Source organism: Chroicocephalus ridibundus, chromosome 6 (genome assembly GCF_963924245.1).
Source record: "Chroicocephalus ridibundus chromosome 6, bChrRid1.1, whole genome shotgun sequence".
In the NCBI taxonomy this organism is placed as follows: domain Eukaryota; kingdom Metazoa; phylum Chordata; class Aves; order Charadriiformes; family Laridae; genus Chroicocephalus; species Chroicocephalus ridibundus.
This window is the reverse complement of record NC_086289.1, coordinates 55,217,044-55,334,594: the sequence shown is the minus strand read 5'-3', so window position 1 is coordinate 55,334,594 and position 117,551 is coordinate 55,217,044. Positions and strand designations below refer to the sequence as shown.

At 43.1% G+C, this 117,551-nt stretch overlaps 2 protein-coding genes and 1 long non-coding RNA gene across 12 annotated transcripts; 1 reads left to right on the top strand and 2 right to left on the bottom strand.

Annotated features, from left to right (window-relative positions):
* Nucleotides 1–31,702: 31,702 nt before the first annotated feature.
* Nucleotides 31,703–34,325, top strand: LOC134517822 (transcription cofactor HES-6-like). The gene is given in 4 exon segments (XM_063339755.1): nucleotides 31,703–31,926; nucleotides 32,011–32,097; nucleotides 32,178–32,294; nucleotides 32,296–34,325. Coding segments are annotated over 4 exon segments (747 nt in total). The 5' UTR covers nucleotides 31,703–31,845; the 3' UTR covers nucleotides 32,758–34,325.
* Nucleotides 34,326–39,493: 5,168 nt separating this feature from the next.
* Nucleotides 39,494–42,516, bottom strand: LOC134516943 (uncharacterized). The gene is made up of 3 exons (XR_010071502.1): nucleotides 42,414–42,516; nucleotides 41,327–41,438; nucleotides 39,494–39,537 (listed from the first exon to the last, which is right to left on the bottom strand). It is a non-coding gene; the product is annotated as an uncharacterized LOC134516943 (long non-coding RNA).
* A 5,991-nt stretch (nucleotides 42,517–48,507) lies between these two features.
* On the bottom strand, nucleotides 48,508–100,390 carry PER2 (period circadian regulator 2). 10 transcript variants are annotated; one of them, XM_063337655.1, is made up of 28 exons: nucleotides 99,999–100,083; nucleotides 92,227–92,283; nucleotides 91,140–91,193; nucleotides 88,835–88,995; nucleotides 83,723–83,884; nucleotides 83,115–83,216; nucleotides 81,232–81,706; nucleotides 80,593–80,661; nucleotides 77,462–77,616; nucleotides 76,854–76,975; nucleotides 75,039–75,240; nucleotides 73,454–73,505; nucleotides 71,979–72,121; nucleotides 71,573–71,651; nucleotides 67,232–67,338; nucleotides 66,426–66,579; nucleotides 65,898–66,006; nucleotides 65,400–65,531; nucleotides 63,778–63,874; nucleotides 62,869–63,025; nucleotides 62,677–62,786; nucleotides 60,852–61,025; nucleotides 60,333–60,593; nucleotides 58,082–58,926; nucleotides 55,403–55,589; nucleotides 53,924–54,116; nucleotides 52,081–52,231; nucleotides 48,508–50,993 (listed from the first exon to the last, which is right to left on the bottom strand). In XM_063337655.1, exons 7-28 carry the CDS (start codon nucleotides 81,603–81,605, stop codon nucleotides 50,844–50,846), a joined length of 4,023 nt encoding a protein of 1,340 aa, XP_063193725.1. In that variant the 5' UTR covers nucleotides 81,606–81,706; nucleotides 83,115–83,216; nucleotides 83,723–83,884; nucleotides 88,835–88,995; nucleotides 91,140–91,193; nucleotides 92,227–92,283; nucleotides 99,999–100,083; the 3' UTR covers nucleotides 48,508–50,843. The 10 variants fall into 10 exon arrangements, with proteins under 10 accessions (XP_063193725.1, XP_063193732.1, XP_063193728.1 ...); XM_063337662.1 differs by lacking the exons at nucleotides 83,723–83,884; nucleotides 99,999–100,083 and adding an exon at nucleotides 100,305–100,390 and having other exon boundaries at nucleotides 88,835–89,001; XM_063337658.1 differs by lacking the exons at nucleotides 83,723–83,884; nucleotides 99,999–100,083 and adding an exon at nucleotides 100,305–100,390.
* Nucleotides 100,391–117,551: the final 17,161 nt, after the last annotated feature.

Genomic DNA, 117,551 nt, shown 5'->3' with positions numbered 1-117,551 from the left:
TTGTAGAAAAAGCAGTGTGCACCACGCACACAGACAGGATCCCCCGGATCGCAGTAACACTTAAAAAGTTATGAAAGAAATCAGGAGTTGGGTTTATCAGCCTGGATCAATGCTTTGGCTTTTACTTATAAAGGAATCGCAGAGAGAATCTAAAGGGCAGAAGGTGAAATTCCCTGCAAATTGGACCAGGGAGACTGGGACAAATCTGCTCGGCTTGTTGACAACATTTGGTCCCAGTTTTTCATCTCAAAGGCAGTTAAAAGTTCTTCACAGTTCAAATAAAAGAGCAAGGAGCTCTTAAACAAACACCGCGCATACTAATTAATGGACCCCCAGTTCAGAGGGGCTCATTATGCAGCGAGATCTATTTGATGATGTGCCGAAGGAGTGAAAACCATCACCCTCTGAGTTTAGCATCTTTTTCTGTGAAGCTCTCCCTTTCATCCAGCCCTCTTGAAAAGTCATTAGGAGCGGGGGCATACAGGTGGCAGGAGAAACAACTGGCCTACACATGGCTGCCCGGAGGCAAGGCAGGTTTCTTCGGCCGTGGGGTCAGAAGGCAGGTAACGACACGGAATTGTACAGATCTTACCACAACCTCCGCTTCCATCCTCTGCCTGAAAATTAGGACGTCCCCCTTTACTGATGGGAACCTCTGGAGTGACCACCAGTCCAGAAGATACATCCAAATCATCCTACCACAAAAATCCAGATGAGGATGGGAGCTGGGGCCACCTGAGCACCTGGGGCCACGGAAAACCTGGGAGTCCTGGTGGAAAACAGGATTACCATGAGCCAGCAATGTGCCCTTGTGGCCAAAAAGGCCAATGGCATCCTGGGGTGCATCAAGAAGAGTGTGGCCAGCAGGTTGACTCGTTCTCTTCTGCCTCTTCTGCCCTCTATTCTGCCTTGGTGAGGCTGCATCTGGAGTGCTGAGTCCAGTTCTGGGCTCCCCGGCTCAAGAAGGACAGGGAACTGCTGGAGAGGGTACAGCAAAGGGCTACCAAGATGATTAGGGGACTGGAACACCTCTCTTATGAAGAAAGGCTGAGGGATTTGGGTCTTTTTAGTCTGGAAAAAAAATGACTGAGGGGGGACCTTATCAACACTTCTAAATACTTAAAGGGTGGGTGTCAGGAGGATGGGGCCAGACTCTTTTCAGTGGTGCCCAGGGACAGGACAAGAGGTAATGGACACAAACTGGAACATAGGAAGTTCCATCTCAACATGAGGAGGAACTTCTTTCCTTTGAGAGTGGCAGAGCCCTGGCACAGGCTGCCCAGAGAGGTGGTGGAGTCTCCGTCTCCGGAGACATTCCAAACCCGCCTGGACGCGTTCCTGTGCAACCTGCTCTGGGTGACCCTGCTCTGGCAGGGGGTTGGACTAGATGATCTCCAGAGGTCCCTTCCAACACCCACCATTCTGTGATTCTGTGAAAAGCAGCAAAGCACACAGAATACTCCCATGGAAAACATTCAGGCAAAGCAAACCGCAAAATCCTGAAAGAGGAAAGACACTAAAGACCTCCCCAGTTTATGATCAGGCATATTGCTGAGTTTAGATAAAGCCCCCGTGCCACACAAGCCCCCATGGCTGGACCCACCAGAGGAACCTCCACTGCCCAGTGCTGGGGTCTGCACACCAGCGGGGCAGGAAGGAGGAGCAGATGGAGCCTGAAGTTTTCATTAACTTCTAGATGGTGTCAGTAATGCATCTCATGGCACTTGTGGCCACCTTATTGTTACACTGGGAGAGGCTGCGATGAAAATATTTCGCTATAGTTCAACAGCATCAACTTAAAAACATACTTTCCCCCAGGAGCTGTAACTCCCCAGTGACTATAATTACCAGCTATGGTTACCGTGCTGAAAAGAGATCAGTGGGAAATATGTATTTCTCACCATTTCTGCTTGTTTACTTTGTGTGTTTGAGAATACTTTGTGGTTAGGGAGTTTTATTATTTCCTGTTTCTGATCAGTAAGGGTTTTTTTCCTGTTGTGGGTGTGGAGGGAAGGGTCACATCGCAGCTGGTGAGAGAGTTTTAAAAATAGAAAAGTGAGACTGCAATAGTTGGCCAACAATCTCCAGGAACAGTTTTAGTACGAGACACTCGTTTTTCATTGCCTTGACTTCAAACCGATGGTGACCTTTTATATGATCTCCCTGTCACGTATCCAACTAATGCTGCAGGAATCCACTGCGAGTCACTGGTTTTCAGTGAAGAAAACATTTCTTCAGAAAGGCAGAAGGTTACTCATAGCGCTTCATATACACAAATTGCAGTTATTACGTGTGTTTGACAAAGGAACTCTGTATTTACTTCAAACCCACCCGGTTTTATCAAAACCAGGGCTGTACAAGAGCAGTGATACTTTGCTCTTCAATATAGGCACCTCTCCATTGACAACTGAAAAACGCATTGCCACCCACAGCCATCTCCTCCCCAGGAAAAAGGAGGCATAGAGAAGCTCCCCCAGCCAGCTGGCCAATGCAGAGGAGATAGCACTGTCCTCATAAATCAGTGTTTGGAGCTGCACCGTCACGCACATTATGGACACAGCAGCAGGATCCGTACAGATGCTATTTTCACATCTGCAGCAGGTGCCAGCAGCTGCGTCTCACGGCTGCTGGGGGTGCCACAGCGCAGCCCAGGGCTCGGTCCCCCAGCGCCTTCAAGAGTGCTCCACCACTGCCAGCCGGGACTGCACACCCGGGGCACCGGGGGTTTGGAGGCACAGACGGCGGGGATGCTGCACACCCAGGTCTTCACCTGATGTGCAGGCTGGAAATGGCCAAGGCAGGCACCCAGACCAGATTCCTCGGCATGGGCACGGCCAGACAGACCTGTTTGCCAGCGGCGGTCACAAGATGCATCCCATCTCGCCCAGCACACACAGGGCTGGGACAGCCTGGTGCAGATCTGGGCTTTGTCCCCTGCCAAACGGCTGCTCCAGGCACATAGCTGTGAACAGAGCATTAAAAAGCAGAGGCCAGCTGCTATGTATACAGGCATGTAGGGAAGGCTGGACCCGAGGCTCAGGACCCTCGCACGCCTTTAACACAAAGCAGTTACAGATTTGTATAATAATGTAAACCCAGGTGGACAAAGTACTCACGTGCATAGCAGCTCCTGCAGTCCCAGACCAGCTCTCACGGAAACCAACAGAACTCTCACTTATTTCTCAGAAAACGGGAGCAAATCCTTTCCCATTAGGAAAGTACAGAGGCTCATGGGTATGTAAGAGAACTGAAGGCCCTGCCACGATGTCTTCTCCCAGACACACGCAACCCTCGGGGCCTCCGAGCATCCCTGCCTTTTCTCTCACTCCTCCTCCCACCCCAAGGGCACTGGAGCAATGTTTTTCTGACCCACAGTCCCAGTCACCCACAGCTACCGGGCCAAAATGCTTTAGGGATTTAGGACTGGTGCTGAGCTCCTGCAAATCACTACCCAAGAGGGCTGAGCATGCTGCTTAAAAAGGGAACACGAGCCAAATTTCCAGCTGACCTCTTTGTTGAGTGCTCACTTTGGCAAAGATGAAACTCCGGGCTGCCGGCACACAACCTCTCCAGGAACCATGGAGGGGCTCCTGGTCCTCCACATTCACAAGCGAGCAGTCTTGCAAAACCCCACACAAACTCAATTCTGGGGCTATGCATTTTCAAGCTGATTTGAACCACACTGCGGTGGCTGCTAGTGCTTGTAGCTCGCTAGCAAAGTGCTCCTTTTGAGGGCGGGGGGGGGAAGCGAAAACAAACCCACCGACAGCACAACACCAAAGGCTTCACTTTCCCTTTGTACATGCCATCAGCCCACAGCTTCCAGTAGATACATTCCTGTCTTGACAGGGACACGCTCATTTTTCATCTCATGAGAAGTAATGTTGTGTTGAGAACCTAACCCAAAGTCTGTCACATTTTTCAGAGCTTTCACATAGCCATGAATAACGCAGCAGAAGCTGCAGCCAGCCCTGGGTCTGATGTGCGCTGACGAGATGTTTCATTTATAAACGGCAGCCCTGGTGAGAACATGGTTTCCTGCTCGAGGCGTCACCGCAGACCTACCAGAGCCTGGGAACTCGCTCTGCTCCTGAGATTCTCCTAACAGTCCCCGCATTAGGTGTCACAAATCCTACCACACATTTGGAGTTAAAAAGCACGTTAGAGCATTTTCATCAAGTTTTCTAGGGCTGACACCACCAAGGAAATGGACTTCTGCAATCGATGCCACATCTGCTGCCAGAGAGAGATCTGGTCCTCTAGCAAGAGCTCAAAGGGGCTCCTCTTTGGGGCTGGAGGACTGTCCCTTCTGCTCTGCAAACAGCAAACGCCCTCCAGGAGGGCAGGGAATGATGCCTCCTCTCCAGGGTCTCCTTCCCGAGGGGGCCAGGGGAAACAGCAGGGCAGAGGCTCTGTGGCTGTGGGAAAGCCACTCAGCAGGGAATGGTTTCGCTGGGGTAAGAGGAAGGATGGAGAAACCACTGCCGAGCTACCCCTTCCTTCACTAGGAGCTTCCTAAAATCCTGCCCTCTCTCCATCTGCCCCTGCCCAGCTCCCCTTGTCCTGAAGCCTACCCAAGCAGAAGTCTCCTGTGGAACGACTTCTCGCTCAAATCAGCGTTAACAACACAATCTCGTTTTAAACCCGAAGCCCTGAAACTTTCTCTGTGTAACAGGCCTAAATAGTTCAGCTGTAAATTTGTTTGCAGAGAGGAAAAGCTTGGTGCTGCCCCATCAGAAATGCTGTCCTGTGCTGTAAGGGGCCACTTTTTCATAGCCGTCTAATGAAGCACTCGCCTCTTCGCTTTTATCCTCCATGGATACAGACATTCACGGCAGCTCTGGCAGGCTCCTGGCACTCCGTGTGTATTTAAAAGCACAGGACTTAGTCAGCTGCATGAAACAGGGCTTTACACAAACCACGCAGACATTTCCACAGTCCTGCGCAGGCTCCGTCGGGACCCCGCTCGCACTGACAGCCCGGCCACCGGCAGCTGGGCTTTGCACAGCATCCCGACGGGATTATCCAGGGACCCAACCAGCCCCTGAGGAGCCATCTGCCACAGCCCCGGCACCCCCGGCCCCCGAGACAACACACTGCCACTCCCCCCACTTTAGCTGAGATGTTGGTGTTTTCCGAAGCCCCGGTGCTCACCAGGAGATGCATTCCCATAGGGAGGTGGAGTTCATACCATTCTGGGCCATGGGCATCATTTTTGGTGGCTGCTGAAGGGAATGGAGCAAACCCTGCTGGAATCACCTTCCTGTCCCTGTATGTCCCTCACCCTTCACTACAGGCTCCTACAGTAAAAATGTTTTTCAGTTGAAAAACTGTAAAGCCAGAAGCAAGCCCTACACAACCACAAAACTACAAGACGAGACGTACCTCAGAGTGGCTCTGGAAGCCACTCCTTTTAGCCCCAGACAGCCAGTGGATGGAGCATGGATCATGCCAGGGAGCAGGTAATGTTCTGGAGCACAACCTGCAAGCAAAACTGAGCTCAGCAAAAAGCTTAGCTTTCCCCCAGCAACATCTCCATATGGTCACAGCACCTCCCACTGCTCAAGCTGTTTCTGTCTACCTCCTATGGACTGAGAAGGGAGAAAGAGAGAAATAAGCGTTTACACACAGTTCAGAAGAGCAGCTCTTGGGCAGGATGGTGCAGTGAGCCAGGAGAGCCATGGCTGAGCTCCTCAGGACAGAGCAGCTCCCACAGCAAGGGCAGAGCATCCCTGTGCAGGAGCCAGGACTTTCCCAGGTCCCACTGGGGCTGTGGGAAGAACTGCTCAGGAGCAACCACAAAACCTCAAACCTCTCTGCCCCCTGCCCTTCCCCTGCCCTACCCTAGCTAGCCTACGTGAGTATCAAAGTACAAAGCCAAGCACTTTAAGATATGCACTCTTCCCACTGGAGAGGCTGTGAGAACGAGCAATCCACACGGGATAGCGATCACATCACCTCATGCACTCCTGAAAAGTGCTGAGATATTATTTTGATAGGTGTGATGGAAGAACCATCCAGACCATCGAACACAACAGAAGCAATACCCGGACAGACAGGTTCTCGAAACCAGACACATTGCTGTCAAAATCCTCTGGGGAAAAGGAGACCAATGCCTCCCGGGGTTTCCCATAGTTTGACACTGCACACACATATGAGCACACACCTATTAGAAGACCTCTGCTGCTGTCCAAGGCTTTGTCTTCCCTTGTCCATAAGAATCCATGAGCAAACAGTGCTTTCCAGTACAGACCTGAGATGCTAGAGGAAATCCCCAAGCCTACCAGTACAGCTTATCTCACCCACAGCTTTGGACTCGGTGTCGATTTCTCCGTGGTTTTTCAGAGCAGACACAGTTACAGCAGCCTAGTGCAGGGCAGCAGCTAAGCATGGCCCCACGAGACAGCTGATCGTGTTCTAAACCCAACTCCCACCTCCACTTGCTCCGCACCTGAATTTTTCCACTCTCCTACCTGGGGGTGATGATTGTATCCATCTCGGAGATCTCTAGATGAAAAGCACTAGCAAGATGCCAGGGATTGCACACATTAAAGAGATGAGGCAGGACTTGAAAAGCACCTCTCCAACCAACTGTCATATGAATCACTTCTCCACTGTCTTCCCAACTCCAGCACTTGCTTCTTCAAAGTCCCTCCATACAAACATACCCTTGCTACCACTGGAGCCTTCCCCACCCTGTCCCAGCCCTTCTGCTGCTCTTGGCCTTGTCTGATCCATGCTCCCCACCAGACTGGCATCACCTACCTGCCTTCCTACCCTTCTTCCCTTGTCTTGGAAATGGCACGGTCAACCCAGGTCTTGCTATCTCATCAAAACTGCCCAGCTCACAGGATGCCCAGCATCAGTCCCGTCTGAAGTCACCCTGCCGGCCGAAGTGCGTGTTCCCCGCCAGATCAGGCAATGTTTGTCCTCCTGCAGCTGATATAAAGGCAACATGAAAGCATGACGCTGTACCTGGGAAGATTAATTTGTGGATGGAAGATGCCTTGTTTTTGCAGAGTGACCCTTTGTTTCTTTCACAAGGAATTTTTTTCCAGCCCTGGCCCCTTATCAACAGGCTGGGAGGCGATGTCCGTATCAGAGCAGCAGGCTCTGCTCAGCATCTCTGCCCCTTCCTGCTGGAGGTGGTGAATCATCCGGAAAGCGTGTGAGTTGAGGTGATACCTCCAGATGGGCAAGAAGAAGCACGGAAACCTTGGCATTAATCCTGAAAAGAGCCGTTGTCTGTTCCAGCTGCTCCTCTGACAGCAGCAGGGAAACTGGCACTGCTGTGAGCACTGCGCCAGCCTGTTACATCGCAATACCCAGGTCAGTGGTAGCTGAAGGACAGAGCCCAAAGGCTCTGAACTTGGAGATGCTCCTGGGGGTATTCCTTGGCCCCGTGCAGCTCCTGGCCGGGTTGCTCAGGCCGGCTTCGGCGCGGCCGGAGCACAGTGCCTGGCAGCTGAGCACGTCAGCCAGTGGTGCTGCCGGCAGCGAGGCAGGCTGGCACACCTCACCGCCCAACAAAACGCTTCCAACAAACAAGCCCATCGCCTCCCACAACCTGATCTTCTCCGGTGGATGTGCTTTTACAACAGGAGAGGGTGGCAGGGACTTCCCGAGGGATCCCAGGATGGCTGCAATTACATTCCAGACCACAGCAACCCCAGGGAAACGCCAGCATCTGTCCTGATAGAGGTCTCAGCAGACAGAGATGGAGGAAGAAAACCATTTTGGCCATTCCCTGAAACACCTAATGTATAGAACAGCAGCCTGTGTTCTTCCTGATGGCCCATACTGACCCTACTGGAAAGGGTCACAAAAGGAACACTTAGACCTTACCCCGGCAGAGTGGAGCCTGCAAACACTTCAGCACAGGCCCTGTTGCAGTTGTAGGTGTGGGACACAAGTGTGATGACCTGTGGTCCCTGGAGAGCTACACTTCAACACCCACTTGAGGCTGCTACTCACCCGGGGGCTCAAGGTCACATAAGCTCAAGGGCAGTGTCTACATCAGCAAATGACTGCGTGTGATAGAGGAGACCGGTTGGCTGAAGCAGTTGGTTTTGAGGCTCCTACATCTCTCATTTATGCAGCTAAAGGATGTTACTTCCAGCTAGACTTAGTCACCTGGATCACACCCCTGGACATGCACGAGGTTCACAGCTGTCCAGAGGGCCAGCTGCTGCTTCCGACCACCACATCCTCCCCCACAGCTGGAGAACATCTGGTGCAAGCTTAGAGCAGAACTTCTGATCTAGTTTCCATCAAAATGAGCCCAGTTTGTGTGCACAAAAACTGCACCGCCAGCTGACAGTGTGCAGAGAGTGAGGACAATTAGGAAATTTGCTTCAAAACCACACAAGTGCTCCAAAATGAAACGCCAGCAGAGTTGGAGCCTATGATCTCTCAACTCCCACTGGTTGTGGAGAGAAATATGGCTACCCCAGATGGAGCCTAAAATGTTTCCATAAACTTTTGGTTCCACAGCTTTAATCCTACCCCCTCAGGGGGGATTTTACACACCTTTCACCTTTCATCCAGCTGTCTGTGTCTATATCCAGCTCCTGGCAGGCAGATCAGAGAGGCCTCGCCCAGCGTGCAGGCAGCTCTCCTTCCCTAAATGCGGGGCAGGCGTGCTCCAGCTGCCTGCAGAAAGCCGGCCCGCAGCACTCCTGGGGATCAGGAAGCAAGTCTGAGCGGGAAAGGATCTGCCTGCCACGGGCACACCCCTCTACCTGAAGGGCCACTGGGCCAACAGTCCCGAGATGCTTTTGGGTAGCGCCTACCTGTCCTCAGCCGGACGGGGTCCCATCGCGAGCAGGTGGTTTCTGCTCCACACCGGGTACCTCCGCAACCACTCGTGTGGTCGGGGTGGATCCTGACAGAGGACAGGGAGCTTGAGGTGGGTGTCAGGAAAGCACTCACGTCAGAGGAGCAAATGCAGGCTGTGAGGTCTCCCTCGGATGGACCAACTGCTGCCAGCTTGAGAGGACAGAATTCTGCATTTATGCGGGATTCTGCCTGAAATGGGAAATACTACTTTCATCAGTCAAAGAGGAAATGCAGAGAGAAAAATGAACAACCAGGAGGGCAGGTACACAAGCCGTATGTTTTAGGACAAAAGCAGGCTCGCTCCAGTGCCCACATGTCTCTGCCACCCCCAGCCAGAGGTCCCAAGTCCTTCCACAGCTGGGACGTGAACCACAACAAGGTGGACAACATCTACCTGCTTAGAGATATGGTTTAGTGATGGTTTTTGTCAGAGCTAGGTTGATGGTTGGACTCAATGATCTGAAAGGCCCCTTCCAACCTAGGCAATTCCATGATTCTATGATACCTCCTGAAAGGTGAGATGTCCTTGTCCCAGCCGTGCTTTCATAGCTTCGTCAATACCCTTTTCAGCCTTGTCGCCTCTTCACAGAGGCGGAGCGGATTCTGTCTGCCTTAGAGCCATGAAACATCTGTGGCCGAACCGAGTCCCCGGGGGTCTGCAGTGCTGCGTGGTGCAGGGCTGACCTGGTGGTGGTCTCTCGCCACTGGAACGCTGCTGCCGCCTATTAAAATTCCTTCGAATAGATGTGAAAAGCACCTCTCAAAAAGACATGAAGGCAAAACACGCTGATAATAAGGGACATAGCTCAACAACCAACATATTTTATTTGGCCCACCATATGTGTGTGTCTCTGTGTGTGTGCGTGTGTATATACGTATAGGTGTAAGTGCAGGCATGTCTGTGCACACCTATATACCATAAAGAAATAGCTGTCGGAATACTTGGGAAACAGAAAGATCAAGAGGCAGCAAAGCATGAGGAGACTAAAGCCACTACACAGAATAATTGCTTCTCCAAGAGCCTCCCTATGTTTTTCCACAATAAAGTCACCAAGACCGAGGGCAGAAGAACCAGCCCAAAGCAGCGGTGAAACCTGTGGCAGTAGAGCAGAGAGAGACAACCACAGGCGGAGGAATAAGTGGAGCATAAGGCGAGCAGCAAATCGCCCCGTACACGTTGCCATCAGAGTCCTGCCGTGGCATTTTTTGCTGTCTCCTGGCTTCCCAGGTATTCAGAGGGGTCAGAGATCAGCTCCTGGTGCGCCCCTCAGCCCAGCACGGAGACAGTGAACCTGAGGCAGGTGGGAAGACAGGGCAGATCTCATTTTGGGCTTCCAAAGACTTACTGCACTCACAGGCAGGATGAAATGGCTTCGAGATTATGCAGCTTGTTTGCTGTGGAGAGGGGGCCTTGCCTCTTTTGAAGGAACATTTCACCGGTGCGAGAGCAGGAGAACCGCCATTTTCAGGAACAAGAAAAATAAAAATGCTAATTATTTCCATGCTCCCCTCCTTCTCCAGCACCCTCCAAACCATCAGCTCCTCCTTAGCGCCCCCCTCTCCCCAACTCAAAAAAAAAAAAAAAAAAAAGTAATTTCAAGAGGTTGCTTTGCCCTGGCCATTCCTAGCGATAGGGCACGGAGTGTATACATTAAACGGAGGAGACGCTGCATTCCTGCGGGGGAGATAAGGAGGCGGAGGGGAGGAATGCTCTCCCCTGCGTGTCTGTGCACGACCCAGACCCAAACAGAAGCAACATGGGACTGGCGGCTCCCCAGCAGATGACTCTCAAAGCGCTTGAATGTAAGTCAAGGTGGCAAAAACGATCAGCCAAAAGGCTTGCAGACCTCCAGGAGACGGTGTGAGACCACAGCACAACGCTGTCTGAGGGCTCCTTGCACGCTTAAGGACCTGGGTTTCACAGAGAGCTCAGCTTGGGTGTCGGGTGCTGAAATATCTGGCTCTGGGGCACTCTCAAGAGAAACCCCCAACCTCAAGGTATGGGCACGTGAGCATGGGTCAACACACATGCACACGGTGTGTTCCCTGACGAATACTCTGCACCCAATGATGGGAAGCCCACCACGCATTCCTGCTTCCAGACATGAGCAGGGATTGGCCATGCCTTACCCACAACGCAATGAATACTGGCTTAGGAAGCAAAGACCGTCGCCCTTCATCTCGAGATGCGGTGTATTGGCTGCCAATCTATTGATATGCATCCAGCTCCTCTCACCTGCACTTAACCAGTCCTGCTGGTGCAGCTATACTGGCAAAACTCCCCACCACAGCAAAATCCACCAGGGGAATCAACACATCAGACAAGCAAAATCAAGCTTCGTTTAGCCTGCGCTTTTATGCTGGTATAACTGGTAGGGATTTTGCAGCGAAGCAGACTAATTAAAATCAATGAAACAAACAAACAAACCAACCTTTGCCACCAACGTCCTGCACTGACAGCGTGGGGCTGTTCGGTCTGGGGCTCCTCTGCAAACAGGTACAAAGGACCGTTTCAATGGCCAGTGAAAAACTCCCATCTCTGGGGAGAAAAACAGATGCAGAAGGTGCTTTGGCTGAGGTAAGCGATCAAAATTACTGCAGGCAGCTGGAAATGGAGGAAGACAGAGAAGCAGAGGAGAGCTCTTAGCATGAGTCTCTGCCCACCATTGCTCTGGGACTGATGTATTTGATCTCCGGCCTGGACACCCGTCTCTAACAGCCAGGTTAGAGACAGGAATTTCCCCTGTTGGCACCATTGCTTGAAATACTTGTTACAACACAAGAGCGTCAGAATCACTTTAGATGAGTGCGGGAGCCCCCCTGACACTGCATCCCGCCCCATGGCCCAGGGGAAGAGCAGAGGGGTGAGCACAGAGCTGTTATTCCACAGCACACCACCACCCCCCTTACTTTTTCTTTTTTTTTTAATGGTTTCCATTTGCAGATTGCCTAATTATAATCCCTGTATAGTGAAATCAGAATTAAGCAGGGACAAAAAACAAAAAATGAAGATTATGGAGACTTGAATTTCAGAGACCTAATGCGGAGGTTCCTATTTTAAGTCCGGTCAGATTTAGGGCTGCCAATCAAAGGGTCACATTTGCCTTCAAAGGCTGCTGTGCTATGAGGCATTTCCTGATGCTAAGCACCCTGATTTAGCTGCCCATTGCGGCGGCAGGCAGAGACCAATCACTCCGACATATCAAATACCCAGCAGCTCACTCCCCTTGTCTGGGGGATATATAAAAAAACATATTTGCCCTAACCTCATTTTCCAAGTGATTCTGCAGCCTCAAAGCGAAGGAGATGTTCTCCAGAAGAGCTTGCCCCTGGGGTGCATCCCCATCCCAGGGCGACGCAGCCATGGCACTGGTCTCTGCCCATCGGTGAGGACACTTATGTGGTGAGGGCCTGTATTTCATTTCCATGGTCTCCACTCTCTTCAGTGGAGGTTTTCTGATGAGCCAGCACAGCTAAGAGGGAGGAGATGGGTGAGCACAGATATGAGGTCCCTGCAGGGATGTCCCCAGGAAGGAGGAGCTCTGCCTGGGGCAGCCGCAGCATCGACAGAGCAGCCGGGGTGGAGATCTCCCCCATGCTTCCCCTCCACTCCCGTCACCTTGCCAAAGCTTTTACAATTACTTTTATGAGTTCCCTCAAGGGAATAAAAAGATTAAGGCATGAGTAAGGAAACCAGAGGCATGCGGAGTCTGGTCGCAGTGCAGGGGCTGGCTCAGGCTCCCACCTGCACTCGGGGGCTGCTTTGATGCCTGCAGCACGCAGGAACACCTATTTTGACTCCTGGGGACCATTTTCTCCAGCAATTTTGCCACCCCTTGTGCTCCCACCATGTTATCCTCCTTCACAGATCTGTCCCCGGACAGGAGCATATCTCACCTCATCTGCCCAGGGACTGCAAGCTCTTCTCAGCTCACTTCACCAGTAGCTACTCATAGGGGGAAAAGCCATTTTCAAGAGTTGAGTTTTGGCACCCCAACCCTTCCCCAGGTCAGGGGAATTTGGGATTCTGACCTGGTCCAAAGTCTGCGCAACAAACACGTTTACCAGACCCATGATTCCTCAGCTGCCCACAACAACTCAGCCCATGGGGAGCCTTTACTTGCTTTCTGGGTGGTTTCTTCAGTTGTGTTACAGGAAAACAGATTTGCAAAAAAAAAAAGGAGGTGAAGTGTCTTCTGGAGGAGACGTAGCGCAGGCAGGACAGGGGAGGAGAAATTCTGCGCTGACCTCTCTGAAAGACCTCCTTTCGCATGTAATTTTGGCATGGATGACAACCAAACCTGCTGCGGGAGGCCAAAAATCATACATGTCCATCACTCCTGTGGGAAAAACAAGGATGGGAATGACCACCATCAATGAAGACTTCCCCATAAGGGTTGTGCTCCACTTAGAAACAACCTGCTCTGGGCGACCCCACATCCCAACCCCAGAAGACGGGAGTCAGAAATCTCAGACGCCGAGATATTGACCATGAGCAGCCCTTTCCAAACTGGAATGGGAGGGCTCAACCAGTCTGTGAAGCCCTACAGTTCAGCTCCTTGTGCCTGCACGGACAGCCCGCTGGAAAGCCTCGGCATGGGCAGGGTTTGCAACACCTCCCTGCTGGTAGGAGAGCACAGCGAGGGGCTCATCCACAGCGGGAACCCGTGGGGAACGTCCTGAGGGGGAGAGTGTTTCGGTGCAGTATGACAATCTATATTTACAGGAATACAATATCCATAAAAATACACCGGGGACTCGCCCAGTTGGCGGAAACGTGGCAGCTCCTGCAATTGCGCTCGACATACAAGAGATGGGATGCCAGCTAACACCTGCCTTGTGTTTGTACAACACAACAGTACAACAGCTGCTGCATGGCCCCTGCATCCCAGACCGCTCGGAAGGTAAATATACCGCGTATAGGATAAACCAAAATTGCTTGGCAGCTAGGGCAAACGCTTGATGCTATTGCTGGGCTCTGAAAAGGACGAGGGGTTTTTACCAGTGCAGACCAGGTTCTCTGGGAGGCAGGCACCGAAACACTGATGCCCATGGGTATTTTCTGCTCTGAAAGCTGCATCTCTTCCTTCTTCCCTTCAGGTCAGTGTGTTATTTGCAAAAGCCTAGTGAGACCCTGAAATCACATTTGAACGAGCTCTAGGAAACAAACCTCCAGCTGACAGCTTGGCTGCAAGCACCAATTGCAAGAGCAATCGCTGCCTCTAAAAGCTGAGCAAAGCCAAATTTCAGCCCAGGTGAGCTGCTGTGAGGCAGCGCGGGCATAGAATGTGTTGGGTTGGAAGGGACCTCTAAAGGCCAGCTAGTCCAACCCCCCTGCAGTCAGCAGGGACACCTTCAACTACATCAGGTTGCTCAGAGCCTCATCAAGCCTGGCCTTGAACATCTCCAGGGATGGGGCCTCCACCACCTCTCTGGGCAACCTGGGCCAGTGCCTCACCACCCTCAGTGTAAAGAACTTCTTCCAAATGTCTAATCTAAACCCGCCCTGCTCTAGTTTAAACCATTGCCCCTCGTCCTATTGCTACATGCCCTTGCAAACAGCCCCTCCCCATCTCTCCTGTAGGCCCCCTCCAGGTACTGGAAGGGGCTCTAAGGTCTCCCTGGAGCCTTCTCTTCTCCAGGCTGAACAACCCCAGCTCTCTCAGCCTGTCCTCGTAGCAGAGGTGCTCCAGCACTTTGATCGTCTTCATGGCCTCCTCTGGACCCACTCCAACAGGTCCATGTCCTTCTTGTGCTGAGGGCTCCAGAGCTGGACGCAGTACTCCAGGTGGGGTCTCACCAGAGCGGAGCAGAGGGGGCCACAGGCTTAGCAGGGGCCAGAGCATACGTGGCCCTGGCTGGTACCTCTGTACAGAGCAGGACCTGGCGGCTGCAGGCTGGGGAGAGGGATTGCGTGCAGATGCCATTCTGGTTTATGATCTGGAGAAAGGAGAAACAGAGTCATTCAAGAGCAGAGCAGCCCTTCGGTGTCCTGAGGGAGAACACAGTCCCGCACCACCACGCAGGACAGCAGGGCCCTGCCCTCAGCTCTGCTGCTGGTTTCTTCTGGAGTAACTCATCTTCCCTTTGCTCGTCTCCTGCATCTGCAGCCCTTTCGCCACCTCCCTGGTGCAGCCGGGCTGGCACTGCCCCCCCGTCGTCCCCGCTCCTGCGTGAGGCGGGGAGTACTTTGCCCCGTTCTCCTTGAGAGTGCAAGCGAGAGGTTATCTCACATAACCCCAAACAAAAGCTCGCAAACTTTCCCCTGGGTATTTTTAACTGCTGTTTGAATGATCGGTTTCTCCCCTGTCCTCCTTTGCAGCCTGCATCAGGTGTGAAAGGCAGTCATGCCAAGCAGGCTTCGGACCATCATGGGGCTGGCTTTTACGAAGTACTTAAGCAAATGAAGAGCAATAGAGAGAAATGTCCCAGGTTTGCTCCGAGCAAGCCAGATTCCGACAAATTACAGCGCAGAGCACTTAGTCCACACAAAGTCCTGCTAAATTTAGTGCAGGTAGACTCACTGAAACACCAGGTAGAAGAAGATTCACAAGTGAATACATAGCCCTGGGAGGCGTGACGGATACTGCCCGCATTTCCATGGGACAAGAGCTAATTTAAAGTCAGAGCTGATGCATGAATATTTCAAGAGGATCTGCTGATTCCGGTGTGCACCTTTAGTGTGGTTTCAGGAGACAGATTTCACCAAGAAAAAACAGGATGAACTGAAAGCAAAAACCTCAACGAAGTGGTTCCACGAAGGATGAAACCATCAAGCATCCACAGACGGGTGCCATGAGGGTGTGGGGTTCCTGCTGCCGAGAGGGGCTGAGGTCCCACTGCAGCGTGTCCTGCAACGCGGACATGAACAGAGTCTCTTTATTTCCCCCCGCCGCCTACTGCTCCATCCCTGAGGAGCAGGGGCACCCAAGGTGAGGTGGGCCTTGCCCACCCCATGGCCCACGCGGACGTGCAGCTGAGCCCCGACGGGAGTGGGGCAAGACGCCAGACGCTCCCACTTCAAAGCCCAGCCAAGCAACTGGCGTCTGTTGGCTTTTATTATGCCGCTATTGCTCGCGGGGTGAATTCCAGGTGGGGAACGTAACGATAGACAGGCTAGGATTGCCTTGCTCATGATAAAGTTCATGTGCAATGTGTAGCCCATAAAGAAGAAACCTCTGGAGTCTCATCCTGAAATTGCTGCTCTGAGTCACGAGGGTTTGCGCAGTGTGGACCCAAGGTGTGACAACTGGCAGCGTTTGTCACCTTTGGGGAGAAGGTGGATTTTTAGCCCAGTACTGGAGATGGTAAGAATATACCAACCAAGTTTCCTCCTGTTAATGGCTGGCTCATCTGCTGGAATCCTTGAGCGGTGTGTTGATTGCAAGTAGGGTGAGTTGTGGAGCTGCTTCTTCCAGATGGAGCTGAGCAACCCAGCCTTTCCAAACCCGTCCCCCCTCCACCTCACCCCACAGGCCGGAAGGAAGAAAGAACAAGGGAAAGGGATATACATAAAGGAATATCATGGGCCGTCTCTCAAGAAGTAAAAGTACAGCGGCAATGTGCTCCGCTGGGACGGGACGGGTCATGACTACATCTGCCAGGTGCCTACTCTGTGACTTCGGGGGAAGTTATGTCATTTCTCCACCCCACTTTTCCAGTCTATGGAAGTATTTAGATGAAAATATTTGCAAACTAAAGAACAAAAGTCCTCTATAAAAGATAGGCGTGCTCAAGCCCAAGAAACTTCTGTTTGCTGCATTCAGAAAAGGGCTGTTTCCTTTGGCCACAGCTCTTACACGCCTCTAAAGCCCAAAGGTGTATACTGGTCTGTCAATCCTCGCAATGTGACACCACTAAAGCGTACAGCGAAGCAGAAAACAGCATCCAAATACTATGGAGAGCCAAAAGTTCCCCTACACTATACCAACAAGCAGGTGATAAGTGAGCAACCACACAGCCCGAGTATTCGGGACTGCTGGCACGTCTCTATCAGACAGTGACCCTGGGGACTAACATCCCGTGAGGATTTTCAACAGCAGAGGCAGGGCCTGACGTAACAAATCACTCACCGGCTGGCAGCACCACTCAGGTTTGGCACTGTGGCGGAGATAGTAGCAGAGATATTAGTAGCCAGGTGTGTACATCTGGAGCAACGTACAGAGGGAAGACACTCAGACCCTTCCCTTCCTAAGCCAGGCTGGGCGTTGCTTGGGTCTCCTGGGGCACCGAGCTAACACTACTTGCACTGACATACCCTCAAAAAAGCTGCAAGTATGCTGCTGCTTTGCTGGAGTGAGAGGCTGGCAAAAGGAGCAGGGAGCGTGAGGAGTGCCTGAAGGCAGCCAGAAGCGAGCGTATGCTTAATCAGCTTAGCCAAAATAGATCAATAGGCACCAAAATGGGAGGGTGCCCTCAGCGAGCCACGCAGGCAGCAGACAGAAACCCTCTGGAAGGAATGGAATGTGCAAACGAGCAGCTCTTCCCAAGATATGATCTGAATCAACCTGAAGCAGCCCCAGCCAGATGCACCATCTGCTCAGAGCATTCCACAAGGACATCCCGGTCAACGGTGTCAAAACCAGCAGAAAGATCAAGGAGCACTAATACAGAACATGCCCCGAAGCCAGCCGGCAGGGAGAGATCACGGCAGACCTCCAAAAGGGCTGTCTCAGGACCATCCCTCCCGCCTGAGCCAGACTGGAATTTATCAATGGCATCGTACACACAGAGGTGTGACTGCCGCTGTAATGCAACGGCTCTCTTGGAAGAGAGGGAGGAATGGCAGAATGGACGTCAGACAGCAGCTGACAAATCATCCAACAAAAGAGACGGCTGCCGCGAGACAGAAGACGAGACATCCAATTTTAGTGCTCCAACAAAACAATCCAGCAGTAAGGAAGCCCTGGCAGAGGATACAGTTTCACAAGTATCATTGGTACGCTTGCAAGCAAAGGGTCACTCAACCAGATCATAAGGGTAGCAATAAATTCACATCACACTTCGAAAGTTCACCTACTTGGTGTGGCATCCAGAGAGTTCCCATAAGGTGCAGGATGTGATAGAAACATGTGGTTCATGAGTGGGGATGAAGTCTGATCTTATGATCTGCTGCGTATCTCTGGAAGCGGCAGGTTACCCCTGCTTTGCTTTTCCTCTTGTCATCTCCTGCAACAACAGATGTAATTTTCGAGTGCTCGTGGGCAGACAACGCAAATCCTCCTGGTCCTGTGTCACACAAAGCGAGCCAGAGCTTGGGAAGAGATCACTCTTGCCCTCACCCCAAGGACCCACCAGTGTGCACCACTCCCTTGCAGACACCCTCACTTCCCTCGTCTCTCTGGCCTTTGTCATTCCTCAGGTGTCCGAGGTCCAGCAGACTTAAGAGCAGTCCATCCCTGCTCTCCACAATCCTGGCATGTGGGGAAGGAACACAGACCAGGCGATTTTCTCTCTGCGCCTCAGCTCCTCCGTGTGTTTCACGCACCGAGGTGGCTGTCCGAAATAAAGGGGGGAGTAGAGGGAGCCATATTACAAACCCAGCTTTCTTCCTTAAGGATTTCGGAAGGGGAAAGGCATTAATGGGGAAGATGAGAATTTTCCCTCTTTTCCTTACAGGATGATTGGAACTAGATGATCTTTAAGGTCCCTTCTAACCCGAACCATTCTACGGTTCTATGATCAGCAACAGCACGGATAACGTCTGAAACAGGCAGCTCGGGGCGTTGGCTGGACACGCTGTTGGTATTTTAGGAGTAAGATGATTCAGTGCAAGAAAAACAAACAAACAAACAAACAAACACACACATGCTGGAGGCCAGCCAAAGGCCAATTAGAGCTGCACAGCATTTGCCAGAAAAGCCCCCTGCTGAGCTACAGCTTACCCTGGCAGAGGGAGCTGTCTGTCTGTCCAGACGAATCACATCCCCGAACGGCTCACCAGCAGCCCAGCGGCAAGAGGGCTCTCCTGGGGGACAGCCCTCGCCACCCCCCCGGGACACCCCCAGCAGCACCCTGCAGAGCCACGTGCACTTTCTTTTTAACCCCCCGAAAACAAGGCTACGCTGAGAAAACATATTCAGGCTGAAGGAGAAGCCACTTCTGGCAACTTGGATTTTAAGGAAGGGATGTGAGAATTTTACAGGTCTTCCTGGAAAAGCTGGAGCGTCACCAGCTGTTTGCAGTATGGCCGGGGGACACCGAGCCGGCTCAGTGCCACCGAGTACACAGCCGCTCGGTAGGGCTCAGCCTCACGACATCGTCACGCTTGGCTTGTTCGGTTGATCTCATTCATATACAAAAACAAGGCAGGCCCTGGGAACCCAGTGTTTTTCCTGTGTTTGAGGTGCGTTTTGAAAACCTGGTTCCAACTGCATTAAAACTGAATAACTTGGCAGAGAGTCTATAAAACAGACTGTATTTCAAGACATAGCAAGAAAGGAAGGTGGTTCATGCAATTATGCTGACAGTAAAATGCTGCACTTAATTATGACTTCAGCAACGATGACATATTTGTGATGATTTAAGTTCAAGATCTGCAGATAAGAGGACATGGGTAAACTGGGTTCCCTGGACTCTCTTTTTATCTTTCCTCTCCTCTCCTCCCCTAAGAAAACGATCGCGCTGCAAGCCTCAGTCTCTTCCTCCACCTCTCAGTCCTCCCCAGTAACATTTGGCTTCTTTACCTAAATTTAACAAAGGATCAAGCAAGAAAAAACCTGGGCCAAGGCGAGAGGTCCTACCACAGGAGTTCACCTTTTGCTGGGATGCAGAGGAACAAAGTATGGACATGAAGGAGAGAGGGTCCAACAGATGCCACAAAGCCATGGGGAATCAAGCTTCATCACTCCCAGAAAAGCTTGCTAGATGGCAAGTGTGGAAGGAGACTTTCTCCTGGAGGCTCACAGTACATCACAAATGATATTAAAGATAGCTCCACGTCACCCCTCCTCTCTTTCACTGGCTACTTGTATGGCACAAGTGCTAAAGAGCTGAACCCATAACAAAGAGGCAGCTTGTTACCGCTCCAGCGTCTCCTACACACAGCACTGCACACACAACAAGAGGCCTTCTGCTGCCACAGCAAACTTTGCCTTGCTTCTATTCCAAAATTCAGAGTGGCTTCAAACAAATTTCCAGCCACCTTGGGCTGCTAGAACAGCCCCCTCCCCTCGCACCCACCACCCGGCCAGGGGACAAAAGTGACTCCTTTCCACAACTACCCCACTTCCCGAACCGACATTCTTTATATTGAGATCATGCTACCCTAGTAGGCTGGAGCAGACAGCTTCCATCTAGATCTGTGTTACCGTGTCAAACAAAACCCACCAGCTATCTACATCCAGAAATTCTCCCTGAAAACTCTGACAGCATGCTGCAGTCTTACCAGCACGAACGGAGCGACTGAAATGCCTGTTGGAAGGGACCTGTGGAGGTCTCTAGTCCAAACCTCCTTGAAGCATGGCCATCGCCAAGAGTAGACCAGGTTGACCGTAGCTTTGTCTCACTGAGCCTCAAAAGCCACCCAGGCGGGAGATTCCCTGACCTCTCTGGGCAGCCTGTCCCACTGCTGCACCACCCCCGGGGCACAGAGGGTTTCCCAGCATCTGATCTGAACCTTGCAAGCTGCGTTGTGTGGCCGCTGCCCCTTGGTTTATTATCTACCACTGATGAGAAGAGCCTGACTCCACCAACTCTGTAACTGCTCTTCCAGTACTTGTGGGATGTTGCTAGATTCCCCTCAGCCTCCTCGTGACCAGACTAAACAAGCCCACCTTCCCCAGGTCTTAACCACGCTGGTAGTTCCCTAACGGACCTGCTCCATGTTCTCACAACCCTGCTCACCCCGGGGTTCCAGAACTGGATGTTACCGCACTTGCTGTTGGCACAAATCCCGACTGTTTTCCATAGTCTGGCACTCAGCATTTCTGGAGCTCAGAAGTAGCCTGAGGCTGGGTAGTCTTACACAGGCAATTTCTATGCAGCAGGACCACGGAAGAGGCATTGCAGTGAAATACTGGCAGTCTAGGGTGAAAAGAGAACTTTTAATAATTTGCAATACAGAGCAGTACGATCGCTGAGCATTGCTCCATCATCTAGTGATGAGATGCTCAAATGCAAAGCGTGTGGGTCCAGGATGTCGGCCCTGCTCACGCTGCTGCACTGGGACAGCCACCTCCTACAAGTACCGACTGATGTTTCTCCTGCCCGCCCCAGGGACTTACCACACACCATGATGGGGTCCCTCTAGCCTTGGGCAGCCTCAGGTAGCGGCTCGGTTTGGAAAAGGAGCAGGGAACTCTGATTTAGACCAGAGGTTTTCGAGATCATTTCCTCCTTCACATGAGTTTTGTGCAAATAACTTTATTGATACAATAAAGAGACAGACAGCACTAGCGTAAATCAGTCAATTGCCCTCCACACACAGGCCTGAACACAAACATCATAAAGCCTTTTCCTGGGAAACATGACACAAACAGAATAGAAGCACGCCTTGGAGTCAGGACCCAAAACCACAGTTGCCCTCTCTTAAACCCTAGCCCACAGCCCACGATCCCCTTCCCTGCCTTCTTTCACAATCCCAAGAGGTAGTTTTGCCTGGCCTGAAAGGAAAAATTGAAAGCAAGTCTCCTACTCGATGCAGCACCTGGGTTTGCCAAGAGGCTACGGCAGCAAAAGCAGTACCCACCCTGATAGCAGCAGTGCTGCTCACGAACGCGGTGTGTGCCCACCCGTACCAGATGGGTCTAGATGCAGAACGGACGAGCGCCTCTCTGAAACCTTAAATCAGCTCCGCGGGTCAGAAGGGTTTTAGACAGACCCACACAATGTCTCCTACTCATAACTTCCAGACAGCTTCTTGCTAAGCACGTGGATTTGTTAGACCTCCCTTTCAAGACACTTAGCTGTCAGACGCTATGTTTAGATGGTAGATGTTTAAGTTCCTTCTTGGAGCTCAACTCTTCTCTTTTCAACTCTCTTCTTCTATATAAAGCCATAACAACTAAATGAACACGTAAAACCAAAATAGTCATCATAATAAGGGAACTTTTCCTAGAAGGGAAAATCCTAGAAAACAGGAAGGGATTTTTGGAGAGATGACTGTGTCAGCAGAGCTGGGGGAAGACACTGAAGGAAACCACATGCTCTGGCACTCGCAGTACCTGCTAAACACAACCAACATGATGGACAACAGGAACTTGTGACAGCTTCTTCTCACTGCCCTTTGGATTCCATTTATCACCAGAAGAGTTTTCCCAAAAATCGTGACATGCTTTTGGCAGTATAGAGAATACTAAGGAATACATGAGTATCAGTTGATTGAGGAAAAGCAGCAGAAGAGCATGATGAGAACCTCCATGCATTCATCTGACCCAGCTCCAGAGGGTGCAAAGCTGTCCAGGAGAGACGGGAGGAAGAAAGGTGAGAAACTGAAGGAGTTCAGGATGCCACAACGTGTGACATGACCATAGCAGAGGCTGTAATCACAGCACCAGGCAGAAACATGCTCAATAGTCATCTACCACTACCACGTGCCATCCCCTGCCCTCCTGGGCTTATTGCTCTTCACAATGATAAAGAGCTGGCAGGCAACGGGGCAAGCACGCATCCTGCTCAAACAGAAGGGCCCTCATCTTGTGGAGTGCGGTGCCAGGCCCTGGGCCTGCCTTCTTGCTCCATGAGGAACAGCATCAGTGTCTCTGAGGACTCCCTCCCAGAGGATGCTGTGACCTGTTGATCCTCTGCCCAGCAGAGGCACATTCGATCCTGCACTGCCTTGGTCCAGCCTTGCTGGTCTGCCACCTACGGTCGCCGGTGCCCTCACTCTGCAGTAGTTTCACTGTCCAACCACCACGTTGCAGGTCCCTGCCTCTCCGTTCTTATTGAGGTGAGGCCAAGGCTCTTCCCAGGCAGCTGGAGGAGGCAGCTGAGCCCTACCTGCCCAACCTGGGCTGTTTGAATTTCAAGCACTGACAGGTAGGGACTTGCAGTTTTGCCCATGCTTTCCATAATGAAAGTCCCCAGAGGATCTGTTTACATTGACATCTAGGGTCAAGCCTGAGGGTTGACTCCACCCAGCTTAAACCTACCTCAGAGCTTGCACTGAAGCCATCCGCTCTGTCCTTCCTGATCCTCCAGATGAGCTCTTCAAGGAATCAGTCTTGTTTCTCCTTCTGGGCCTGTCTCTAATTACGGGTGTTAGAGACAGGAAGTGGGCTCTGCTCAAGACCAGGCGACTGCAGGTTTGGTGTTGGCCAACTGCTTGAGCTTGCATCTTGCAGGTGAATGGTTTCATCCCAGGCACACAGCACGGAGGCGTGGGACTCACAAGTTGATTTCTTCTCTAATCTTGAAGTCTGGCAAAGCTGTGCCAGAAAGCCTCCAAAAGCAAAGCTAAGGGAGGTGTCAGAGTAGATGGCCAGCAGAGCAGCAGCTGGAGGTGTCTCTAAAGCCAAGCTTTAGCGATTTCCCTGCTATGGCCTGAAACCACATCCCTAACATAGTTTGTGCTATATGCCCCTATAAGCCAGGGGCATTTCATAGACCACCTGGAGCAAGGGCCACCTTCTGCAGCTTCTCCAGCGCGTACCTCTTGTGACACAAATGCGCTTAGGAAGTCCCCAGCCGCAACCCAGAGCCTTGGCTCCCCAACATCTTGCTCTTTGAATTCCTTGTTACTCACCAAACACTTAATCAAGGACAAGCAGCTCTTCAAATGCCTGGTCTCCTACCTTTGACTGCCCTACTTTTATCCGTAGACAGTTTAGACGGCCCAGTTGTCAAGTGAGCTTGCTGGGATCCAGACAGCTCAGCAGCTCTGGGGACAAGCAGCCCTGGCAGACCACATACTGCTCCTCTGAAAGGGGCTGGAGGGAAGGAAACCAAGAAGAGTAACTGAGACGGTGTACCAACGTTGCCCGCATTTTTGGTTTGTATGTTGTTTTTCAGAGCTGCCCTCTAATTACAGTTTTAGGCTGTATATCATTGGGGTTTTATTTGACACAGCAACTTGCACTAGCCTCTAGTGGATCTAGTCCTACCACTTTGTTCAGAAGTCCCTGTTTGTGCATGTGTGCAAACTTGGCGTTTGCCTTGTCTATTAATTGCAAGGACACAGAAGCTAGGGCTGTGCTAAGAAATTTTTACTGGAGTTTAGAGAACATCAAGTAATCTCCAGAAGCCAATAAAATGGCTTCCCCACCAAAAATAGCCATTTCAGAGTCCAGTTAAACTGGATTCTGAATTCATCAAGTAAATGAACCCCTTCCTAATGTGCTCCATAAACCAAGGCATGCTGTAGAGGATAGCGTCACCCTCTCTCCAAAGCTTAAAAAAAGCAAACTAACCACCAAAATAGAATAAAGCATTTTTAATTCTCCAGAAACAATATTGGTTTATATAAACTAGCATTTTTTTTCTCTTTTAAGTCACCTTGCATAGCATAAATAAGAGCCCACCTTGATGTTCCTGACTTCCTGTGATTCTATTGTTCTTTTCTGAGCTTTTTTGCTTATGTGATTTGTGTCTAGTCACGCGAGCTGGCTACAATGCTCTGTGCCTATTGACACGGGCATAATCATGGGGATGGCAATTGCTTCTTACAGATTTTGGAGGCCCAGCACCTTCACTTCAGCCCTCTGAAGGTCCCTTCCACCACCACCCCATGACTGCTGAGAGGTGAGTGGAAGTTCTGAGCAGCCGCACACAATCGAAAGTCAGCGCACAGAAAACAGCAGGAAGACATTTTGCATTTTCCTGCAAACACCTATGTCCCACTGGAAAAAGACATGAAGAAAAATGACTATCCAAGCAGAGGAATGATGTTCTCCTCTGCAAGTTGTAATCCTCCATCACGTTCACGATTCCTGGGAACACAACAAGCCTTTGGGAACGGGAGAGCCAGGCAGCTAATGTTCACTAGCCCCATCCAGAGAGATTGTCTAGCCATAGTTTGCAATGTTTTTGAACGCTTTTGCTTCCACCCCATTTCTGACACCCACAAGTAGCCCAAAGGATGTTTACTGGGACTGTCTTGCAGCTCCGTGTTGGTCTCCCAGTTGAACGGGAGGCAGCGGGTTTCCAGCCAGCATCAGCCCCTTGCTCTGTAGCTGACTGGGTTCAACTGTGCATGTCCTGTGTCAGAAAGCACCTTGTAGGGGTTATGTCTCTCTGTGCTGAAGTTACAGAGCTTTTTCTCAGTCCAAGTATTCAAAAACATTATGCTCCTCTTAAACTGTGCAAAGCTTCTCCAGAAAGAAAGAAGGGCAAATACATATGGAGAGGAAGGAATGACAGCACTCATCACCTCTTTCAGATCTGCTCACTAAGCTTCCTTCACGCAATCTCCTGCCAGGGCCTTCCAGCATCATTCTAAACGATGGCTCCTCACCAAAATGGACGTAAGAAGCTTCTGCAGTGGATTAAGGGACTCAACCACCAATATAAATCAGCTGAGCAGTATACCAAGGCTAAAATCCACTCTAAACTTAGCGTAGCTAAAAGACATCCTCTCATCCTCTTCCACAGTGCACCATAGACCAAGTCCTCAGAAGGGTCCTTTTCCATACCATTAAAAGGAGTCTGGGCTATAAAGCGTCACCTCCTTGGAGAAACAACCAGCCCCGAGCGGGAGCATGGCACAGTTAAGACAAGATCCACAAATATCTGTTACGGTGATAATGTCCCAGGTTGTCCATGGATACCTCCAGGAAATGCATCTGTGCAATCTGAGGTATCTCTTGCGATAGGTTCAAAGCCAGTATTTATACAAAACACCAAAAATGGGACTCTCAAGTAAAGGGGATTGGTCTCTGCCCGTAAAACACTTCTCATTTTGATTTAGAAAAGACCACTGTTTACCACAACTGACCATAGAATATATTCTGTTATTGCTAAAAAGGCTCTCACAAACGTCCCCCCTGAGAGCACAGGGGTTTTCCCCCACTTACAGATACATCATTTGCCAGGTGAATGCAAACCCCTGAGAGACTATGAGAGCAGGCATTTTCGAGAGCATTTCACAAAACACGGGGGAGCAAAGTTCAGAGCCTGATTATGCACACGTTAATCTGATAAAAATAAAACCTGTGTCCTGTCAACAAACGTGGAGGGTCATTGCCAGAGGCACAGCCTGGGAGTCACCCTGGCCACGCGCTGCACGGCAGGAGAAATGTGCTCTGAAGGGCACGCACTTAAAACAGCTTTCAGCCTTAGTCGGGGTCGTGTTTAAGGGGTTCAGCACCTTCTCTGAAGAGAATGTACTTTAATGAGGATGCCTGTAAGTCATTTAGGAACTAATGAAAATTAGAGAAATAATATTAGAGAAATCAAATAGAGGCTTCCCTGGAAACACCACGAAACTGCTCCCTGAAGCACCCCAGGCAGACTACTGTTTTTTTTAATTCAACTGACAAAACCTCTGTACTTGTTTCAGATATTTATTCTCACCTCCCTGAAATAACTTCCACAAACACGTCGTGACCAAGTGACAGTCCCTCTAACCTCATGAGACACGGGACCCCGCCTCAGTCACTGATAAGGGACCGCGGGCTACATGGCACGAGCTGAAGCAGTTTGCAATGATGGCAGACCTGGGAGTCCTGGTGGACAACAGGATGACCATGAGCCAGCAATGTGCCCTTGTGGCCAAGGCGGCCAAAGGTATCCTGGGGTGCATCAAGAAGAGTGTGGCCAGCAGGTCGAGGGAGGTCATCCTCCCCCTCTACTCTGCCTTGGTGAGGCCACATCTGGAGTGCTGAGTCCAGTTCTGGGCTCCCTGGCTCAAGAGGGACAGGGAACTGCTGGAGAGGGTACAGCAAAGGGCTACCAAGATGATTAGGGGACTGGAACACCTCTCTTATGAGGAAAGGCTGAGGGATCTGGGTCTCTTCAGTCTGGAAAAAAGATGGCTGAGGGGGGACCTTATCAACACTTATAAATACTTAAAGGGTGTGTGTCAGGAGGATGGGGCCAGGCTCTTTTCAGTGGTGCCCAGGGACAGGACAAGAGGTAATGGGCACAAACTTGAGCATAGGAAGTTCCACCTAAACATGAGGAGGAACTTCTTTCCTTTGAGGGTGGCAGAGCCCTGGTACAGGCTGCCCAGAGAGGTGGTGGAGTCTCCGTCTCTGGAGACATTCCAAACCCGCCTGGACACGTTCCTGTGCAACCTGCTCTGGGTGACCCTGCTCTGGCAGGGGGTTGGACTAGATGGTCTCCAGAGGTCCCTTCCAAGCCCTACCATTCTGTGATTCTGTGATGTATGAGTTCCAACGTCTCGCTACCAGAGTCCAACAGGTTGAGAGGAAAGAATGACAAGGTAGTAGGAGCGGTGCACAGGGTTTTGCTGGGGACAGCCCCCCAGTGCACAACACCCATCCATCACTCCCCCGCAGGGAGAGGCTCTGCTGTCCTCACTCCTTGCCCAGCACAGCCCCCCACCACGTGCGGCATTCGAATGTACCTTTGAAATGGCAGAACGCAGGGCCCATCCTCTCAGCCAAAGGGGAACCTGAGCCTCCGCAGGCAGCAAACGCTGTCTTGGGGCTCTTCTGTAAACGGACATAGGACCCTTTTGAACGCTACTTATTAGCACCATGGCGGGCGTGAGCTGTTCTGTGCCCCAGCCGATGAACAGGAGCGCTGCTGACAAGCCTGCTGATAAATAAAAAAAGGATAGGAAAAGCCATATCGTTTGTGAAAGGGGGCGACAGAAACTCAGCGCTCAAGGCAGCAAGTGCAATTTGCAGTAACAGACAGATTCAAGTCCAAGAGCAGCTCAATGGTGATATTCAACTTGATTTTCCTCATAAATATCTGCTTTTAACAGCTGAGAAATCAATAGCACTGAAGGCAACTGGGATCAAGCTGATGGGGAATGCTGCAAACTTCTCCAAACAGCCTTCCTCGTTCGCTTCATTTATCACCTACAGCCCTCGGCTCTCCCAGCACCAGGCATGCTCCCCTCCACCTCGGTCCTGCAAGCGGGACTAATTTTCATGAGAGACAAGGCAGGAGACTAATTACAGTACACATTTCATTTGCGAAGGGACCCCAGGGAGAGGAGGAGGGGGAAGATAGCTCTCTGCTTGCTCCGCCACCTAAACACTTTGTATTTGTTAGTGTAGAAATAAGTCTGATGACAGCAAACCGATGCCTAAGGAGCAATTCGCCCATTAACCTAACATCCGCCACAGTTCACACCCACCAACCATTTATATGCACCATTAATATTTATAAGGATGACGTGCCTCTTTGACAGGAACTTGTGCCTCCGACGACAACAGATGTTATACCATTTATGAAAGAAACTACTCAAGCATTTCCAATGGACCTTGTCCGTGCTCATCATGTCTTTATTCCGTGCTCTGATTATATTATCCATGGAGAGCCTGGGTGACCTACTGACTCAAGCCCGGGAACACGGATGGCAGCACACTTGCCTGCAGAGTCCTTAAAACTTTTCAGAGTTGCATTATGTCTCTGTGGGGCTTCTTCTGGGAGATGGAGACCTTTCCAATGCACCTGATAGCTCAAACAGAAGCATGTGAGGCATTACGTGGCAGATTCCGTCATCTCATGAGGGTTTGCCACTTACTGGGGCCTCCAGAACACAGGGCAAGTAGCTGAGGCTGCAGGATTGTCTCCCACAGTTACCTTTGCCTCTATCACCGCAGCTGCATTAGCGATCATACAGGATCTACAAAGAATTAAAACCTGTTCTTATATGCTGCGCTATACTGCTCTACGCGTGGACTTGCAGGAAAACACATGCAGCAAGGCACTGATCCCATTATCCCTGCTAAAACTATGCTGCTCCTCGGCTAAAATTTATATCACGTGTGGGACCACCAGCCTCTGGCAGGAGGGAGCCCCCTGCTCTAGCAAAGGTTAAACTCCCACTCTCCATGGAGGAGAAAGCGGAGCCCCATCAGCAGGCAGCAGGATGGGTTCAACCTGGAAAGAACGATATGGGAAAGTCGATGGGTTTGCCGAATTCTCCTTCAGGAACCACCGCACACGGGCAAGCACTGAGGTATGAGACAAGGCATCTAAGGAACATTTTCTTTTATTAGATTGCAGTTGACATTTCCATTAAAATGCATGAGGTTATCATGAATCGCTTCACCTGATGTGACGGAACTTGCTTAAAGTGGCACAAAAATGTCACATTATCCCTGTAGGCTAGAGCAGATAGCCTGCAGTGGCTTCCTCCTCCAGAATGGCAGCTCTAGTAATGCCCTGATATTTATGGCACATACATTTTTAATGCCCAGCGCAAACGGCTCCAGCATTTGTCAACTCATTTGACCTGCAGCTTTTCAAAGAAAATACAAAAAGACATGCTGCAGAGCAAGAGCTAGCAATGTATGAAATACCTTGCCATCAGCACCCACCAAGTCAGCACAGAAATAGGATGTTACAGCCACGGCCAGCTCCCTCTGGCCATTCTTGGCCAAGATTTGCCAGCCCGCTGGAGGAGTCTCCTCGTGCATCCGGACGTCCTCACCCGGTGCCCGTGGCTCCTCACTGCTTAAAAACATGCAGATTGTGAGAAATCATTGTGAGAAATCAGGCTTGTGAGAAATCACTGCTGTTCGGCAGCCGCCAGCATTTCATCACCGAAGTCCTGACGCATCTGAACAACGACCGAGGTGAATTCGGGAGCTCCTTCACTCACCATTTTCCTAGATTGACACTGCAGCATCTCCAACCTAAGTTAGCTCTGAAACACAAGCAATGCAAACAACTGCAGTAAAGAGGCCTGACAGATTTGGGGACTGCATCTGCAGCCACAGCGGTGCAATGGTTCTTGTGTAAATCAGCAGAATTTACACCAGCGTAAAACCCACTGTTTGAGCATCTCTGATTACATACATTAGGAAAAGCTAAGCTTTTTCTAAAGAGAAAACAAGCCCACAAACTCTTGGGGTTCATCTTTTGCACGTGATTACATTCAGTGTGTTACTGCAAATTTTATAAACGTGTGCGTAATCATGTGTTTTTACACGTCTGCTGACCTTACATATCTAGCTTTGGTTCAGAACAAAGATGGCTCCTTCAAAATAATGACACCCATTACTTTGCTGTAGTTTGCACCCATACAATTATCTTTTTTCCTTCCCATTTAGGCCAAGTATGAATAAACTACAGACAAAATGCAGTCACAGGTGTCTCTACTTGCTTAAAGACAAAAAATGATGTGCCTGGCCTGGCCTAAACAGCATTTCTGCTTAGTCTGCATTAATGGTATCAATGAAAAGGATGATCCAGTTTCCACACTGTGTTACACGGGGTGTTGGGTGCACCAGAAGTGGAAGGAGAGACTCAGTCATCCACCCCCAAGTACATCCCACTCTGCTCCTGCCAGGTACAAGGAAATGCATCACCTACAGAGCAAGTTCTTTGCCAAAATCCAAGCATCGTTGCTTTAAAATAAAAGGAAAAAGCATAATGGAAACACCTTTCCAAAAATAAAATCTCCCGTCCATTGCAATACAAAAAGCAGAGCGGTCTGAGCTTAGGTCTCCATCCAAGATGTCCCATCTACCGGCTTTATCTCCCATGCACTCCTCTGCAATGGCCATGAGAAGATGGTGATGAACGTCTCTATCCCAGCGCACTCGTTGATCAGACGTGGATTAGCATATTGCAGGCACAGATGTTTATACAGCACTTGGAAGGCAAAAAGCGGCATTAAGTAACAGTGGGACTCAGCAAGAGCTACCCCGGTCTCTCTCGGCGCACGTGCCATCACCCGCTGGACGCGGGGGCCGGGTCAGACGCCAGCCTGCAGACGCGGATCAATAAAAAGCAATAGCACCGGGGTCCCGGGGCTCTCTGCCAGGCCGCGGGCGCAGCAGCTCGCGCCGGACCTCTCAGCAGGGAAAAAACTCAGCACCACCAAAACCCGAGGGTTGTCCCTGGGCAAGTTTTGGGTGGTGAAATGAAGCGGGGGTACGCCGGAGCAGGAGAGGAGCCATGCCGGACACGTACAGGGAGGCAGGCGCGCGGCTCCACCGATTCAAGCGGCGGACGCGTCTCCCGTTTCCTCGGGCGGTAAAAATATGACATGCTTTAGCGAGAAGAATAAAAGGAGGGAAACAAAGGAGCGGGAGCGAACACCTGTCGCTCCCCTCGGGGACGAGCCCTGACGCTTTTATTCGCCTCGGCCGGCCCGGGAACTGCAGCTGCCAACTGTCATCAGCATCAAGTTACCGGCACAAAGCCGCCCGGCCCGGCCCTTTCAGCCAGGGCAGGCGGAGGGACGCGGGGCCGGCGCCCAGCGACCCACGGCCCTCGGGTGGGCCAGTAGCCCCCGCCCCGGGCTGGGGAAGGGCCGCACGGCCTCGCCTGGACGGAGAGCGGTCGCGACACTGCGATATGGCCCGACACCAGCCCCTTCACCTCCGGGCAGAGCGAGAGGGCCCGGCCTGAAAAGCCTCCTCATCCATCTGGATGGGGACAGGACAAATAGTGCAGAACCACCGTCAGCCCCCGCTGAGGCCTCAGAGCAGCTTCCCGCCCAGGTCGCGGCTGACACGGGGACACACTCAACGCCCCGACAGGCTCCCCAGGTCTTTGAGCCCACAACATGGCGGCGGGCTGGGGGGCCTGCGGGGGGGTGGTGTTACTGAAGGTGACTGACGTGCCGTACAGCGTCGAGGCCGCGCCGCAGGCAGCGGGCACGTCCCCTCCTCGGCCCCCCGGGCCTTGCCCAGCCTCCGCGCCGCCACCACCCCCGGGGAGCGAAGAGAGCGCAGCGCTGCCCGCACGGGGCCAACAATGCGGGCGGCCGACGGCAACCACAGCCTCGCCCCCCCGCCCCGCCCCGCCCCGCCCCGCCGCAGACAAAGCGCCCACCTGCCATTGGTCCGTTCGGCCAACGCTCCGGCGGCTGCCCGTGCGGCGCGGCCAATGGGCTCATTGACATGCAAATGAGAGGGTATAAGTAGGACGGCGCGGTGCGGAGAGCGGAGCCGGAGGAGAGCGGAGCGGGCGGGCGCTATGGCGCCCTCTTTCCGGCCCGGCAAGGGCCGCCCGCCGCGGGGCGACGATGGCTGCGCGGAGGCCCGGGCCGACAGGAGGGTGAGCGGCGGAGGGGCGAGCGGGGCGGGGGGCCGGGCCGGGCACCGGCCGGGCATCGGGCTGACGGCGTTGTTGTCCCCGCAGACGAGGAAGCCGCTGGTGGAGAAGAAGCGCCGGGCGCGCATCAACGAGAGCCTGCAGGAGCTGCGGTCGCTGCTGGCCGACAGCGAGGTGAGGCGGCGGTGGCGGGGCGGGCGGCGGGGCCGGGCGGCAGGGCCCGGTGCCGTGCTGACGGCGGGGCGGCGGGTCAGTTTCAGGCGAAGCTGGAGAACGCGGAGGTGCTGGAGCTGACGGTGCGGCGGGTGCAGGCCGTCCTGGAGCGCCGCTCCCTCGGTGAGTGCCGGCGGGACGGCGGGGGGGGCCGGGCCGGGCCGGGCCGGGCCTCGCCTCACCCCGCTCCCCTCTCTGTCTCCCCCCGGCGCAGAGGGCGGGCGGCTGCAGCGGGAGGCCAGCGAGCGCTTCGCCGCCGGCTACATCCAGTGCATGCACGAGGTGCACACCTTCGTCTCCGGCTGCCCCGGCATCGACGCCACCACGGCCGCCGAGCTGCTCAACCACCTGCTGGAGTCCATGCCCCTCGACGAGGGCGGCTTCCCGGACTTGATGGCGGACGTTTTGGCAGATCCCTGGCCCGGCAGCGAGGCGTTGGCCGCGGCCAGCCTGGCTCTCCCCGCCTCGGCGCCCTCGCCTTCCCCCAGCGAGGAGACCTGCTCCGACTCGGAGGAGGCGGAGGCCGAGCCCGGCCAGACCTCCGCCGACGGACTGGACGCTTCCCGGACGCGCGGCCTGCCTTCGCCCAGCTTACCCAAATCCATGTGGAGACCCTGGTAACAGAGGAGCGGCGCAGGAGGGGACGCAGACCTACCTAGCAGGGAGAGCAGCGGGCCCTCGGCTCCCCTGCCAGCAGCTGCGGGGCCGTCGGGCCCGTGGCTGGCAGCGCGGGGCTCGGGGACTGCATCCATGGCGCTCTGACGCTGTCATGCCCTGGCAGGCTAATAGCTAAACGCGTTAACATTTCATCCCCGTGTGCGTGCGGCATTTTGTAACGTTAGGGGTTGTTTTTATGGGGGGAGGGAAGAGGGGAGGTGGTTTTTAGTAGCAAAGCTCTTCAGTGGATACACAGCAGTTATTTTATAACCTTATCTCTTTCTCTTGTGGCCCTTATAAGTGGCCCAAATATCACTACCTTTTTCTTGTAAGAAAAAGCCCTTGTACATTTTAAGTCGTGGTGGTTAACTCCGTGAGAAGCTCGAGTTAAGCCTGCATGCAGAGTTTTAAGTGTTCTAGTGATAGCAAAGATCCCTGAAAGGGGTTGGTGTGGCTAGCATCTGTACGCAGTAGCAGTCTAGAGTCTCGCCTTCAGTGAAGGGAGAGAAAGCTAGAAACCTGGCTGAATTAGACGAACATTTAAAGAGATATTGGTGGCAGGGTGCCTTTTAGAAGTGAGTGTCTTTATGCACATTTTGCTTTTAGCACATTTGAGTTTATTGTGACTTTATGTATATTAGGGTGTCAAATGTTTTTATTTTTAATCTTTAATAAAAAAAATACTGAATTCACAACTGATTGCATGTATTGTGGAGTGTGGTGCCCTTCTAACCGGTTAAAAAAATTAAAAATACAGTTCCCTATTGTTAAGTATTAACAAAAGTGTGGAAACAATGCCAGTAATTAAGCACTTAATTCTTGTACTAAGCATTGTTAGCTCAAGTATTGGAATTCAAATGTTTCTTTTGTTTAATACTAGGAGACACTTAAGTTATTGCAGTGAGCAAGGTCATACTGGTGGCGGGTTGATCTTAGGCCACGGATTTCAGGGCTAGTTTATCTGGATGCCAGTCTCAAACCTACTCTGCTTGATCTGCCATCTGAAGGCATTGCTCATAGAGCTACAGGCCTAACTTCAGAAGTGCTAGGCAAATCCTGTCCTGGGGCATGACTTCACAGGGGGGTTGGTGGGGTTTGGTTTTTTTTTTTTGCTTTGGTTGTTTAGAGGTTTGGTGGGGTTTGTTTGTTTTTTGTTGGTTTTTTTTTTTTTTTGCTCTTGAATGCAAAGTTGAATAGAGTGTGCAATGGATGTGGAAAGTATTCTTTAAAATTAAAAAAGTGTTTCTAGGGGGCTGGGGTACACTCTTACAGCTTTCCTGTGCATGAGGTTTGACACCTCCCCTGTTCCTACTTCTGGGAGATGCCAGGTTATTTATGCTGTGATAATAGCTTTCAGAGAGCTGTCATTGTAAAGAGAAAAACAAAAAGGAATGTAAAGTTGCTTAATACATGGAAGTTCCTAAACATAGAACAAGCAAGAAAGGAAGCAACCTAACTACCAAGGGACTAGACATGTAACTTTCTTTTGTTAACAACCCTATGGAATAATAAAAATGGAAACTAAGACCTCTCCTTTGTAATTTTCTTTAAGTTACCTGAGGTGGGTGTTCCGATTCAAAGATGGCCATCAGATTTACTTGGTTGTTCTCATCCCCTTTTGTCCTAAATTCTCTTTGAACTGGGGGAAGAAGGGCAAAAACCAGCTCAGCAGAAGGAGGTGGGAGCTTCTGTAGTGACCTTTCTGCTTTAGGGAGGGAGGTTAGCATTTTGAAGTGTAAATGAAGGAGGAGCCTGAGACACTTGCACTAAAAGTAACACCCTACACACAAGATGACCTCTCGAGCCCCAGCGCAAGGCCAGGGTTATTTTTATAAAGCTACTTCCACCATGTATCAGCATTTGATACTTCAGTCTCCAGTTCTGCTTAATTAGGCCAGGTAACAACAACTCACCATAATCACACACGGCAGTTCACGTATTACAGAAAGTATGTTACCCTGCTACGTTAAGACAGAGCCCCTTGCTTTTAACATCTAGAAAACGCCCCTTTCTGTAAGGTGCTCACAAGGGAGGTAAAGCCACAGCCTGTTTCCTTAACAGCAGCCACCACAGCCCAGCCTGTGGCTCACAGCAGCACGCACACACAGCAGCCTCAGGCTGCAGACACTTGCCTGAGCTGGCTGTCCTCAGGTGTGACATCCAGGGCTGATCCCAGCCTGCTGCAGCCGCTGCAGGAACACCGGAGGCAGCTTGGCTTGGCTTCATTTCCATGAGATGAAAGACCCCCGGGTTAGGGCTCTTCTGTAACGCTCCTGTGAAAGCAAGTGCAAATCCTGACACTTCAGTGACAGAAACACAGCCAAGAGTCAACAGAAAAGTGCCAGCTTTGGTTCAGCAGTGGAGGGGGAGAGGCTAGCAGCAAAGTCATCTCTACTAAGCAGCATTGCAGACACATTGCTTAACTTTTCCTTTACTGGCCCTGGAGAACAGGAGCTGAAACTGGCCTTCCCCATTTACCTGCTCCTTTCCCATTCCCGCGTATGTTGCTGCTCGTGCTGTTGCACTTCCCACACCTGGGGTAACCCTCACCGGCTGGTGGGCCCACACAGCTCCCTGCACATCCACCATCATGGCTGGAGACCTGGCCACATCCCATCTTGTGCCATCCCCGCTGCTGCGGAAGCAAACAGGCAGAGGGGCTGCGAGCTCGCCGGCCATGGCCACCAGGCCAGCTGCTCTCCCACAGAGCCACAGGAGAGGGATAACAGGTCTTTCCCCTGTGCACTCCTCGGTCCTGTATTAGCGGAAAAGAAAAAGCCAGGTCAAAGCAGTGCTATCAGGAGTTTTTTAAAAAGTGTGAAAAGCATTTTAGAAATTGTGTTGGCAATATGGCTTTTTTTTCCCTCTCTCTCTCTCTAAATCCACAAATTAGGTTCACAGAAAGTTTACATCCTCTGATTAGGTGTTGCTGTGTTTCTCCATTTGCATTTCTGTACCTTACTGCAAAGGTGTCAAATCTGACACTTTCCTGACAAAGGCAGGAAGAGGTGAGGGTTTCGGGGGTGGGACAGGGGAGAGGGCAGTGGGGGGAAAGGAAGGTTTCCAGCAGCTCTGATGAAAAACCAGGGAAGCCTTTTCAAGTCCTTCTTTATAGAAACTGCCTTTATTCTTTTCCATTCCAAAGTAATACAAACAGACTATCCGATCTGACAGTGCGCCGCCTTGCAAGAGGGGAGAGGAGCGGCACACTAGCAGGAGGACTCTCGTTTGATATGCAGTTGAAGAATAATAGAAAGAAGGGCTCATTTTCCCCTCTCTTTGCATGTCAGTCACTCACACCTGTTGCAGGGAAATACTGCTCCCTGTTAGACCAGGTCAGCTGGGAGGACTTTGGTTCAAACCCGCTCCTAACCTCTTGGCAACACGTACCAGGTCTTTTGTCAGAGTTCCGGCCAGGAGGCAAGATCGAGCTTTCGGATTGTCCAAATCAACTCACATCTTCCTTTGTCTCCCACTAGCAAGTATCATGTAGCTCTCTACAGAGTTTTCCTCTCCAAATAAATGTTTCAGTCTCTATTCCAATTAAAAAAAAATAAAACAGATGAAAAAAAATTCAGTCCAGCCCTCAGCAGCAGGGTTAGGGGATGCACACAGACATCACGAGGGAAATTTCTGTGCAGCAGACAGTTCGTTCCTGCCTGTAACACGGAGAGCAGCCTACATTCCTTACTATCCAAGATGCTGTCATTGGCAGAACGTTATTGAAACAAGTCACAGACAAGGAGGATTTATTTCTATGGGAAGCGTGCTGGGATGAATGTTGGTTAATCCTGGCACCCAGAACCTTGCCGCGTTATGGTAAACTCTCCATAATTTGCCCCACCAGCCATGGCTTGGGCCATGCTCACTTGGACCATGGAAACACACAAGCCAGTATGGATGGGACCCAGGAGGAGAACATCCTCTTTCTCCCCGCACAGACACAACGGTTTGAACAAGGTTATGCAGGAAGCATATGGAAAAACTCAAGGATCCAAACAATCCACTAATCCAGCTGTCTTAATCAGAAGCCCGTCCTTCCTCTGCTTTCTAAGACATATTTTCATTTTCTTGTATGAGATGCCTGGTTCCAAGTTGCATTTATACTCTTTTTTTTTTTTTTTTAATAGAGGTTTCCTGTGACCCCATTTATCTAAATGGATAGTGTCACTAAATTGTGCACTTCAAGCCTCTCAGGCTTCTGCACGAGCTAAGCTAAAGAAAAAGAAAAGGGGAAAAATAGTCTCTCTCTTTTTAGCTCCCTGTACAACATTAGCATTTCATTATTGTTTTCAGCAACTACAGTTCATTGCACTGCACTTTAAGAAGGTTAAAAAACAAAACACAAAGCTGGTGCGGAAAACATTCAAATATGAAAATACACTTTACAGGAAGAGACTTGAAGCTTAATTTAGTTAAACAAGATGATGATTGAGGGTGATGCGATTAGTTATACTGCATATGTTATAATATACGCATGTTACATTGCTCACTTACCAGCTGAGGAAGTCATGGGTTCAAAAAGTCTTTCAATCCAATAAAGTAGAGCCTTAAATGCCAAGACCTAGATACTGGGTCCAAGCTGTTTGAAATGAGAAGGAAAAAGATTGAAACTAAGACACTGGAAGAAGCCATGAATTTCCCGTCTCTTCATGCCCTCAGGTCAAGCGAGACACGACATCTTTCCAGAAGCAAATACAAGTTGCTTTGGTTACAAACAAAGACCCACTTCGTAAAACAAGAACATACAAGCAATTTTATTAGATGATTCCTTCTGGCCTTAGATTTCCTACGTATGAAATGACCTCAATTTGTGTTTTTTTAGTTTTTACATTTATCTCAGGGTAAAATACAGGTTGAAGGCACAGTGAGTAGTTTTCTTTGCATCTGGGAAAGCGCAGGCCCAGAGCATCTTCAAACATACGTTTGCAGACAGCTTCAGGAATCGCCGGGATTCACTCACCCTCAGCTGAACTCTGCAAAGCTCCTAGACCATTTAAGTACAAAGTAAAGCAGCCTAATTTAAAATCACCACCAAAAGAGGCACGCTTTAAAGTATTCTTAAAACCATGTTCCCATTGAGAGAGAAGGGAAATTACCGGGCATCCCCCGGGAGCCCGCATATCCACTCAGATACGTTTCCAAATGGGCTGCAGCTTCCAGTGGCCCCCTGCGGAAGCCTTGCTGAGTTTTGGAGTTTGGACCATCCGTGGCTGAGAGGCACACTAGCAAAACTTTAGAATTTCGTTCTCCCTAAACTGATTTCACCAGAACCAACCTGTGCTATACAAAATCATTATAAAGCCCCTTCTACTGTCACCATGCAACAGCCTTTGCAATCGGTGTTCCATAGATTGAGAAGGAGGGGGGAAAAAAGCCCAGAAGAGACACATCAACTCCATTATCAGCCCCATCAAACTTTTCCACCAACCGGGAGAGGTTGTTCCCAGCACCTCTATGCCTCACCAAGGCCTGAATCGCACAAGTTTCTAGCGAGTTTGCCCCCTTCGGGCCTGCAAATGGTGTTTATGACCAGCCTTCATAAAACAAGGGTGTCTTCATTACTCACAGCCGACACCCAACATGGGTGGTATCTACCCTACACATTGCCCCTTTCCAAAACAACATACACAGATTCCTTTCCCACTCAAGGCACTCTCAGCAGACGCCTGCAGAGTACCAGGAGTTCAAGACTACATTACACACATCTGAGCCTGGTCCAGGTTCTCTCTATCCTTCACAGAAGATTAACCATTCAGAAAACAAGTGTAATTGAATCCCTTAGGCCAGACAGCGGGAGCGCACAGCTTCTTACCAAAAATCTAGGATTCTGGAGCAAATCTCTTCTGAGTAGTGCTACTCTCACCACGTCTGAAAGCCTCCCACTCATTAACCCTTCCATTGAACCATCAGTTTCTCAATAAGTCAACACAGGTTCTCAGTGAAGTCCCTGACAGCAACCTACACGTGAGCAATGACGTGCTCCTCAGGAGCTTTGGGATGCCTGTACAGAGCACCCAGGATGTCCTCTAGCTCCCAGAAAGATTTATATGAAGTGACACATAATTTGGAAAGCTTCTGAATGTGCTTGATCTCCCAAAGAGGGTTTGAAGACCCCAAGGGCACAACTACTCCCACATCATACCCTACATGCCCTGTGCGGCTGCACAGAAGCAGCTGCCCAGAGCAGCACTGCCATGGGGACAACAGGGACAACCAAGTCAACCAACAGGTCTACGCAGCTGCTTTTCTGCTGCGATGCTTTATCAGCAGCACTCGGCTGCTTAGCGGTCACCACGTTGGCTGTCACCGGGCGCAGCCGGTCAGGGTGACTCAGTAACAGCAGCACAGACTGCACTTTCAATTGCTGCAGGAAGCAGGAAAAATGATTCACATCCTTTCAGCCAACGCCGAACCAGAGCGTCATTCCAAGGCTCCAAAACGCCGGTGACAAAGGGAGTCTTCAAAACACAATGCAAAACCCCAAGATCCTGACGCTCCGTGCTTAGGAGTCTGTTTCCACCCTCGCTCCTTCCCAGAAGGACCACTCCTCCATTTGTGAAATTATAATCTATTTCCCTAACCCCTCTAAGAAAAACAACAAAACAAAAACCTACAAAAAAGCCAACAAAACAAAAACCCACCAACAAGATTCTTACCTCTCAGCTTTTTGCAGGTCTATTGGCTGCATTTCCAGGGAGGACAAGTAGTAATACCTATCTGCTTGCTTTAACACCTTGGAACCTATTTATTTTTTTAAAAATTTTAAAAGATGCAATGAAAATATTATTATACTGATGTGCCAGTTGTTAGAATGACAGCCAGTAACTTTTTGCTCTTGCACAGTTCTAGCAAGGCTTCACAAGGAAAGAATTATCATCTCAGGGTTTTTCTGAGGGGGGAAAAGGAGACAAAAAGAGAATTTGCCAACAAATTGCCTGCATCTTTTGTGGGTTTATACAGTTACACACCAATTTACAGCTGTTACAATCAATCAGTTTATAGCACAGATACAAGGAGGGAAATGTTGCAAAGCAGCTGATGAAAAAGCTTTGCTAATGCCAGAGGAAAAAGGGAAGGGGACTACAGTGAAGGTCTCTCATTTAGACTAACAGGGAGAATGAATCTAAAAGGCCAGAGCATTTCCCCATCTCTCATAACTGTCAAGTCTTCCCTGAAATCAAGGCTCAATCAACTGCTGCTGAACGCTGCCAGTGGTTTCTTGTGCTTTAATTTGTATTATACATGAGATTCAAGTAAGTACACTCAAAGCAAGCAAAGGCTTCTCTGTTTTCTAGGACGGAATCTGCCGCCGGACACTCCTCCCTCCATCCTCTACTCATGCAGTCTGGATTTAACTCCAGAATCACATTAACGAAGGACTGGTCACACGCCTCTCAAGGTATGGGTTTTCCTGCCTAACTGTCCAGTTCAGTTGAGAAAAATCTTCTCAAAATTTATGTTCTGAGGTCTCCTATAGCTAAAATATTCTGAGACTCAGATATGGAGTGAAACACAAAGGTTTTGCATAAATAGCAAGTGTTAATGTATCTAGCGTCAGTGACAGATGCTTATGCTCTATCTTCTTGCTGTATTTGGTCACCCAAACAGGTTTTGTAAGTCCCATCCAACCCTGAACACTTCAGAGATGAGTTCTCCTTGGCCAGCCTAGCAATGACCACTCTGACTCAGCCACACACGTGCATGTTAAATTAATAGATGTAAATGACACAGGCCAGATGGGAAAGGGAATATGCAAACAAACATAAAGAAAATCACTGTCATGCAAAATACATAAATCAGGGGAAAAAAAAAAAGTTACATGCATTCAAGTATTGTTTTGGTTTGCTTGTGGGTTTTTTGTTCTTCGCCTTTTCCTCCCAAATAGCATGCTTCCAATCGTACCGCCTGCCTGCTTTGGGAAAATGGATCCCTGCAGTGCTGGCAATACCAAGGGAATTCTCAAGTATTACCTCCCTCCTTGAATACATTAGGTGCCACACCAGGTACTTTCAAATCCCGTATACACAAAGAGGTTGACCCTTTCGGCTGGCAATCCTACTGTTAGTTACTTTTACAATGCAGCATATATAGGCAGTCACTACATCGTCATTCGACACATTCAATCACCTGTAACAAACAGGTCCTTGCCACAAGAACACAGCGACGGGTGGCCAAGCAAGAAGTAAGGGATTTAGCAGTGGATCCCAGTTTTGTTTCACCACTTCTGGGAAAACCTATCAGTTTGTGGGGAAGCCTCCAGCTAAGCACATTGCCTTCACCTTTACTTCATTTCTTGTGGATGAGAAACCCAACCAAAACTGCTGCTCACAATACATTCCCCGTAGAAATGGTGTAGAATCCTATAGTGTGATGGGGAGGATTTGGCCCTCTGGCCCAAATTAGAAGATTTTGGCACCTGGTCCTTTCTGTTGCTGAAACACATCAGTGTTCAGTCTTGCTCCATTTTCTGTCAGAACCCCACTGGTGGGCAGCAAAATCAGGCCTGCTGGAAAATAGCAGAGTAGCCTACCTGGTGCCACTGGTTTGTTTTCTGTAGTGCTTGTAACCATGGCATCTGAGCAGCAAGAAATAAAACACACACCTTCAAAAGCGGAAGGGCTTCCACTTCCCCTGTCCTTCCCCTGAAACAAAAGAGCATCATTTTTTACATGTTTTGTACTTACTGGTTTTGTTTTTAGAGAGCTTTTATTATCAAGAAACGGCGAAGACAAAGTTATTTTATTAATTGCTCTGAATAAAACCAAGAAAACCAAACCAAAATCCAAGTGGCCCAATTACTTATTTGGGGTTTGGTTTTCGAAGACAACAAAATCTGAAGTGTCTGGACACACGATTTTGATTTGACTCAGTTTCTAAACATTACCTTAGAGTTCAGACCCGTACCGAGACTCTGACAGCTCAGGAATGTAGCTTAGCAGAGAACCCGGGTGAACACAGCCCTTCGCGGGGCTGGGTTCTGCAGCTGTAGCTTCTTTTGCCAAAAGCTCTAAACATCACTTTTCTTCTCTCCTCCTCATTCCCACTTCCCCCCACCCCCCGCCCCCTTCTTTTTGTCTAGACACAGGGCAATTCCAGCCTTCCCTGTTTTGACAACTTTCTGGTGTGTTATGGTCACAGCTCATGGAGGCACACGGCTTTAACCCTGTGCCTTCCTTTCGTGTCTGGATTTTAACAACTCCCCGTCTCCGTTCAACTAAACTGTTCCTAAAGGTCCAAATACCAACATGACTCAGGAGACATTTGCCTCCATCTCTTTCTCAAATTCTCTGACAAGGAACCACTATGTCTCGCCCAAAGAAAGATAAAATTGTGTTTTGCTGTTGATAAAACTATTTTTAAAAAGGTAGCGTTAAGCGATTTCAAAGATGAGGCAGTGCCCTTTGGAACTGTGTTATTATCCTCTTCCTCCAATTCTTTCGTGAAAGTCACAAACCAGAGTGCAACAACCCAAATGTTTCCAGAGCAGCAAACTGTCACCTTCTATATATAGCCCAGGTGTCACAGTTCAACCCTAGTCTTATCTAGGAAGCTTAGAGGTATGGAACACACAATGCTTAGAAGGCTGCAGATACATTTAATTACAGCAATTTACTCACAGTAAGTTTTGGCAATTGGCTTCAAGTCACGGCTATGTGCGTTGATAAAGTCCGCAAAGTTTGGGGAAGGCTGTTAGCATCCATACTCCTGGGAACGCTCCTGCAGAACAAAAACATAGAGATTTCTCTCACACCCTCCTCAGTTGAAAAATAAATTTTGTATCTGAAAGCTTTAAGCCTTCTTTGGAAACGCTTGAATAGCCAAGTTAGACTGCATATATCACTAGGTGATAAATACCATCTGCATTTATAGATGCTTCTTAAAACACGTTAGAACGCGCTGCTACACCTCCTGGACCTAATTTACTGCCAGCTCTTTCAGACACATGGAGGATTTACATTATAGTGACCAAGATATCCTGACCTCCCTCTGCATTACTTCAGTTTGTCCCCTCGGAAGGCACTGTGGGCAGCACCAGCGTTCAACAACTTCCTGAGCATTTGGACCCTTTGATCCTGTTAAATACATTCAAAAAAACTCCACCTGTAAAGCCACTGTTGTCAGCATAATGAGTAAAAGTTAACACCATAAACTTCACAGGCCTATGAACACTAAATTAGGTGACAAAGGCAGTCGTATATCACTTCATCAAACTAATTCTGTCAGTAGGTGAAATCTGTGAAACCATTTACAGTATGCCGTCTGGAGAAATCATTCTGCTGTGAAATCGATTCAAGACTATCAACGGTTTACTCAGATTAGGATATAGACAGCTTTATTTTGCTAGTCTGTTAGCCAATATTGACTACCAGACAGCTTTTTTTAAAAAAAAAAAAAAAAAAGATTATCAGACAGCCTTGTAAAAAAAAATAAAGCAAACAAACAAACAGATTTTCCTCAAAAATCCAAAGCAGAAATCCCTGAAAAGTCTATTCTCTATGTTTAAGACTTAGTCATCCCCTCATAATGGCAGAGTACGTACAGGGAAGGGATTTCAGGTGGACTGGTAGGAATAATACAACAATGCTGTACGTAAGTGCTTTCATAATCAGGCCTTTAGAGCTGATCTCATTTAAATTCACTGCTCATGTAACACAAGGTAATTATTATAAGAAGAATGTTAAATACACTGCCTGACTACACCCAAAGCTTTAGGAGCCTCCATGCGAAGTAGCATGGTAACCATCTTTTTTGTACACACGTAGCTAAAGGCAGTGGAAGAATTTCCTAGTTCTTTACATGATGTGGGAATCCACGTTCACTGTTGCCATGTGATTTCAGCACTTACAAACGTCAACACAATTCTAAAATATATGCATTTATATTTGGATTTGTCTCTGAAAGGAGGGGAAGGAGAAGAGAACTTCAAGGCAACTGAGAGGAACAAAAGTCTTCCAGCCTTCAGCTGCCTGCAGGGCGGTGGAGTTTAGGAAGAGGTACGCATCTTCCTAGCTATCGGATCTGAACAGAAGGCACTCGCTCCTCCCCATCCTCCCCTGCCCTCCCGGCCCTCCACTGAGCAGCTGGCACAAAGTCTTCACTATTCACAGCCAGGCAGCAGCTCTTCAGCACACAAAAAAGGAGGGGCTTGTAAAGACAACTGCATATAGACACTAGAAATAACTCCTGATCGCCACATTCTTCACATTGTCGCTTCCTTCTGCATTGTGTCACACCATATGCTTTTTTAAACGCACAAAGCGCAATACTTGGGACGCTGCTTTTGGTCCCAGGCTGGTAACCGAGTCTCTGTACGAGGGCCTGAAGGCCCAGGCGGAGCATCCCTACAGCTTGTGGGGCTCACTTCAAGGGCTGGGGCTGTTACCGAGCCTTCCGCACTACTCCGGAGATCATCCTGCAGACAGAGTAGTTTCAGGCCATTCTTGGGAAAAACCATACCCTGATGCACACACACAATTTTTTCTAGAATTCCATTATTTTCTGGATAATTTTATTTTTTTTGTAAATTAAAACCTGATTTCAACCTGAATTGTTGAAATAATTCAAGCAGATTATAGTTATTACATTGCACAATAAAACAATACAACAAAGTTCACTTAAATACCATCTGATACTAAAATATACTGGTTGGTATAGTAAGTTACACTTTGTTCGGTTGCTGCAAAAGAAAAATAACAAGATGTTATTTTATTTCTTAGAATTCTGTATCGCTGCAGAAACAAAATACCTATTTTAGGACTCTAGAAGCAACAGCATCTCTGCATTGCAGCGATTGCCACTCCTAATTACTTAGCACAAATAAGTTGGTCTGCAATCTAATTAGGCATTTTCATCATAAATCTCTGGTTTTACCAAATTCAGAAATGCAACCAAACCATGAGAAAACAGTTTTCCACAATATGGGAAGACAGATTTGTCAGTAATGAAAATTCAAACTGGAACAGAGGTGGGAGAAGTTTAATATAAGCACAAGAAAAGCACCAAGGCCAATTTGTGTACCAGCTTCAGCCTTTATACTTTCCAATAATTTTATATATGCTCCCAACAAAAATGCAAACACCTACAAGCTGGAGAGATGCAGTCAGCAGGAGCTCAGGTCACAGCATACAGAAGGGACAGATGGTTCAGATTAAATCCTTAGTATAAATGCCTGGGCACAATCCAGACTGGGGATGTGGCTCTTACCTGCGACGTTGAAAGAACCAAGTCTGTCTTGCCGGGGCCCCGCAGAGCTGAGCCACACCAGTCCCAGCTCTCGTCTAAACCGGAGCAGAGGTAAGCACAGGCCGCCCAACCCTCCTTCTGCTTCCTGCAACAAGGAAAATTAAAGATTAAAGCCCACTAGAAAAATGCATTTGCTAAATTTATCCAGTACTTGTATGATTGGCTTCCTGGGTTTTCTGGTTTCTAGGTTTGGTTTTCTTTTGTTTCCCCTATGCGAAAAGGCACAGGATTTCAAAGGGAGCCAACAGAAGGGAAAGCCTTAGACCTTACCTTAGACAAGCAATGGCCAAATACATTTAAAAAAAAAAAAAAAAAAGTATAACTAATACTTTCCTGGACAGAAGTAGAGCTTTTGAAGTTGACAGTGCAACAGCAACACAAGCGATTTACTTTTAGACCATTATAACAATGTGAAGAGGGTAATAAATTAATTATACCCTTGTTTTATTGTATTAATATGCAGATTAGCGAGAGAGAAGCACACCTTAACAAATCCTGGAATACCAGGAAATTCTAATCCATCCTCAGATTTGTCTCTTTTTGCCTAGTTAAAACAACAAATGAAAGGCATAGTAGTATGGTCCTCGAAGGCTGGTGGTGAACGGCTCCCTCGCCAAGCCATCTCCCCCGGCTGCGGCAGGTGCTCGAGAACAGACTCACTACTAATTTCCCCATTCCGTACGACACAGAAATCATTGTACCCACCACTGGAAACACATCACAGTTATGCTGCAGTACCTGCTCATTTTGGTTAACCCAGTGCTGAAAACAGTTCTGGGTTGTTTTATCATTTTGTGGGGTGTTTGGTTTTGGTTGATTGGGGGGGGAGGTTGTTGGTTGGGTTGGTTTTTTTTTTGTTGTTGTTTTGTTTTTATTACAGATGTAAATACTTGTCCTGTGAGTAACAGAAGCAAAGGGCCTGCCACCTGACCTGCTCTTTCCTACTGCCTCAGGACATTGGAGCTCTTTCACAATGTGTTCTTCAGCGAAAAAGCATTTTCTTTAGTAGTGAATGGCAAGTGTTTTCATACTTGCATATCGTCCACGAAGGTATAAGCAGTATTCACATGCTGCCACAGCAGCTTCTTTTTGTCTGCAACTTACTAGATATAATCCAGAGCCTGAAATACTGCAGAATTAAATCCCATCACACACACTCCTATTGCACATGGCAGCCTGATGCACCTCAGACACCTCTGATTTTTTCAGCACACGCCAAGACAAATACCCATAATTAAGAGTTCAGTAGTTTCAGTTTCTTCCCACTCTTATACTCCTCCTTTTCCACTTTGGAAGTCTGGCAGAAGTTGTTTTTTGGGTTCGTTTGGGATTTTTTTTTGTGTATGCAGTGTGGTTTGGGGCTTTTTTGTTTGATTGGTTTTTTAAGATGTACCACTGAAGCACACTGACAAAGTTATTATACACCTTGTGTACCATCCCCCAAAATACTGTCCTTTTCCACAGCCCCTAAGAAAAAGGAGCTGATGAGCTGTTCATGACCTCATTCAATAGATCGAATATATTTCTCAAGCTCCTAACCACTTGTGAGCAAGTAAACACTGGAATTCATGGAAATTACACCTACAAACGTTATTCTCCTTTTAGTCATCTGTTTGTCACTTTGCCAGAAGCATGCAACTCATTTCACCGCGTTCTTTGAGTTAGAGGCTTATCAATCCATTAGGTGCTTTCCACCTTGCTAGAGAGACAAAAGAACAATCAAGGATCTTAATTCTCAGTAAGGAGAACATTATTTTTTTCGCTCCAAATTTATCGCAGCTGTTAGGTGGACTAAAATATGATGCTTTTCAGTAGTCCATTTCCCTTTTCCAAGCAGAAAGTTTGTATTTGCATTCGCTATCATTGGGCCAACAGCTCTTCATTACAAATTTTCTTATCGCCTTATTTGAAATTCAAGTTACAGATCTCTTTACATCAAAAAACGTCATAGCAAACTCAACAGCCCCAAAACACAAGCAGCTGAACAGAGGAAAAACAGGGGTGGCAAAACTGCCAAATATGATCACAGGACACCAGTGACGCCTAGGGGCTACTGAGATGGGAGAAACAAAAGACTGCTCCCAACGGTTGCAGTGTAAAGCAAGCCATTATCTTTGAGTGCTGACAGAAGGCACATCACCAAGGAGAAGTACATGAATACCTGGAGCTACACATAACTTGGACTCTTATTACATATACAAGTGCAAAAAATAGAAGCAGAAATAACTGTGAAACATTACCTGGTAATTTACTGCATCACCAGCAGTTGAGTTCTCCCAATGTCATATATCGATTATCAAACCTGACATCCAAATGTCAGCACAATACCTTCTCTACTGAGTTGCACAGATACCCTGTACATGTGCACGACACTCAGATCTGTAGTTCTGTAAACTTTTTCATCGATACACCTCTCCTCTGCGTGTTTAGCTAAGCAAGGAACCAAGGTGCTACTAGGACAAAAGTGTTTTCAGACATCACGTATGCAGAACTGCTCACATATTTAGGGTCAATTCAGAAGACTTCAGAGGGACTCGGGTGGTGTGTTGAGCAAGCACACTTTAAAATGCACGGCTTGGCAACGGAGTGCACAACACTGCAATTCTGCCCTTGGTGTGAAGGCAATTCACCTGTGTGGTGAACTGTTTTGTGGTGCAGAAACACCTGATTTTGCAGCTCAGAAATATCTGGGTTGCTCGCAACTAAACTAGGCTTTGCACTAGCTTGTTTTGTTTAAAAAAAAAAACAAAAAAAAACAAACAAACAACCCACAGAGCTCTCAAAACACAATCATGGAGAAAGAGACATAATGAGGGTCTCATAACTTGAGTACCTCCTCAACTGGAAGAGCGGTCCGAAGCAGCATCTCGCACCCACTAAAATACATCACTGCTCAAAGTGAGAAAATACAAACCTTCCAGCCCCCGACTTTCTCCACTCAGAGTATAAAACAAGAACAGCACCAGGAAAGTACACTAGCTTGATAACGTGACACTTCACACCATGACAAGACTAGTAATCACTGTACAAAGCAAATTCAAGGGGCATAACCAGAACTGTCCACCTCTAAGCTACCAGTATAAAACCACAGAGGGCTGCAGCAGAAAAGGTATCCATAGCTGCCATAAAACAAAGCAAAAAGGGCATTGTGTCTTCAGGTGGTTTTGAACAACACACAACACATACAGAGAGCCCAGCTGCATACGCTCTTCCAGATAGTAAATCTGTACATGTTTTCAGAATGACTAGTCAATATAAAGATTCAACTTCCATTTGACCACTAAGTGACCTAAGCTGACCACTAAGGTCACACAAGCTGGCAACAGTTTTACTTCAGGACAGTAAGCCACAACTAAAAACCATAGCTTGCAAGTTCTTCAGTTTGAAATACCAGTTCACATGTCTTCAGTAATGCATCTCTTTTTGCTTCTTACATGGAGCAGAAGGCTCAAGGAACAAAAAGGCAACTAAAAATATATCTGTTTTATTTACCAGTTTTCTAAAAAGCAAAGTCATAAAAATTAGTCACAAGTGGCAAAACCATAATATATTGCACAGTGTACAGAAAACATCGTTGACATGTTGACAAAGTGTCATCACAAATAAGTCATCTTACAACAGTTTGGAAAAATTACAGCTTCAGAATCTTATCTATAAATGGAGGCATGTAGATTTAAAGTTACAGGAAAATATTTTAATACCACCCTGTAAATGCAAACACTTTAAGGATGCAAGATTAAGTCCATAAGTAAGCACATCCACAAAATGCTCTAAATATACTTTTCTCTTCCTTTCACTAAGTTATGGTTACAAGATGGTCACTTAAAAAAAAAAAAGAAAGAAATGAGAACAAATAATAAAAATTAAAAAAAAAAACCACCAAAAAAAAGCATGCTAAAGCAAAGAAGTTCAAAGTGGTTGAGAAGTCCCTGAAAATAATTTGTATAATTATGATGCACTCCTTTTATATAAAGCTTTTACTTTTCCCAAACCCTGGTCCAATTAAAACTATTTGTGTTCACATGTAAAAATGGAATATATTTAATATGTTGGTATAGCTGCACTGCTCCATTTATGATTAAAACATTTAATACATCGGATTTTAACACCAACATTTTAAAATTTCTCATTCACTTTATATTTACATATATTGAGGTTTGACCTTGCTAAACTATTAAAGACAGGAATCAGATCTCGCTGAGTAGTGCTTCACACTACATTTAAGATACTCGTTATTTTTAAATTGTGATTCTACTTGTTTCACAAGTTCACACACTCTGCTATCTGCGGAACCTGTCTCCAACGCAAGTTTCCTTGTGACACTATCGAATTAATACCCAATTGCTTTACACAAATTATTTCTTCCACTAAGCAAATACCAGTCACTTCTGCATGTTTTTGGTGTCAGATATAACTTCACATCCTCTTTGTATGCAAAGAGAAATATTTTTATAGAATGAAAATAACCTTAATTTCGGTGAATAGAAACATTATCCTGATAAAAAAGGAAATGCTTTCCATGAAAAATATTTTAAGACAAACATATCAAAGTTAATTGAATTTCTCCATATGTTTTTCACCCCAAGACCTACAACTGACATCTAGCAATACTGCAACTAAATGTCCTTTAACGAACCAAAACATTAAAGTTGTTCTTTTGTGTTCTCTTCCCACATCCAACATGTATAAACAGCACAAGAACATAGAGTACACATATTCAAGTCAATACAATCTCAGAGGCATTAAAATTAAATCCTTTACAGCAAAGGATTCCAGCCACGCTAAGGTTTTGATTATGCAATTCAGATATAGTGAAAGTCAACACTATTCTCAAAATCACTTCTTTTTTTATAAGCACTATCTTCAAATGACAAGAGATATCTAATCCTCTCTTGCCACATACAAGTTTCATGTTTGTTTAGCCACACAGGAAAAACTGATGGTTGACCTCCTGACAAAACAAATCAGAAATAAAGGTTAAAGTTATACCAGCTTTGTCTAACAGTCACTGGTGCATACACTGTCATCCTCTGTGGTCTTAGTTTTTAAAATCTTTGAGGATAAAGATTTCTTGTGTATAAATTCTCAGAAACGATGCTTCAAGGTAATAAAGAGTTCATAGTTTGCAGCGTCCATTTAAATAAAAGGCTACGAAGTTGTCAGCACTCTTCTATACTTCCTTAGACATTCACATAAGTATTTTAACCCAAGACCATCTTACAAAATTAGTTCAACATTTCTCTTAGACAAAAAAGGTTCCTACATTCAAAACTATACGAAACAAACAAAGAGGATGGGATCAACTGGTATGAGAAGGGCAAGTGTGAATTGATTTGCTTGAAGGTTTTTTCTGCTACTATGCTGGACCACTTCAAACATTAAGAACAATGCTAAAGAGCCACTACGCAGAATTGCTAGAATAATTTATAACACTGAATTATTACCAAAAGGAGATTTGAAGAACCATATGTACGTAAGGGGATTTTCAGTACTCATTAACCCACTCTACAAAAACCAGTAGGCATCAATGAAAGTTTCTCTAGGTTATAAAGAAATACTTGAGGCATAAGTGCAAAATATGAGTCTTTCTTTTTCAAAGAAAAGCTATACCATCTTCAACAATGTCCTTACTGGGAAGAGATTGCCACCATTTAAAAAGAGATTCATTCACAAATGACTCTTCTAGAGCAAGAAAAACACATTTGTTTCTATAAACCGGATTCATCTTGCTGGATACAAGATTAAAACCTCTATGGATCATCACTGTAGTTTCGAAGCAGCTTTGAAAACAACAGGCTCAAAGGCTATGTTTGTTCTTCACTGACTTGACCCAGGGAAACCAAGTTATTTTCCCCACTGTCTTCAATCATTTCATTAAGGTCCATTTCGTGGATTTCTTCATCATATGATGTATAAAAATTGCTCTGTATATTGTCCTCACAAAAAATACATTCCTAAAAAGAAAAATATGGAAACACTCATAAGTCAAAGAAAAAAAGCTCTTCCAAACAGTTCATTTGCACATGATTCCTGATTCCAAGGGAACCTTTACATCTCTGCTGCACCTACCAGATAAATTCCACTCCCCAACTTTCCCACACACAATCATTTTATATCTTGTAATAAATCAATACAGGTACTTGAGAACTCTACTGGAAGCAGTTATAATGCTGACATTTTACACGCACTTCCGATCACCTTTTCTTCCATTTGATTGCTAACCCTGCAGTAATATGTTCATGTCAGTTGCAGTGCTTAAGAGACTGAAGCAACTGTACACTTAAACAAGTTGAGTGCTATAATATTAACGTTGCAGTAAAATTAACATCGGGATTCAGGTGCCACTGCAATTCTGTTGCACTGACTTCTGAAATACTCATGTGCGAAAGAGAGCCTTTGCGTTTGATAACTTATATGCAAAAAAGCTACAAATGACGGAAAGCTTAGGGAAAAGAGAACGCAATCACGTATTTGTGTGTGAATAAGTAAAATAGACAAGAAATAAAACTACAAGGATGCCTTGCTTTGTTTTGGTTTGGGGTTTCTTTTTTTTCTTTTTTTGCTTTACAAGCCATCAATCCACTTAAGAGAACGAAGGCAAGAGATGATCCTGCATGAGAAGTCTGATAGAAAAAAAAAAAAAAAAAAGAAGAGTGTACTCCCATTAATTTTGTACATTCTAGAAAGGAATGGGCGTAAATTTCTGTGCACAAAATAGAGATTTATTATTATTATTTTTTTTATGTAGTGAAGTTTCTGATTTGGTTAATAAAGGATTTCAAACAGATACACAGAAAATTAGAAACAGGAAGGAAATTTGTTATACTGTATTCACCACTACTTTGACCTCCTCATTGGAAAAAAGACTTATGGTAAATTAAATCAAGCCAGAAACCACTGTATAGAAGTTTGAATTAATTTTTTTTTCTCTGCATAATTGACCAAGCTTTCATAGCAACAGGAATGGAAAAGCCTAACATAGGCAGCTAATAATTTAAGCACTGTTAGACATGCAAAAGTAACTAACTCATTTAAACTTACGGAATTAGCAACAGTTTTTGGCAGTCCACCTTGCTGGATCCACGGATGAACTTCAATAAGCTCTCTTTTTTGTTCTTCTGTAAATTTTGGCTGTAGTTTCTGCATTTGCTTTAATTTCTGCTTATCTTCTTTTAAAACTGTTTCCAAATCTCTAAAATAAAATGTATTTAGAAATTCAGCTTCAACAGTTTCTGGGCTTTTTGCCTATATAAGGTTACACAGTCAAATACTAACATTTTTAAAGACTATTTTTGTTCTGGAATGCTAAGCTTACAAATCTTGTATTAGAAGAAAGTTAAGTGCAGTTATTTCAGCAGCTTTCTGCATTTGCAGACAACTTTAACACATCTCTGCTGGCTCACTGTCTTTTCAAATCCCATCAGTGAAAACAGTTTTCTTAGACATATTCAGGCAGCATCACCAGTGAAACGAGGAACTCCAGTTTCCCTCTGCCGCCGCTGCAGCAAGTTCCAAGTTCCCCTTCACTGGAAGCGCAACGCAACACAGACACTAAATGCACATATGAGATACTAAAGCAGAAGTAGTAAGATAGGTTTAAGAAGGTCATCTAGAATGGATTAAACTTCAGGACCGAGAGGGAAAGATGAAGAAAACACTGCTCTATTTCAGCAGCCAAAGTTCTCTCTCCCCCCAATACCTCACTTTGAATCAGAAACTTAATTAACCCCCGCACCACACCAAACATTTACAAGCTGTACACCTCTATAAAAGATGACAATAGAAAGCAAGTTCCAAGAAACCCAGTACTGTTTTGGCTCCTTACAGCATACCTAAGAACAGGTTGGTTTTACAGTTCTATTCTTGGTCAACATGCTCTGACAGCGAGCTTAACTCTTCCTACCACAGTACCCTGTTTTAGATCTACCATGTTCTCGTTGGCAGGCTTTGCTACTCTTACAGTCTACTGGAATTCCCATCTATAGCTGTCAACCCTTCAGGCTACAAAAACTGAGAAATGCCAAGGTATTTTTAAATCTAGGAAAAAAAAAACAAATCTAAAGCTCTTACGATGTGTTCTCTATTTTTCCTCCCCCATCATCCCTGTGCTTCTGTATTTTGAAAGCTTGTTTTCCTTCCCTTGCAAAAGGGTTGTCTTTACTGAAACTTCCTATTCCTTTCAAAATACCATTTGCTGCTCCCAAGGAATATAAACAAGATTAAAAAAAAAAATCTACAGACTTGTCACCCCCTCTCCCCCAACATCTGCTCTTTGCTATTGAAGCAAGGAATTTTTTATTTTTTTAAATAAAGTTATTGCTATTAGATACCTTAGATTAGAAACCTTATGGTTTTTACCTTCTACTTCCTTGTCCTATTTGAATGGGAATTTATGGAGAAGAATGAACATGTGGAAGTCAACAACCCAGGGGAAAAAACAAAACCACACGGCAGAGAAAGCAGCGTGCCACTGAATGTGGCATCTCAAGGACAACGGCCAGGGAGTACAGATCTTCCATGCTACAGACCATCATTAGATCTAAGCGTACTTGCCAGGATCTATTAATCAGACTACAGGATTTCTAGACAAGTAGTTACAAACCACTAACTATAAAACAGCTTCAAAAAATATAGTTAATTTCAACAGACGTAACTGATCTAAAAATACAGGGAAACCTAATCAAATAGTTTTTTAGTTTTTGAGAACTTATTGTGTAGTATACAAAAAACATAAAGGAAGCATGAACTCTTCTTGACACTGAGCTAAGCATTAAAACCAATTTACTTCCATTGAGACAGAGATTCACATATATCTTTCCTTTTGCACACCCTGCTCCCCTCAACATATAATACAGTTCATGAAGGACTACAACATTGGAATTACCGTGAAGGTATCTGGTAAGTCATCATAACAGTGTCATCCGTGTTTGCCATCAAAAGCCATATAGGATCCTGAAGGACGTATTTAATGAAGTGCTCACTTTCTTCCATTTCTGCCTTCATTTTGGTTTTATGATGATTTTCTGAGGAATCAATACTCCCGAAGTATTTGCTGGTATGACTAGTTTCACTACTACCTTTAAAAAGAAATTTAAAGTTTCATTATAAATTGTCAAATACATAGATTAACTGAACACTTCTGAAAACAGACAAGATTAAAGAGAACTGAAAGTATAAATACAACCACGATTTTATTTCATTTTTTAAACTGAGGGAACTTCCACCCCACAGTAACTGCATCAGTATTTTTAAAACTCAAATTCTCAAGCTAAGTCTCTGTTCAATTTCAACAAATAATGAGCTTGCTTCAATTAAGAACCCTGAAGTGAAACATGAAGGAGTACGCTATTTTCTCTTCATTATTCTGTCACACCTACGTAGTATCTTACTAGCTATTTTACACACACTTGAAAAAGGTTCTTGTCCTGGTTTGAGGTAAAACAGAACCAATTTTCTGATCTGTAATTTTACTTTTTAGCTGGACCTCTTCTAACTGACTAAAGTCTGAAACTAACAGCATATTGTTCAGAAACTGTTTGCTCTCAGAGTGGTAAGACCTGATTATACCAAGGAATGTTATGCACAGAGGCTCTTGCTTATACTTATTGCTATAACAACCAAGGTCAGCTAACTTCGCTGCTTGCCCTGTTAGAGGGTTGGAAGCAGAGAAGCGTAGAGGGGTCCCACCTGCAGGGAGGAGCAGACGGGACAGGTGACCCAAAACTGACCAACAGGGTATTCCATCCCATATGCATCACGCTCAGTATAAAAGCTGAGGGATCAAAGGGGCAAGGCTGCTCTGGCTTGTTTTTTCTTCAATGGCCGATGTCTGAGGAGGACCCTGTCTGTTCATCTGCCTTTGATCCCGATCCGAGCATTTCTGACTCTAGCTCCGGAATTCAGCTCCTGTCCGTCGCCAACTCCAGTCTGGGACTTTCCCTGTGTTAGGGAGCTGGGAGCTGGGTACGGTTTTGTATATATTGTATACTTTTTTTTTTAATTTTTATTATTCTATTATTATTTACTATTTTCTTATTTATTTTCATTAGTTTAGTTCTTTTTCTAAACTTGTAAATCTCCTTATCTCTTCCTCTCCTCTCTGAGGAGAGAAGGGGGGGAGGGCCATCTGTTGTTCTGATTGGCCAATCCAGCCAAAGCCACGACAGTTCTATACTGTAAATCAAGCACAATAGAAAAACTTTCATGTTATGTAATAAAAAAAGAAAACAAGAATAAACTATGCAATGAGAATTAAAGACAATAAAGATTTTTACATAAAGCACTTTATGTTCAAGTGGTGGTTGCAATACCTCGTGCTCCAAGTTTTCTAAAATGCAAAGAGAGTACCTGCTGCCGGTGTTACCTGTTCTGCTCCCTGACATGCCGCAGCCATTGGATCCAGACCCCAGAGACTCAGCAGCTGCAGATACACCACTCCCTGAAGAAGCTGAACCAGTGCCTGAACATGCATCTTCTTGAAGTAAAATGTCAAGCAGGACACTAGACATGGAGAGTGCGTCGCTATTTTGAGCATCCATTGGAGATTCAGCCTAGTGATAAGAAGGAGAGGGGAAAAAAATAAAATTAACCAAAAAAAAAAATCAAACCCAAAGCCCAAAGACAAGGCTATTTCATTACTAATAATTTACATTTAGTATTAATCCATTTCACTTTATATTCTAATATGTTTACACAGTTATTCAAAGACAGACAACCACCAATAACACATGCCAAGACCAACTGAGGAATAATGAAGTGGACTGATTGACAAGTGGTCCTTCAGTAAGACTGATATTTCAATTTAATTTCTCTTTTAAAAAACATATATAGTTTAGTGAGGAAATAAGGAAGGCATTTCTATTCAGTCTTGACAGCCCCTACTGTCCTGGACAAGTCAGAATTTACCCAAGCCACCTAAGGCATACTAGCAGTTGCTCCTACTATAATCCACCTCAAAGAGACTTGCATCAACAGTCCATCACCGTTCCTACTCTCAGTGCATGATGAGAAGGAAGAAGGTGTTCCCAGATGCAAGCTTCCTAGGCAAGATAATTTATTTGTATGCTTTTGATGGAAAGAGCATTAACTACGCTGATTTCAAACATAAGCAAAACCTCACTGTAAGTCAGTTTGAAGATTAAATACTAGAAATTATGGTTGACGGAACTTAACAAAATACATAAAAATGGAAAGAACTAGCTTTATTCTTAACAAATTCCTGAACAAATGCCCGTATTGTCCTCATTTTCCAGCAAAAGATGAGGAAATTACAGAAAGTTACATTTTGCAGGTTTCTAAAGAATAGGAACTAACAGTTTGAAGAAATTCAAAGAATTTGCCAGCAAAATTGTTACTATTATGTTTTGTTACCAAACTGTTTTTATCCAGGAGAGGCACTGCAGAGTATGCTGTAAATTACAGCCTGTCACAGATGCACATTTATATCACAGCACAAGCCAGAAGTCCTTAGAGATAAGATTTCAGAGATGTTATGTAGTCCACAGAATACATTAGTCCAAATATGGCACTGGATGCATATATCCCTGAAAACTTCTCCGTAAGTGGCATTTACATGATTACTATGATAGAGAATATTTTTTAATGAAAGTCAAATTTATTTGTTCTCAACATCATGAGATAACAAGCATGTTAACAACAGAACATAGTAAGTTTTTGAACTGTATCCATTAAGTTTGGAAGTTTCTCTAGAAAACACACCGATATAGCAAAATCCATTTCTTTCTGTTCTCCCTCCATTCATCCCCCTTAAGGATCAATATCAAGAATATTAGGTAAAATAAATCATCTGGAAACTAACCAGGGAGAAAAGTTTAACATGGAGTCTCAATGTTTGCCACAGTGTGGGGAACAAGCATTTTCAGAAGTTTTTCCTTCCTCCTTTTTAACTTCTAATGTAGATACATGCTTATGACTCACCACGCAAAGTCATCTAATCAGCTGCTAGTATCAACACTAATAGTGCTTTTTACTGATTACTTACAGTAGTTTAGATCTCAGACATGCCGAAAAGACGCCCCTTCCAATGCCTACTTTCCTTTTATCAGCAGCAAACCCACGTTCTACTTTGTAACTGCACCATTAGATGCAGAGACCAGTTACAAACCACAGCAGAAGAAAAGCTGGAAGGAGGAAGGAGCCAGTCTAAAAAGTTTTAGGCTGCAACTCCATCCCCTCAGTGACTTGGCATTTACAAAGATACTCTATGGTGCCTTTAGAACACACTAATATTAGTCTACATATTTATGTCATAGAAACCTTTATGGATATATTACTCCACCTGAAGTTTCTTTAAGGTTATTTGTTAAACTGATTTGTCAAATTTAAATGAGCCAGGAAATAAAAAAACCCTGAAGTTACCAAATAGCTCAGCACAGTTTTAGTGCACCAAATGAAACAAAAATAAACCTATGGCCTGCAAGTAATAATTCATTCTTCCTTTTCTTTGGTTGCTTGTTTGTAAACAAAGATGTGATTTTATTTTAAATCAGCTCCTTTCAGACAACTTATAGATTATTTCCCCCTCCACACAAATTCACTAGCCCAAAACTTTTGCTAAAAATAAAGTGCTCATATTATTTTAAATCTATTTCAAGGCTTTTCAATGGGCTTATCCATATTCATGGATTTTTTTAAAAAGCAGAACAAAACTGGTTTAGGATGTATTTCCAAGCTTCCTAGTGTAACTTTAGAACAACAAGTTAGATTTAATTTTTACAGGTTAAGACTATTCTAAATGATTGGATTTCATGTTTTATTCAAGTCTGCTGAAGTTTGAATTTACTAACAACAATTGTGAGTCCATCTCCTGGCATTATATTGACCGATTGCTATCTATCATTAAAAAATAGGTCCCACGAGTGGAGATGACTGAAAACAATGCAGCACAGACAGGAAAACAGAAGCAGGGGGGGAATCCATTTTAGGTATCTCTACATAGTCACAACTTCAGATATGTTCAAGAATGTGAAGACTTTAAAGCAAACAAACAAACAACAAACCCCAAACCCATCAGCATACTTACTGGTACGGATCCCTTTCCACTACAGTTATCAGTTGTCATGATTTTGCCTATGGCTCCTTCCTCACTTAAAGCTCCATGTAAACCCACAGGAGGTCCACTTTCAGCAGTTTTTGTGGTTTCTTCTAACTGTAGAAGATTCAGAGGAGAACTGCACCTTGACTGGAACAGAGGTGGCGAAGCCTGGTCTTGAGGACCCACTGACTGTGGAGTGCAGGAACGGGATGGCTCATTTCGTGGCTCTGTGACAGGAACCTTTTCACTCTCTGCTGGTGGATTATAATGGAATGGCTGTGTTGGAAAAAATGCCTGTTGTGGGAAAGGGCTGGGTGTAGCAAATGGCTGTGTCGGAAATACTGTCTGTGAAGGGAAAGTGGAATGGGCAGGGAAGTTGGGTTGGCTGTGGTAAAGCGTTTGAGGTAAGTTATTGTTCATCTCTGGGTAGACATAGTTGGGGAGCACGAGAGCTACAACAGGTGTCATGAGGGGTGCAGAGAACTGGGATGGTTGCATAGGACAAGTATTTCCAGAGTCTGTCAACTGATTAAAACCAGAGAGTGAAGTCTCAGGAGCTGGTGGCACAGTCCCTGCTGCAGGAAAAACAGGAAGTGGATATGCAGGCATAACAGTGGGAAAAGACATCGCTGAATAGCTCGCTTGTGAAGTGTCTGATGGTGACCAAGCAGTAGTATTTAAACCTTGAAGGGGGAACCGATGGGGAAGTTTAGTTCCAGAAGTTGTACTGTCTGAAGACTCCTGTGGTTTAATGCGCTTCGATTTCCTGTTCTTTCCACTTTTCTTCCAAGGCTGTTCCATTCCAGAAGTGGCATTTCTTTGTCCACGGCCACCTGCAAAAAAACCCCAAACATCAGGAAGGATCCTACTTGCAATCTGATGTATCCCTCTCACCTTGTCATCCCTAAAAATTGCTCAAAACCGCAGTTCTGGACTTAGCCTACCCAAGTGGAAGCATTTGGGAAGGGGTCAGGTTCACTTTTACCTCTAACACAAGAGTTGAGCTAACCAGGCAATAAAAACCATGCTGACACACTACAGAAGAACAGAGCAGCAGTGGACCAATTCAGGCTCAAATGTGTCACCCAAACAGCACAAAGCTGCAAAATAGTGGCCCCCAGAGGGGCAAACTTCTAATAACTCCAGCAATTACAATGAAAGCAGTATGGGACATGGCTGGAAGCATTTCTAGAGAGTTACAGTCATGCAGGTCCATAACTGAAAAGGTGAGGTGGGGGAGGGGAAGCAGAAGGAGATAGAGTACACATAAAGAAAAGAATTTCCTGAGGGCAAAAAAAACCATGCTACCTTTACAACCTTATTTTAGAAGTCTGCACCAAGCAACTCTTCCCTAGGCAAAGGCTGTCAGTTCATCCAATTACAGACATAAGGAAATCCATAAAATATCTTCTGGCACTAAAATCTGCTCAAACTTTTAGTTTGTCTAAAGCTTATTTAAGATAGGTTGAAAGCTTATCAAGTATAAAGAATGCAAGCGGACTAAAGGATTCCGGAACAGGTTTCCTAAATCAAGGACCTGCATAACTATTAAATAAAAAATGAAAGATAAGAATCTGCAAAAAAATGCTTAGCAGTGTCTGACTTCTGTTCCAAGTCAAGTAAGGACTGAAATGGGAACAAAGGCAGATCAGTATCAAGCACTTCTGAAAATGCAATCCGGAGTTCCTAATCCTAATAAACAAAACAATTTCACTATTACAGCTAGTCTGTTCCGTTTCCATCCCACTGACCACATTATTAATTTAAAGGCAACCAAACAATCTGATGATTGTTTCCCTGATTACACAATAGTGGGAGAAACTGGATGTAAAAGAAAGGGGCTAAAAACAAAACAAAACCACAAACCTTAAAAGAAGACAGATGGAAAGACAGAAGGAGAAGAAAAGCAAGGGAATACAAGCATAGATATAGTAAAGCAAACACACTAAAGCACGGGTTTTGTCCCTTGAAAGTAGATGCATGACATCAATACTATAACGAACAGATAAAAATCAAAACATTAGTTACTAAAATGTCAGTTATTACATTAAAAGCTATATTCTACTCTCAATCTTCAAGCAAGACTTATTAGAAAGAATTTTTCTCTGGACTTTAAAAATAGCATGCAACTGTCACTATTCGCAGTGGCCCCACAATACAGCTAAAAATGGAAATGCCCTCTCAACAGGATGTACTTCCTATATAAATTCAGGTTTTATCATGAAAACTATTGCCATACCACGTTCACCAGGCCGTCCTTTTGGTTTATCTTGTAAGTAGTAATTGCAGTGGGACTGAAAAATATTAAATTTCTTGATTTCTTTAAACTTATTCAAAAAGCTCTGCTCCTCTTTTTGCGTATGTACTGCAAGGACTTCCTTTGTAAGTCCCAGTTTTTTAAATGGCTCCTTTTCTTGATTTACATGCGCAGAGCTAGATGGAGGGGCAAGAAGTTGGCCATCTAAGAGTTCTGCTCCACTTGGACCATCTTCTATCATTTCTAGAAATAGGAGGAAAAAAAATAAATCAAGATGAAGTAAAATAAGCTTTGCATAGGCATTTTTAAGCTATTACAATTCTGTAATAATTTTGCTTTAAGTTTAAGATACAAATTCTGTCTCTATTTTTTTCCAATTCCATAGGAACATTTTAACTGTAAGAAAAATGTAAGTCACAAGCAGATACTAGCTGTTCACATCTGAACTTTAAACTTGTGGCAAGTGCCATTTTGGAGAAGATTTATTAGCAAAAATCATACCTAATTCAGGTTGTGTTTTTTTGTCTCCAACATGAACAATGGTGCTACTGTAGCTGCACTGACTTGTCAGAGAGACAACACTTTCAGGCTTGCCAGGTAGGGCCAAAGATGTCAAGTGAGCACCAACCACTGGGGGACCATTCGGTTTACCAGATGCCTTCAACACAGCAGGATCTATTACAAGAAATAAAGTTGTAGTTTACTGAACATAAACAATAGCAAATGCAAGTTATATGTTGCTAGGGTTGCAAAACAGTAGAGGCTAAACTGTGCCTGACAAGGCACAAAACAAACATTTTACTTAACTTTATACATTCCACCAAGAACATTTTAGGAACAGAATGACTTCTCAGCAACAAAATCCAATCCTCTACTTTCACATACAGCCAAACCAAATCTTTTCGACGAAGGACTTTCTGCTTTTTCCTAGTCCTCACTCTTCTTTCATGGAACAGTTTTGGAAGAAAGTTTTAGTCTTTTTCCAGACTAAAATTAAGTCCCGCCCAGCTCCCATATTGTTGTACACTAATCTCTGTCATTAGCTTGTTATCCTAACAGCTTTGCTCCAAGCATCCACCTATTTAAATTCTCTCACCTGAAAGCTGTACACAATAATCCAGCAGAGGTCATACCAGTGCCTCATAAACCAGCAGTAAGACCTTCCTTCTGTAACAGGAATACTTGGCATAACATACGTTTACGAACTAAAGTTTGCCTTTTTCCTGACTAGAGTATGCTGGTGGCTTCATCATTCTCAGTCACGAGTGCACCAAAAAAATAAGTGAACCCACATCTTTTCCTGTCAAGTACAACTGATCAGACTCCAAATGACAGCAGTGTTCCTAATTGCACGATGCTAGTTCCACCATTTCTTCCTCTCTAATTCTCAAGGCATCTCAATTCCTTCTACAGACATTTTGTTCCTTTGTATAGTGATACCTTCCAATTTGATTCTAAAAGCTGCATTAGAACTTCTTTTTGAAGTTCATCAAAAGGAAATATAGACAAGATCATTCCCCAAGACCAATTTTGGAGAAACTCCACTAGATACTTCCCTTTCAGCCTCATATAATGACATGGTTGTATCAGCAAGTATCTCATTTATGTATAGTTCTTTACCAGTCTCACAATTCTTGCACTAACCAAACAGTTACATTCTTCACTTTAGCTCCCCATCCAGACAGAGACCATATCAAATGCTATACCTAAGTCCTAAAAGATTACGTTAATGTTTTTGCCTACAGCAGACTTTTTAGATAGCTATCCTCAGTAATCCCCATCTTTTATTTTCATGGCGGAACAGTCCTTTCAAATGGGTTCTTGTGCCTCACACAACACCAAGTGAAGTCTGATGCTACATTTTATCATCTCCTGTTCCTTTTCTCTTTTAATGTCGACAAAGAAGAAACAGAAGTGTAATATGCACATTTTTGTTGCAATTAATTAGCTGCCAGGTTCTTCAGCTGGTTGTTCCTACAAGCCTCAACCATGAAACAAAGTTTTTTATGTTTGATAATGATTCAAGTCCTAAAACTCAAAATCCTGCTGTATGTAGAATTTTGTACACTATCCTACGTACAACATAAATAAGCTTATTGCATCTACGATCCATATATTCAATCAAATACTCAGTATTTTGATTGTAGGGAAGATTTGCATGATAAAACTTAGATCACCAAACTTCTAGCGCTGAGAAAGTGACTATGAGGTCATGCGTAAGCTACATTTGAGGTTATTCTGCAAAGAAGTAACATCCAACTGGCTGCTAGCAAAAATCAATCAAGAAAAAGATGTGACGTAGAGATACCTCCCAAGGGCTGCATACCATTATCAGCTGGTTTTTGTTCATGAACTCCAGAATTCAGTGATGCAACACTTGATGAAGCTTCACATTTTCTTTTTGCTGTACCAGGCACATTACAACTCTCCAAGTACCTAAAATACAATGATTTAATAGTATTAGATATACAAGTCTTAAGTCTAGAGATAAAGAGTAATTTACACACTGGTTGCTTACCTGATGACACTGTCCAAACAGCTAATCTGTTGATAAGAATATACGGGTTGTTCTTTCCAAGCCAACTCTTCAGTAGTCACATTTTTAGGAGTGGCTGTTCCTGCAGTATCCTTTCCCCCTACATCTTTCACCTGGCCACCAGGACCACTTTGTTTTTCTGTGAAAAGAGATACTGCTATTATGTAATTATGGCATTAAATCCTTGCAAATTCCCCTAAAAGCAACACTAAAAGTTCTCATTTATACATATTTCTTAACAGGTCACAAGTTAACCACTGTAAAGCAAGTAAGTGGTTTGCGCACTAATAGATGAACACTGTGTAAATATTTTCCTGTCCTTATGGATTCTTGGAGGTGTGAAGTTTAGTTACGTTGATGCATATGGATCCAAAGGGAATAGATATTATGGCTGTAAGAGAATAGATATCATTAGAGTTGAAACACACTCAGTATGGGGACAAGTCTAGCGCCCATAAGTTATAACAAATTACTAGAAGAATAACCTATTAATGTATACAGAATTTAAATCTTATTAGTAAGATTGTCATTTAGCAACTTAATTCCTGAGGTTACAATACAAATAAGAACGACAATATCCATAACATTTTCCTCCACCTAACAGAAAAGATGTTTGACTTGTATGCAAACATCAGCTACAACTAAGGTGCTTCAAAACATCTTTAGGACATGCCTTAACCGTGTGTTATACCATTATCAATTCAGACATAGCTCAACACAATATTTTCCTGAACACAACAGAGAGAAGACAGAGGACAATCATTTGAATTGATGAAAATGCTGTCTTTATGCATTGATTAGAATTAAAGTAGAAAAAAAGATCCTACTGTCATATTATATAAGGCACCAGTGCAATAGACTAATACTTAGATTAACTCCCTAATGTCTTACCTGCAAAAGGCGCTCTCTTATATTCCAGTTTTGCTTTATTGTCCGTGAAAATACGTTGTCCTTTATTTTTGACCTTACGGGCATCTTGACAAACCTCCTGAAAGCGGGTCATTAAAAAGAGTTATTACCAAATTCTGATTAAAACATCATGCATAATGATTCCTCCGTAAACTAATTCTAACCTCAGTTAATCTCTATCTTACAATTAGTCTGATCACCGGAGAAATCCTGATGTACAGAATTTTGGGCAGCAGCAGAATTTTGGGAATTGGAAAAAATAAAAAATATAAAGTATGTCTTTGTAAACAATTATTCTAGGTCCTTCCAACCTAGGCAATTCTATGATTCCATTTTGTTTAATATGGTTGAATGACTTGGATAGGCAAATATAAAAATATATTATAAAGATGACTCGAGAAAAAAAAAAAACAACCCACACACAACAATATCACTTGGTAAACAAAATATGGCTACTAAGACAGAGAACTTTTTGTGCTAGAAGTTTAAACAAGCACTGACAGGATGTTATAGAACTATACTATAACAATCTTCACTATCTGTGGAAACAGCGAAGGAAAAGTTAGGTATCTATTTCCCTCAAAACCAAGATGTCCTTCAACGTTACTCTTCTGCATATCTCTGAAATGTAGTAAGTTATCTGTTAAATAAAAAAAAAATCCAGAGACTTCATCTGCTTAGGCCACTAGTGGTTAAGGACTGGAAGCCAGGAAAGTGACCACCTTGGCAAGAGCAGCAGTCTGCCATGCCTGATCACAGAAGCAGAAGTCAGATTTGGAAGAATTAGCCTATAAGCAATATAAATAAGTAAAGGAAAATTTTGGCTTCCCAAATTAAACGCAACTCAGGGAGCTACAACAAACTTGGAAAGAACATCATCAGGAAAGCCAAAATGACTAGAGATGTTAAAAAGTACAGCTCCTTTGACTGCAAACATATTCAGTACATTACTGTCTGTCTGATTTACTTTGCCGATGGAATAGTTCTGTTAAGCATAGGCATAAATTTAATGCTGCTGTTTTGTTCAGACTGATAGAATTTTAGAAGTTACGTATCACTATTAACTAGTAGCAATGGCCCAATCAACAGTAAAGTTAAGTTTTAAGCACAAGAATTTTTTTATTTTATTCCATTCCACATCACATTGTGTAATTTTGCAAACACAAAAAGCGATCAAGGTCAAGGTATCACTTGGTTATGCAGGTATTACTGCATTTTTATCTTCTCAGTTTCGTTTGGCAAAAGAGTAATTACAGACTTTCCCCTCACAAAAAATAAAATCTGCTTCCAAATATCCAGCTAGTTTTCCCACACATATAACAGATAACAGACATTAGAATAAGTTAATACACTGTACAGGTTTAAATACACACAGACTTTCATGCCTATAACAATGCTTCAGTACCCTGGGACTTCATCTACACCAGAAAAGTTTATTCCCCTGGACAGAAAGTTTTTTTCCATGTTAAACAAAACAGAAAGATGACTTTTTCCTTATTCTTTCTTCCATCCTTAATTTGAAAGAGTTATGCTAAAAGTAAAAAAAGCCCACTTTTACTAGTTTGTTTTTTGCCGCATACTTGAATAAGAAACCCCAAACCTACCGGTTTATCCTTATGAGCATCTTCATTATTATTTCCTGTGCTGTCACTGGAGGATGCCACGCTCATTAAGTGCTCATGTGAACCGTTGCTACCTAGACTTCCATAGCCACTGGATCCACTGTTGTGTACAGGCTGTTAACAATAACAAAATATATATACACACACACATATATACATACACACACCCCCCTCAGCACATCCGCTTTAAACAAAACTGAAATCGTTACCACTAATTCCATGTGACAAAAAAAGGATTTATTTTAGTGGGTGTGGGTTTTTTGTGAGGACTCCATAGCTGCATGAAATCTTTAAAATACCAACTGGAGCTTTAACATACTTCAGTAAGTCTTGTCTGGTAATCATGAGTGCAAGTAATTTCCAGGATTGTAGCCAGAAATTCCAGTACACTAGTTGACAGCTAAACAAAACATCACACAAAGATAAACGCCCCTTCTTCAGTGGGAAATGAAAAGGGTAACATTACAGCACATGCTGTACCTGCAATAATAGTCGATAGATTTGCTCAGTGATTTCCTGAACACTGGGATGAAGGATTCGATCCTCTGTGTAGTTGGGTGCGGCAAAGACGTCTTCATTTAAGGGACCTCTGCATAAACCAAAAATATCACAGCTCATTACAAATGCAAGTATTTCAGTCACAGAGAGACCACAACTTCAATTTACCATCTATATGTAGTAAACAGAATCTGATGCTTACTCGATTGCATCTACAATCTTTGAATCTGATAAGATACATACCCTTAGTCACTTTGAGCATGACTTCCCTCTTCTCAAGCAACTATTGACAGTATTAGCAGAATTTGAAGGACTTCATATTTGTTTTTAAAGCAGTTACTATGTCACAAAACCCAAGTTTAAAAAGGAAGCAATTTGTATGTGTGACTTTTTTCCCCCCCTGAAAATCCCTTATGTCTTTCTTAAGGATCACTATGTAAACCCAAGGGGAGGAAAAATAAAAATAAATATACAAAAATATCTTAAAGTCCCAACAGTTTATTGACTTACGTCCTAACTTTGTGTCTTCCAATAATAAATGAAACTTTTCGACTCCAAGGATTGATGAAACTGGACCAGCTAGTGTCCATGGTTATATAATCACCATTTCTAGTGCAAAACCTGATCGGTGAATAGTCAAAAGGCTGTCCTCCATACTGAAGTACTGTATGAACAATTCAAAAAGAAATTTCAATTTAATATTCGCACAATTCTACTTAACAAGTCAAGATTTTACAACGAATTGCAAAGGAGGAAGATGATATTTGGAGGAACAAATACCAGATACGTTGATTCATTTAGAAATGCTGGGCTACCAGAATAAGCAGATCTTCATAATTTAGTATATTTACTATAATTTACTTGACTATGTCAAGAAAAATCACCTTCAGAACGCAACAAGTTAAAAATGACTGAAGAAACAGCTTTACGTTTTCAAAGTTTAACAAATTAACATTGCCAGAATGGCTCTTATTTTCTTCTCTATGAAATAAGAAAGATTACCATTTAAAGTGTGACAACTTCTATCATTGCATTCCCAAGAAAATTTTCTTTATGTATGAAATGTTCATTTACAGTTAATTTGTTTACAGCACACGCATATGCTTCACATCAAACATGAAATGGAGAGATTTCTCATTGTCATGTATTTGCATTAAGAATCAAATTGTAGAGTAAAGAATTCGGTATTTACTTGCAGAAAAATTCACAGCCACAATTGATTTTCACCTCCTACTTGCTGAGGTTTTTTTAGCCATTATTATTAACTTCTAAAAAAAAAAATAATCATATTTATGCCACAGTAAGAGATTACATACTTTTTTTGTGAATTGCTAGCATTAAGGGTCTGTCATTTGGGTGAAGGTGCACCAAGACTGGTGTTCCTATTAAGTCCTGAGGTAGGTATCCCAACAGAGGTACTGCTCTGGGGAAAGAAAAACAAAAACAAATAAAAATAAAAATCAAGTAGAGTAAGTGTATATTTAATCTTTAGTATGTTTCCATTTTAAGTTTTCTTCGCTCTTTTTCCTATAAAGAGAATGAATAATTGTAAGTTTAGATTTGGGGAAACAGCAGTGCCAACTTAATAGCAGTAGTACTCTTTGAACAACCTGGTTTTTGTTTGTGAGGTGGCTTGATTTTTTTGGTAACTTTACAAAACACCACCATTAGACTAAATCAAGGAGTCTGTTACAGCAGTTCTGTCTTTTTTTATGCTGCCTAGAGGATAAATACTTACCCTAATTTTAAAAGAGCATTAATAAAGTTTAATCTTGTAAAACTCTCTTGAAGGTAAGCAGTACCCCAATCTATGGGCTGCAAGCCAAGGCTAAGGATCACAGGATTACTGTAGCTGAACTAGCAACAGGGTAGTTGACCAGGACTTTCTCACAGGCAGGTCAAGAGTTCAACTCAGAGTAGCTGCAGGGAAGCAAGCTTATTAATTAAGATAGAGAATTAAAAGTAACATTACTGAATTCCTGCACGTTATCAATGACCAATTACGACGATGTGAACAACTAACTAATGTGATAGTTTTCATTGATTGCTTCCAGCATTCATATTAAGGAGAAAGAGTGAAAGTTCACAAGTGTCGCTTTGCACCTTGCCCTGGAAGCTAAACACCAAAAATATGTTTTGGAAAAAAAAAAATGCATTAAAAGTTAATACAACTCAGTAATGTTTAAGAAGTTGCCAGATGCCAATGAATCATCTGGTGAACTGCAAGCGCTGTATACCTTTCCCCCAGCGCCATTCACTGACAAAGGCCCAGGAGCAGACAGATACTCAGGTATCTGAATAGCTTTAATGAAGAGCTTACCCGCAGTGCAGCACACACACAGGTTCTGTGTTGTGTTGGAACTCAAAAGCATTATGGGACAAATGCCCTCAACATTGCATTTCCAATAACCCACTGGGATTAGACCAGTTACCCAAAACAGAGGCTGAGATATTCAGGGGAAAATAAGGATAGCAACTAATGCCTTATTATTGAAGCAATTAGTTAAATAATGAGTCTTAAAAGCTTGTGGAAGATCTCAAGCAACAACTTTACAAAGCTGAAACTCGTACCAAATCATATCATTTTGACACATTGACATTTCAAAACGCTGCCAGGTTCAAAGCACGTAAAAGTTGGGCCGCTCGAGGAGTTTAAAATACCAATCATCTCTGAATGACTTCAGTTAGGACTTCATCAAATAATGTTCTAAGAAGTAGAAGAAAACATGAGGTTTTGTTCACACTGCTCCTATTTTTTGCCACCTGCTTTATGAAAGCCGGGCAAACTCTACATTTGTTCGTGCTGCGACAGAATACCTACCCTGAAAGGGATCAAATTTTAAACTGTTATTTATTAACCTAGTTATAAAGAAAGATGCAAATGTAGTCACTTCTAGTGCAAAACAAGCAAACAAAAAAATTCCCTATGCATTTTTTTACTGATATGAAGATAACTGAAAGAGTCAGGGATATAGAATGTTAGACAGATGACTAGAGATTCAGCTGGGCTCGCCTGTTCCAATGAAGAGGCGGGCTAAGGAATGATGCAGGAGCTTCCCGCAACTACTGTAAAGAGGAGTTACAAAGATGGAGTTAAGTTTTCTTGATGGTGCCAGACAATAAAACTAGGGGCAATGGCCCCAGATTGCTGTTTGGAAAGCTTATGCTGGATGTCAGGAAAAGTTTTTTAACAAAGCGAGTAGTGCAACACAGGAACAGTTTCCCATACCGATTGGGTAATCTCTGTCCTTGCAGGTTTTCAGGCATTATTGAGACCAGGTCGCAGCTGACCTAACCTAGAACTGGGCAACAGTTTCATCTCAAGCAAAAGGCTGGAAAGAGAACTCCAGCATTCCCTTCCAACCAACATTTCTGTGATCTTATAATGCTGTATTCGAGAATACTTAATTTACTATCTACTAGAGGCAGTACCTCAGCATCATTATGCTTCCTATAATGAATAACTCAAAATAATTCAGAGTTTAAGTTAATAAACTAATTTTATGAATGCAAATGCACATATGGCATAAAAATGGCTGATGAGGAGAGGCAGCAGGTTTAGTTTGTGTTTTATAGAATGACATTTAAAGTGCCAAAACAACATGAATAAGATGTCTCTTTATACTCTTATTGCAAGTTAAATAGGAAATCGCTTTAAATTCATCTACTAAGATTACTCCACTATGAACTCCACAGAAGTCCTTACACCCACCATACACATCAAGTATCAACTATATTTCAAAGACAAATACATACAGGAATGATCCACTTAATTTCAGGAAAATATTTATTTTTACCTATTCTCTGCAGTGATCCACTTGTAGAGTTAGGACAAATAAGCATTCTAACCCATGAACACATACTGATTACAGAATTAACTTCATTTTATGCAAGTCAGACAACAGTTTCAGCACTACATTATGAATAATTCTCACTCAACAGCAGGTGTTCAGTTGTATGTTTTTAAATATCAGACTCCGTTTTCTCTAAGAACCTATTGTTTTGTGTATTCCACCTAAATATGCTAATTCCACCTAATAATTCTGGAGAGTTATAAAGATTAATAAACTGCATATGCATATCTTGGTAAACATTTATCTGGCTGCCAATGCTCTTGGGAGTTAAATAATTAAAAGCAAAATTAACCATACATATCGCAAGAACAGAAATAAGTGAAGCAAAGTCCTAATATCAGGCCAAGATGTAATCGAACCTCACTGTGAGTGTTCAAAAATGGTATTTGAGAATAAGTGTTAACACCAGAATAACAGGAAAGAAGCTTCCACAGTAGCTATAGAGAAGGGATTTTCCATAGTCACACCACCCAAGCCCAAGAATAAGGGCAAAGCTCTCCATTCCTCCACTCAGTAGTATTGCCATTTCTGTTAAGTGACTACTGGAAATAAATGAGCTGGGGGTGCACAGAGGAAGGGAAGCTTTACATTGTGTCATTAGCCTATTTGGAAAGATAAACCCACCCTGCAAAGTTGCAGTTGGCTTGGAGCATTCTTAGAATGCTTAAAAACAAGAGGAGGGGAGATCTCAGAAGTCAGATGCTACTAATTTAGTTTTCACTAAGGAGAAAAAAAAAAAAAAAACAAAGTAAAATCCCACATATAGCACATCAGAAACCATCATGAAGAAAGTATCAAATAAAACAAGTGAAGAGAAAGAGAAAGAAACGGAAAAGGCAGCCTGTGCTTTCAATTTGGGAACAAGTGAATTCTCTAGTCAAGTCTTCAAAACACTATGATATTCCAAAATGCTTCCTTGTCCTTAAAAGCTTGTTGAGATTATCGCCTCCTCCTCAGCCAAGTACACTCCTGACTCTGAAGGAGTATCTGCCGTTCTTTTGATAGACCTCGTCTTTCCATCACCTAAACATCCTTTGAAAGGCCCCAGGCAAAAGCGATTTGGAAGACTAAAGGAAAGCTTGGCTTACACCTTAATCCCTGAGCCTCTGTGTATGCCTTAATATCACAAGCGGCATATTTGGTTCTACTCTGAAATCTGAATACTTACTCTAATCAGCTTCCATGACTGCCAAAGCAATGTGAAGTCTTCAACCAGTAGAATTTTAGTAGTTTTTGTATACAGACAACAACAGCAAGAACTACGAAGACTAGTTTGAACTGAGAACATAGAATATATATTTTTTTTTTTTTTTAAAGAAAAAAAAACGTCTAATGTTGCATTTAAAACACACACCTCTGGGTGTATCTGGGCCAGCACAAAGTGACAGCAGCATATTGTTTGTTATTAATCGGGTCAAACTTAAAAAAAAAAAAAAACAAACAACAAAACCCAACAAAAACCAAAACCACCTAAAAATCTCAAACAGGTAATGATTCTTAGCACAGGAATTTTCCTGACTGTGGGTTTCATTCATTGAATTTATGTCCAGATTTGCCCCAGATCAAAGGAAAATGGAAGAACAAGTTGTGAGCAGGCAAATAGTTTTCCACTTAAATACCACAGTGTAATGCTTTCACGCTTAGTGAAAATTGAGGGAGGTGCATTTCTTGGGTTAACTACTCTTCAGTAGTCACATAATTTAACCACACACAGACATCTTAATTAAATCCTAAAAACACTTGTAAAGATACTGGATAGCTTGCTTAACAGTAAATGAAAAAAGAATATTTTTTGTAAGTTACCTTTCGTCTACATCCTGGAACAAACAGGTCGGTGTGTGTGTAGTTGTAAAAATTCTTTTGTCAGGAGGAATTCTGGGTGCTGAGAGAAAAATAAAAGCAGATTAACAAGTGGGGGGTCTTTGTATACATAAAATACTTCAAGCTATACTGTATAATACTAAGTCTAAATGTCTAAAAGCATATAGGAAAGCAGCTTGCTAGCTCACAGCCTCTCAACAAGGACAAAGAACAGAACCGGTTATCTTTCACTTTAACAAAACCCGAGATCACTGACAGTAACTCATATAGTTGGCTTTCTTAGGCTGAAATTCTGTTGTGCTACCCCGCATGGAAATACCTGTAGCAGAACACAGAACAGCTCTTAGAACAGGAAACCAAACAAGCCTTTGTGCATTCAAAGGATTACCTTCATAACCAGAATGTACTTTTTCTGCAAGCAACACACAGCAAAGCTGGTCCTCTGCGATTTCCGGATCTTGCACTTTGATAAGGTAAGGAGTCATCCGAAACGGGTGATAGCAAATCTCATTTTCACGCTCCTTTCCTGCACTAATAATTAAATGGAGTTAATTATTTCAACAGATCAATCTTATGTTAAACAAAGTTTTAATTCACCTATTGTAATTTCCTCATGACACAAGGACTGCATGATAGCTCCTAAAATAGCACCCAAGAACTTAACTTTCTGAATTCTCTTTTTTTTTTTTTTTGGTAGAAGAGAAGCTAATTCTGATAGCACCCTTTGCATACCAACTGCAATAAAAAAAAATATTGTCCTCTCTACTGCCCGAAATAAAAAGATCCATAATTGCTTTAAATGGAAGTTTGATGGAAAAAAAAATACCCACCTCCTATGATAAAGTTATTCTGTTGATCCAGTAATCCTAATCTGTGACATTACACCCTTCAGAGGGATGAATTTATAGCTGTATTTTATAAAGACTGCTATATCCCCTCAGTTAACATAAAGACCTTCTTTTACCCAATATTTATCCAATTTAAACAGAACAAAGACTCAGAAATTCTTACCTATAATAACAGTTATTTACTTAGTAAGAATCCAAAGCATAGTAAAGAAAATAAAAGCCATCTACACAGTGACCAAGAAAAAAAAAAAAATTGTAATATGTTTATAGCAACACAGCTACAATAACACCAACAGTACTTTTACAGTACATCCAATCCAATGCTCTGGAGCAGTGCATTGTGTCCAATTTGTTTACTTTAGCCATACCCTAACAATCAGTATTTATTTACTCCAGAAGTAATTGAGTAGTAGGATGCACAATTTTTGGTTTTGAAAATGCTACCAGAGAGGCAATAAGCAGCAAGAAATCAAATTGCACAAAAAGAAGCACGGAGTAAATTGCCAACATTTCCTAAATAAAAGCAACTAAAGGGAGTGGGGGCAGGAAAAGAAGGAAGAAAAGTAAAACCAAAGGAACCGTGTCATCCAGTAACTGCAAGAGAGACAAGTCACCCTCATGCATCTTTTTCTACGGAACACTTAAGATAAATTTAAGCTTAGACATTCGTCTTCTAGAATGAAGGAGACCCTGTAGCAGGTGCCAAACAGTTTAATTAACATGAACTAAGAATTTCCACAGCAGTAGGAGATACCATATCAGCTTCCTTTATGATGCAAAGGTCAATAGTCACCCCAATTAACTTCTAAGATGCAACTTCCTGAAATCACTTTGCAGTTTCCTCTGTAGCTTCTAGGAGTTAATCAACTAGAGGACATGCATATGTTTTGCCTTAAGTTCACATTATGGAAAATTAAGAAACTTATATACCATATGGTTCTTATAAAAATAAAAATACTTTTGTAATGCATGGTTTCATAATATAACACTAAGCTTTATAATACTGTTGTCTTACCTGATGCGACAGAAAAAAGATTTCTCTTCCATGCAATCCTGGGTGGAAGACTCTAAAAATATTAAACATATTTCATAACGAGTTACAAATTACTATGAGATTATGATAGGTAAAACAAAAGTTTTTCCTTACGTGATAAAGGCAGAATTCTTTAAAAAGTTTATGTTCCCTGAAGTCTCCATATGTATTTGCTAAACAATGTACTTCATAAGCAACTAAATCTGGATGGCACTCAGATTCTGAGGCTAGCATGTGAATCACAGCTGCTTGCTTATTAAGCCTTTTGCCAAAGCCGTATCTAAACAGTTCTTCAGTTTGAGCTGTTTACTCTTATCAGCTTTCCCATTCTACTTTATAGCATTGACCAAAAATGTTTGATTATCTGGGACACCAGAATTTTACCTTTTTCCTAGAAAGGCACTAGGACAGCTAGATCATCAAATCCACTTACCACCCCGCCCTCCCACAAAAAAGCATTTTTCATGATGGCTTCCTCTCACCTTTTAAACCCCTATCCCTCCTGTTCCAGAGTAGCCACAGACTGATTTTCAAGGCAAGGACTGGTCTTTCATAGGCCTCAGCGCACAATACTTTTAGATATTATATTCTGTGGCAGCTGCTAGGATAATGTGCATAATAGTTCCACTTACTGCACTTTTGAGATTTAAAGCTATACATAAACATAATAAAACTACAGAAAATGTTTCAGAAAAAAAATTTGCATAACTGAATAAGATCTGCAATTAGGATCAGATGGTCAGAATTCACCACTGACCCTGTTTTGAGCCAGAGGTTGGACTACAGTCCTCAAAGGGTCCCTTCCAACCTGTGTTACGTATGCATTACTTAGTATATATTTATTGCTAATTGTTTTTTCAGATTAAACACAGCTCCACACTCTGACTTAACTTAATAGACTTAGTTTAAAATGGATTGGAATTTCAAACATTTAGAGCAGACGTTGAATTTCAAGTGTTTGGTTAAAATAGTTGGCAGCTATTTCTCAATTCCTAAGAGCTGTAGCTACACTAGTAAAACAATCCTCCCACAAACAAATATCAAAGTGCCCCATGACCTCTGATCCTTCACCATTAGCATCCCTAACATCTGTTTTCCAAGGCTAAAAGAATAGAGATATGATTACACTTGATGAATGCAGAGTGATGGTAGCTGAAGTACATTTTTATACACTGTAATCAAGGTGTCCAGTATTCAAAAGGAAGGAGGCAGAATATTATCCTCCTTATATCTGAAGAAAATATATATTAAAGAAAAACCGTGGTCATCTGATTGCTAGTAAAAGTGGAAAGCAAACCCACTATTCAGCATGAATACCTACTTTGTTTTCATTCATCATTTGGATGAAAGGGACACAAGAACCAATAAAGAATGAAATTCAGAAGAGTTTAAGCCAAGACACAAGCTTTGCTGATTTCTAAAAGTGTGTTATACATCCAGTATTGTTCAGAGATGCATCTGTGTAATACCCTCAAAAAGTGATGAAGACAGATGGAAGGATATTAAAATCAGTTCAAGTATTTGCACGACAAAGTTCAGAGAAAAATGTGCTGTTGAGACCACTCACCAGCTCTATTGCAAATATTCCATGATGGTAATCTGTACGGGGTAGTAGATGTATAGAACACACTGACATCCTGAGGTGCCAAGAACTCCACAAATTTGGCATTTTTAAAATAACCCCTCTTACAGCGGAGAATAGAAGAAGCTTGATCAGAGATGTACAAAATTTTCCCAGAAATCAAAGAAACAGCTACAGCGAACATATCCTAAAAACAAAAATCTCAAATTATTTAGACAGTTTAAAACATTCTTCAACCCAGTATGTATTTCTTAGAAAAACACTTAAGATATAAAAGCATTAATAATTTCAAAATAAAAATTAAGGAAGTAATGTTAAACTGCATCAGTTCAGGGAGCAATGAAATAAAATTAATCTGCTTAAGAAGTAGACAGATGGTACACTTTTTGAACTATGCAATAATAACACAGGAGCATCTCACTGGTTACAAGCCCTAAATATCATTGCCTAAAATTTTATGATGCAAAATAAATTTATGAATTAAGAATTAAAGAGCTTTCAGCTATAAACCTGCACATTTTCCTTGTGCTTGTTACAGGCTTATTTTACATTTATGAAATTCAACTGTTTTGTGAAAGGCTTTTTATGTTAGCTTGTCTGTCCACTGCAAAATGAAAAAATGTGCTCTAAACCACTTGGTAAAATAATGAGTAAGCAGGTGGAAGAAAAGTTCCACACAAGCATACACACACTCCACTCATATCGTTTCACGTTGCTTTTCTTGACATAGAAGAGTTTCCTGCGTCATAACTTTTAGTGCTCTGTCCACTAACACTATACACAAACTTAAGAGCTGTCGTCAGAACACCGGTTTCACAAACTCGGATGCTTCAGATCAATTGAATAATGTTTATGATATTTGGCTGAAGTTCTCAGTTGTACTCTAGACTTCCTATTTATTTTACCTTGTGGGCAATGTTTGCTACTCATAGATACAACAAAACGCACCTACTTCAAGCTAGGGAACATCCCCCACCATGACATTATTTTATTGATTTCAGAACTTCACACATTCACGCAGAGGCTTCAGGGGGAAAAAAAAAATAAAAAATAGGGGAAGGTAGTCTAGTAAGTTTAGATGCAATTATTTTTTGAAGACTCCATAACATATCCCTAAAACACTGGTAGTGTGGAAAATAAATTAAAAAAAATAATCAGACTATCATTTTACTGCTAAAAACTATGCTGATTGTCATAGCTGTTGTTATCTAGATGAGAAGACACAGTGTCACTGTGTCACGCAGTACAGCTATACCAGCTGCAAAGACAAAACAAATACCACAAGAGACTACAACAAACAGCAATTCCAACACTTTCATCACTTTTCAGTTACATTAACACAAAGAACTGGTGAAACATCAAATGACCCCTACTGATAAGGATAAGCTGAAACAATTCACAGGTGTGCCTTGACTAAAATTTGGAAAGAGTTACTCGCCAACTTTAGCAGGTGTTCTAAAACGAAAGCTAATGATGTCTCACAGTGCATTATATCACATGGTTGTTGAGATACGTCACACCATCATCTCTAAGCACAAGGTACAATTCAGAGGACCAAGGAGTTTAGATTACTTATTTCCCACCTACCTGACAGAAAAAAAGCTTAGATCAAGGTGCTATCGACAAAGTCTGCAAAGGCTCAGAGTTTTTACTTAACATTCCCTGGAAGGCAAAAGCCAGCTTCTTCAGCTTATTGGCCTAGCTACCAACTCTTACGTTGTAAAAAGAAGGCATGCCTGAGAATTCCAGTTCTAGAAAACATTTTCAATACACACTGTAGACTTGGGTCACCATACTCACCGCATTTTTCATGATGTATTCTGAGGTTATAGTCTCCACTTCTTCCACCGTGTAAGATGACACATTGAGTCCAGCAGGCTGGGATTCGTTAATCATCAACAATTGGTAATACTCCTCGTTGGCTACATGAGAATATTAAACAACTTATATTAAGAATTAAGAAAACCCTCATCAATAAACATCCAGCCTGGAAGCAGTAAAATGGACAAAACCATTTTTGGCATAAGTACAGAATGGACAGTCGGGAAATCGAGGTACTATTCCAAATTAGTTTTTCCTCCGCTGAGCTTCCTCAAAATGATCAAAATGATCATACATTTTGGTCTGTTTGACAGTTCAAATAGCTTGACACTGTAAATTGTTTTCAAATTATTTTTCTAACTCAAAAAATATCAGTAAAATATCAAGCATCTAGAAAGCGGTTTTAACTCTCAAAGGAACACAAGTTAACACAGCCAACAAGTGGGAACACCATGAAAACACCTGTTTAGAGAGGTTTTCAAACATAATAAACTTAGCTTTACACAGACAATCACATTTGAATTCCTATTTTAAATGTTTAATTTTATTCAGGTTGGCATTATCTAGGTAGTATCATACTTGATTACCTTTAACTTGCTTAATGCTTTTAAGGGCATATTTCAACGTCGTTAGGACGCTAGATTTGCCTTTAATTCTCTTTTCAGAAGGAAGGTGAGCTTTCAGCTCTTGTAATGTTTTCAGCAGTTCCTTTTGTGTTTTGGCTTTAGTGGACTGCTCGCTACTGTAAGATTAAAGACAAAAAATAAAATGTCACTTGAACACTTGAATTGACACACCATCCTCATAGAGGCTTACACTTGTCATGTAACTAAATTTGTACAGCTAGCCATGTTAACTTCTCCAGTACTTAGTATCAACATTCAGAACTCATAATAATTCTTAAGTTAGCTAGAATCATTTAAAATTAAAGATTTACCACCTGAAGTCTTATTGCAAAATGTACTCTGTAAGTGCAACAGTACATATACCCAAGCACCAAAGAACTTTTTTTTTTTTTTGCCAGTCTCCCTCCTCCCTTTTTAGTGGTATTTTCCTTAGTTCCTTTCAAATTCAAACTCATAGAAATGTTCATGGACTTCAAAGGAGAGAAGCAGGAGGTCCATTCAAGTCTTCACCTCCTGTTCGAGCAGGTTCTCATAAGAAAGGTCCCTGAAAAGGGAATGGCAGTGGGAGAGCATCAAGTTAACAAAACAAATGGAGAAATCCTTGGAACAATGTATCCCAGTTAAGCATGGCAATACATTAAATAAGACACAGAAACTTGACTAAATATGTAGGGTAAAGAATCAGAGAATGATGGAGACAGAAATTGCATTCAGATTTCTCAGGTGCATTTTCAGAAGTGCTGTCTCAGTGTAGAAGGTCAAACTACAGAGATTATCAGTGCCAACGTCAGAAAATTATTGCCTGTCTTTGCAGTTCCTGAAATCTCTCCCCGTTATTAAGAGGTGCTGACAAAATCAAAAAGGAAAAGGAGGCAAGGGAAGGAGGCAGATGACAAAGATGAGTGACAGGCGGGTAGGAAGCAGTTAAAATGAAAAAATCACCTTGTCTTTCTCATTGGCGTAGATTTTAAAAGCTAATCAGTCACAACAATCAAAAGAATTCTAGAGCTTTTCTTAAACCTTCCTGAAAATAAATTATTTCCCATCAAAAGGAAGGTCTTCTCTTACCACCTGATTGTCATGGCTGGTAGTCTCTAAGAAGTTACCCTAAGTACCACTGTAGAAACAATAGTCTTGGCAACCGCACTGCACTGCCCTGCCCTGCCTGAAGGGCTCAATAAAGTGGCTTCAGTTTCCAGGTAGTTTTCAAGAGGATTTCTGAACTTTTTTCTGGGAAGTTTGAAAAGTTCTTCAGATAGGTCAATCATCTGACAGGTGTTGGGCATATTTCACCAAAAATGCTTGGAAAGTGACAAAGCTGACTTGTACTAGCGAATACACGTTGTTCTTGCTTGCATCACAATGTACTATGAGAAAAACAGCATTCACTTAATCAGTGGTCATTTTGTACTGAGAAATAATGGCAATAGTAAGACAAAAGAGTATAGTACTCCCTTGAGAAACATTATGTTCATTATGTCCATGCCGTATATTAAAATCACATTTACAACATGGCTTGACAGTTTGGACTGATGCAATCAAACAGGGCCTCGTTAATAGAAGAACCCTCTCTGCTGGCAGTAAAGAAGAAGAGAGAGGGAAAAGATTATGAAATAACCGAGCATACTGCTGGTTTTGTGCTCTCCAAGTATGCTTCATGAGAATGGCCAGACTCTTTTGCAAGAAACAAAACCTTTCCAAATTAGCCTACAGCAGCAGCAAATATAGAAGACAGGCCTCCTTGGAAACACAACTCATGTTTTTCCTTAAAGATCAGTAGCATCAGGCACTGTAGCCAACCACAGGGAAGGCGTGACATAATAAGCAAGTTCTATAAAGACAGGAGCTAAACCTAAAGCTTACCAGCCTACTTTAGTCTTCTCTTTAAAGATCATTCCCTAGATATCCTCAATCTCCCATTCCCAAAAGAAGATCAGATTCTGCTCTGTAACCCTCTAGCACTGTGCCTGACAGCTAGGGAAAACGCTGTAGCATCCAGATTCATATTTATTTCTGAGCAGACAGCTATTAGTGAAATTTAAAATAAAGAGTTATCAGAAAAAATGTAATGAGTAACCTCCCAAAAATCTTGCAGTGAAAAAATGGAATCAATGGGAAAGGAAGATTAATAAATGCCCTTAGTTCACTGTGTCTTTCATACTAAGCAAGATGAACCCCTGAACACAATTTCCAATTGAAAATACAGCATGAAACAAGATCTCCAGGTGCCTTCAAGGCAGACACAGAAAGTAAGTTCATCAAGCACCAAACGGTGCAAAAGGGTAATTTTAATTTACCACTTCTCTAGGAACTGCATCAGGTAGAAACACTTTCAGGTAGGTACACGTAGATATGGGTCTATAACATCGGTACGCTATAGCTAGATATCCTTGATCTGCTCAGGATCAGGTTTTGGTCTCCTGATCAGAAGCTGACTTAAAGAAAGTCAGCAAGTACAGTAGGGCACTCTGAAGTGTCCAGATTAGAGCCTTCAATGCCACCAGGTTGCTCAAGGCTATCGGGGTCAGAAGCACAGTTCATACAGAGGGATTCCTGCAGCTGATGTTGGTTTATCCTTACAGACTTGAGGCTTGAATCCTGGCGAATGGAACACAGGAGAGGCAGATGATATGGCTGCTGGACATCAGAACACATCCAACTCAATGGGTGAATTCTGATGTTAAAACACTACTAGGTTGTCCTCAGACAAGGGCTTCAGACTAAATTGTGAAGAGTGGAAAATTTAAAGAAAAGCATCAAAAAAACCACTAGAGCTGAAGCAATATTCAAAGCAAACCACAAAAATAAAATTACAGACTTAAGCTACCCAATCAAAACAAAGTAAGATGACTTCAAAGGTTATCGCACAACTTGCATGGAACAGTAAAAAAAAAAAAGCTCTAATTCAACCAAGTGGTTAATAGGACATGCTACCGATTATGGACAGGAGTAGAATCAAAAATAGGATTTCTTGTGTATTCCTCTAGGTTTAGCCAAAACAAAACAAAAAACCAGAATACAAGACTATTTAGTTTTCTGCATTTAGCATTACATACATGCAAATTACTGAAAATATATGCACATTAATTTACCTGCATCCACTGCTAGACTGATTGTGTTCAGAGTTTGCAATCATCAGACTAAATGCATTTGAGCTTGAACTAGAATAAGGAAAGATAGAAAGAGATAATTATTAGTAAACCTAACAACCAACTTCTAGTTCATTTTAGCTTTATATTTTCCTATTAATGATGGGCTATCTAGAAACAAAACTCAACAACTTTAAAAGCTTCTGCCTGGTACAGTAAACGGAAACTACAGCCGTTATACATTTAAGAAGGTTGTTCTTACTGTAGCTTTGCTCTGTACACTAAGCTATTATTTAAAAGATGAAAATAGCACAGTTGCATCCTTATGCAACTGACGCTTTTTGATATACAATTATAGAAGCTGGTTTACAAGAAAACATATAAATAAGGCCAATTAAACACACGATGATGAGAACAAAGATTCAAATTAAGCTGGCCCTGTGGAACACTAGAGACCTTCTCTTTATGAATTATAATATATTACACAATTTATATCATAGGAGAGTACAAGTTAACTAGAACACTCAGCTTCAATCTGAAGATACACTTTATACTGTAGTTATTATTCAGAAATCGGATTCAAATGAAAAAAGCCTATAGTGATAAAAATAAAAGTTACAGTTATTTAATAGTAGCTACTACCTTTTATGACAGTCTGAAGATTCCATAAGCATTGCTGAATCTTTCCCATTTTCATCAGATTCATGGCCATGAGAATCATGCCCACTCGAGTAGTTCTCATTTGTGTCATTTCCACTGAAGTCATTTCCACTGGATCCACTGCTCATTTCAATATCTTCCTGAAGAACTTCATGAGAGCGTTCAGGCTTTGTCTGATTTTCTGAATCTTCAGCAATCATCTGGCTATGGTTATTTGCAAGTCCAGAATAATCACTCATTTTCTGTTGCTCTTCTAAAGCGAATGACGAAGAAATGTTTTCACTGATAGCAGGTTGCTGCTCAGGGTTCTGCTCCTCAGTGCTAGAGTAGAACCCCCTGAACTTGATAGAGTCCATGGGATACTCATTAGAAACACTGCCAAGATCAAGAGCAAATCAAGCCATATTCAGAATTTTCTCTCTACACAAATTCTGTTTAGAAGTACAGACCCACAAATCTGAGGAAGAAGGGAAGGAAGAAAAAAGAAAAAATCATTTTCTTGTTTGCCTTTGCTGTCAAACTTCTTACTGACTGAAGAAATTAAGTGGTAAGTGTTATTCATAGTTAGTATATTCAGCATTTGAACAGTGAAAAGTTTAAGTTAAATATAATTGCAAACCTAACTGTTTTCTCATGGAAAAGCTTATTTATATTTTAGTAAAAACCCACACAAAAAGAGGAAGTGGAATACACATGAAAAACTCCTTGAAAATTTAAATATTCAATCCAATAATTGAATAAAAATATTTTATTGAATATTTTTAATATTTGATTTTTCAAATATTTTATTGAATATCTGAATGATAATTGAATAAAAAAATCAATATTCAACAACATTAAATATTGTTTTCTATTCTCCTTCTTAAGAGTTGACAATTTTACTGCCTGGATTTGGACAATAGCTATTACCATCCTTAGTGAAACCATTCCCCTGGCTTCCAGATTACCTTGACAAACAAAAAGATTACATTCAGACATCAGAGGATTTCTTCCTTAGTTTGGAGGTTGGCTGGGGTTTTTTGGTTGTGGGTTTGTTTGTTTGGTTTTTTAATCCATAGTCTTGTTTTTTTCTTTTAAGATCGGTTCTGCCATTTTGACTAATTCTTCATTTCTTTCTTTGTACATAGGTAGACAGGTCGAACATACAGGGAACAGTAGGAACAGGGAAACTAAGTACACAAACCCGCCTATTTATCAACAACATTTCTAAGACACAAATATGCCTGAGAAGAATTTTATCTACCAACTACCACAAATTCAGGGGGGAAAAATGCATTGTTTAGAAAAGTAAACTTAAAACATACAAACAAAACTTCCTGCTTTTAAAGCAAATTCTAGTGCACCAGACTCAAAATCAGAGTATATACAGAAGCGAACTAAGAACAGACTAATATTAAAGAGCCGTCAAAGGAGAAGTACTAGAGAGCAGTTCAACTTTGTGAATAAAATAAAGATATTTAATCTGACTCATCTCAACTATTTCAGCAACCCACAGAGACAACAATACTGCAAAACCATGAACTTAAGATTCTCTGAACAATGTAATTCATCATCAGGAAAAAAAAAAAGAGGGGTTGTTTTTAAAACAGAGCTATGTTTATTTCTTCCTCTTTGTTCCTTTAAAATACTCAAGATTACAATTGTTGACTAATAAACCTTTGACTGGAATAACATCAATGAAAAAATCTGCAACTAAGTTTTGCTAATACTAACCACAGCAGCTTCCTTTTAAACACAAATAAATATATATCATTTTTTTTTAAAGCCTGTAACAGAAAACATGAACTTAATATTAATTTAAAACACACTATGATTCAACTTCCCTCCCCTCCCTTGAAAAAAAAAAATTGAAATTATTTTCTTACCCTCCCAATTGCTGTTTTTCCAGACATTTTACATTTATTTTGAGTTTTTAAGAAGAAAACAATACTTGTCTCCCTGTTTGGCCAAAGTAATATGCAAGATACCTGTTTTCATTTGAAAGAAGAAGCGTAGTTTAAAGACATTTATTTAAGCTATCAGCAGTGGTATACAAATAAAAATAAATAAATAATTCTTTTTCTTTACAAGATTATTCACTAGTACTTCATTATAGGTAATAATTTAAAAACCCCTTTGGGTAGAGTAAAATACACTGACATTTTACTTCAGTAAATGTATTCACTTCAGGTACTCTAATCCACACTAAATAGACATCCTGTTATGCCATTGTATTGAACAGTACATTACACTGTAAATTACAGTAAATTACACTTTAGTACCTCTAACAGTTTTTTCTGGACTAAGTAAGCCACTTCTATCTTAAAAATTACGTAACTGGAACATGCAATAAAAGAATATTTACTCATAGATGAAACTCTAGCATTATTTCACAATGGCCTATACTCTAGCGGCCAATGATTAACCAGCTCAGACAGTTCATCTCTGATTTAATCTCTCTGATAGACAGAGCTCACACTTTCACTTGCCTTACTTAGCTAGACATTTTAACGAAGTTCTGTCCCTGTATGTAGTCCAGTCTGGCCACACATGTTCCTAATGAGCCTGGCTGGTTGATGGTACCCATACTATCTGCAGTATCAGGCCTGTGCTTAACAACGCAGGGCTACCCACGACTCATTTTGTCTGAGACTGACTGCAAACAACAAAGGGCTCAGGAGAGTGAATAAAGAAGGTGGCACTGGAAATACCTATATGGACAGCACATGAGACAAACCTCCTGTTACCGTAAAGGTAAAGAACATTTCATAAATGTGTTAATCCATTCTCACCCAGGAAATGCTCTTACCACTACTTCAAGTGCTGCAGAAATAAGAGCATCTGCCTGGTTAAATAACTGAGCCCACCCTCAAGAAGCCATTTCTCATGTGTCATTTGTACTATTATTTCTCAGAGGGTGCTGAGGCTGTAAAGTTCTATAGAAGATTCTTTGATTAAAGGTACCCCAGCACACTACTCAGCTAGCAGTGGGATGGCTTTTTACCTTCTCTGTGAAGGTTAAAAGTAACCCTGGAGATCATCTACAGCATTTTGTCCACTTCAAATAAGTGCCTTACACACTCCAAAATTACACAAATTAACCCCGTCATGATTAAAATGAAGCTTTTGGAAAAAAAGTCAGCCACAGCATCACCTGAAAAGGAGGTCTGACACGTAGGAATTTAAGGTGAGATCGAACATTCCTCATACTATATTCTGTGCCCAAGGCATGGGTTTCCTCCTATTTTGCTGACCAAATGCTACTTAGAAAGAGCTTTAGAAACAAGAGAAAAATATAGCCATAACAACACTATCTGCTAGTAAATGATGTTACATGATTTCAAGAGAGAGGGGAAAAAAGCTCTCAAAAAAAAAAAAAAAAAACCTCAGCCAAGCTCCAAAACTCCCAACTCTGGGCTGCTATACATAAATCCCTTAAAGAAAGCCATATAAATCACTATTGATAGGTTGATAAGCATGAACTGCCAAAAGACAGGCTCTTAGCATAGCCCTAAATTCTCTAAAGATACTTAGCCCAATATTACAGTAACACATGTATCAGGAAAATTGTGTTATTTATGGTAGGAGCAATGATTGTACCATAGCTTTCCTACTCTGACTGCAAACATTTTGTATTTCAGTGTTTAAGTGTGAGAAATCTCTTCTCCTGAATTATGAAGATAAAGAGTATTGCATATACCATAGTATTTTTCTAGCCTCAAGAGTTGTCCGCAACTCTTTGTTGTGTTGTGTTTGTCATGTTGGAGCACCTCTGCTATGAAGACAGGCTGAGAGAGCCAGGGTTGTTCAGCCTGGAGAAGAGAAGGCTCGGGAGAGACCTCATAGCGGCCTTCCAGCACCTGAAGGGGGCCTACAGGAGAGATGGGGAGGGGCTGTTTGCAAGGTCATGTAGCAATAGGACGAGGGGCAATGGTTTAAACTAGAGCAGGGCAGGTTTAGATTAGACATTAGGAAGAAGTGTTTTACACTGAGGGTGGTGAGGCACTAGAACAGGTTGCCCAGAGAGGTGGTGGAGGCCCCATTCCTGGAGACATTCAAGGCCAGGCTTGATGAGGTTCTGAGCAACCTGATGTAGTTGAAGGTGTCCCTGCTTACTGCAGGGGGGTTGGACTAGCTGGCCTTTGGAGGTCCCTTCCAACCCAACACATTCTATGATTCTAACTCCAAGCCTTTTGGAACAACCTTTTCTTAGAAAACTATTTCCCCAAAATCTTTTTCTGTAATCTTTGGAAGTTTAAGAGTCAATGAAGTTTGGCCATAGCTATCATGTAGTCTTACAATTTGAAATTCTGAGATGTAAAACCACTTACAAGTAATTTTTTCCACCTCCAAATATCATCTCTTGTCTTGTCTCTTCTTTCCTTGACACCTAGGCTAGCTTCTCCCAGGTATTTGTAGAGAACTTCAATAGTCCTTCTTTAGGTGGGAGAGAATTGTTCTCAAAATATATATAAGCTGCCCAATAACTTTTGAGGAATTTCCTGTGCCTCCTTGAACAAGAGTTGAGTAATTCAATGACAGTAAGGATTTCAGGGGTTTTAAAACTATTTTTATTTTAAGCAATGAGTTCAAATGAAGAGAATCACCAACAGAAAAGAAACAGGTACTGGCCTATATGAGATACCATGTGAATTTTCTTCTTCTTGACACCCGGCAGAAACTTGTGTCAGAAAACACTTAAGCTGCGTTACTTCTCTTTCTAACCAGCAACACACCAGAGCTTCTGCAGATTTGCCCACGGTAAGCGGCTACATTACAGTGACTACAATACGGAGCCCACAGACAAAGGTGCCAGAAGCAAAAATGAATATCCCAGTAATGGAGAAGATACCAGTTTGATCTTTTTAAAGGTATCTTTTGAGAAGACTTGGCTCAACTCCTTGAGGTGGAATGGTGTTCTTAGGCAGGACTGGAAGACTAATGTCACTGAAAGTCAGTCTTGCACAAAATTTCTTCTGTTTCAAAATCTCGAAATCCTCAGGGCCAGAGGCATATACCAGAGTAAGAAATACAGGAAGAATAAATAGGAAGGAACAAGAAAAACATTATGATAGACTTCCAAGAGCTCCTGGGGAAAGAAGGAAGGAGTGTTTCTAAAACAAGAGCTTGTATAATAAATAAAAAAGCCAAGATCCCTGACAGTAGGAATGTTAATATATTCCATAAGTTTGGAGAGATTTTCTAAGAAGAGATTGGAATAACTGTGAAAAAAGAACAGGCTGGCAATTACCCTACACCATGCTCTGTGCCTGTGATTTAGGTAAGAACTGATGCATCTAGCCAGACTTCACTCTCGGACAGAGGAAGACCTTAGGTGGAACATCTGCATGCATATGCAAACACTTCAGGAGCACGGAGGGTCAGCCATCCCAGAGAGATTAATTAACGTTGAAACTAATCTCAGTGAAAATACCATAATAAATTGCACATATTCATCCCACTTATACGCTCAAATAAATTTCCAGTCAATAACCAAACAAGAATGAAAAGGCAAAAGCTAGCATGCTTTCCCAGTCTGGGGTTCTCTCCCATTACCACCATTTGAGGAAGGGAATTGCACCTCATACCAAGTTCAGTAAGCAAGTGCAGACAGTAACACAGAAACAGAGGAAGAGCTCTTTTAGGTTTATCTTCAGAAAAGTACATTAAGCCAGTTTTTTTCTTCGTTTTCTGCTCCATCTTTCTAAACTTTTAAGGGAGGCTGTCTATCTTCACTCTGTAAATAAAAACTTCTTTTAAACCTTAAATTGGCATCAGTTAAGCTTGATTTTAAGGCAACCAGCTCACAAAAAAACATTCTACTCTGGGAATTTTGCTCTGTCTAGAAAAGTGACTCTGGCAAGGACTGTAACTCTCTAAGATCCTGATGCAGTGCATGAAAAAGGCAACATAATTCCACCGAGCACTAAGAACAAATGTAGGCATTAATATGCCAGGTTAGATGTGTAGAAAATGTCTTCTGGTTATTCATTAGCTACAGTAGCTCCTTTATCCTGCAGTTAAGACAATGGAAACAGCCTGAACTTTAGTGTCCCTGGAAAAACACACCAAAATATGTATAAGACAAATGCTTGAAGCAATAACGGCTTTATGCTTTTCTAAAACACGCTTAAGAAGGACTGTAGAACACCACAAAGGCAAATTTCTTTTGAAACTGTGGCATTTAAACTCAAAAATCTTGTTTCAGCAGAGATGTGATTACATTCAGAGAACAGATTTTTCCAGATTTCTTTTCACACAAAAACTATCATGTCTAGTACTGGCATTTAAAGAATGAAAAACTAAAAATCCAGAGTCAAAATTATCTAATTCAAGAGTCTAAATTTGTAATTAATATGAACTTAGCAATATCCCCAAATGAAGCAGGAGGCACACCACAGTTTATGACTACACTTTAGACACGTGAATACTTGGGGACCATTAACTGTATTAGTACCAATACGAGACATTCTTAATGGTCAGGATTCAATTTTACTGAGGATCTTGTAAACAAGAAGAGTTTCCACATGTCTTCTGGATGATTGCTTTGCAAAATGGTAAAAGTTTTCTCATTTGTATGACAAATAACTAGCAGGGGTTTAATCATATCATGCAATTTCACAGAAAATTGAAAATTAACATCTACAATGAATGCATTCTCCCTGTGCAATTAGACAATAATTAAATGTTTGGTAGTAGCAAAACATTAGGAAAAAGTGTTGAAAAACAAACAATAATCCAAGAAATTACTTGTCTAACTGTACAACTTCACCAGAACAATTAACAGAATATCTTCACTATGACACTTTCTAGAAAGGGGAAAGAAAAAAAGATAGCAGTATTCTCAGACTTCACCATAAGAAAAAACAACAGAAGATGCTTAACAATTTCCTGCAAGACTTTCTTTTTTAATAGATACCTCATCTTACTGCATGCCATCATAAACAAGTTTTGCACTTTTTCTTAACAAGGAATGAGGTGTAAGTCAATTTTCTACTATGTCAATAAAATTATCAATATCTAGAATAACACAAGTGCTTCCATAAAACCTGAATTTCACAGCATCCATTTCACAATTTGTTGATAAGGATTCACCTTTCTGTTCAAGGGAATCCTGAGCACAGGACTGTTATTTAAATAAAAGTCAGTGATATTTTTATAAAGGTGATCCTAACTAACCACTGCTTACAGCTGCCACTTTAGAACAGAGGAGGTAATGAAGACATAGCCTTGGTCCAGAGCCATCCAAGTGCCACATTGATTTTATAGCAGCACCTATACAGGAAGAGGTCAGCACATGCACCAGGCCGGGGCCCTTGCATCCATAGTAAGGATGCTTCCAACCAGGTTGTTTCCTCAGTGAAGAAACTCAACTCCAAATTTAAGAATAAGTATGGGTTTAGGCTAAAAATATTTTAGCTTCAAGATAATCTAACTCCCAGTTTATACCCAAAAAATAGTTCTCAGTGAGTATGTATATGACTGAAATCACAGTTCTAAAATAAACAAACACAGAACAATATATTTTCTGCAGAAGCTCTAGGTAGATGGGAAGGGAAGCATCTTTCTACTAACATAAATCGTAACAATTATGCATGTTTCTTACCTGTTTTTTCTATGAAAAGTTGGTAAAAGTGTTTATCAAGCTCCCTCCCAGCTAGCATCGAAAGCATGAAGTGCCTAGGGCCAGAGTCTCCCACATCCATTTAATTCTTGTCTCATCCTCTTCTACTGGAAATCTTTGACCATTACAGAGTCCGGACACCTCTATAACTATAAAATATAAAAGAAATACCTGGGCCCCCCAACAGTGTCCTCTTCAAACAGATAGGACAGAGATGCTCACAATTATGCCATGCCTATGCAGATAAATGTTGGTTAAACATGAAACTGTCATCCAGCAGAAGAATCAGATACAAATTTTCATTTTAAACACTTCTTGTCTAACATAAGGTCTGACTGAGTTTTAAAATAACAGAGTCTTCTACGCTAGCTAAAATAACCCTTCCAATTCACTATCGGTATGGTATTATCCTATGTACACGCATAGTATGTACACAGTCTGCATGAACTGACATAGCCACTAAGAAGGAAGGGCCAACCTCTCCAGCAGATAATAGAGCAAAATGCCTGATGCAGCCCGCAGGAGCTCCAAGTGCTTAAAAAGTTTGGTTAGAATACCATTTTAACACCTCATCTAAACTCATCTACATTGCTGAAGGCATGGTATGAGTATTAAAGATTTTACTAGGCAGTTACAAAATTTCAATTCACAGAATCACAGAATGGCTGAGGTTAAAGGGGCCTCTGGAGGTCATCTTGTCCAACTCCCTGTTCAGGCAGAGTCACCTAGAGCAGGCTACCCATGACCACCTCCAGATGACTTTTGAGTATCTCCAAGTATGGAGACTCCACAGCCTCTCTGGGCAATTTGTTCCAGTGCTCACTCACCCTCATAGTGTTTAAAAAAAAAAAAAAAAAAAAAAAGTGTTTCCTTACATTCAGAAGTCTGTACTAATGAAGTCCACCAACGCTATTATTCTTCCTAATAAAAACAGTTTCCCAAGAAAGGCACCGGGAATTTTCAGCAGGAAAAAGAAAATCTGAAAGCTCTTCTATTAAATGTAGGAAGCTAAGTCTGTTGGTACATGCCACTGCCACGTTAACACAAAGAAATAGTAGAATAAAAATCAGAAGATCAACATTTGTGTGGCAAACAATTACATCACTTTAAGTGCTTCATTTGAATATGCAGAAGGAATGTTTGGAACAGTGTTCAAATCCCAAGCTAACCATTTTGGAAGACAGCCCATGTTAACATGCCTTAATTTAAAATGCTGCACGTCTACCAACTGTTAAAAGTACATTTGTGTTGGCCAGACTTAAGGAAGAATTTATTCACAACATTCCACTCGGCGTAACATCGCAAAGCTGATATGAATTCTACAAATCTCAGATTATGATACAAATCTGTGTACATTGGTTCTTCAAATATTTTGCCTCTGTCTTTATCATAAATTGATAAAACAGGATTTAAGTTATAAGCTCTCTATCTCTGACCATGAGAAGTGTTAGAAATTGCTGTATCTGGAGCTACTTGCAGATTTCACAGTTTTTAGCTTAGACACTGAAGATGTGGAATGTCTTTCAGGACTAGTTAAATCCTGGTTTAAACGACAGTTCTTCCAATTCCCTCACACTAACTTATGTCCCTGTAACTTGTATTTCTTTAATGGAGTTAAGTTTCTAGCTTCACTCATCAAGATCTACACGAAATTAGCCACGATGTCTTGCCTGACCGTTTATGAAGTGGCATAACACTTCTCTAGTTTGATGACCTCTATCATGACATTTTCATAGATGAAAAGAGTAAAAAAGGTTTAACAATGTCTAGGTTTGAAGAGGATATTTGCAGCAGCAGCATGTACCATTTTAGCTGGGTATCATATTGGCTTCATCTATTTAATGGATTTAAGACAACATTAAGAAAAAACAGTCCTTGTAAACTACCTAAAATTCTCCTGATAAGCCTTTCTACAATTTAACTGAAAGCTAGGACAAATCTACACCAAAAGGATTTTTATCTGAAACTAAATACAAGTTATTCAAACCATGCATTTTATCAGTTTGAGTAGAATTAGAGGCAGTTAAATCTAATCTTCTGCTTTTCTATTATTTATCAGAGGAAACGTACAGGTGACCGAGTATGCCCAAATCCCAAAGAACTGAAAGAGTTCATCCAGGTATGGCATCTCAAGAAGGTCTTTGATCTCAAGAAGTATAATTTGATCAGTATATAAAGAATATAGAACTTATAACAACATTTCCTTCGATACTGAGATATAGCTATTCTAAGCATAGAGGACTTCAAATATAAGAAAAGAACAAACAACCTGCTTTAGGGAACACACCTGTATTACGGGATTGCAGCCAAGTTCACCTTCTGTAGAGAACTGAAGTCACACCTGCAGCATTGAAAAGAGAACTCTGTCAGCATTAAGAACCTATTCAAATCACATTTTGTAGCCATAGAAAACCAGGTTTCACTATAGTATTAATCCTAAATATCTCACTTACAATTTCATCTGTATTGCAATATTACAGTACTATCCAGAACTGCTATACTTCCCTTTCCGGTCTTGGGCCAATATTGTCCCATCATCAGATCACGTATAACAAAAACACTCGAATAAATATTCTTTGCATCACAGATGACATGCCTCCACCATTCTCCTCTAAACTCTCGGCTGTTTCCTTTTTTTGCTTTAATAAGCATCTTTTTTTTTTCATTTTCAAAATATTTCTATAATTCTGACCATCTATTCTGCTTTCTTAATCCACCACACATTCCACGTGAGTTGTAATAAGCTTTTTTTATCACCAGCTTCTCACACATTGAACATAAACATGCCTGAGTCAGTATCTCTGGTGCCATGCATTCAACTTCTGAAACCGAGATTAGAATAGTATCAGCCTGTTAGAAAGTAAAGCACAACTGGCCAAAAAATACTGTTGGTAGCTATGACCTGCTTTCTAAATCAAAGCTTAGAAGTATAACATTTTCCTTTCTCCTCCTGAGCTATCATGCCAATTAGCTGAATAACACTAGCTACTTTGTTTTCTGGACCGCAGAATTTTCCTCATCATTAAAATTTCTTAACACACGTGCAAGAGGAATCAAAAGACTGGAAGTTCATTAATAAAATTCTGCACAGCAAACAATGCAGATGTAGCACTTGATACTGGATGCTACACTAAATTTCAGTTTCCTAAAGATTTAGAGAAGCTGCATAATTTCCATGTGCTTTGTGACTTGTACAATAGGTCTTTAAAAATGTAATGCTCTGAATATATTTTTATTTTTCGGCATTCTGACATTACAGCTCAAAGGAAGCATACAAAGCAGTAACAACAACACCACCACCACCCCAGTTCAGACTCACCGAGAAAGAACTGCTATTATAAAGCACTTTCTTGGGGACAACATAACACACTCACCTTAATGAATGCACTAATCATGATCTTTCCAAATCTGAAATTGTCATCAATATATTCCTGTTTAAAAAAAAAACAAACACAACACAAACCAAGTTTTATAAGCAAGATAAAAAAAATATTTATGAAACAAATCAAGTCCATTTAACAATGCAACACAAGTCCAACCATGTAAAACATGTATGCCACAGATGAACAGTTATAAAGACGACAATACAAAATAAGAGGAAATGCCAGAAATTTTACTGATAAAAATATTTATTATTATTTTAACCTAACTTCTAAATTGGTTTCTTGAGCAATGCACAGAATAACTATTCACTGAATTCTGCTCCCTTTATAAACATAAGAAAACCCCCAAAATTCCATCTCCATGATCTTCATTTATTGTTAGAACATTGTTTAGATAATACAGATATCAACAGAGTGTCTTCTACAATCAGCCATTCACTCACCTGAGCATCCAAGCTGAAGAATGAGTATTATTTAGTATAAAATTTGGGATTACATATTTGAAATCAAGTTATGTTTCTTCTTCCACAGATTACACCACCAAAATACAAATTCTAAGTTAGCCTTAGCAGATGAAAAACTCTTCAGAGAGCTAATTCAACTAAGCAGAAGTATTGACATCACAACCAAGACTAGTTTCATATTCCAAAATACAAGTATGCATTATTAAAGCACAAGCTGTTCCCAGCTTACTAAAAACTTATGCTTCTTTTACTTATAGCTGTTAAAAAAATATATATTAAAAAAAAATTACAGAAATAAACTCCCTTAGCTATGTCCCTGAGGGTCAAACAGGAAAAAAAAAAAATCCCTCAGTCCTCAAGTGATGGTTCTTAACTGGACCCAAGCTTACGTCACCAGTCACTTCTATTCCTGAAGCACCCACAGCACCACTAGTATTTAATTTCCTTCCAGTTTTAGATTGGTTTTGTTGTTTTTAAAGCTGCTTGTTCTCCATGTGGAGTAAGTAATAGCACAAAGTTAGCCTGAGGTAACAGGACAAAGTCAACCCAGTTTTACTATGAATAGCACAGTACACTGTTGAATTTATCAAGTTGACCTCATGGATGGTCAATCTCACCTACTGGCTGTGCTGACCAACAGAGGCCAGCTCCTGATTCATCATTTGCTTTCCTGTAACTATAAGAAGCTAAGTACCAAAGTAATCTTCCCCTCTCCTCCTCTTCCCCCATAAAAAGCAAAGCCACTCCTCCATCATCTAGCAGCAATTGTTCTCTTCTCTGCCAGACCAGAAGCCCACCACCCATGCTCAAGTCTCCACAGTGGATCTGGATGGATCATCCCCAGCAGCCAACAGAAACTGTCTTTTTCAAGTTTATTCCTTCACCTTGAATAATAAGCCATGGCCCACAACTAATTTTAATTGACAACAGGTTGGTTATTTGCCATAAAGAAAAAACAAAAGTAAGCACGTTAAACACAGTCTCCTTTACCTGCCCCATGACAATTTCTAGACATCCTTCCAGTCTCACAATAGGTACCTTCTTAAAGGTGAACTAGAATTCTTTGTATTAACCATGAATTTAAAACGACATTCGAATTTCTTTGTAAATAGAAAACGCTATTCTCTTCCTGAATGGAACTGGAGAAATTATTAAGCAGAAGACCAGCAGTCAGAACTCTCTAATATTTGCATATGTCAACACTTGTCCTTTTTAAACAAAATGACAAAAATTATACATTTAAGGAAGTGTTGTCATGGAAATGAGGGAAAAAACTATCACACCGCACCATGCTGTCATATATTTCACCTTTATCATAGGTGAAACTAGATCTGAGTTATCTACAACACTGTATTTCAACTTTAATATTGGTTGATATTCCCATTAAGCAGTATATTTACACACCTACTGCTCCCCTCCCTCAAAAAAAAATGGGGCAGAATTTCACCATGGGATATTACATTTACGAAAGTTCCAGTCTAACACTGCTCTTCGGACATTGCTGCAGTTCATAGCCAGTTAAAGATTTCAGTCAGAAAGAAAGTCCCATTTTGGAAGACTCTGTGCCAAATAAATTCTCTGGCTATTGCTAACACGGCCCCCATCACATCAGTAATACGCTCCACAAAGCATGGCAACCTAACAAGCACGATGTACTTGTCCTATGAGCTCGCTATATAAAAGCTTGAGTCACAGAGGAACCCATAGTAGAGATGTAATTGAAGTCAAAGAAATGCCTTATATACTGGAGATCTTTGTACAATTAAAGAAACTTAAGTATCAGAAATGTAAAAGTACATGTAATAAGGTCAAGCATAAAAAACATACTAAGATACAAAAGCTGCAAGGAATAAGGAGTATAGGAAGCAAAACCAACAAGAAAGAGAAGTACTGGACATCCTTACCACTTCATCTTGTCTCCCTAAGCTTCAATTGTAAAAAATAACAGGTGTTATTTAACATTGAAGTGCCACTGTTTTAGGACAGGACGTTTGGAAGGCAGTATAGCTTTGGTTCTACTTTTACAAAGCCGGTCCTACTTTTAAAAGCCGTCCATACAAGAAAATCTCTAACTATTCTGTCTATAAGAAAAATCAAGCATTAAGAATTACCACAGTGCACTCAAAACCAGCTGGAAGCAAAACTCCAAAGGTGTTTTGACGTACAAATGAGCTCTTTCTCACTATCACATCTTTTCAGGATGAACATCGGTACCACTTGCACGGAGCTTCTGCATCCTGCTCACACAATCTGCAGAATAACCTCTTTCTCTTGCCCCAAGAAACATGTTTTCTGTGTATTTCAGTCCCCTTGTCAGGTAAACAGCATGTCTCTACCCCTTCAGCACCCCCAATGAAGTTTTGCTTTCTCGTGGGAGAAAATGAAGGAAAAAGGAAAATCACCCTCCCTATTTATATATCTCAAGGAAGGTAAATTTAGCCTTACTTCTTATTGTGTTCTACAAGCAAAGCTGTCTAAATCTGACTATCAAAAAAAGTCAGAGAAATCAGGAGGCTCCTCCAGGACTACCGCACACTACTTCAGCAGCAGCTGAAAACATCTGTACAAAAAAAAAAAAAAAAAAACTTTTCTTGACCTTACAATAGCTTTCACACACACAAAAAAACGCTCATAAACTCACTTGCATATGTGGATAAGCAGGGAAAACATGCTCTTCAGAACCACTGCCTGTGCAACTTGCATGAAACTTAATACGCTGCTGCTGTCCCTCAGGAAACGCTTCAAGAGGGAGAGAGGACCAAGTAAGAGGACTCTCTACTGGATTGGTACAAGTCCAGCGCAGGCATTCAGACATAAAGACCCTATCTACACTTAAAGGATAACCTTAGAAATACAAAACAAAAGCACAGAAGCCTGATGTGCCCATGTTCCAGCACTGCTGGCTGGCAGAGTACAAGCAGGCTGCACGAGCACGCCTGGTGATGTACTAAGCCACTTATTAGAATACCAGATCACTGTGCGTATGCTCAGGCATGTGGATACCCATGTGTTCGGGTGCTTGCCTACTACATATGGTTGCTGGCTCACTGTCAGCACAAACAGACCGTGCTCTAACGAGTAGTTTCAGGAGCCTCTCCACAGCCTTTACAGACATCCCCAGACCATCTGACCCTTCTTCATTTTGGTCTTCTCTGTATTTCACAAAAGTGGCCTGGGGTCACAAGAAAACCCAGCAACAGATCACAAAGCCATTAGCCCATAAAGTGTATTTTTGACTGCTGCCTTCTCTTTTCCCGTGCCCTTCGAACATGCTTCACAGAAGGAAGTATCTCACCTGTAGCTAAAAAGAAACAACCCCCCAAAAGCCCCTCGACCTGTCAGAAGGTGGAGTTGTTCTTTACTAACCAACAACTAGCAAGCAAAAGGTTTGCCTTACTACAACAGCATATGCAACATTAACAGCCTGGCCTCCACTACAGCAGTGGTTAAGTTTAAGGCAGTGGTAAAAACAGGAGAGGATACAGACACCTTTTACACAGCACACAAAACATTAGCGCCATTACTTTCAAGACCACCATTTTCTGCATCCAATCTCATCCATAGCCAAAAGTGCAAGTCCAAGCCCTTCAGAGTAATAAAACTATATCACAAAGAATAATGCAGATATTAATTGACCCATTTGCTGTTCAGTGCTTGCCAAGCTAGGTTAACATAACAATATTCAAGCAGTTTAAAACTTGTAGAATAGGGATATAACTGGATGTTGAAAGTAGTAATGCAGCGACACAACCCAGTTAAAAATCTCTGTAATCCACCATCGTCATAGAGGAATTCTAGGCCATGCAACCAAAACTGGACACAAAAATTCCTTTTCAGAAACACCTGATTATCCAGTAATTATGATGTGGTAACATTATGAGTATAATACAGTGTCTACAGGACGTTCATGCCAAGTGTTACACAACCCCTTGCTAAGAACATGATGTTCCCTTTTAACATAGGCCAACCATAGCAACCCTATATAAAACACTACAGTTGATCTAGACTAGTGATAATTTACTTGTTCTACTGGCTAGTGGTAATCTATTTGCTTTTAAACCACACCAAATATACTTGCTCATGTGCTCATACTTTATGGGGTTAAAAAAGCTTTTGTACAGTAAAGCACGTTTTAATATTGTAAAGATGTTAGAGAAATAAGGGTGTGGCAAGAACCCAGGAAAAAGAAAATTAGTTTATCAGTCTGTATCTAAACCAAACACTTCCTGGTCATAATAAAGTCTGAGGCAGGAGAAAAATCCAGAACTCTACTTCCAATCAGTTTCCCCATTTCATTCTATTCTCATACTATGGATAAATTCCACCAAAAACTCAGTTTACGCAAAAAAGGTCATTCTTTACAGGGAAAATTTATTACCATAAAAACGTATTGTCCAGGGGCAGGCTCAGGTAAGTTTATCAAATAAACTGAGTTGTTACATATTTTAATCTTATGACTGAGGGGGAGGGGGGAGTGGAACAGTAAAGTATCAGGCTAAGAGCTACCACAATATGCTGTCTCTTTAATGCCTTTCTGTGTTGATCCAAAAGGAGTAAGAGTAAGCTGTAAAAATGAAAATTACTTAGATTTTTCACAGACAGCATTCCTGTATTAAAACAAATATAAGAAGCCTACAAGAAGTCCTACCAACTGACAAATAAACAAAAAGCCCAGCAAAACCATGTAGTCTTTGGATCATAAACGAAACCAGAAAACTTGCCAAATCTGAAGAAAGTGCATGAAAGTCAAAATTCTACTTTCCATCCCTTTACCTTCTACACTAGGTCAAGCCAAACTACACTTTACTTCTTCACAGTGCAGGACAGGCCACGCTCTTTCACTGCACAGCATTGGATGCTTACACTTATCACCAAACTAAAGCATTCTCCCTTCTGCCTTGAAATAAACGCCAAAATCCCACCAAAACAGAAGGACATTACTTTTTTCTTCTACTCTAGGCCAAAGGCCCTCTCTTTTCCATTACGTCTCACCAGTGAGGTAAAGCAGCCTGCAGTCTGGAACAAGGACTCCACACCTCAGGGTAGCACCCTCATCACAAGGCTAACAGCAAGTCTTGGACGAAGTGAGGACACAGTCCAGTTCTCCAGTGAAACTTCCTCACTTTGCAGAAATAATGCAAGTTTCAGTAAGAAAGGGCAAAAAGAAAGATCCCAAGAGCATGCAAACACACAGAGGCATAAGCAAGAACGAACTTGATGTTACAGCACAACAATGTAGGCACTTTTCCTAACATAAATCAAATTCTAGGCCCTGCTCCCAAATTTTGTATTCAAGAGCCACTGTGTAGAGCGCATGAACAGCACTGTACCCAAGGCTGAGAACATCAAAGATGCACACAGACACCGAGGCACCCTAGAAGGTATGAAAAGTTTGAGTTTCATCAAGTTCAATGCCCTCAAACCATCTAACATACGATAGGATCCATTTATGGAATGGGGTCACACACACCATCGAGGCCTTAGCTGTCTTCTTGACATCCTCAAGCTTTATCAACAACTCTACATTATCAAAAACTAGCCATTTGCATTCAAGTAGCTACTCCTCACTGCCATCATTGTGATCAATTTAGATTTTATCTTGACAACAAGCAAAAGCCAGCTCCAAAAGACAGCTGCAGTTTTGACAAACGTTAACTAGCATTAACTGTCATCTGTGAACAAACTCTGTGGTTAAAACATACTGACAACTTGAAACTGTTTCTCTCTATACTAAATAAGTTTTTTACTCCACTTTTGACTTGACCAGACAATCTTACCAATAGAATCATTACAGAATTTCCACCTTTTCCCCTTTACTTATAAATGCATGAGTGACAACTATCCAATCTCAGATGTACAAGATGGTAAACCTCAGAGTCTAATATTTGGAAAAGAAAAAGAAAGACAGCCTAAAACCATAAATAAACATGTTTCTTCAAAATCCTTCATATGCACCGTCAGCCAAGTTACTGTTTCACTGGAATACAATTTCAAAGTGTTTTAGTTTTCAACTACCAGAGACCTCATACTGATATCTCTGGGGGCTTTTTAAGCTCCTGGGGTACACAGAGCAGCATCATGCCCTATCCTAACCTATTACAACAAGTCAGTTGTAAAGTGTCAGTTTGACTGTTACCATCCTGCTCATCTATTTGCATGAAACTGTACTTACATAAACTGTTTTGTAATCACGCATGTAATAGCATGCAACTAATGTCAACAGCGGCACAACCCCACGGTCTCAAGGAACAAAGTGTCCTTGCAACCATGGGCAACACCAAAAAGAAATGCACGGCACCTGTTGCCTACCCCACCTGTAGCTCCCGCATCCCAGCAGCGCCCTGAGATTCTCTGACTTACTGCCACACGATTCCTCACGTGAGAAGAGCCACCCAGCCGGGTACGGCACTGTCCCCTCGTGGGGAGGGGCGCGGGGCCGCGCTCACCTGGCCGGGACACGCGTGCTCCCAAATGTGCCACCCGCACCTATGTTCTCTCCCTCCCCCCAAACCCCCGACCTTTCGCACAGATGCGGCCGCAGCCTGCGCCCCGCAGCCACCGGGGACGGCGGAGCGGAGCACCGCGGCAGCGCCCAGGGACCGCCACTGGCCTCCCCATGGCCCGCGGGGCGGGGAAGTCACGGCCGCCCCGCCGCGCTCCTCCTCCACACCGGCCTGACCGCCGCCCCGGGCGGAGGCGGGCTGGGGGGCACTGCCGCCCCCCTCCCGCTCTGAGGCGGGGGGCGCCGCCGCCCCGACCCCACACAGGTCGGGGGCCGTGGCACAGCTGCCCCTCGGAGACCCCAGCTCCTGCCCCGGCCTGAGTTGGGGAGGGGGGCGGGTGTGTCTGTGCCCCCCCACCCCCGGACGCCCCCTCCCGCTCCAGGACAGGCTGGGACCGTGCCATACGCACCCCTGGATCCGCCCGTTCCGAGGAGGGGATCAAAGCCGGCGCCCACTTCCCTGCCACGGCCTGAGATGAGGGGTGGGCGTGTCACAGCCGTCCCCGTCGTGTCCCCCCCCGCCCCGGTTCGGAGGGAGCCCCTAGCCGCCCCCCGCCCAGCGGGAGCGGCGGCCCCGACCCCCGCCCCACCGGCGGCCCCGTCCCGTCTCCTCAGCAACGGGAGGGCCCCGGCGCGCGGGGGTTACGTAACCCCGGCCCAGCGGGCGGGGGAGCACCGGAGCCCCTCAGCCCCCCGCGGCCGCCGCCCGCCGACCCCCTTCCACCCCGCCGGGGTACCCACGGACCTCCCCGGCCCCGGCCGGCGGCGGGGACAGTACCCGGCGGAGCCCAACTCACCGCTCGCCCCGCGTCCGCCCAGCGCGGCGCAGCCCGGCACCGACTTCATACAGGCAGAAACGTGACTGAGCCCGAAGAGCCCGCCCCACCCGCGCTGCCATTGGCCGCCGCCGCGTGACGGCAGCGGGGGAGGGAGGCGGGGGCGGGGCGCGCGTCTCCCCCATTGGCGGCGCCGGACGCCGCTCATTTTACATAAGCCTCACGTGTGGCACCATGTTTCCACCGGCAGCCACGATCGCCTCCGAGCCCGCCCCTCCCCCACCCCCCCCTTCGCTCGCTGTGTTCCCGTGCTGCCGCCCCCCTCACCGCCACCGCCGCGCTGCCTCCCGCCGCCTCCCGCCGCCCTCCGTTCCGCTCCGCTCCGCCGGGCCGAGGAGGGCAGAGGTTACATCACGCCTGAGGGAAAGCGGCTCTGCCCCGCCCCCTCGGGAGGCCGCCCGCGCGACGTCAGCGCGCGCCCGGGTGGCCGTTGGGCGGCCGGGGCCGCGCGCGCTGGCTAGCTGAGGCTAGAGGGGAGGGACGCGCGGCCCCGACCGCCCAACGGCCGCGGCGCGCGCTCGGCGCCGCTGAGGGGAGAAGGGAAAGGGCGGGAGCGACGTTCCCCGTCCCCACACAGCGCCCACTGCGGCGGGGAAGGGCTGCGCTGGGGAGGCTCCTGAGCGCCGCCGTTGGCGGGGCTGAGGGGAGAGGGAAACCAGCCCAGCCGGGAGAGCCCTCGCCCTCCCGGCGTGAGGATATTGACGCGCTGCTGGCGGTGTGGAGGCAGCAGCGGGAGATGGTCCTGCCTGGGCCAGCCCGTGGCCTGCCAGGGGCTCAGTTGCCTTACATAAGGGAGAAGCGGCCGCATCCCGTTTCCTGGTGTTGCCACCCGTGCTGGGTGCACGCCCTGGAGTTTCGAAACTGACACCGTGTAGTGTTCAGGAGTTGCCGGGGTCACAAAGCAAAGTGCGGGTGTAGAGCTTCACCTTTCTCCGACATCATCCAGTTAGCATCAGTTTGAATAACTGCAAAAATGGTTAAATTAAGAGTTTTCGAGGCGTTAAAGGTATGTACTGTCTTCTCGTGGAAAACTAGTTCCTGATACACTAATTACCGTATGATGACTTGCCATTCCAAATGTATAAGAAGCAATTTTTCATATTTATTCCAAAAAATTAAATCTTTTCCCCTTTTACTCAGGCAAAACATTCAGACAGTATTGTCATTTCCCATCTTACAGTAAAAAAAAAATTTAAAATAAAAAAATTCTTGTGATGTTGGTCAGATAGGCTGAGGCCACTGTGCCATTCTAAATTGCGGCGAGAGAGAACCTGAGAATTGAGTTGCTACAGTTAAGCAGTAAGATTACCCACTGTTAAACAGTTCAGCATGGTGAGCGGCACTGTTCTAGTCTCCACGTCTTCCAAGGCTGAGCAGAGCAATCAGTAGCTGAGAAATTAATGATAACTTATCCGTATTCTGAATTTCATTTATCTTCGCAGTCATAAGTGGCTATGCAAACAAGGAATGAAGGACATGGCAAAGCTCTGTCAGTCTTGGTGTGAATGCAGCAGTCCGGTGGAACAGCATTTTTACCCTTGCTGCGTACGTGCAATTGCTCCATAGGATGTAATGCAGTAGAGTGCCATCAGGGCTTCCACTGTTTATCTGCAAAATGAGGTTAATGCCGCTTCCCTCCCTCACTGTGCTCTTAGGGATAAGTCCATTAGGTACATAGATATTTAAGCTATGACTGTTACAGAAACAGCCTGTGAGTAAAGTACTGTGGAGTATTTTAACTCCTGGAGAGGAGAGGGGGTGGGCAGCGGAAGCATTAGGACCAGATTCTGAAACTGGATTTGTTGGCGATGCAGAAGTCAGCTTATCAGGATCCCATTCTTAGTTTGCACTTCTCTGAGGAGTCTAATTTAAAGACTAATCCTAATTAGATATTCTTTGTGTAGTTTGCTCAACTTACTGCTGCTGTTAGGACTTCACATCCAAAATTTTGTCATCTTTTCTGCTTTAAGTTCTCTGCTTTAGAGTTGATTGGGCTGGAGGGAGGTAGAATGACATTCTTGGTTTCCATGGGATGTTGTTTTTCACATCATGTGCCAAAAATACCCATCTCTGGCTGTGTGCTAAGGGCTATAGCTCTTTATCACAGATGCAAGTAAGGCACTTCAACCACCAAGGCAAAACTTTGAGGTCCCACCCTGTCAGAGTGCAAGCATGAGGAGCTGGAGGCAAACTACGGCACTGCACTAAAGCTGAACGAGTTTCCAGAACAAACAGAATAGGAGACACATTCATCACTGTAGTGGAGCACACCAGTTCTAGCAGGCGAACAGTAAAGAGCCAGTACCTTTTCCATCCTAGTCACTACCAGAGGCATTACTGGAGTTCTGCTTATTTTAAAGGGATACTAAACAGTTATTTTGGCCAAGCTTACAGGAATAATTTTTAGGTTCTATTCCTGTCACTTTTTAGTGTTTGTAGCTTTCTGTTTAATTCATCAAAAACTAGGGTAAAGAGCATTATTCAAAATGTGATTGTGCATCTCAAACTAGTTCAGTGCAAATTTTTCTATTGTGCCAATTTTCTGAAAGTTGCAGTCATGTGTATAGATACAAGTTATTCCAGGCAACACCTGTGTGAAATAACAAGAAGGCAGGCACATGGCTTCCAGAGGAGCGAACATTACTACTACTACTACGCAATGGCTCATCTGCTAAGAAACAAAGCACAAGAAAATAGTTGCAAAATGCTACAGGACAAAATTGTTTGTTTTGATTTTAAGGTCACTCTAGCTAGTAAGTACCTATAGCATAAGGGTTTTAATAGCAGCGTGAGTAAAATATGGTTGTGTGTACATACACAAAAAGTTTTAAAGAACACAAAGATTGTAACAAAAGCATCAAAATGATTGTGCGTTTTTTTTCCAGCTTTGTTTACTTTTCTGTATTTAGTTGTAACTCTTGGAGTTCTCATTCATTTATAAGGGAAGCCCTTTATATACATCTGTTTCACCATAGAACACAACACATCTTGCACAAATATTCATCCAAAGCAGCTTTTGGCTGGTGAGGTGGGGCACTCTCCTGCTTTAAATTCTGTCTGCCCCCCCCCCATTTGGTTTCACAAGGCAAACGTGGGTCTGTATGAAACGCCATGGAAGACAGCAGGCCTTCTTAAGTAGGGTCCATCCATAAGCAGGCAGGTTTGGGCCTTGCTGTTTTCTTTTAACTGCACAACTACCATTGCTCAAACTGCACTGCTAATATGTAGTTTCTGCATGCTATTGAGTCTCTTCCTTGCCTAGCTTTTTTTCCAGCATAGTTAGTATTTTTCTGAAATCACAGAAGATGAGGTCGTAGAACAAGACCTTTTCTTGTCTGTTTTTTTTTGTTTGTTTTTTCTTTTGTTGTTTGTTTGTTTTTTACTGCAAGGATTTAACATGGGAAAAAAAGTAATTTAGAAAAGCTTTTTTATGAAACTCACCCTGCTTCTTGCACTTTCCAATATTATTAAAACTTTACACACACATACAAAGAATGCTGAGCCTTTTCCCAGCACACTTTAAAAAACATAATTTTTACTTAACAAAAGTATTTCAATCAGTTCTGATAAGCAGCAACATATCAACATTTTTTGGGGAAAAAAAAAAATCAAGTGTTCCAATGTGAATTAAAAAAAAAAAAAAAAGAGAGAATTTGAGACTCCCTGAAAAACTGCCTGAGGATTGCTTGCTTGGGTATGCTTACTGTTAAAGAAATAGGGCTCATCTTTTTCAAGTAATTATGCTTCCCTATCCACTTGCAGAAACTACCTGTTATAAATTATACCACAGCACTGATGGAACCATATATTGTTAAAAAAAAAAAATTAAAAAAATCAATATTTTGCAGCTGGAGCCCACATCTAATTCTTCATTTCCTAAGTCTAATTACTCATCATTTGCAGTGACGCTGACAGTCATTGATTCTTGCAAAGATCCGGAAAGGCTTTTTTTGCTAATGAGCAAACGGCGTCACTGTTACTGTCTGTACAGACAAAGGATGAGGGAAGGAAAAAACCCACCTTCCTCATGACCAGTGAATATATGGACGGGTTTTTCTAAAAGCATTACAAAGTGTAAGAACAAACTATAACAAGCAGAAAGACAGCAATATCCATGCAATCTTGAAATTTCTTTGACTAAAATGTAAAAGAATGTAAGAAACATGATAAAGAACTCCAACTCAAGCAGCAAGTTCCTGAAAAGTCCTGCAGCTCAGAAGTGCTTTGCAAAGGTGTATGGTTGTCCCCAGCCAGAAAAACCTTTCCTAAAGAGTTCTGGGGAATGTAGTTTTTCATTCTGTACCATTCTTACTGTTTTCTAGTTATTTTTATTAAATTCAGTTATTGTTGGCAACTTCAGTGTAATTTTAAGTTCCAAATAGCTTGAAAAGCGACACATGAAGGAGCCGTGCATTGTTCTGTATTAAAATGACTAGAAGGATAGAAATGGAACGGGTGTATCTATCTCATCACTGTAACAACATGTGCTGATCCCCAAGTCCATTAACAAGATTTCAGCTCTGAGCACTCAGGGTCCAGGATCCTGCTGTTTAGTGTGTATTAGCAACTCATTTTCTGCAGTCAGCCTCACAGAAGGCTGAAGAGAGCCTGAAATTTAATCCACAGTGCTGAAAAGGCATTTTGAGCTTCCTGTATAACTCAGAGAGTGCTAGTTTGTGATTTCACAGTCTACCTAAGGTGATCAAAGACCTTACACATCCACCAAAAGGAACAGTCCTACCACCTCCACTGAGTAAAAAATGAGAGATTATGCAACTGTACTGTCAAACAGATTAGGAAACTGATTTGACTAAAAACATCCCATGAAATAAGTTTTTGGTTGGATCACATCGCAGCCGCAGGAGCACAAAAGCCAAAACAAAACAGGATGGAAGAACACATTTTTGGATTGAGGCGAGGGTCCAAGGCCTTTTGCACGTGGAATTACAGAGTTAGGCACTTAAAATGAAATTTGCATGTCATTAGACTAGCATGAGAAAGCTAGTAAGAGATGCCAAACAGAAAAGTGCATCCTCATTCCTGCCTGCTGTGTTGGATTTATACATCGTCTTCTGCCCTAAAAGAAAGCAACTGCACCAAGTTGGACTTCACCATTCAAAACCATCCAGACTTAGATGGCAAAGACAGATTTCACAAGGTTTCTGAGCTGATCTGATGTTTTGCTTTCAAGGGAAGCAGTGCTGCTCTTCACCCCATCATTGCCACCACTATGATCTTGCTACTATGTAGTCATGATTTTGTGGTCTTGACCCTTCCTTTTGCCCACTCAACTGCTTACTTGGCCCCTCAGTGAGCCAGTTCAATTTGGTCATCTGTCAGAATGATTTTGAGCTAGTTTCTTGCCTGTTAAGCAACTGAATCTGATCGCTTGGTGAAAAAGTACAATTCTAAGTCCATGCACGGCATGAACAGGGCATGGGAAAGCTCTTTTAAAGGCAATGAGACAGCAGAATAACATTTACACAGTTTTTGATACCTGAGGCCCACTACTTTCTGGATTAAACATGGCCACACATAGCAGATGTCCTTGAGACAACTGGATTCCTCAACACACACCTAAGCAGCCAGGCCTATGACCTGATACTGGGCCTGTAACACAGTGTATCCCAACCCTTGACTCCCCACAACCACTGATTCCTATGCACACTCTTGGTATTGGTTTAAATTGGTTTAAACCCTGTATTTACTGACCAGAGTCCGTTTACTGACCTCCATCCCATTTATGATCTCCTTTTGGACTCACTTCAGTAGAGTGAAGCGTTATCAGTCTCTTGCAAAAATGGAGTGAGACACACACCTTCCTTTAAAAATAGAATAAGGATAGTGAAACAAAATCTGGGTACTGGCTTCCCCACCAGTGAGCATTTATGCAATTTTTATTAAATAGGCATTAGATAAAAAAATAGGACTAGGTCTTGGCATGGGATTGGAGCTGGATTCTTATTCCTGGGTAAACTTCCAATCATTGTGCCAGAGTCCTGCTGCTGCTCTTAGCTACTAGGAATCTAGAGGCACACTTCTTTCTTAATTTTTTTTCAATTTTAAGTAACAGATTATAACACTAATAGATTATAACAGAAACATTTGTAAGAAATTGGATGCTAAGTAGCAGACTAGCTAGAACTTGTTCCCAACACACCTACAGCTCTCCTCATCGCAGTCATAGGCATAACTTAAAGCAGACAATCAGACATTCCTTCTACTAAGAATACTAATTATAGGTCAGTGATTTATAGTCGGTGAGGAAGGAAAAGCCAACTTTTAAATGGGAAAGAGCCTCTTTCTGTATAATTCTGAAGAGTGTCTCTTAATTAAAACCACTTCATTTTCAAATTGAGTTTCCCATTACTGTTCTGCCTCAATTAGTTTTCCAGCGTTAGTTCATACATGAGCTGTTTTGAACTGAACGTTGCTGCTACTGAAGTCAGTGGAAGCTTGGTTTTGTTTTCAGGAGGGGGTGTATACTGACTGGCTGAGTTTCCTTCAGGAAGAGAAGTCTGACATACCTGGCCACACTCCTGGAAAACCTGAAAAAGTAGGGATTTTAATAAGCCTTTCAGGCACTGCAGAAGTCCCTTCTAGACTAAGTCAATTCAAGATACTTCAGTAAATAAAGTTTCACAGATTGTGTCCATAAATAAATTAGAAATTTCTGATAAGCAATGAGAACTTCTTTATTTTTAATAAATTAAAAGAAAAAGAGAAAGGACAACTCACTTTGCACCCTGTCATTGATCCACAGCACCAAGGAGCGAAGGACTGATACAAATTCTCTTAGGATAACTCTCTTTGATTTAAATAGCTTTGGGAACTCACTCTAAGAAAGACAGTAACTGAAACAGAGCAGAAATCTTTCCCATCTTTGTTGATTATCTGGTGTTTAATTGGTATGAGCCCTTTCCTCAGTGCAGCTCTAGGGAGACTTTCCTCATCTACCTGGTTTCCCAGGTATATAATTCCTTGGAAGTTATGTAGCTGAAATCCTTGGGGCATCTTATCTGTTATATTTGTAGACACTGACCAATAAATTTATCAGGTGAATGGGGAGAGGCAAGCAAGCAGACAGAATCAGTGAGCCTTATTTACATAGAAAAACACTAAAATATAGTACTCATTGTCATAACGAGGCACATTGTATCCACTTGTAACATGATACTCCATTAGCAGTGGGAGAACTTTGGAATTCAATGCTTCTGTTGTGTAACTCCACAATAAAAGTAATTAAACAAGTAGTTTAATTCAGTCAAAGGGAAAAAAGCAACAACCACCCTACATTCCTTAAAAGAGAAAGGTTAAAGGGCATACAAGGGAAGCAGAAATTAGTAATCCTAAGTAATATTAGCTAATTGTTGTTTATTAGAGAAAAGGCTGCTGTCATCTTAAAGCACTGTGCTACAGGAAAGCTAAGGAAACATATTTGAGAAAAAAGGGGTAGTTAGAACAAAACAGAAAGACTGAAAGAAACCTTACCTTGCCAAAAAAGCAGAGCCATGAGATACGCCTCCTGTAGGCAATTATAAAAATGCTGCAGGGCTCATGGTTTCCTTGGTGTCTGAGTGGAAAACTGGGTAAACATCAGGATTTCTCTTTTTTCTAGCAGGTCTGAAAAACATATCCAGCCGCCTTTCGGCCCTTTTATCAATCTGGGTAATTTACAATGATCATTTTGTGTCCCCAGCCCTGCTCTTTCACAGTGCATTACTAACTAGCTGTTGTTGTTAATAATGCTGATAGCTGTTGCTGGCTTTGTTTAACACTGAAGAAAGCAGTGCTTAGTTAGGGAGGCTGATTCCTCTCATGCAGTAATAGTATTCTTGTTCTTTTTTAAATTAATACAGTGCAGGGAAACCAGTGACTTAGGGCAGCCTTAGAGTACATCCACATTGTGGGACAGCCCCTGAAGGCATATTCAAGCCAGCTTTAAAACTGTGGAAGCTCCCTGGATAGGTGCAAAGCTCAGTGTGGGTGCAAAGCCCACCCAAGGAGCTCAGTCAGTGCTGAGGCATTTAGCCCGTTCTACTAGAACATCCCTCCAGCTGGTCACGCAAAGCAGGCTTGGGCAAGCTGGTCTCTACTGCAGTCCTTGCAGCTGGTATCCTCCTGAGTGGTGGTGCCTAACAAGTTTGCCGAAGTATTTCCTTATGTGTTTTCCTGCTCATGTGACTACTAGAAAGAGGGTAATTTCCCTCTGCAGAAAAACTTTACACCTTTATTTTGTTAGTTTGCATATGGTCCTATCTGGGCTTCACTAGCAAGAGTTACCTAGGTCATGTTAAGAAGAGTGATAAAGCAACATGTGTTTTGACTAAACTTAATGGCTTGTGTTTAAGTACTAGGCTCATCTACTTCAGGTGTTAACCAAAATTGGTTGCTAAGTTTTATCATCTCTGCCCTCCTAACTTGAATTAGTCCAAGGCATGTGTGCATCTCTCCTTGCAGCATGGAAGGCAAATTTGAGTTTCAGCAGAATTTCCACCCCCACCCCCGTATAGTATATAGTAAGTTACTTACTGTGTCATTTAAGCAACTCTACCAAACTGAATAACTTTAAAACTAAGCTGTCAATTTGTCCTTACCTTATGTCAAAGAATTTACAAATCAGTCTGGCCAATTTAAGCCTTTCCTTGCCTTTACCTCTAGAAGGAGCAAAATAGGTCTGAACACCAAGAGAATCTGAGGTGTTTTGGCCTATGCAGAGAGGATGCGTGTGCTATTCTTCAAGGCACTTTAGAAAGCAAACTAAAAAAGGGAGAGTTTTTTAAAAGACAGATTTTATACTTCACTGGAACCTAATAACCAATGAATCAAATTTTCTTGTCATACACTGACTGACTCCTGAGACAACATCTCCTCTTCTCAAGCTCTAAAATGCAATCAAAATGCATTGTGTCACTATCTAAAAGCCATTACCTCACTGCAAACTTGATCGTTAGAGCTTGGACTCAGGCCCCTCAGAAATACAGATCAGTGCTCAAGAGCAGAGACATGGCACTCCACAACATGTCATGAGGCTGTTACAAGTAACCCTGCCTCAAATCTTGAGATGGAGCATCTTGTAATTCACACTGAGTTATTGTGAATGTCAGTTACAGCAGCCAAATCTATTTAAACAAATGCTTTCCACAGCCGTATGGGAGATTACAGTACAATGAATTGTATAGGGAGACCATTAACAACATATACTTGAAAATTGCACTGTGCCCATCTAGATACAGCCATTACTGGTGAAGTGAATGCACTCTATTGTTTCCAATTTAGGGTGCCACTGCAAGTTGATTATGTAGCATTGGTCCACTACAATCAAATTGAAATAGTAGAAGACGACCTAGTATGAGGACTAGTGTATTGCACATGCAGAAAATTATGCTGCTATTTGCATGCTGTTAATAGCTTAATCTGAGATGAAGCCTCAGTTCCATTTATGTAATCGAGATTTGTTGTTGTTGGCATCAGTGGAGTTGAGATTTTATAATATCAAATATATTTCACAAATAAAGTTCAAATTTTCAAAGTTTACCCTGGTACATTATAATTTCTATTATCTACTTTCTCAAAAAGAGCTTTCTTTACCAAAGTGATATACCACAGGGTGGAGAAGGAAAGACATAGTAGGAATTAATTTCTTAGGCCTTTGTTAAGAAAACTCAGTGTAGAAGTTGAGCACTCTTAGGTATGAAGTCACATAACCAACCCTTGATGGCTTGGTCAAACTAGACACAAATCTCCTTATTTGCAGAACCCTGTTCTAATCTCAACACAATTATTATTATCATCATCAAGGATGACGATCTCTCCTCAGCACACCAACATTTTGTATTTTTAAAGCTTTTTGGTTTTAAATCCAGGGCATAGAACTGTTCATTTGTTAGTATTGGTATTAGTATTGTTAGTAGTGGCATGTCAGTATCTGCTGCTAGAGGTGATTACATTGTGAGGGCTCAGACATCATCAGAGAAGATATAATGGTGGAGGGATAGTTGTTTCAAATATGCTCCAAATATGCTTCAAACCTGCAGCAGAGTAAGCGGCATGCGAGAACGTGGTGCAGAGCTGACTGAAGAACTCTTTGTTCTCCCTTCAGTTCTAGTTTACTGACTTTGCTGAAACCAGTTATTAAAAGGGAAGGTAGGGAATGTTCTTAAATGAGTCATGTTTGTTCTATGACTGTCAGACTACATCTGTAACTGGTTCAGTAGCTCTATTCAAACAGTGAGGTCATTCCCATGCAGCACATGACACAGGGAGCCTTTGTACAGACAGCTGCAGGCAACATGCTTCATATTGGCTCCTGACTTAAGAGATGTTCCATGAAGGGATCAACAGGTACTACCACATTGATGCAGTGTTTTCTGATGCTTGCAAGAGTACAAGACAGACCTAAAACACATGAGAAACATAGAGCCTTTCCTTCTAAGAGAAAGATGCATTTATATTACACACTTGTTTTTTAAACAAGAGTTGAAAGAGTTTATTAAGGACAAATGAGACAAACAGCCCTGAGCAACACGAAACCCGAGAATGCCAGTATGTAGGAGGCAGCCCTGGAAGCATCATCAGGAGAATACAAAGCCCTTGATGGCTTAGTCAAAGTGTGCAACCATCGTGGCTAGACACAAATCTTCTGATTTCTTTTTTCCATAGAGGAAGTGGGGAATAAGAGTTAAATGCAGTGACTTGAGAAGTAATAGCTCTTGTAGACAAGAGGGAGAACAATATTTAATTCAGCACCATGAAAAGGAGAAGAGGTGGGATGAAGCAAAGATGGAGAATGAGACAATGCCAAAACCACAAAGAAAAAGGCCACTAAGTTTGAGAGCGCTTGAGAAATTTGAAGCCTGGGCTGAAGTAACTGATGTACAGGACACAAAAAAGAGATCTGAAAAACTGTTAAAACGAATGCCAGTTACAGCAGAATGGCTAACCCAAGGGGTGGAGAGTGCATCTTAATTCCCTACAGACAAATTGTGACCAAATTTGTTTTGCATTTGAGATCGGGTCTCATTGTTAGTCTACGTTGGCATCATTTGTGAAATAAATTCACTAGAACCATACACGGTGACTGACAGTGCTCATGCCGTCACCGGGCGATGTCACCTGCATCTGTGTGACATTGCTTCGGCCGCGCACCAGGGGGTGGTGACAGCCCGGCCCGGACTCAGTCGGGGCGCAGCAGCAGACTGCACGACCGCCCAGCTACGGCCTGACACCGTCTCTTCCCCCCACGCCCGCCCCCTTAAGGCCGTTTTAAAAGCAAGACAAGATTTCTTGTTAAATATTTATTTAATTATTTAAAGGAAAACAAAGTTTAAAAGTCAACCTGCTGTCTGGCATTGCAGATACCTAGTGATGTGCCCACTGTTGTCAGCACATTTTATGGAGGGGGAGAGCGGTTCCACAAATCTCTACCAGAAGCTCCCACAGATTCTGCTACAGTCTGCAAAGTTAAAACAATCAGGAACAGAAGCCACTAGTTTCGGTGTGTTGAGGTTTTATTTCTCCCTCATGTCTGGGTCAAATAGAAGCAGACGTGTTATATGATGGAGGGCTTGCTTTTAATGGTTATGTGGCTTTTTGCTTCTTCAGACACACATCATTTAAGTACGCTGTGTTGTACAGCTATACAAGGCTGAAGAAGAGTTCACACTGCACTTAATCACGTATTAATGATCTAACTGCCCAAGGAGAATTTTTTTAATAAAATCCAGACACAGGGGTAGTTGTAAGATGGCATTGTCTTAATGGCATCAGACACTTCAATATCCTACATGAGAGCCGATAAGTTCACCGATTATATCAGAGAGGCATGCACTGTATGTATTGGGAAGTCTTTCCAGGCTCCTGGTGAAGCTGGGCTACAGAGCAGGTGTTTTCTAGGCTAAACAGGAAAGCCAAGGAAAGCTCATAATGGGCACAGCACCACCAAAATGCAGCAGTGCTGCTTATACAGCCAGCTTGGCTTTCTCACTCCATAAGGCTTTAAGTTCTAGGCTCAGCTGCAGAAGAACATGTGAACTGGCTCTTCATCTAAAGACGGGCCTTGAGGATACCACTTTTGTCTACAGCTCTCCAGAGGTACCTTTTCTCATCAACAAAGACTGCTACTGTATTTTTTCCATCTAGCTGCTAGCCCTAGGCATCTCAAAAATAATAGCATTTTCAACTGGCATTTGTGTCCAAAGATAACAGAGACGTATGAGTAGTCAAGAAATGCTTAAGCTGGTGAGTGCAGTAAGCAAGACTTTTACTTTTGGTATATTAACACCTCTGGGGGGAAAAAAAAAGTCACTCAAACTTTGAGACTTTTGAGTGAAACAAAATACTCTGAAATGCAACTATTAGTTGATTGCCTGCCATAGGCAGTGTCTCAGGCCACCTAGCATTCATCTGGCTAGGCATTGGAGGCATCAGTAGGATTTGTTTTGCTGGTAGAGGCAGGAGAATCTGGATTAAATTAATCCTTGAGGGTATTGCTTACTACTGTTTCACCAATGATAATTTTGTTGGTCCTAAACTATAGAGGTAAGATATTAAAAAAAACCACAACAGGTGTAACACAGGATGATTAGGATCACTGTTGTGGGGTTGGGAGGGTAAATGCAGTTATGAGAAATACTAATATTGTAGTAGAATATTTCAGTTTTTTTTAATACAGACAAACCAAAACGTTTGTGCCGCCACATACAGCATTTAGCAAGCCTTTACTTGGCTGTGTGATAGAACTGGCAACTGTGCAGAGATGGACTGTCAGGATGACTAAGGAAGACATGGGCTAGTCCAACTGAAGAAAAATAGCAATGAAAGTCTAAGAATTATACCTTGTTTCCAGATAGTAATCAGGACATTAGAAGGAGTTTTCTAGCCAACTCAGGAATGAAGTTCGGTTCAAGCTTTCTAGAGTACTGAAGGGGGGCTAGAGTGCATACAGTTATCAAATGGTGCCTGATAAGCAGATGGAAGGGTGGCAAAACTAATCCAGACAGTTCCTGGTGATAAAAAAGATTGACCTTTATCACCGCAACTTGCAGGTGTCTCCAAAGTGCTTTGCAAGGAGATGGAATTGTTCTTTGCCAGTGCAATATCTACATTGTAATAATCCCATACTTCAAGGCTTCCTTTGTCTAGAGAGCTATATAAAACTGGTTTACTTTCCCAGCTCCTCAAGCACTATTAACCCGTGTTCCTTGTGGCATTACAGTTTTGGATGCTTGCTTTCTCCATCCTATTCACAGTTAAACTATCTCACCGGATTCTGAGCTGAGAAAAGGAACTCCTCCCCATCTTCCTGGTCATTTGACACAGACTAGGCAGAATTTTTGGTTTTTTCTCCTCTGTAGCTTTCTTGGACCATTAGGAAGGAAGTTTAACAAAGCCTGAGTTGGTGCAGGGCTACATGATGCTGGCGACACCCTTGATCCATCCAGTTCTTTCAGTGCACTGTCATTATGGCTTACTACTGGTTATATAGGCATGCACTATATGGTATTGGGAACTCTTTCCAGGCTCCTGGTGAAGCTGGGCTATGGAGCAGGTGTTTTCTAGGCTAACCAGAGAATATGTAAACCACATGATGCCGTATTGTACATTTTCTAGTAAAAAGAACAACCTGACAGTTATTAGATAAGCACTAGAAGTTTAATTATCAAATCCACTGACTACATTCAACAGAGTAAAGCTGCATTATGGCCAACAGAGGGTAGAAAGGCCAGGCTTACTTGCTGTTGTAAAGCAGTTCAGCTAACAGCTGTTAAATTATAATTATTCTGTTCAGATGCTAAGGGAGAAGGCAAGGGGTTTATTTCTGCAGAATCATTCTAAAAGCTGCCTTAAAAGTGTAATAACTCAGTACGCTTGGTACCAGGAAATCCCCACAGTAAGAAATTCCCACAGTAAAATGTATTTAATATGTCTATCACATCATGGTAAGAGCTTTTGGTGATAGCTGCCCAAACCACAGGTGGTATTACAAGGTTATGTTCCCCTAGATTTGAAATACCTGGGAAAACAAAAACAAAGATGGTTTGGTTTTATAATAGTCATCATCACTGCCTAGCTGTCTTATATAGAGCTCTAGCAGTCTCAAGATTACCTGCTTTGCTTCTCAGATTGTAGTTCTGACCATGTTTAGTCATGTGAGACATTTTTTTTAAATTTTGTATCTGTCAGGAGCACTTAAAAGCATCTTATTCACTCACTCACCTCCGTGTACTTCAGCTCACAAAGCAAAGTACGTAGACAGTCACTTCAAGGTTTGTTTTGTCTTTGGACTATTTTCTATTGACTTTCTAAAGCACATGCAAATCCCAGAGCTCATCACCCCACATAACTTAGTAACCCCTAATAAGCACTCCTTACTTTTGCTCCCCAAACTTCCATGAATTATGCAAATCTGCTATCTGAACAGCATGCAAAAATACATTAGATTTTTCATGTAATCTTACTGATTCTGCCATATCTACCTTAATCTCTCCATTACATTACACATAATTTCATTTTCACTTGGTTTTATCATTTGCTAGAATTCTTTGTAAGCTCAAAAGTCAGAAATGGAGACATTTTGTTTCAACAAAACTGAGCTAACTACACAGCCTGACTGTAAGGGTGTTAATGGGGTATTAGCCCATTGTGCTTTCTTAATTATTAGCATAAGCCTCATTTTGGCTTTGATCAGTTTCCTATGTTATTCAATATCACATTCATATGCACCAATCAACCTAATTCACCCTCTCACTTAGTCCTTATTTGCTATATCATGTAGACCAGAATATGCGCTATATGAAATCAATGAGTGCTTTTTCACAGCTGCCCCTTACAGATTCAAAGCATCCCCAATTTAGTGCCAGGTACGCTAAGAGTTACCAAGGAAAAATTTATAGTTTTACTAAATGAAGCATTGTCATACAAGAAGGCATCTTGACATTACCTGGTTTTGGTTTGTTTGGGTGGGGAGAGACGATACTGTGCCCTTTAAACGTGCTGAGTTGATTTATAACAAAGTTAGAAGAGTTGTTGAACAACGCCCCATATGCATAAAGGTGCAGAGGTACCCAGGAGTTACTGGGATGCTTATATATTTTAAAATGCAGGTGTAGTCACTAGGAGGGGGAGAAAAGCAGCTTCCAACTCTTGTCCCGTCAAAGAGTTTAGTTACTCATTAGGAATAATGATGGCAACAGTTACCACGCCCCATTAAGCATTTACGCTAGTGGCCAGGACCAGCTGTTCCAAGCTAAGGCAGACGATGAGCCTGCAAGAGAGTCTGTCTCCCTCTCACAGAGAATCCTTCGTTCTTCATTTAAAAAACGTGTCCAAAGTACACCAAATTTGTGAACTAACAGTATCTCATGGCAATGAGTTTCCAGAGTTAACTGTGCCCTATTGAACGGAAAACATGTGTTATCATAAGAAAGTTAAGAATAAGGTCAAATGCACTAAACACATTCTCCCATCTGCTCCTCTTCACAAATTCTTTAATGATTGTACCACTGCCTCCTTTCCCCTTTTTTGTACAGAGTTCATTACTGTTTATACAATAGAAATATTTTTTCTTTTCTATTAGACTGAATATATAAAAACTCAGTGTGAATTAGAAAATCTAAATTTCCAGAAGTCTTTAGCACTTAATACAGAGAGGGAGTGAAAGCTGAAGCTGCTTAACTGTCCTTAAACTGTGTGTATTGGGAACAGAAATGATACAAAAAGCAACTTCTTAAAACAAGATTTATTGGCACAAACATACATGTTACAAATGTTTACAATATTCTGGGAAAATATGTTGACCACTCAAAAAAAAAATCACTGTCCACAGAAAAGTACAGTAATATCAAACTTTGTAAGTCATCACAATTTTAGCATCAAAATGCATGCATTCATCATTTATAAATGGAATTCCACTGACCTCCAGGTAAAGCACTTTAAGAAATTTCCTGGTCTCCACAACATTATGTTTCCTCCCCAGGTAGCTCTAATAAGATGCAAATGGAATGTTTTCTGTAGAGGCACAAATCACAATTTCTTGCTCAGTCCAGCTGAGGCTACGAAGTGGGAAATGCTGTTCTCAGCACAGATTTTCAGATCCTTTCTGAGTGCATTACTACATAGCTTAACACTACTATGTGGCCTTTAAAAGGATGAAATTAAAGATTTGGTCTAGAGTTTAATTTTTAAAAGGGCAATCGAAAATTTATTTCTGGTTATTCCTATTAGAGGAAATAAAGCTTGAAGAATTATAAGGAAAGAGGTAGAAGAAAGGTTTTTGTTTTGCATTGCCATTCCAGCGGCATTTGAAAGAGGGGTGGCATGTGGCATTGCTAAGCTAACTTGTGAGGAGAAATAGTAGTCTTAGTAAATCCTCTTCTTTCTTTGGTGCCAGTGTAGTAACTTAGTAGCCAATCAGGGTTTTGTCACTGACCTCCAACAGTACAGAACTAGACTTTACCAGATGTCCTGAATCTGATCCTATGCCTATCCTCAGCTTCAGTGTCAGAGGAGCAAGCTTCACATACACAGAGGGGAGAGAATGCACTGATAGCCTCAGCTTGATCAGATCTGGGTTTGTCCGATATAAATGAGGAAGAAAGAAAAATTCTTCATGTCAGTGGAAGCTCTTTGAAAAATGGGGGTTGCACTTACTCCCACTAGATCTGAATTTGACTCTAATCATATCAGTGCACAAAAAAACCCGCAAAAACATAAACCACGTATACTTATGAAGATGCATGCTGCACTTCTATCAATCAACCTTGGTAGGGCAGAGAGTATATCCAATGGCAGAATTCACTGTGGAATCACCATCCTTGAAGAATTTCAAAACTCATCAAGACAAACACTGTGCAACCTGATCCAACCTCAAAGGTGGCCCTGCTTCGAGTAGGAAATTGGATTAGATAAACCCCAGGGGTCCTTTCCAACCTAATTTTTCTATAATTCAAAGGAAAGGCTTTTCCTCTCCTGAATTAGAACATGGAACAGATTCCATATTAGGCCTGGATTTAGTAAGGACAAATTAGGGTTTTTTTGTTGTCTTAAACAGAGAATGGAAATTCTCTGTATGTGTAAGCACATGTTGAAGTCACTTCCCGAACAGGGCATGCTTTGCTCTTCACTCCAGGACAGAGAGTGTGAAGTAGTCAACCATCTGTCCATTTTAACTCTACAGTGCTGAATGGATTAGATAGCACCTACAGAGGTTGCTTTTTGGTGTTAAGATTCAAGCATAAGTCATTAAGGAAAATACTAATTAGCTGGCTAGAAACTAATTTTCTGCAATGACTAAAAGAAGTTCATAATAAGAGTTCATATATTGTCACTAAGAGAACTTTTTATGCTGCAAAACAAACTAAAGGTTGCTCACAGTAGATCCAGGCTATGTTTCCCCTCTTTCATACTTGGAAAGAGAACATATCACCCAAATAGCAAATGCCTGTCTATGTATATAAGCACTTCTTTTGGAAAGGGGGAGGAAAAAAGAATAGAAGTTGTCAAATAAAAATGTAA

What these genes read in the sequence shown, in the direction of transcription:
- PER2 (XM_063337662.1), bottom strand. Translation starts at nt 81,605, where the DNA reads ATGGACTCTATCAAGTTCAGGGGGTTCTACTCTAGCACTGAGGAGCAG. An exon ending in TCTTCAGACTGTCATAAAAG is followed by an intron (nt 80,662 to 81,231) that starts GTAGTAGCTACT and finishes TCCTTATTCTAG; the next exon opens with TTCAAGCTCAAATGCATTTA. An exon ending in TTCCAGGATGTAGACGAAAG is followed by an intron (nt 67,339 to 71,572) that starts GTAACTTACAAA and finishes TTCTTTCCCCAG; the next exon opens with AGCAGTACCTCTGTTGGGAT.